We start from the raw sequence: 144,179 nt of genomic DNA, 5'->3' as shown, positions 1-144,179 counted from the left end.
AGTCAAAGCATAGGGTAGGGCAGTGTGAGCAGGACCAGCAGTGTCATTTGACTTAACAAACGAGGATCGGATGTCGTCAACCTTCTTTTCAAAATGGTTGACGAAGTCATCCACAGAGAGGGGGGATTCAGCAGGGAGGAGAATGTGGCAAAGAGCTTCCTAGGGTTAGAGGCAGATGCTTGGAGTTTAGAGTGGTAGAAAGTGGCATTAGCAGCAGAAACAGATGAAGAAAATGTAGAGAGGAGGGAGTGAAAAGATGCCAGGTCCGCAGGGAGTCTAGTTTTCTTCCATTTCCGCTCAGCTGCCCGGAGCTCTGTTCTGTGAGCTCGCAATGAGTCATCAAGCCACGGAGCTGGAGGGGAGGACCGAGCCGGCCGGGAGGATAGGGGACATAGAGAGTCAAAGGATGCAGAAAGGGAGGAGAGGAGGGTTGAGGAGGCAGAATCAGGAGATTGGAGGGAGAAGGATTGAGCAGAGGGAAGAGATGATAGGATGGAAGAGGAGAGAGTAGCGGGAGAGAGAGAGCGAAGGTTGCGACGGCGCATTACCATCTGTGTAGGGGCAGAGTGAGTAGTGTTGGAGGAGAGGGAGAGAGAAAAGGATACAAAGTAGTGGTCGGAGACTTGGAGGGGAGTTGCAGTGAGATTAGTAGAACAACAGCATCTAGTAAAGATGAGGTCAAGCGTATTGCCTGCCTTGTGAGTAGGGGAGGACGGTGAGAGGGTGAGGTCAAAAGAGGAGAGGAGTGGAAAGAAGGAGGCAGAGAGAAATGAGTCAAATGTAGACGTAGGGAGGTTGAAATCCCCCAGAACTGTGAGGGGTGAGCCATCCTCAGGAAAGGAACTTATCAAGGCGTCAAGCTCATTAATGAACTCTCCAAGGGAACCTGGAGGGCGATAGATGACAAGGATATTAAGCTTAAATGGGCTAGTGACTGTGACAGCATGGAATTCAAATGAGGAGATAGACAGATGGGTCAGGGGGAAAAATTGAGAATGTCCACTTGGGAGAGATGAGGATTCCTGTGCCACCACCCCGCTGACCAGATGCTCTCGGGGTATGCGAGAACACATGGTCAGACGAGGAGAGAGCAGCAGGAGTAGCAGTGTTTTCAGTGGTAATCCATGTTTCCGTCAGCGCCAAGAAGTCGAGGGACTGGAGGGTAGCATAGGCTGAGATGAACTGTGCCTTGTTGGCAGCAGAACGGCAGTTCCAGAGGCTGCCTGAGACCTGGAACTCCACGTGGGTCGTGCGTGCAGGGACCACCAGGTTAGAGAGGCAGCACCCACGCGGTGTGAGGCGTTTGTGTAGCCTGTGCGGAGAGGAGAGAACAGGGATAGGCAGAGGCATAGTTGACAGGCTGCAGCAGATGGCTACAATAATGCAGAGGAGATCGGAATGAAATGAACTAAACATCTGGGAAAGGAGAGAGCGGGGCCTCCCTCACCACAACTCCCAAATATAACTCTCCCAACTTCCACCTCAGAAACTATAATTGTTGTAAACTACAGCGGTTCAATGTTTTCTAGGATTAGACTAACTTAGTTTATTCAGCTAGCTAACTAGGTGCAGTATTATTCCGTGAAAAACGTCCGGGCACCTCGTCATAAGACGCCACAGCCAGCTAGCATGCCGGTCTCCAACAACACGGTTTAGCGCCAATACTCGGCGACAACAAACCACCAGTGTATCAACACGCAAGCAGATCGTTCATGTCCGTGTCTAACGTTGTGGGTTAGTCCCGACAGCTTGAGCGAGTCCGTCGTCAACTTATTCAGCCAGTTAGTTAGCTAGAATAGTTAGCAAACTAGCTAGCCATTGCTTTCAGACAAAGAAGAACCCCTCCTTTCACGGCACGAACACACAGAGAGAGCCAAACTAACGTTAACTAGTCACCCATGTCCCGAATTCCTTGAACGACTCGGGCTATCAATATGTAAAAAACAAAACACAAGTGTAGGTTATGACTTACCCCTAGCAGCTACTGTTAGCTAGCCAAGTGCAAAGCTAGCCACTGAATTGACTCAGACAGTTCGTGTCTGTTCGCTCGGTCGTTCCAGCTATTGTTTACTAGTAGCTATCCAGGTAGCAACAAGCTAGCTAAATTTCAAGCACAGTAGCCACTTGCTACCTAACGTTAACGGTTCAGACAATGAGGTTAGAAAACAGCTGAATGGTAGGAAATTATTGTATGTAATTATTGTAGGCAGCCAGCTGGCGTAATTACAGGCACTCTCAGGCGTGAAACAACTATACCGTTGCTAATAGCTACTCGCCAGCTAGTCCAGGTGGTGAGTTAGCTAGCTAGCTAGCTTCGTGCTACACCCACAGCCGAATACAATACTAACCTACAATAATTACATACAACAACCCACGATACCTACCTACAATACCTAACTACAATCTAAATACATAGTTTAAGCCTTACTCGACAAAGCCCAAGCTATGTATAAAGCCAAGCTTACCCGACGCCAAGCTTACCCGACGACCTCCTCCTTCCTCCGACCTCCTTAAAATGCTTACTTACAGCCCTTAACCAATAATGCATTTATTTCTTAATAAAAAGTAACAACAAAACATTTTGAGAAAAAAGAGCAGAAGTAAAATAAAATAACAGTAGGGAGGCAATATACAGGGGGGTACCGGTGCAGAGTCAATGTGCGGGGGCACCAGCTAGTTTAGGTAGTTTAGGTAATATGTACATGTGGGTAGAGTTAAAGTGACTATGCATAAATAATTAACAGAGTAGCAGCAGCGTAAAAAGATGGGGTGGGGGTGGGAGGGCAGTGCAAATAGTCCGGGTAGCCATGATTAGCTGTTCAGGAGTCTTATAGCTTGGGGGTAGAAGCTGTTGAGAAGCCTTTTGGACCTAGACTTGGCGCTCCGGTACCACTTGCCGTGCGGTAGCAGAGAGAACAGTCTATGACTAGGGTGGCTGGAGTCTTTGACAATTTTGAGGGCATTCCTCTGACACCGCCTGGTATAGAGGTCCTGGATGGCAGGAAGCTTGGCCCCAGTGATGTACTGGGCTGTACGCACTACCCTCTGTAGTGCCTTGCGGACGGAGGCCGAGCAGTTGCCATACCAGGCGGTGATGCAACCAGTCAGGATGCTCTCGATGGTGCAGCTGTATAACTTTTTGAGGATCTGAGGACCCATGCCAAATCTGATGTGTTGTTACCTACCCTTACCACCTGGGGGCGGCCCGTCAGGAAGTCCAGTTGCAGAGGGAGGTGTTTAGTCCCAGGATCCTTAGCTTAGTGATGAGCTTTGAGGGCACTATGGTGTTGAACGCTGAGCTGTAGTCAATGAATAGCATTCTCACATAGGTGTTCCTCTTGTCCAAGTGGGAAAGGGCAGTGTGGAGTGCAATAGAGATTGCATCATCTGTGGATCTGTTGGGGCGGTATGCAAATTGGAGTGGGTCTAGGGTTTCTGGGATAATGGTGTTGATGTGAGCCATGACCAGCCTTTCAAAGCACTTCATGGCTACAGACGTCAGTGCTACGGGTCGGTAGTCATTTAGACAGGTTATCTTAGTGTCCTTGGGAATGGGGACTATGGTGGTCTGCTTGAAACATGTTGGTATTACAGACTGAGTCAGGGACATGTTGAAAATGTCGGTGACGACACTTGCCAGTTGGTCAGCACATGGTCGGAGTACACGTCCTGGTAATCCGTCTGGCCCTGCGGCCTTGTGAATGTTGACCTGCTTAAAAATCTTATTCACATCGGCTATGGAGAGCGTGATCACATAGTCATCCGGAACAGCTGGTGCTCTCATGCATGCTTCAGTGTTGCTTGCCTCAAAGCGAGCATAGAAGTGGTTTAGCTCGTCTGGTAGGCTTGTGTCACTGGGAAGCTCGCGGCTGTGCTTCCCTTTGTAGTCTGTAATAGTTTTCAAGCCCTGCCACATCCGACGAGTGTCAGAGCCGGTGTAGTACGATTCAATCTTAGTCCTGTATTGACTCTTTGCCTGTTTGATGGTTCGTCGGAGGGCATAGCGTGATTTCTTATAAGCGTCCGGGTTAGAGTCCCGCTCCTTGAAAGCGGCAGCTCTACCCTTTAGCTCAGTGCGGATGTTGCCTGTAATCCATGGCTTCTGGTTGGGGTATCTAGGATATATTTTGGAATCTGTAGGGCTTCAGCTTTACAGATTGAATAGAGCCCTAAATTGTGTTGTTGGGTTATTGATGTTGGGTTATTGAGCTATGACCCACCGGGTCAGATCAGAAGACTGGAGGCGTGGCTTAGTAGGTGTGTGGCTTTTAGATGGTTATTTTTGGTCATCCTTGTGAGGAAATGTCATTACGGTTCATCTGGTCTGTTGTATTGTCATCTGTATGTGGAAGTTATAAGGCTTACAAAAGATTATGAATTCCTCCAGTGCCTATACATATCCCAGTGTTGGGAGTGTTCTCTCTTTGTTATAATATTTATATATTCATTACTCAAGGCTTTGATCAACACAGTGTACACTGGCGGAACCTGCTGGTCAAAACATTTAGAACAGCCAAATGATTATAGATGACGTCGCACAAGCTGTAGCGCGTGCACAGGGTAGACTTTTTGTCTTCTACCGAAACCAATACCAAACCATCAGGTGGTTGATCGACAAAACGAAGTTTCGGACATCATGGATCACATGCTTCTGATAAAGTTATACAAGCATCAGCACACTGCTTCGAAGTAAACTGCTTAGCGATTTTGACGCATGCCTCGGAGTGCCGGTATCAAACGTAACATCACTAGTTTTTATTCCCTTTCATGTTGGCTTGACCCAGCAGCTGGGTCTTTTTCAAAAAAATATTTATTGGTTCGTGGCTTTCAGATAGTTCTTCTTGGCCACCCTTGAGTGTAAATGTCATTCCAGTTCATCATGTTAAATTTGTACACTGCAAGTGTATATGTTTATGCATATAGAACAGATGAACCGGATTGACATTCACTGTCACAGGTGGCCAAAAATAACTATCTGCAAGCCATGCCCCTACTAAGCCACGCCTCCAATCTTCAAAGAAAATAACCCAAAGTGTGTTCTGTTCACTATTTACCCATTGCTGGGTTGTTTTTAACCGAGCATTTTTCAGAGTGCAGCTAGTAGTGTGATAACCCCAACTAATCTAATCATTAGTGTTTGAAATTAAACAAAAAGACAGAAGCAGAAAACAGAATATTAAAAGTTGTTCTCTCTTATTTTGCTCCCTCTCGCATCTCTTCCTCTCTCATCTCTACCTCTCTCTACCTGTTCATCCCTTCCTCATCTCTCTCCGGGGTGACAGTGCAGTGCTTCTAAATCCCTGCCTGTGCTGCAGCATGCCATGTTTTTCTATAACCCAAATGCCACAATATTCCCTATATAGTGCACTACTTTTGACCAGAGCCCTATGGTCCCTGGTCAAAAGTAGTGCACTATAATAGGAAGCCATTTGGAGTGCATCCATTTATGATGGAGTCCACCGATCCCCCCGGAGAGCTTTCACTACGGGACACATATAAGATTCCCTTCACACACACACACACACACACACACACACACACACACACACACACACACACACACACACACACACACACACACACACACACACACACACACACACACACACACACACACACACACACATTAGATCCACTCCTAGCCCGAGCCGCCACCAGAGGCTGGGCCTCCCCTCTCCTCCTCTGCACTTACGCACGTATGCTCGCATTCATTCATACACACATGCGCATACACACACATACAGTGATGGAGAAAAGTATTTGATCCCCTGCTGATTTTGTACGTTTGTCCTCTGACAAAGAAATGATCAGTCTATAATTTTAAAGGTAGGTATATTTGAACAGTGAGAGACAGAATAACAACAAACAAATCCAGAAAAACACATGTCAAAAATGTTATAAATTGATTTGCATTTTAATGAGGGAAACAAGTATTTGACCCCTCTGCAAAACATGACTTAGTACTTGGTGGCAAAACCCTTCTTGGCAATCACAGAGGTCAGACGTTTCTTGTAGTTGGCCACCAGGTTTGCACAAATCTCAGGAGGGATTTTTGTCCCATTCCTCTTTGCAGATCTTCTCGAAGTCATTAAGGTTTCGAGGCTGACGTTTGACAACTCGAAGCTTCAGCTCCCTCCACAGATTTTCTATGGGATTAAGGTCTGGAGACTGGCTAGGCCACTCCAGGACCTTAATGTGCTTATTCTTGAGCCACTCCTTTGTTGCCTTGGCCGTGTGTTTTGGGTCATTGTCATGCTGGAATACCCATCCACGACCCATTTTCAATGCCCTGGCTGAGGGAAGGAGGTTCTCACCCAAGATTTGACGGTACATGGCCCCGTCCATCGTCCCTTTGATGCGGTGAAGTTGTCCTGTCCCCTTAGCAGAAAAACACCACCAAAGCATAATGTTTCCACCTCCATGTTTGACGGTGGGGATGGTGTTCTTGGGGTCATAGGCAGCATTCCTCCTCCTCCAAACACGGCGAGTTGAGTTGATGCCAAAGAGCTCAATTTTGGTCTCATCTGACCACAACACTTTCACCCAGTTCTCCTCTGAATCATTCAGATGTTCATTGGCAATGTTCACTGTATATGTGCTTTCTTGAGCAGGGGGACCTTGCGGGCGCTGCAGGATTTCAGTCCTTCACGGCGTAGTGTGTTACTAATTGCTTTCTTGGTGACTATGGTCCCAGCTGCCTTTAAATCATTGACAACATCCTCCCGTGTAGTTCTGGGCTGATTCCTCACTGTTCTCATGATCATTGCAACTCCACAAGGTGAGATCTTGCATGGACCCTCAGGCCGAGGGAGATTGACAGTTATTTTGTGTTTCTTCCATTTGCGAATAATCGCACCAACTGTTGTCACCTTCTCACCAAGCAGCTTGGCGATGGTCTTGTAGCGCAATCCAGCCTTGTGTAGGTCTACAATCTTGTCCCTGACATCCTTGGAGAGCTCTTTGGTCTTGGCCATGGTGGAGAGTTTGGAATCTGATTGATTGATTGCTTCTGTGGACAGGTGTCTTTTATACAGGTAACAAGCTGAGATTAGGAGCACTCCCTTTAAGAGTGTGCTCCCAATCTCAGCTCGTTACCTATATAAAAGACACCTGGGAGCCAGAAATATTTCTGATTGAGAGGGGGTCAAATACTTATTTCCCTCATTAAAATGCAAATCAATTTATAACATTTTTGACATGCGTTTTTCTGGATGTTTTTGTTGTTATTCTGTCTCCCACTGTTCAAATAAACCTACCATTAAAATTATAGACTGATCATTTCTTTGTCAGTGGGCAAACGTACAAAATCAGCAGGGGATCAAATACTTTTTTCCCTCACTGTACCTGCATCCTATCAGTATGCCAGGCTCCAGACAGGTATAACCTAAAGGCTAATCTCCTCCAGTCTAATCTCTGCTTGACTGAATAAGAAAGGAATATGATTTGAGACACAGTGATCGCTCCCAACCAAATTGCATTGCCCTTATTCAGTGTGTGTGTGGTGTGCTCTGCTGTCTTCCTGGCTGGGGCAGTTCCCTTTCAGTCGGTCACTCGGTATAACATACTATGGGGAATCAACGACCAATCATATTCACTGAAATTATGCCCAATGGGCCAATGGATACAGAGCCTGCCCACGGAAGCCAAGCCTTCATGTCTATAATATCGGGGCTCGCATTCTTTTCCTCAATTCTTCGCTCTTCAGTTTGCCTGATGGAAGAACGTGTCACGCAATTTACCAACTTTTCAAGCACACAAAGACTACGAGATTTGGCTCCGATTTAGGTTTCTGTTAGTAGGAAGAGATTACTCGTCCCCCTAGATGTTACGAGTTTCGAGTCTTGGTATCGGTTTTTGTGTTTGCTAAATGCTAACTCGTTTCTGATCTGCTTGTGTAGCCACTGCTTCCTTGCTTGAGTAAAATGGTTAGTGGTAAGAGAAGGTTCAAAAAGGCCAGCCGAGTTTGAACCTTCAACCTTGCACAATGAAAATTCAAGATACTCACGAGTGCTGTCCTGTTTTCCTGGGGTGGAAACACACTCAGGAGGCTTTGGCTTGGATCAGTTCATGTGACCATTGTCTCCAGCTGGGTTCAACTTCCATTGGGCGTCGGCCTGACTTTGTGAGAAAGATTGGGGCTGCTGGCGAAGGGTCGTCCGGTGAAGCGACCTTGGGAATGGGGTTGTCTGAAGCTGGGAGAGAGCAGCAACGGTAGTCGGAGTTGATAGGGGTGTCATCCCAGCCTATTGAGGCTCATTCCAGTTTCTCTGGCAGTGTTCAGAGTCCATATTCCGGGGATGATATACTATCCCAGGCTGGTCACAAGAAAGATCCATCGATTTCGGACATTTGAAAAGGTCCTGAGGATGTCGATATATGCCTTTGTCAGCGCTCATCCCCCGCAAAAAAATTATGGCACAGCATTGCTTAGAACACTGCACCACAGCAGTTCACAGCAGTACTTGATGATACTCAATGAAAACAGTGCATTGTGTTTAAATATTTTGTTTTAATCCTTCCCCAAACCATAGCCCTAATCGTAACCACTCGGAATTAATACCAAACTTAACCCTTTGAGTTGTTTCTGTTTTAACCCAGTAACCACGCGGAATTAACCCTGTAACCAAATGGAATGAATGGGTACAAAATCGAAATACATCCAATTACGGCAGTGAAACTATGAGATCAGGTTAACTATCCCTGTTTGGCTCTGGAGGGTTTTCAGAGTGTGAATCGGATGACATTAGTCCGGGGCAGCCTAAAGGCCCAGCTTTGGATTCGGCAGGGGAGAGTGAACCATTGGTGGTTAATGCGCCTTTGATGGAGCTGTGTCGTAGGGTGGCAGATCACCTGGGGGTGGATTGGCCGTCTATTCCCCTGCAGCGAAGTTCCTCCTAGTATGGGGGAAGGTATTTACCTCCTGTCCCTACAGCGATGAAGCGTCGCTAAATATTTTGCAGATGAGCTAAGGCCAACCTGGGATTGCCCTCATTCAGCCAGGCTGGTTCTACCAGATCATTACGAGTTCATGAATGTAGAGTGTATGGAGGAGGCGGGACTCGTTTGTACACCGCTGATGGATGGAAAGCTGGCGAGTTCATTAGCTCCAGAGGCTAACAAGGGGGCTAATCCTAGAACAGTGCTTACAAATAAACACTGCCGGTTCTCGGTGGATCAGCTGGACAAAGTGTACCAGGCTGAGGGTCTGGTGGCCCAATCTTTGAATGTGGTCAAAATGCAGCAGATGTATCATATTGATTTGCTGCTGGAGCTGAATAAGACCGTGGACTAAATCCGTGCTACGGATAATTTTGTGCTGCGTCTCTCCCGCTATACTATGCTGGCTGTGGGGAAAAGTATGGGGGCGATGGTGGTGGCTCAGCACCATCTCTGGTTGATGGGTGGTCCTCTGTAGCTCAATTGGTAGAGCATGGCGCTTGTAACGCCAGGGTAGTGGGTTTGATCCCCGGGACCACCCATACGTAAAATTGTATGCGCACATGACTGTAAGTCGCTTTGGATAAAAGCGTCTGCTAAATGGCATATTATTATTATGTTGTCCCGGATTCCTGAGACGAACAGGGTGATGTATTTGGATAAGCCAGTTTCACCAACAAGGTTGTTTGGCACGGTTATGGAGTCCTCACATGCCCGATTCGAGGAGAAACAAAAACAGGATGCAGCTCTACGGGTCCTTTTCCCACAAAAATCCTTTGCGGGGGCGGCTTGGAGGTTTCCAAGGCGTGAAGGAAAGGGTCCAGGCCAGAGGCGGAGTTGCCCTGGGAAGCGGCAGATGTCTTGGTACAGAGAACGTGCTGGGTTAAAAGAGAGCGGGGTGAAAGCAGATTATTCCGCTGGGGAAGAAGAAAACCTTGCGACCCTAGCTGGAGGCCGGGGGAGTGGGCGTGTTCTCGGGGCCCTCCTCCCCAAGCATTTGCAAGTGGCTCGGTCAATGGGAGCTGGTTACTGGTTGCCGAAGTCCCCGAACCCAGAGTGGGCCGGGTATCAGAACTACGGTACCACAAAGAACATTGTTTCTACACAAGGTTCCTCTGTGTTCAGGGGTGTCGAGAGAGAGAGTGCGGTATCGTCCAGGTGTGAGCATAATAAACATAGGTCCTTCCCCACATTTAGACACACGGTTGTCAAGAGTGGTGGATATGAAAACGAGCATGACAAAGCTGCCAAGCTGGTTTCCCATATTCAGTCTCTGGGGTTCATAGTGAATCACAAGGAAAGTTGTTTGACTACGGCTCAGCGCATTCAGTTTCTGGGTCTCGTTCTGGACTCTGTTCTGAATCATGCATTTTTGTCCCAACATTGGAGGGTCGCATTCCGTCCCTGTCTGGCATGGTTTCAGCTGGGGCACTCTGTGCCTTTTCGCTTGTACCTGAGTGTCACGCCCTGACCTATGGAACTCTTGTTTGTTGAGTCAGGGTGTGAATGTCTATTTGAGATCTATGTTAGTCTATTTCTATATTGCAGATCTAGGTTGATCTTTTTATGTTTGGCCGGGTGTGAATCCCAATCAGAGGCAGCTGTCGCTCGTTGTCTCTGATTGGGGATCATACTTAAGTAGCCTGGTTCCCTACTTTAGTTGTGGGATCTTGTTCTGTTTAGGCTTGTATGTGTATAGCCTGAGGACTTCACGTTACGTTGTTTCTTGTTTTGTTTTATGTTTATTGAGTTAATAAACATATATGCTTTTCACGCTGCACCTTGGTCCGACCCGTCTCTCAAAGATCGTGACAGAAGATCCCACTACCAACGGACCAAGCAGCGTGCCCAGAAGGAGCAAACGCCTGGGACTCAACAGGAGGTAACCTTAGTAGATGTCTTCCTTGGTTGGGGGAGGATTACTAAGGAGGAGGCCGTCCGTTATCGGAAGGCGATGAAGGAGAGTGTAGCCGATAAAGGATCCTGGGCGAAGGAGGAAGCCCGGGTAGGGGAGGATCAACGACGACGCCAACGGGACCAACCGCTGAGGAAGCCCGAGAGGCAACCCCAATAAATGTTTTGAGGGGGGCTAGAAGGGTGGTCAGGGATCGAGAGAGAAGAGCCCCGACCACTGAACCCGGTGGGGTTCCAGTTGGAGTCCCTACGACCATGGGAACAGGAATGGGAACAGTTTTACACGGAGGAGTCGGAGGATGACGACGACGATGAGTTTCTGTTCCCTAACTCATGGGGGCTCCCGGAGGAGTCCTCACTGGAGGAGGATTGGCGAGAGAGAGAGGAGGCCACCACGTTGGAGCAGTCTGAGAGAGGAGGCCACCACGTTACGGGGGCTGTTAGCTCAGAGGGAGCAGGAGTTAGTGGTGCGTGTATCCAGTCCGGCACGGCCCGTGCCTGCTCCTCACACCAAACCTGTGGTGCGTGTCTCCAGTCCGGCACGACCCGTGCCTGCTCCTCGCACCAGACCAGTGGTGCGTGTCTCCAGTCCGGCACAGCCCGTGCCTGCTCCTCGCACCAGACCAGTGGTGCGTGTATCCAGTCCGGCACAGCCCATGCCTGCTCCTCGCACCAAACCAGTGGTGCGTGTATCCAGTCTGGCACGGCCCGTGCCTGCTCCTCGCACCAAACCAGTGGTGCGTGTCTCCAGTCCGGCACGACCCGTGCCTGCTCCTTGCACCAAACCAGTGGTGCGTGTCTCCAGTCCGGCACGACCTGTGCCTGCTCCTCGCACCAGACCAGTGGTGCGTGTATCCAGTCCGGCACAGCCCGTGCCTGCGCCTCGCACCAAACCAGTGGTGCGTGTCTCCAGACTGGCATGGCCCGTGCCTGCTCCTCGCACCAGACCAGTGGTGAGTGTTACCAGTCCAGCTCCGGTCAGCGGCTCTACTCCGGAGCCAGAGCAGTCCACTCCACCGGTGCCAAGTCCAGCTCCGGTCAGTGGCTCCACTCCGGAGCCAGAGTAGTCCGTTCCACCGGTGCCCAGTCCAGCTCCGGTCAGCGGATCCATTCCGGAGCCAGAGCAGTCCGCTCCACCGGTGCCCAGTCCCGCTCCGTTTAGCGGCTCCACTCCGGAGCCAGAGTAGTCCGCTCTACCGGTGTACACCACCCCTGAGGGGCCCCCGTGTTGAGGATCAGTGTGGCAGATGTGTTGTTACCTACCCTTACCACCTGGGGGTGGCCCGTCAGGAAGTCCAGGATCCAGTTGCAGAGGGAGGTGTTTAGTACCAGGATCCTTAGCTTAGTGATGAGCTTTGAGGGCACTATGGTGTTGAATGCTGAGCTGTAGTCAATGAATAGCATTCTCACGTAGGTGTTCCTCTTGTCCAGGTGGGAAAGGGCAGTGTGGAGTGCAATAGAGATTGCATCATCTGTGGATCTGTTAGGGTGGTATGCAAATTGGAGTGGGTCTAGGGTTTCTGGGATAATGGTGTTGATGTGAGCCATGACCAGCCTTTCAAAGCACTTCATGGCTACAGACGTCAGTGCTACGGGTCGGTAGTCATTTAGGCAGGTTATCTTAGTGTCCTTGGGCACGGGGACTATGGTGGTCTGCTTGAAACATGTTGGTATTACAGACTCAGTCAGGGACATGTTGAAAATGTCAGTGAAGACACTTGCCAGTTGGTCAGCACATGCTCGGAGTACACGTCCTGGTAATCCGTCTGGCCCTGCGGCCTTGTGAATGTTGACCTGCTTAAAAGTCTTACTCACATCGGCTACGGAGAGCTTGATCACATAGTCATACGGAACAGCTGGTGCTCTCATGCATGCTTCAGTGTTGCTTGCCTCGAAGCAAGCATAGAAGTGGTTTAGCTCGTCTGGAAGTCTTGTGTCACTGGGCAGCTCGCGGCTGTGCTTCCCTTTGTAGTCTGTAATAGTTTTCAAGCCCTGCCACATAGAACGAGCGTAAGAGCCGGTGTAGTACGATTCAATCTTAGTCCTGTATTGACTCTTTGGCTGTTTGATGGTTCGTCGGAGGGCATAGCAGGATTTCTTATAAGCGTACGGGTTAGAGTCCCGCTCCTTGAAAGCGGCAGCTCTACCCTTTAGCTCAGTGCGGATGTTGCCTGTAATCCATGGCTTCTGTTTGGGGTACGTACGATCACTGTGGGGACGACATCATCGATGCACTTATTGATGAAACCAGTGACTGATGTGGTGTACTCCTCAATGCTATCTGAAGCAGGAATCAGGAGGATAGAGTTATGGTCAGATTTGACAAATGGAGGGCGAGGGAGAGCTTTGTATGCGTCTCTGTGTGTGGAGTAAAGGTGGTCTAGAGATTTTTTCATCTGGTTGCACATTTAACATGCTGGTAGAAATTAGGTAGAATGGATTTAAGTTTCCCTGCATTAAAGTCCCTGGCCACTAGGAGTGCTGCCTCTGGATGAGCGTTTTCCTGTTGACTTATGGCCTTATACAGCTCATTCAGTGAAATCTTAATGCCAGCATTGGTTTGTGGTGGTAAATAGACAGCTATGAAAAATATAGATGAAAACTCTCTTGGTAAATAGTGTGGTCTACAGCTTATCATAAGATACTCTACCTCAGGCGAGTAAAACCTTGAGACTTCCTTAGTATTTGATTTTGTGCACCAGCTGTTGTTTACAAATATACACAGACCGCCACCCCTTGTCTTACCGGAGTCAGCCGTTCTATCCTGCCGATGTAGCATATAGCCCGCTAGCTGTATGTTGTCCATGTCGTCGTTCAGCCACGACTCGGTGAAACATAAGATATTACAGTTTTTAATGTCCCGTTGGTAGGATAACCGTAATCTTAGGCCCTGACCTATGGAACCCTTGTTTGTTGAGTCAGGGTGTGAATGTCTATTTGAGATCTATGTTAGTCTATTTCTATGTTGCAGATCTAGGTTGATCTTTCTATGTTTGGCCGGGTGTGATTCCCAATCAGAGGCAGCTGTCGCTCGTTGTCTCTGATTGGGGATCATACTTAAGTAGCCTGGTTGCCTACCTTAGTTGTGGGATCTTGTTCCGTTTAGGCTTGTATGTGTATAGCCTGAGAACTTCACGTTACGTTGTTTCTTGTTTTGTTTTATGTTTATTGAGTTAATAAACATGTACGCTTTTCACGCTGCACCTTGGTCCGACCCGTCTCTCAACGATCGTGACACTGAGGTTATTGGGTCTGATGGCTTGTATGATAGCTGTGGTGCCTCTGGGACTGTTGACGCGTCTGTTTCAGCGCTGGGTGATTGATACGCGTCTGGACGCATCTCGCCACTGCCATCGGATGCTCAAGATATCCCCGTCGTGCCTAAGGGCGTTGACACCTTGGAGGGACAGCTGTTCTCATGGGCCGCGGTAGTGTCCGGTAGGGTGATCACGACAGACGCATCCTTACTGGGATGGGGAGCGCTGTGTGTGGGCTACTCGGAAAGAGGGATTTGGTCAACAGCACAAAGGTCGCTGCATATCAATTTTGTATTGGTATTTATTATGGATCCGCATTAGCTGCCCTTCCTGGGGTCCAGCAAAATTAAGGCAGTTATATACAATTTAAAAAACATTACAATACATTTCACAACAGATTTCTCAACACATTAAGTGTGTACCCGCAGGCCACTACTCTACTACCATATACCTACAACACAAAATACAGATTTTGATAAATTTTGATAAATTCTGACAATGAGTCTGAAAGTCAGGATTCAGGTTCTGACAGTGACAGTGAGGAGCTGCCCCCCAACCTTGTAGCCATTGAGAACCCTGAATCTGAGGACCCCTTGCCCACTGACGAAGTCCCAGGTCCCTTTGAAGATGCTGGTGGTGATGGAGGCAGACCGGCAGTGGATGAAGTACAGGAGGTCTGTGGTAGCAGGAAGGCCGCAAGACATTTCACCCCTCCTGGCCCTGCTGTTTGCTTTGATGAGTCCCACTCTGGATTGCAAAGCCCCTTGCCATGTCCTTCTGAGGCAGAGTGCTTCAAGCTGTTTTTGACAGAGGAGCTGGTGGGAGACATTGTGGAGCAGACCAATCGCTATGCCTTGGAGCTACAGGAGAAGAGAGAGCTAGGAGTGAGGAGGAAACTCGCTAAATGGGTGACAACCACAATTAGTGAAATGTATACATGCCTGGTGACAGTCCTTTTCATTGGAATAGTGAATAAGAACTCCCTAGGAGAATACTGGAGCACAGATCCTATGTTTGCAACTCCCTTCTTTGCCACCCTCTTTTCCCAAGACCGCTTCCTAGTTCTGCTGCGATGCCTGCATTTCGTCAACAATGCTGCTGCCAACCTAAATGACTCGTTACATAAAATAAGAAATGTTCTTACCAGCCTGACATCAGCATTTGGTTGGGTCTTTGTGCCATAAAAGGACCTATGTATTGATGAGTCCGTGATGTTATGGAAGGGCAGGCTGGCGTTCCGTCAATATATTCCCTCCAAAAGGCATAGGTTTGGGGTCAAGTTCTTTGTTATGTGTGACGTGAAGACAGGATTTGTCCAGGAGATTATTGTCAGGTTTTGGCCATGACTGTTCGGGTTTTGGTCACTAGATGTCCCCATTGCACCTTTTTTGTACCTTTTGTTTTTCTTGCTCTAATTATTGTTTGCACCTGTAGGTCATTCCCTTGTTAGTATTTATACCCTGTGTGTTCCTCAGTTCCTTGCTCAGTGTTTGTAAGTTAGCACCCAGCCCCAGCCCAAGCCTTGTTTTATATAGATATTTCTCTGGTGGGATTTTCCAGAGGTTCTCTGGTTTAGTTCTTGTGTTTTGTTTGAGTAGTCTTTTGAGGTTTGTTTTTCCCTGCTGTTTTTACCACTTTGTGGAGTTTCTTTTGTTTTTTGGAGGTTTTCCTCTTTGTGCCTCTTGGCTTTATTTTTGGACATTGTGGATTTAGTTTCTTTGCCTGAAGATTTTGTTCTTTAATTAAACCACCATCTCTAGTACAGCTGTGTCTGCCTCATCTTCTGGGTTCTGACAATTATTAGTGACTGTTTCTCGCACCGGGTCGTGACAGAAACACTGAGCCATTATTATGAACCCAGAGGCAGCCAGTACCCAGGATCTTTTTCCATGCTGTCCCACCATGAGGGGACTGTCCAACGCCACGAAGCTGCTCTGGTTCAGCAAGAGGCCTTAATGGCTAGACATTCTCAACTTCTGTCAGAGATGCTGACTTCCATAAAGCAGATTTCGGATCGACTTTCCCCAGCAACCGCTTCTGCTCCAGTTCATCCGATTCAAGGGCCCCTGGCAGTTAATCCCCTGGCTGAACCTCGTCTGCCGCCTCCCCAACGGTTCTCAGGGGATCCGAGTGTTTGTAAGGGGGTTTTTCACCCAATGTTCTCTCTCCTTTGAGCTGCAACCATCGTCGTTTCCCACCGACCGGTCCAAGATAGCATATATCATCACCCTGCTGTCGGAAAAGGCCCTAGCCTGGGCTACTGCTGTGTGGGATGCCCAAAGTCCCTGCTGTGCCAGCTACTCTACCTTTGCTGAAGAATTCAAGCGAGTGTTTCAAGGTCCTACCAACGGCCCTGACTCAGCCAAACAGCTCCTGACTCTCCGCCAAGGTCGGCGCAGCGTGACGGACTATGCCATCCAGTTCCGCACTGTGGCAGCAGCAAGTGGCTGGAACGACGAGGCGCTCACAGTGTGTTTTTTGAAGGGTCTTTCTGACACCATCCAAGATGAACTGGCCACTCGGGAACCACCGGACAACCTCGAGTCCCTTATCAAGTTGGCTTCACGCATAGACCAGCGTCTGAGAGAGAGAGAACAAAACCATAGACCGCTCACCCTAGCTCCTATCGGTTCCAGCTCCGAGTCTCCACCTTTATCCTCGCTGGCTCCACCAGAACCCATGCAGGTTGGACGCATCTCCCAGGCTGAGAGAGACCGCCGGATGAGGGAGCGATGCTGTCTATATTGCGGCAAACCGGGCCATTTCCGCTCCACGTGTCCCGGGCTCCAGGGAAACGCACTCTCCCGTGCAGGCCTGGGAGGACTGTAACGGGAAACATAACCTCCTCCCATCCATCCAACTCCCCGCCTGCTCATTCCAGTTACCCTTTCCTGGGACGACCACGAGTTTTCTCTTCAAGCCTTGGTAGACTCTGGAGCCGCAGGTAACTTCATGGATGGGATCTGGGCGAAGGAGAATGGCGTTCCTTCTGAACCTCTAAGTGACCCCATAAGGGTTACTACGTTGGATAGAAGTCCTTTGGGATCTGGACTTGTCACTCGTGCCACTACCCCCTTACGACTTTCAGTTTCCCAACACCAGGAAGTGATGAACTTTCATCTGATCTCCTGTTCCGAGTTTCCTCTCGTCCTTGGTTATCCCTGGCTTCACAGCCATAACCCTCACATCGACTGGTCTGTGGGCACTATCAAGCAGTGGGGTCCTCGTGCCAAGCCACTTGTATCTTCCCGAGTTCCCAGAGTTCTCCTTCCGAGTCTCTAGAATCCATCGACTTGTCCCGAGTTCCCGAGTGTTACCATGACCTCAAACTGGTATTTAGCAAACAGAGGGCCACCAAACTACCACCCCATAGACCTTACGATTGCACCATCGACCTGTTGCCGGGGACCTGCCCTCCCAGGGGTCGGATCTTTTCCCTTTCTCCTCCCGAACGAGCTGCTATGGATACCTACATCAAGGACGCTCTGACAGCAGGCCTCATGCGTCCATCTACCTCGCCGGCGGGAGCAGGGTTTTTCTTTGTGGCCAAGAAAGACGGTGGATTACGACCTTGCATCGACTACCGGGGACTCAATGCCATAACCGTCCGTAACCGCTACCCGCTACCCCCTTATGGCCACAGCCTTTGAGCTGCTCTAGGAAGCAGTTGTCTTCACTAAGCTTGACCTGCGGAACGCATACCATCTTGTGCGGATCAAACCCGGGGACGAGTGGAAGACCGCTTTCAACACGCCTACTGGTCACTACGAATACTCGGTGATGCCCTTCGGCCTGACCAACGCTCCGGCTGTGTTCCAAGCGCTCATAAACGATGTGCTTAGGGATATGCTTAACATCTTTGTGTTTGTTTACTTGGATGACATCCTCATCTTTTCGAGCTCCCTTCAAGAACACACTAAGCATGTCAGACAAGTGCTCAAACGCCTCCTAGACAGCCATTTGTACGTTAAGCCGGAGAAGTGTGAATTCCATTCCTCTCGAGTACAATTCCTGGGATTTATAGTGGAACCCGGACAAGTCCAGATGGACCCCAAGAAGGTAGAGGCGGTAGCGGATTGGCCCACCCCCAAGTCCGTTAAGGAAGTTCAGCGTTTCCTGGGCTTCACCAATTTTTACCGCAAGTTCATCAAGAACTTCAGCTCGGTGGCAGCCCCTCTCTCGGCGGTAACCAAGGGTGGCAACACAAGGTTTCTGTGGGGTAGAGAAGCTGAGACGGCCTTCCAAGGACTCAAGCAGCGCATCCTCTCTGCTCCCATCCTGACACTACCAACGGCGGATGAACCTTTTGTGGTGGAGGTAGACGCATCAGAGGTTGGGGTTGGAGCTGTCCTGTCTCAGAGGGGTGAAGACAAGAAGCTTCATCCTTGCGCCTTCTTCTCTCACCGGCTTACCCGGCCGAGAGGAATTACGATGTGGGGGATCGTGAACTCCTAGCGGTTAAGATGGCATTGAAGGAATGGAGACACTGGCTCGAGGGGGCTTCTCAACCGTTTCAAGTGCTTACGGACAACAAGAATCTGGAGTATATCCAGCAGGCGAAGCGGTTGAACGCCAGACAAGCTCGATGGTCTCTTTTCTTCAGCCGATTTCAGTTTATCCTCACCTATAGACCCGGGTCGAAGAATCTCAAACCGGACGCCTTGTCACGAATCTACTCTCCTGCCATTCGAGAAGATACTGACATGACTGTCCTTCCGGCCGCTAAGATCGTGGCTCCGATCTCGTGGCAAGTGGAGGATACCGTGAAACAAGCTCAAGCCATCGAACCGGGCCCTGGAGGAGGTCCTGCTAATCGGTTGTTTGTTCCCAAGGCAGCAAGGTCCCAAGTCCTTCGGTGGGGCACTCCTCTCGCCTCACCTGTCACCCGGGCGTAGGCCGCACCTTGGAGTTCATCCAGCGTAAGTTCTGGTGGCCCACCATAAAAGAAGACGTTGCCACTTTCATCAAGGCCTGTTCCGTGTGCTGCCAGGGCAAATCTTCTCACCTCCGCCCTCAAGGACTCCTTCACCCTCTATCTATTCCCCACCAACCCTGGTCCCATATCTCGTTGGACTTTATTACTGGCCTTCCTCTGTCCCATGGTAATACTACGATCCTAGTCATCATCGACAGGTTTTCTAAGGCGGCCAGGTTTGTTCCTTTGACCAAATTACCTTCTGCCAAGGAAACAGCTGAGTTGGTGATTAACCATGTGTTCCGAGTCTTTGGGATTCCGCAAGATATGGTTTCCGACAGAGGTCCCCAGTTCGCCTCAAGGTTTTGGAAGGCCTTCTGCCAACTCATAGGGCCACGGCCAGTTTATCTTCAGGGTACCATCCGGAGTCCAATGGCCAAACTGAGAGGATGAATCAGGAGCTGGAAACCACCCTCAGATGCATGGTTTCCAACAACCCGTCCACTTGGTCATCCTTCATTGTTTGGGCCGAGTACGCGCACAACACCTTGTGCTCCTCCTCCACTGGTATGTCCCCGCATGAGTGTCAGTTTGGCTATGCGCCTCTATTGTTCCCGGACCAGGAGGCAGAAGTCAGAGTGCCTTCAGCCTCGAGGTTCATCAGACGCTGTCGGCTTACGTGGAAGAAGGCACGTCTTAATCTTCTGCGTTCCTCTCAGCAGTACCAATGACAAGCCAACAGAGGTCGCCGTCCCGGTCCTACCCTGTACCCCGGCCAGAGAGTATGGTTCTCTACTAAGAACCTACCACTACGGGTGGAGTCTCGCAAGCTGTCCCAGAGGTTCATCGGTCCCTTTAAGATTGCCAGGAGAGTCAATCCCGTTACTTTTCGCCTGCACTTACCCAGATCACTTAAGATCAATCCAACATTTCACATTTCTTTATTAAAACCTGTTGTTTTTTCTCCCCTTATCCCGGCAGGCAGACCTCCCCCTCCGCCCCGTGTCATCGGTGGCCAGTCGCTTATACCGTCCCACCGGATACTGGATTCCCGCCGGGTGCAGCGGTCCTGGCAGTATCTGGTGGACTGGGAAGGCTACGGTCCCGAGGAGCGCTCCTGGGTTCCTGCCAAGGACATACTGGACCCTGACCTCATTCGTCAGTTCAGGGCCCTCCACCCTGAGAAGGCTGGTAGGAACGTCAGGAGCCGTTCCTAGGAGGGGGATTCTGTCAGGTTTTGGCCATGACTGTTCGGGTTTTGGTCACTAGATGTCCCCATTGCACCTTTTTTGTACCTTTTGTTTTTCTTGCTCTAATTATTGTTTGCACCTGTAGGTCATTCCCTTGTTAGTATTTATACCCTGTGTGTTCCTCAGTTCCTTGCTCAGTGTTTGTAAGTTAGCACCCAGCCCCAGCCCAAGCCTTGTTTTATATAGATATTTCTCTGGTGGGATTTTCCAGAGGTTCTCTGGTTTAGTTCTTGTGTTTTGTTTGAGTAGTCTTTTGAGGTTTGTTTTTCCCTGCTGTTTTTTACCACTTTGTGGAGTTTCTTTTGTTTTTTGGAGGTTTTCCTCTTTGTGCCTCTTGGCTTTATTTTTGGACATTGTGGATTTAGTTTCTTTGCCTGAAGATTTTGTTCTTTAATTAAACCACCATCTCTAGTACAGCTGTGTCTGCCTCATCTTCTGGGTTCTGACAATTATTAGTGACTGTTTCTCGCACCGGGTCGTGACAATTATAGTCTACACAGGGTCCACCACTGACATCCAACATTATGAGGGGGTGTCCGGGTCCATGGTGATGACCATGCTGGCTCCTCATGTCGGCAAGGGACACACTTTGTATGTGGGCAATTGGTACAGCAGTCCCACACTCTTCCAGCATCTGCTCTCCAACAGCACAGGGGCCTGAAGGCACAGTAAGGTTGAACAGGAAGGGGATGCCGGCATTCGGATGGAGGAAGATGCAGAGAGGGGAGGTGGAGTTCAAGGAGAACGGTCAACAGCTGGAAGTAAAGTGGCAGGACAAACGAGACAACCATGTACTCTCCACTGTCCATACAGCAACTATATCGGCCACAGGGAAGGTGGACCACCTGACGGGAGAGAGAAAGATCAAACCAGACTGTGTGCTTGACTATAACCTCAAAATAGGGGCAGTGGATAAGGCGGACATGATAAACAGCTTTGTGGAATGCGCTCGGAAATCCATCTGATTGACACTGCTGCCCTCAATGGCCACATACTTCAGCGCCAACTAACATGCGAGATGATTACTGAAAAGGTATTTTTTGTAATTGGATGTAAATTTCACATACAAATCACATACAGTTCCATTATGCAATTATAGTGACAATATCTCACCTATCCACTGCCTCATCATCCTCTCCCCTCCCTCATCCTCACCACTCCTTCCCCCCCATAGTTAAAGTAATTACCTACCAAAAGTACAGAGAAAACCTCGTGAGAGAGCTGCTGGAGGAGCACCCACCCTTCGGCGTCCATCCACTGGGGGCCGTCCTGCTGCAGACAATCACTTAAGCCTCACTGCATGGCATTTTCCCTTAGAAGTCCCTCAAACTGCTGCTCAAGGCAGTCGCACATGGAGGCACTGCAAAGTCTGCATGTCTGGCACCAGGAGAAGGAAGCAGAAGAGGTTGACAAAGTACATGTGTTTAGCTTGTGACACACCTCTGTGTTTCACCATGCTTTGGGGAGTACCATATGCTCAAGCACTATTGAGCACATCTACAGCAATTACTGACTTGACAGGTGACTTGACAGTGACCTGCCATGATACTATGCCTTTAGAGGTGGGGGGTTCAAATGCAGTTATTGTTCAATCGCTGCATGAATATGGGTTATGCATGTTCATAAGTTGTCAGTCTTTTCTTGCAGTTTTCCTTCCTCTAGTAAAACGAGTTTTGTTGTTGTTCAAGCACCACCAATACTACAATAAAATAGATGAATATTACATATAGGCCTATATGTTTTCTTGCTGTGTTTTCATCTAATAAAACTGTTAAGGAGTTTACGTTCAAACAGTATGTTGCTAGCATACAAAAGCTGGCCTCAATCTTCAGCTCAAAAGATGTCCAGTTCCAGTTATGATATTGGCAAATAATGTTCAATACTTTGTGTGTGTGTGGTTTCTGAAAGTACAGAATATGAAGGAATTATTAGTAATTAGAATACAATATCAGGATATAGCAATAAAACAATATTACAAAGAAGTAACATAATAACACTACTATAAAAATAATAAATTGCATTGACAAAATCACAACAGTAAGAAACAGTAACTGTTGAGCTCCACAAGGGGGCAGGGCAGGGCAGAACAGAGCTATGCTAAACAGGCCAAATTAAAACAAACCATGGTCATAATGCCAGGGTAGCTTCAAAAGACAACACAAGTTAATACTTCTCTGACGCAATTAGCATTGTTTTACAGAGCTAATAGAAAAATGTAGCTAGCTACATAAGCACAATTGAGTATAACACCATAAAGGTTAGGAAATTAGTACCTTGCGTGTTCGCGGTTATAAGGAATAAACACAAATACATGTCTCATGCAGTGCGACACATCTCCTTCGCATAGAGTTGATCAGGCTGTTGATTGTGGCCTGTGGAATGTTGTCCCACTCGTCTTTAATGGCTGTGCGAAGTTGCTGGATATTGGCGGAAACTGGAAAAAGCTGTTGTACATGTCAATCCAGAGCATCTCAAACATGCTCAATGGGTGACATGTCTAGTGAGTATGCAGGCCATGGAAGAACTGGGACATTTTCAGCTTCCAGGAATTGTGTACAGATCCTTGCGACATGGGGCCGTGCATTATCATGCTGAAACATGAGGTGATGGCGGCGAATGAATGGCACGACAATGGGTCTCAGGATCTTGTCACGGTATCTCTGTGCATTCACATTTCCATCGATAAAATGCAATTGTCTTTGTTGTCCGTAGCTTATGCCTGCCCATACCGTAACCCCATCACCACCCTGGGGTACTCTGTTCACAACGTTGACATCAGAAAACCACTGGCCCACACAACGCCATAAACGTGGTCTGCGGTTGTGAGTCCAGTTGGACGTACTACCAAATTCTCTAAAATGATGTTGGAGGCAGCTTATGATAGAGAACATTAAATTCTCTGGTAACAGCTCTGGTGGACATTCCTGCAGTCAGCATGCCTATTGCATGCTCCTTCAAAACTTGAGACATCTGTGGCATTGTGTTGTGTGACAAAACTGCACATTTTAGAGTGGCCTTTTATTGTCCTCAGCACAAGGTGCACCTGTGTAATGATCATGCTGTTTAATCAGCTTCTTGATATACCACACCTGTCAGGTGGATGGATTATCTTGGCGAATGAGAAATGCTCACTAACAGGGATGTAAAACAATTTGAGAGAAATAAGCTTTTTGTGCAATTAGTGAAATGTGGAACATTTCTGGGATCTTTTATTTCAGCTCATGAACCATGGGACCAACACTTTATATGTTGCTTTTATATTTTTATAATACTAAGCTCGCGTATGGAATTGTTTTAAAATGGTCATTCCATGGATCATTTAGTTATTTGATTTTGAATTTCAGGACCTCTTTAGATATATATATATATATATATATATATATATATATATATATATATATATATATATATATATATATATATATATATATATATATATATATATATCAGTGGGGGAAAAAAATAATTTAGTCAGCCACCAATTATGCAAGTTCTCCCACTTAAAAAGATGAGAGAGGCCTGTAATTTTCATCATAGGTACACGTCAACTATGACAGACAAAACGAGATTTTTTTCTCCAGAAAATCATATTGTAGGATTTTAATGAATTTATTTGCAAATTATGGTGGAAAATAAGTATTTGGTCAATAACAAAAGTTTCTCAATCCTTTGTTATATACCCTTTGTTGGCAATGACACAGGTCAAACGTTTTCTGTAAGTCTTCACAAGGTTTTCACACACTGTTGCTGGTATTTTGGCCCATTCCTCCATGCAGATCTCCTCTAGAGCAGTGATGTTTTGGGGCTGTCACTGGGCAACACGGACTTTCAACTCCCTCCAAAGATTTTCTATGGGGTTGAGATCTGGAGACTGGCTAGGCCACTCCAGGACCTTGAAATGCTTCTTACGAAGCCACTTGTTCGTTGCCCGGGCGGTGTGTTTGGGATCATTGTCATGCTGAAAGACCCAGCCACGTTTCATCTTCAATACCCTTGCTGATGGAAGGAGGTTTTCACTCAAAATCTCACGATACATGGCCCCATTCATTCTTTCCTTTACACGGCTCAGTCGCCCTGGTCCCTTTGCAGAAAAGCAGCCCCAAAGCATGATGTTTCCACCCCCATGCTTCACAGTAGGTATGGTGTTCTTTGGATGCAACTCAGCATTCTTTGTCCTCCAAACACGACGAGTTGAGTTTTTACCAAAAAGTTCTATTTTGGTTTCATCTGACCATATGACATTCTCCCAATCCTCTTCTGGATTATCCAAATACACTCTAGCAAACTTCAGATGGGCCTGGACATGTACTGGCTTAAGCAGGGGGACACGTCTGGCATTGCAGGATTTGAGTCCCTGGCGGCGTAGTGTGTTACTGACGGTAGGCTTTGTTACTTTGGTCCCAGCTCTCTGCAGGTCATTCACTAGGTCCCCCCGTGTGGTTCTGGGATTTTTGCTCACCGTTCTTGAGATCATTTTGACCCCACGGGGTGAGATCTTGCGTGGAGCCCCAGATCGAGGGAGATTATCAGTGGTCTTGTATGTCTTCCATTTCCTAATAATTGCTCCCACAGTTGATTTCTTCAAACCAATCTGTTTACCTATTGCAGATTCAGTCTTCCCAGCCTGGTGCAGGTCTACAATTTTGTTTCTGGTGTCCTTTGACAGCTCTTTGATCTTGGCCATAGTGGAGTTTGGAGTGTGACTGTTTGAGGTTGTGGACAGGTGTCTTTTATACTGATAACAAGTTCAAACAGGTGCCATTAATACATGGTAACGAGTGGAGGGCAGAGGAGCCTCTTAAAGAAGAAGTTACAGGTCTGTGAGAGCCAGAAATCTTGCTTGTTTTTAGGTGACCAAATACTTATTTTCCACCATAGTTTGCAAATAAATTCATTAAAAATCCTACAATGTGATTTTCTGGAGAAAAAAAATCTCATTTTGTCTGTCATAGTTGACGTGTACCTATTTTGAAAATTACAGGACTCTCTCATCTTCTTAAGTGGGAGAACTTGCACAATTGGTGGCTGACTAAATACTTTTTTCCCCCACTGTATATATATATATATATATATATATTTTGTATTTGATTAAATATTGAATTTGGCCTTTACTTCTATAGCCCATTGAAACGCATTAAATAACACGTAAAAAAAAAAATAAGTAAAGAAATTAATCATAAACAAACTGTGTCTATCTGCTGAGCCTATGCACAAAGCAGGGAAATGCTACAGAGAGAGAGAGAGAGAGAGAGAGAGAGAGAGAGAGAGAGAGAGAGAGAGAGAGAGAGAGAGAGAGACAGAAGCCCTGCTACACTTAGCTAGGCTAGTGTCTCACAATGTCTATTTAGCACCAGTAGGGAGGGATGCCTGACTGTCTTTCTATTTGTCTAAGTCGACATGTGAGAGAGAATGAGAGAGAGAAAGAGAGAGTGTTTAATAGGAGAAAGCTGTGGGAAGAAGTGTTTTTCTCCTCCTCTCCATCTACTATTTTTGAAAGACCTTCCATATTTGCTTCTCTTAAGTTTTTTTTCTTCTTCTTTTCTAAAGCACACAACTGGTGTGTAAATGGAATGATTAGACGGAAGTAAATTACACCAATTATAGTCTGTGTTCAACCCTGTGTGAGATCACCTGCCTGCCTGGCTGGTTGGTTGGAAGGACCTCCATCTTCAGATCCTGCTTTCAATGGCAGATATGGCAATCATGAGATCATCATAATCATTGCTTATAGAGAATGGAACCCCAGGCATGTCACATGTCCCAAATGGCAGCCTATGCAACCCTTTGGGATTCATCCATGGTCTCTCTTGGTTTCTGTTGGTGGTTATAATGCCCAGTGATTATCCGAGTGGACATTCTGTAGGTAAGTGTGCTGATTCGCCATTGTATAGTTTGTACTCATCGTCATCATCACTTCAATGGAAGCTTGAAAGAAAGGAAGCTCAGAGCATTTTCAATGCCTCTTGGTCTATATTATAATACAAGCTTGTGCATGAAGAGATATGGAATCCATTACTCTTATCAGCAGTATCATGCCCACTTTATATTGTTATTTTTCCCCTGTTCATTACGTTTGTAGTTTATGCAGACACATATTGCTTGGTTGTGCTTGATAATATCATATATAACTCCTCAACAATCCCCCTCTGACCTTCTTCGTTGACCAATTTCTGCTTGATATTACAGAGAAGGGTCTCTAAGACGAAGTGTCTTCCCAGAGTTACTCCCACACACATTTAACCAGTACAAACCACAGCACACAGACACTAGACCTCTCTCTCTTGCTGCCAGTGTCAAGGCCAGACATCACAACACTTGTGACGCACCACTCGCAACCTTCAATGCTGTTATAGCCCAGGGGGTGCTTCCAGAAGACGTGGGTGGGGAGTTGGCGGGCGGGGAGTTGGCGGGGGCGGCAGAAAGGCGAGGGCATGGGCATACACGGCAGGCAGGGGTGGGGTAGGGGCAGGCCGGGGTGGAGGCGGAAGGCAGGGTAGGGCAGGGGAAGGCAGGGGTGGGGGGTGACAGGCAAGGGCAGGCAGGGGAGGAGGAGGAAAGGCAGACCTATTTGATTTTGATTTATTAGGATCCCCATTGGATCAATGGTGGCACCTAGTCTTACTGGGGACCGACACATAACAAAAATACATTACAGACAAAATACTTTACAGTACCAGTCAAAAGTTTGGACACACCTACTCATTAAAGAGTTTTTCTTTATTTTACAAAGACATCAAAACTATGAAATAACACATATGGAATCATGTAGTAACCAAACATTTTTTTAAAACAAATCAAAACATAGATTCTTCAAATAGCCACCCTTTACCTTGATGACAGCTTTGCGCACTCTTGGCATTCTCTCAACCAGCTTCATGAGGTATGCCTTCTTAAAAGTTAATTTGTGGAATTTATTTCATTCTTTATGCGTTTGAGCCAATCAGTTGTGTTGTGACAAGGTAGGGGGGGTTTACAGAAGATAGCCCTATTTGCTAAAATACCAAGTCCCTATTATGACAAGAACAGCTCAAATAAGCAAAGAGAAACAACAGTCCATGATTACTTTAAGACATGAAGGTCAGTCAACAAGAATCTCAAATAGAAAATATATTTACTACATGGTTACTACATGATTCCATATGTGTTATTTCATAGTTTTGATGTCTTCACTATCATTCTACAATGTAGAATAATAGTAAAAATAAAGAAAAAACGTTGAATGAGTAGGCTCTGTCGTAGCCGGCCGTGACCGGGAGACCCATGGGGCGGCGCACAATTGGCCCAGCGTCGTCCAGGGTAGGGGAGGGAATGGCTGGCAGGGATGTAGCTCAGTTGGTAGAGCATGGCGTTTGCAACGCCAGGGTTGTGGGTTCGATTCCCACGGGGGGCCAGTATGAAAAAATAAAAAAATTAATGTATGAACTCACTAACTGTAAGTCGCTCTGGATAAGAGCGTCTGCTAAATGACGTAAATGTGTGTCCAAACTTTGGACTGGTACTGTACATGTCAGTACATACACACAACAAGAAGGTCACATGGGGGAGAGGCGTTGTGCCATGAGATGTTGCTTTATTCGTTTTTTTTAAACCAGGTTTGCTGTTCACTTGCACTATGTAAGATGGAAGGGCATTCCATGCACTCATTGCTCTGTATAATACTGTACGTTTCCATGAATTTGTTCTGGACCTGGGGACTGTGAAAAGACACCCTGGTGGCATGTCTGGTGGGGTAAGTGTGTGTCAGTGCTGTGTGTAAGTTGACTATGCAAAGAAACCACCACCTGAGAGAGATGAGATGGAGGCTTTACTACTGGTGGAGAAATGCCAGGGAAGGCGAGCAGAGACTGGTGACCTGCAAAGAGAGAGAGAGGCAGGTTGATCCAGGGAAGTCAGGCTCACCAGCAGCTCTCTTCTTCCCCTCATCCTCCACTTCTCAGTTCTGCTCTATGGAGATCAGGTGCCGTATTCATACAGTGTCTCAGAGTAAGAGTGTGGAACTCGGATCATGTCTCACTGTTCTGCTTTAGGATCAAATTAAATCAAATGTTATTTGCCACATGCACCTTACAGTGAACTGCTTACCTACAAGCCCTTAACCAACAATGCAGTTTTAAGAAAAAAAGTGTTAAGTAAAAAATAGATCAGTAAAAAATAGGGAGGCTATATACAGGTACCGGTACAGAGTCAATGTGCGGGGGTACAGGTTAGTCGAGGTAATTGAGGTAATATGTACATGTGGGTAGAGTTAATCTGACTATGCATAGATAATAAACAGAGTAGCAGCAGCGTAAAAGAGGGGGTGGGGGGGACAATGCAAATAGCCCGGGTAGCCATGATTAGCTGTTCAGGAGTCTTATGGCTTGAGGGTGGAAGCTGTTAAGAAGCCTTTTGGAACTAGACTTGGCGCTCCAGTACTGCTTGCCGTGCGGTAGCAGAGAAAACAGTCTATGACTAGGGTGTCTGGAGTCTTTGACAATTTTTAGGGCCTTCCTGGCAGGAAGCTTGGCCCCAGTGATGTACTGGGCCGTACACACTACCCTCTGTAGTGCCTTGCGGTCAGAGGCAGAGCAGTTGCCATACCAGGGGTGATGCAACCAGTCAGGATGCTCTCGATTGTGTAGCTGTATAACTTTTTGAGGATCTGAGGATCCATGCCAAATCGTTTCAGTCTCCTGAGGGGGAATAGGCTTTGTCGTGCCCTCTTCAAGACTGTCTTGGTATGTTTGGACCGTGATAGTTTGTTGGTAATGTGGACACGAAGGAACTTGAAGCTCTCAACCTGTTCCACTACAGCCCCGTTTTCCTATAGTCCACAATCAACTCCTTTGTCTTGATCACATTGAGGGATAGGTTGTTATCCTGGCACCACACGGCCAGGTCTCTGGCCTCCTCCCTACAGGCTGTCTCATCGTTGACGGTGATGAGGCCTACCACTGTTGTGTCGTCGGCAAACCTATTGATGGTGTTGGAGTCATGCCTGGTCATGGAGTCATGGATGAACAGGGAGTACAGGAGGGGACTGAGCACGCAGCCATGAGGGGCACCCGTATTGAGGATCAGCGTTGAAGATGTTTTGTTAACTACCCTTCCCACCTGGGGGGGCGGTCCATCAGGAAGTCCAGGATCCAGTTGCAGAGGGAGGGCACTATGGTGTTGAACGCTGAGCTGTAGTCAATGAATAGCATTCTCACATAGGTGTTGCTCTTGTCCAGGTGGGAAAGGGCAGTGCGGAGTGCAATAGAGATTGCATCACCTGTGTATCTGTTGGGGCGGTATTCAAATTGGAGTGGGTCTAGGGTTTCTGGGATAATGGTGTTGATGTGAGCCATGACCAGCCTTTCAAAGCACTTCATGGCTACAGACGTGAGTGCTACAGGTCGGTAGTCATTTAGGCAGGTTATCTTAGTGTTCTTTGGCACAGGGACTATGGTGGTCTGCTTGAAACATGTTGGTATTATACAGTCGGGGTCAAATGTTTTGAGAATGACACAAGTATTGGTCTTCACAAAGTTTGCTGCTTCAGTGTTATGATATATTTTTGTCAGATGTTACTATGGAATACTGAAGTATAATTACAAGCATTCCATAAGTGTCAAAGGCTTTTATTGACAATTACATTAGTTTATGCAAAGAGTCAATATTTGCAGTGTTGACCCTTCTTTTTCAAGACCTCTGCAATCCGCCCTGGCATGTTGTCAATTAACTTCTGGGCCACATCCTGACTGATGGCAGCCCATTCTTGCATAATCAATGCTTGGAATTTGTCAGAATTTGTGGGTTTTTGTTTGTCCACCCGCTTCTTGAGGATCGACCACAAGTTCTCAATGGGATTAAGGTCTGGGGAGTTTCCTGGCCATGGACCCAAAATGTCGATGTTTTGTTCCCCGAGCCACTTAGTTATCACTTTTGCCTTATGGCAAGGTGCTCCATCATGCTGGAAAATGCATTGGTTGTCACCAAACTGTTCTTGGATGGTTGGGAGAAGTTGCTCTCGGAGGATGTGTTGGTACCATTCTTTATTCATGGCTGTGTTCTTAGGCAAATTTGTGAGTGAGCCCACTCCCTTGGCTGAGAAGCAACCCCACACATAAATGGTCTCAGGATGCTTTACTGTTGGCATGACACAGGACTGATGGTAGCGCTCACCTTGTCTTCTCTGGACAAGGTGTTTTCCGGATGCCCCAAACAATCGGAAAGGGGATTCATCAGAGAAAATGACTTTACCCCAGTCCTCAGCAGTCCAATCCCTGTACCTTTTGCAGAATATCAGTCTGTCACTGATGTTTTTCTTGTAGAGAAGTGGCTTCTTTGCTGCCCTTCTTGACACCAGGCCATCCTCCAAAAGTCTTCGCCTCACTATGCGTGCAGATGCACTCACACCTGCCTGCTGCCATTCCTGAGCAAGCTCTGCACTGGTGGTGCCCCGATCCCGCAGCTGAATCAACTTTAGGAGACGGTCCTGGCGCTTGCTGCACTTTCTTGGGCGCCCTGACGTCTTCTTCACAACAAGTGAACCTCTCTCCTTGAAGTTCTTGATGATCCTAATTTTTTTGGATTTAGGTGCAATCTTACTAGCAGCAATATCCTTGCCTGTGAAGCCCTTTTTGTGCAAAGCAATGATGACGGCACGTGTTTCCTTGCAGGTAACCATGGTTAACAGAGGAAGAACAATGATTTCAAGCACTACCCTCCTTTTAAAGCTTCCAGTCTGTTATTCTAACTCAATCAGCATGACAGAGTGATCTCCAGCCTTGTCCTCGTCAACACTCTCACCTGTGTTAACGAGAGAATCACTGACATAATGGCAGCTGGTCCTTTTGTGGCAGGGCTGAAATGCAGTGGAATTTTTGGGGGGGATTAAGTTCATTGTCATGGAAAAGAGGGACTTTGCAATTAATTGCAATTCATCTGATCACTCTTCATGACATTCTGGAGTATATGCAAATTGCCATCATCAAAACTGAGGCAGCAGACTTTGTGAAAATGTGTATTTGTGTCATTCTCAACTTTTGTCAGTGAAGACATTTGCCAGTTGGTCAGCACATGCTTTGAGTACACGTCCTGGTAATCCGTCTGGCCCTGCGGCCTTCTGAATGTTGACCTACTCACATCGGCTACGGAGAGCGTGATCACATAGTCATCTGGAACAGCTGATGCTCTCATGCATGCTTCAGTGTTGCTTGCCTTGAAGCGAGCACATAAGTGATTTAGCTCGTCTGGTAGGCTTGTGTCACTGGGCAGCTTGTGGCTGTGCTTCCCTTTTGTAGTCTGTAATAGTTTGCAAGCCCTGCCACATCCAACGAGCGTTGGAGCCGGTGTAGTACGATTCAATCTTAGTCCTGTATTGACTCTTTGCCTGTTTGATGGTTCGTAGGAGGGCATAGCGGGATTTCTTATAAGCGTCCGGGTTAGAGTCCCGCTCCTTGAAAGCGGCAGCTCTACCCTTTAGCTCAGTGCGGATGTTGCCTGTAATCCATGGCTTAATTTACAAAGTAATCCACAGAATAAATTACAAATAATGCGAAAAAACACACATAATAGCACAATTGGTTAGAGGCCCGTAAAACGGCGGTCATCTCCTCCGGCGCCATTATAAAAAGGCATTATAAAAAGAAATGACTGCCAATGAGGAGGTTGAATCTGCTGAGCTACACTCAGGTGCTATCTAGAAACTTAAAGGGTTCTTCGGCTGTCCCCATAGGAGAACCCTTTGAAGAACCCTTTTGGTTCCAGGTAGAACCATTTTGGGTTACATGTAGGAGGGTTCTACATGGAACCTAAAAGGGTTCTACCTGGAACCAAAAAGGGTTCTGCTATGGGGACAGCCAAAGAACCCTTTTGCAAACCTTTTTTTAAGAGTGTACAGAGCTGATTGAGACAGCAGGGCCAGGTGATGGGTTTGTTTAAACCATAACCTTCAACAAGAGCAGAAAATAACACGGCTTCTGAATGAAAATACCAATAGTAAGCTTTATCTCCATAACCCTGTGATCTCCTCCTCCTCAGTAAGTGGAAAAAAGAGCACACACACACTTCAAATGAGTTGGCCGCTCATTCACATGGCAGCTAATGAGATATCTGGTTCATGATTGGGCCATAATGAGATACTGTATGTAATTTATGATTGGGCCATACTAGTTCAAATGAGAGGAGTCGTCTGCTGAGTACACAAACAGGGAGGTGGTCGGAGAGAGGTGGTCTCTCAACTCAATAACAATTCATTTTAAGGGGCTTTATTGGCATGGGATTTTTTTTTTTTTAGGGGGTAGATCAGCTTTAATATTGCAGATTTACATTTACATTTACATCATTTAGCAGACGCTCTTATCCAGAGCAAATTGGTGCATTCAACTTATGATAGCAAGTGGGACAACCACTTTTTTTCTTCTTTTTTTTATGGGGGGTGGGGGAGGGAGGGGTAGAAGGATTACTTTATACTATTCCAGATATTCCTTAAAGAGGTAGGGTTTCAATAGATAGATAGATTGTAACTTCCATTGTAACTTCCATCAATGTAATTGTCTACATCACTTCCAATCTCCCATATGTTTTTTTCTCTCGCAAATATATATATATATATATATATATATATATATATATATATATATATATACAGTGGGGAGAACAGTATTTGATACACTGCCAATTTTGCAGGTTTTCCTAATTACAAAGCATGTAGAGGTCTGTAATGGTCTGTATTTTTATCATAGGTACACTTCAACTGTGAGAGACGGAATCTAAAACAAAAATCCAGAAAATCACATTGTATGATTTTTAAGTAATTAATTTGCATTTTATTGCATGACATAAGTATTTGATCACCTACCAACCAGTAAGAATTCCGGCTCTCACAGACCTGTTAGTTTTTCTTTAAGAAGCCCTCCTGTTCTCCACTCATTACCTGTATTAACTGCACCTGTTTGAACTCGTTACCTGTATAAAAGACACCTGTCCACACACTCAATCAAACAGACTCTAACCTCTCCACAATGGCCAAGACCAGAGAGCTGTGTAAGGACATCAGGGGTAAAATTGTAGGCCTGCACAAGGCTGGGATGGGCTACAGGACAATAGGCAAGCAGCTTGGTGAGAAGGCAATAATAATAATAATATGCCATTTAGCAGACGCTTTTATCCAAAGCGACTTACAGTCATGCGTGCATACATTTTTGTGTATGGGTGGTCCCGGGGATCGAACCCACTACCTTGGCGTTACAAGCGCCATGCTCTACCAGCTGAGCTACAGAGGACCACAACAACTGTTGGCGCAATTATTAGAAAATGGAAGAAGTTCAAGATGACGGTCAATCACCCTCGGTCTGGGGCTCCATCCAAGATCTCATCTCGTGGGGCATCAATGATCATGAGGAAGGTGAGGGATTAGCCCAGAACTACACGGCAGGACCTGGTCAATGACCTGAAGAGAGCTGGGACCACAGTCTCAAAGAAAACCATTAGTAACACACTACGCCGTCATGGATTAAAATCCTGCAGCGCACGCAAGGTCCCCCTGCTCAAGCCAGCGCATGTCCAGGCCCGTCTGAAGTTTGCCAATGACCATCTGGATGATCCAGAGGAGGAATGGGAGAAGGTCATGTGGTCTGATGAGACAAAAATAGAGCTTTTTGGTATAAACTCACCGTGTTTGGAGGAAGAAGAAGGATGAGTACAACCCCAAGAACACCATCCCAACCGTGAAGCATGGAGGTGGAAACATCATTCTTTGGGGATGCTTTTCTGCAAAGGAGACAGGACGACTGCACCGTATTGAGGGGAGGATGGATGGGGCCATGTATCGCGAGATCTTGGCCAACAACCTCCTTCCCTCAGTAACAGCATTGAAGATGGGTCGTGGCTGGGTCTTCCAGCATGACAACGACCTGAAACACACAGCCAGGGCAACTAAGGAGTGGCTCCGTAGAAGCATCTCAAGGTCCTGGAGTGGCCTAGCCAGTCTCCAGACCTGAACCCAATAGAACATCTTTGGAGGGAGCTGAAAGTCCGTATTGCCCAGCGACAGCCCCGAAACCTGAAGGATCTGGAGAAGGTCTGTATGGAGGAGTGGGCCAAAATCCCTGCTGCATTGTGTGCAAACCTGGTCAAGACCTACAGGAAACGTATGATCTCTGTAATTGCAAACAAAGGTTTCTGTACCAAATATTAAGTTCTGCTTTTCTGATGTATCAAATACTTATGTCATGCAATAAAATGCAAATTAATTACTTAAAAATCATACAATCTGATATTCTGAATTTTTGTTTTAGATTCCGCCTCTCACTGTTGATGTGTACCTATGATAAAAATTGCAGACCTCTACATGCTTTGTAAGTAGGAAAACCTGCAAAATCGGCAGTGTATCAAATACTTGTTCTCCCCACTGTATATATATATATATATATATACATATGCATACATACATACATACACATACATACATACATACATACATACATACATACATACATACATACATACATACATACATACATACATACATACATACATACATACATACATACAGACATACAGACATATATATATATATATATATATATATATATATATATATATATATATATACAGTACATACACATACATATACATACACATATACATATCCTTTTAAAATATATATTTCCCTTTATTACATTCCAAACTCACCCCCCCTTCTCTAATTGAAGTAAACTAGTGAACAACAATGCTTAGGCCTCTACTTCCAGCTTATACATACTATATACATTTTATGGACACAGTCAATTTTAGAATTGGAAACCTATGTTTGCATATGCAAGTACAAGTGAAACAGATAATAAACAAAAGTGAAATAAACAATAAAAAATTAACAGTAAACATTACACTCACAATAGTTCCAAAACAATAAAGACATTTCATATGTCAAATTATGTCTACAGTGCCTTGCAAAAGTATTAATCCCCCCTGCCTTTTTTCCTATTTTGTTGCATTACAATCTGTAATTTAAATAGATTTTTATTTGGATTTCATGTAATGGACATATACAAAATAGTCCAAATTGGTGAAGTGAAATGAAAAAGATAACTTGTTTCAAAAAATTATAAAAAATAAATAACGGAAAAGTGGTGCGTGCATATGTATTAACCCCCTAAGCTATGAAGCCCCTAAATAAGATCTGGTGCAACCAATTACCTTCAGAAGTCATATAATTAGTAAAAAAAAAGTCCACCTGTGTGCAATCTAAGTGTCACATGATCTCAGTATATATACACCTGTTCTGAAAGGCCCCAGAGTCTGCAACACCACTAAGCAAGGGGCACCACCAAGCAAGCGGCACCATGAAGACCAAGTAGCTCTCCAAACAGGTCAGGGACAAAGTTGTGGAGAAGTACAGATCAGGGTTGGGTTATAAAAAATATACGAAAATTTGAACATCCCACGGAGCACCATTAAATCCATTATAAAAAAATGGAAAGAATATGGCACCACAACAAACCTGCCAAGAGAAGGCCGCCCACCAAAACTCACAGACCAGGCAAGGAGGGCATTAATCAGAGAGGCAACAAAGAGACCAAAGATAACCCTGAAGGAGCTGCAAAGCTCCACAGCAGAGATTGGAGTATCTGTCCATAGCACCACTTTAAGCCGTACACTCCACAGAGCTGGGCTTTACAGAAGAGTGGCCAGAAAAAAGCCATTGCTTAAAGAAAAAAATAAGCAAACACGTTTGTTGTTCACCAAAAGGCATGTGGGAGACTCCCCAAACATATGGAAGAAGGTACTATGGTCAGATGAAACTAAAATTGAGCTTTTTGGCCATCAAGCAAAACGCTATGTCTGGCACAAACCCAACACCTCTCATCACCCGAGAACACCATCCCCACAGTGAAGCATGGTGGTGGCAGCATCATGCTGTGGGGATGTTTTTCATTGGCAGGGACTGGGAAACTGGTCAGAATTGAAGGAATGATGGATGGCGCTAAATACAGGAAAATTCTTGAGGGAGACCTGTTTTAGTCTTCCAGAGATTTGAGACTGGGACGGAGGTTCACCTTCCAGCAGCACAATGACCCTAAGCATACTGCTAAAGCAACACTTGAGTGGTTTAAGGGGAAACATTTAAATGTCTTGGAATGGCCTAGTCAAAGCCCAGACCTCAATCCAATTGAGAATCTGTGGTATGACTTAAAGATTGCTGTACACCAGAGGAACCCATCCAACTTGAAGGAGCTGGAGCAGTTTTGCCTTGAAGAATGGGCAAAAATCCCAGTGGCTGGATGTGCCAAGCTTAAAGAGACATAGAGACTTTAAGCTGTAATTGCTGCAAAAGGTGGCTCTACAAAGTATTGACTTTGGGGGGGTGAATAGTTATGCACGCTCAAGTCTTCAGTTATTTTGTGTTATTTCTTGTTTATTTCACAAAAACAATTATTTTGCATCTTAAAAGTGGTAGGCATGTTGTGTAAATCAAATGATACAACCCCCCAAAAAATCAATTTTAATTCCAGGTTGTAAGGCAACAAAATAAGAAAAATGCCAAGAGGGGTGAAAACTTTCGCAAGCCACTTTATATGTAGTGTTGTAATGATGTGCAAATAGTTAAAGTGCAAAAAGGAAAATAAATAATCATAAATATGGGTTGTATTTACAATGGTGTTTGTTCTTCACTGGTTGCCCTTTTCTTATGGCAACAGGTCACAAATCTTGCTGCTGTGACTGCACACTGTGATATTTCACCCAATAGATATGGGAGTTTATCAAAATTGGATTTGTTTTAGAATTCTTTGTGGGTCTGTGTAATCTGAGGGAAATATGTGTCTCTAATATGGTCATACATTTGGCAGGAGGTGTCACGACTTCCACCGAAGTTGGTGCCTCTCCTTGTGCGGGCGGCTATTGGCGGTCGTTGTCACTGGCTTTTTAGCTGCCACCGATCTACGTTTCTTTTTCCATTTGTTTTGTCTTGATTGTACACACCTGGTTCCCATTGCATTATTATTATTTCCCTATTTAACCCTCTGGTTCCCACATGGTTTTGTGCGTGTTTGTTCTTTGTTTTGTGTCATACACTTATGCGAGCTGGTGTGTTTTCCCTGCGTGGAGATTAGTAGTGTTTATTTTCGAGTAAAGTACGTCATTTACTCAGTTCTGTGTCCTGCGCCTGACTCCGTCCTACCGCTGCACATTTGACACGTGACAAGAGGTTAGGAAGTGCAGCTCAGTTTCCACCTCATTTTGTGTGCAGTGTGCACATAGCCTGTCTTCCCTTGAGAGCCAGGTCTGCCTATGGCGACCTTTCTCAATAACAAGGCTATGCTCACTGAGTCTGTACATAGTCAAAGCTTTCCTTAATTTTGGTTCAGTCACAGTGGTCAGGTATTCTGCCACTGTGTACTCTCTGTTTACGACCAAATATAATTTTAGTTTGCTCTGTTTTCTTGTTCATTATTTCCAATGTGTCAAGTAATTATCTTTTTGTTTCCTCATGATTTGGTTGGGTCTAATTGTGTTGCTGTCCTCTCACATTCTCTCTCTCTCTCTCTGTTTCTCTCTCACTCTCTCACTCTGTCTTACTGTCTCTGTCTCTCTCTCTTTCTATGTTTCTCTCTCTCTCACTCCCTCACTCCCTCCCTCACTCCCTCACTCCCTCACTCCCTCCCTCACTCCCTCACTCCCTCACTCCCTCACTCCCTGTCTGTCTGTCTGTCTGTCTGTCTGTCTGTCTGTCTGTCTGTCTGTCTGTCTGTCTGTCTGTCTGTCTGTCTGTCTGTCTGTCTGTCTGTCTGTCTGTCTGTCTGTCTGTCTGTCTGTCTGTCTGTCTGTCTGCCTGCCTGCCTGCCTGCCTGCCTGCCTGTCTGTCTGTCTGTCTGTCTGTCTGTCTGTCTCTCTCTCTCTCTTTCTTTGTCTCTGTGTCTTTCTCTATCTCTCTTTATCTCTCTCTCTCTCTGTTTCTCTCTCACACTCTCGCTGTTTCTCTGTTTCTCTCTCACTCCATCGCTGTCTCTCTGTCGCTGTCTATTTTTCTCTCTCTCTGTTTCTCCCTTTCTTTCTCTTTCTCTCTCTCCTTCTCTCTTTCTCCCCTCACTCTATCTCCAGATTATTACATGCTGTGAGCTAGAACTCATCTTGCAGTGTGCTGTTTTGAGTTCCCGCCCTATGGCATGCTCTTTGGCGTGCTGCAGCAGACAATACATTTTGGAGAGGCATCAGGGCATGGTGGGGTGGATGAGCGAGGGGAGGCCATGTTTATTGCATCAAGGCGAGAGGCACTTTCATGGGAGATGTGATCCCTGTATCTGTCTGTTTACCCCTCCACAGTGAATACGGGAGAAGGGCTCACACACACACAGAAACCCACACGCAGACACACACACATACATATGCGCAAGAGCATGAACGCAAACACACACAAGCACTTACACACACACTCACACACACTTCCACTAGCACACACACACACACACTCATTCTCTCTCGCTCTTACACACCAGTGGAGCTGCCACAAGGACAAAATGCAGAGCTCTCTCTCTCTAAGTATCTATTATGGAACAAGGAGGAGAGAAATGATTGATGCACATTTGAATTAAAGTTCAATTGAAGGACACAGCCCAGAGTTATGGGTGCCATTCATCAATTTAGACCTGCAACCTGAAACACCCTCTGAAGAGGAAAGGAAGCAGAATGATGGATCGATTCAATCTGTATTGTGGAAGTTCTGCGCTATATCACGATTGAAATGTAAAGGTAATTTCCGATTGAGCCGATATATGCTGTGTTTACCGTGAATGTCTCAACGAACACGGGAACATTGCCTTTAAATCGCGCTATAGCACAGAACATCTGCAATATGGATTGATTCGAGCCCTGAGAGTCAGAAACCATAGAAATAGAATGACTAGGAACATCTATGGACAAAACAATAGAAATAAAAATACTAGAAGGGAATTCTATGGACAAAATCATAGAAAGAGAATGACTAGAAGGAACATCTATGACAAAACCATAGAAATAGAATGACTAGATGGGACATCTATGGACAAAACCATACAAATAGAATATACAGTTCTAATATATGGACAAAACACCCCACAGAAAACCTTTGTAAATCTACTCTTTCTAAGGGCTCGATTCAATCAAATCCACTTTAGCCAACATCCGCATAGTGGGTTGTTTAATTTTGTCGGAGGTGGAACTAAGTTAGCGCTGTCAAATCCACAAGTGGCTCCCGGCATTGTACCTAAAGCAGACATTGCCATGGCTGCACGGAGTCGCATTAAGACAAATCCCATGCAGCCTTGTTTACAAGTTGTAACACTGGAACATGAGATGTAATCTACACCTCCATTAGGATGATAGAAATCCTCATTATTTTCTTTAATGATTTTCAATTTGAGCGTAATTATTTCTATACAGCCTACACTTTCTCCTTCTGAATTTCTAACAGGAGTGGGGTGGGTGTGGCTTTGATGCAATGATCGCAAGAGCAGCTGGTCACTGATTTGATGACTCCAATGCAGTTCCACCTCCAACATCGCCAAAACATCTGCTATGCGGGTGTCTGCTATCGCCGATTAACGCCTGATGTGATTGAATCTAGGCCTTATTCTACAGAATGTGGTCTACATTTGATCTATGATCCCATAGTTATTCTACATAAAATGTGCTGCCCTTTGATTAATTCAGCCTACACTGACATTGAGTTAGAAAAGCAATAAAGTTGTATTACCTTTCCTGACATTTCCACAGATATAATTTCCCATGGTGATTGTTTACAGCAGCTTTCAGTGGAAAGTATAAGCTGCAACATGAATCTATGATGGAGGTATTGAGAGTGTCTGAGGAGACAGGATGTGTGTTAGTGTGCGTGTGTGCGTGTGTTTTTAAAGTCAATCTTCCCGTTCGCATAGGCCACCGAAAGCTTGGGCAGAAACATAACCTTCTCATAGTTATTATTGAATAGAACAGCAGTCCAGTCTCTATGACTAAAATACTAAATCAATGTCCACTTAGACACTCTCAAGGAACACTTACGTTCTGACTTAATGCTCTTGACTGTGCTGGAACAATACATGTGAGGAATATGAATCTCTAGTTAATTATATAGTTAGCACCACTCTGAGGGGTTGAGTTTGTTTCAGTCGAGACGTAACACCCACTGTGGCATTAGTTTGTAGTACACTTCCTGCTCCTGTGTCAAGAGCTATTTCCAAATAACGTTTTGTCCTTTTTGTATTTTTTATTTAACCTATATTTAACCAGGGGAATAGGTTACGGTATAGGTAGTTTAGTTCTTAAGGGCACAATTAGACACTACACTACCACTTCTACACTCCATCCCCAGAGGGCAGCACCAACCGAGTCAGATGCTCTGCTCTGCCAAACATCCTTGTTAAGTGTCGAGTGCGCACAGGTGTGTGGAATCAATCAGGGTGGCAGCTTGCAGAGCCGTGAAGCTACTGGAGTTCGAGGGCCAAGTGGGCCACACCTTAAATCAGGTTACAGAATATTTTGCTAGGTTTAGGACCCCTAGACTTAGCGAGTGTAGCAATATCAGCAGGTTAGCTAGTTGGTGCTGTCAAGAGCCATACTAGACTGTTTGAGAACAGACACCTACCGACAGGCCTTTGCAATCAGACACAGCAAGCCTTACCATGCCATTTGTGTCATCTAGAGAGAGTTTGAAGTTGGAGGGGAAAGATGGAGTGAAGAAGGGGAGGAGAGAGAGTGATGTGGGCAGAGAGGAGAAGAAGGGAGGGATGGAGAGAGGGAGAAAGGAGGAGAGGGGGAGAGATGGAGGGGGAGAGGAGGAGAGGGGTAGAGATTGATACCCTCATTTAACCTCTGACAAGGTGAAGACACAGGCTGCATAATGAGTTGTGACACTTTAATTAGCAGGTTACAGATAAACAGTATCAAAATAGCCTGCTTGTTTTCCATGGCACACACACTGGCTCCACTTTGCCACAGGGTGTGTGTGTGTGTGTGTGTGTGTGTGTGTGTGTGTGTGTGTGTGTGTGTGTGTGTGTGTGTGTGTGTGTGTGTGTGTGTGTGTGTGTGTGTGTGTGTGTGTGTGTGTGTGTGTGTGCGTGTGCGTGAGATTGATTGTTCGTGCCCATGTGTGTATAAATATGTGTATCTATCCCTGTGTAAACTAAACTGTAGCCTTCAGTGGCAGTTGGTACCATAGACAGCGTCATCATAAAGGGACTTTAGCAGTATTACAGTCAAAGGATGAAGGAGCTTTCTGTTGTGGTTGAGCCATTGGATGCATATTTTTGGACCAGAGACCTATAGGGCCCAAAAGCTGTGCACGACATAGGGAATAGCATGCCATTTGGGACACAGACATTGTGTTTATCTGTGTCTTTGTTTTGGTTGGCAGCACATCAATGTGGAAGCCCTCGGGCTAGTATCTCTCATGTTTACACACTGTTAGGGGTCATTGCAGATAGGACTGTGTGTGTGTGTGTTAACAGGGGGTGTATCTGTCCCCTGTCGAGAAAACAGCATGATGTGGAACATACAATAGGTCATAATAGAACATAAATAACTTATGTCCACTCCTGGGACTGTTGCAACTGTGTGTGTGTGTGTGTGTGTGTGTGTGTGTGTGTGTGTGTGTGTGTGTGTGTGTGTGTGTGTGTGTGTGTGTGTGTGTGTGTGTGTGTCTGTGTGTGTGTGTGTGTGTGCAGGGATGGGCAAACATTTCAAAATATAATTACAAAATACAATTACAAAATATCATACAGATCAATGTAAAAACATGTATTTAATTAAAATGCATGCTTATTGTATTTTAAAATACAGAAATACATTTGCATGTAGCCAGCTCGAACAGCAACAACATTGTCAGTAACGGTTAGAGTAATTTTTTACTTGCTTTGACAGTGACATGTTGTTTATCGACCTTAGTTGAATGCACTGACTTTAAGTCACTCTGTCAGAGGAAGGCCCTAAAAATTGCCAAAGAGTCCAGCCACCCTAGTCATAGACTGTTCTCTCTGCTACTGCACGGCAAGCGGTAACGGAGCACCAAGTCTAGGTCCAAAAGGCTTCTTAACAGCTTCTACCCCAAAGCCATAATACTCCTGAACAGCTAATCATGGCTACCCGGACTTACCTTGACTAACCTGTGCCCCCGCACATTCACTCTGTACCGGTACCCCCTGTATATAGCCTCGCTACTATTATTTGCTTATTTTTTTCTTTAAGCAATGGCTTTTTTCTGCCCACTCTTCTGTAAAGCCCAGCTCTGTGGAGTGTACGGCTTAAAGTGGTCCTATGGACAGATACTCCAATCTCCGCTGTGGAGCTTTGCAGCTCCTTCAGGGTTATCTTTGGTCTCTTTGTTGCCTCTCTGATTAATGCCCTCCTTGCCTGGTCCGTGAGTTTTGGTGGGCGGCCCTCTCTTGGCAGGTTTGTTATGGTGCCATATTCTTTTAAAAAATGTATAATGGATTTAATGGTGCTCTGTGGGATGTTCAAAGTTTTGTATATTTTTTTATAACCCAACCCTGATCTGTACTTCTCCACAACTTTGTCCCTGACCTGTTTGGAGAGCTCCTTGGTCTTCATGGTGCTGCTTGCTTGGTGGTGCCCCTTGCTTAGTGGTGTTGCAGACTCTGGGGCCTTTCAGAACAGGTGTATATATACTGAGATCATGTGACACTTAGATTGCACACAGGTGGACTTTATTTAACTAATTATGTGACTTCTGAAGGCAATTGGTTGCACCAGATCTTATTTAGGGGCTTCATAGCAAAGGGGTGAATACATATGCACGCACCACTTTTGCGTTATTTATTTTTTAGAATTTTTTGAAACAAGTAATTTTTTTCATTTCACTTCACCAATTTGGACTATTTTGTGTATGTCCATTACATGAAATCCAAAGGAAAATCCATTTACATTTCAGGTTGTAATGCAACAAAATAGGAAAAACACCAAGGGGGATGAATACTTTTGCAAGGCACTGTAACACTTATTTTTCTTAAAACTGCATTGTTGGTTAAGGGCTTGTAAGTAAGCATTTCACTGTAAGTTCTACACCTGTTGTATTAGGCGCATGTGAGAAATACAATTTGATTTGATTTGATAAGAGTGTCTGCTAAATGATCAAAATGTACAGTGCCTTCAGAACACACACAAACATATACACACACACACACACTCACACACACACACAGGCACACAGGCACACAGACAGGTAGGCAGGCACACACACACATGCACAAACGCACACGCACCCATGCACACACACACACACACACACACACACACACACACACACACACACACACACACACACACACAAACATACACAACCATGTCAGAATCCAACAGTCTTTACCAGAGCATTGGTTGATATCTCATTATGCTTCTGCATGTCATCTGGAGGAGAGATTAATGCAGAGATTAGACAGACTCCATTATTCTAAATTACATCCCAAATGGATCTATCGATGGGCTGTAATACCACACCTTTCTCTGCACACACACACACTCAGAGAGGGGACGGCTGGATGTCTGCAATGGCAGACAAAAATAATTAACCTGATCGTTTTTAAAAGCTTTCTTTTGTCCTTGGGATAAGGGAAAAAAATAATCACAATAAGAAATGCTAATATGTACTGAAATTAATTAAATGATGTCAAGCTTGATTTTATCTGGGGGAGATCATTTGTCTCTCTTTGGCTGCCGGAGGACTGAGGGTATGTGTGTAGCCTGGTAATTAATTTGTGCCAATGGGACATGTTCCTTCCGTCACTGCACTGTAAAACATTTCCTGTAAAATGTACATTAACTTACTGGCAGCAATTGGCCAGTAAGTTAATGTAATTTATTTTACACTACAGCTACTGTAATCCACTATACTGTAAAACATTTTTACGGTACCACATTTTGTACTGTATTCTAATTTACAGTATATTACTGGAATTACCCATGCAGCGGGATATTACCAAGTGTTCTTTGCAAGTTTAGATTTTTAGTAGTAACTTAGTAACTTGCATTCAACCAAGTTTAATAAAAATAAAAAAACATCACAGGCATAGCAAGTAAAAAGTTTCTGTTACCGTTACAGAAAATGTTGTTGTAGCTATGAATTCATTGGTCTTCAAAATAATTGTAAAGTCAACAAAATATCGTATGATATATCTCTGACTATCTCTGGATAGTGCCAATACAATACTGAGATATTCATAGTAACTTGATGCCAGAGCAATGAAACACAGTACAATAAAGTAAAAGAGACTATAAAACGGTATTAAATATATTTTCAAGCATAGTGTTGGCTGCATCATGTTATGGGTAGGCTTATAATCTTTAAGGACTGGGGAGTTTTTCAGGATAAAAAATTAACTGAATGGAGCTAAGCACAGGCAAAATCCTGGTTCAGTCTGCTATCCACCAGACGCTGGGAGATGAATTGACCTTTCAGCAGGACAATAACCTAAAATACAAGGCCAAATCTACACTGGAGTTGCTTACCAAGAAGACAGTGAATGTTCCTGAGTGGCCGAGTTACAGTTTTGACTTAAATCTGCTTGAAAATCTATGGCAAGACTTGAAAATGGTTGTCTAGCAATGATCAACAATCATTTGACAGAGCTTGAAGAATTTTGAAAAGAATAATGGGCAAATATTATACAATCCAGGTGTGCAAAGCTCTTCTCTCCTCCATCTCTCCTCCTCTCCTCTCCTCCATCTCTCCTCCTCTCCATCTCTCCTCTTCTCCATCTCTCCTCCTCTCCATCTCTACTCCTCTCCTACATCTCTCCTCCTCTCCTCTTCTCCATCTCTACTCCTCTCCTCTCCTCCTCTCCATCTCTCCTCCTCTCCATCTCTACTCCTCTCCTCTCCTCTCCTCCATCTATCCTCTTCTCCATCTCTCCTCCTCTCCTCTCCTCCATCTCTCCTCCTCTCCATCTCTCCTCCTCTTCTCTCCTCCATCTCTCCTCCTCTCCATCTCTACTCCTCTCCTCTCCTCCATCTCTCCTTCTCTCCATCTCTACTCCTCTTCTCCATCTCTCCTCTCCATCTCTCCTCCATCTCTCCTCCTCTCCATCTCTACTCCTCTCCTCTCCTCCATCTCTCCTCTCCTCCATCTCTCCTCCTCTCCTTTCCCCCATCTCTCCTCCTCTCCATCTCTCCTCCTCTCCATCTCTACTCCTCTTCTCTCCTCCATCTCTCCTCCTCTCCATCTCTACTCCTCTTCTCTCCTCCATCTCTCTCCTCTCCATCTCTGCTTTTCTCCTCTCCTCCATCTCTCCTCCTCTCCATCGCTACTCCTCTCCTCTCCTCCATCTCTCCTCTCCTCCAGCTCTACTCCTCTCCATCTCTACTCCTCTTCTCTCCTCCATCTCTCCTCCTCTCCATCTCTACTCCTCTTCTCTCCTCCATCTCTCCTCCATCTCTCCTCCTCTCCATCTGTACCCCTCTCCTCTCCTCCATCTCTCCTCCTCTCCATCCCTACTCCTCTTCTCTCCTCCATCTCTCCTCTCCTCCATCTCACCTCCTCTCCATCTCTACTCCTCTTCTCTCCTCCATCTCTCCTCTCCTCCATCTCACCTCCTCTCCATCTCTCCTCCATCTCTCCTCCTCTCCATCTCTACCCCCTCTCCTCTCCTCCATCTCTCCTCTCCTCCATCTCTCCTCCTCTCCTTTCCCCCATCTCTCCTCCTCTCCATCTCTACTCCTCCATCTCTACTCCTCTTCTCTCCTCCATCTCTCCTCCTCTCCATCTCTACTCCTCTTCTCTCCTCCATCTCTCCTCCTCTCCATCTCTACTCTTCTCCTCTCCTCCATCTCTCCTCCTCTCCATCGCTACTCCTCTCCTCCATCTCTCCTCTCCTCCAGCTCTCCTCCTCTCCATCTCTACTCCTCTTCTCTCCTCCTCCATCTCTCCTCCTCTCCATCTCTACTCCTCTTCTCTCCTCCATCTCTCCTCCTCTCCATCTGTGCTCTCCTCTCCTCCATCTCTCCTCCTCTCCATCTCTACTCCTCTTCTCTCCTCCATCTCACCTCCTCTCCATCTCTCCTCCATCTCTCCTCCTCTCCATCTCTACTCCTCTCCTATCCTCCATCTCTCCTCCTCTCCATCGCTACTCCTCTCCTCTCCTCCATCTCTCCTCTCCTCCAGCTCTCCTCCTCTCCATCTCTACTCCTCTTCTCTCCTCCATCTCTCCTCCATCTCTCCTCCTCTCCATCTGTACTCCTCTCCTCTCCTCCATCTCTCCTCCTCTCCATCCCTACTCCTCTTCTTTCCTCCATCTCTCCTCTCCTCCATCTCACCTCCTCTCCATCTATACTCCTCTTCTCTCCTCCATCTCTCCTCTCCTCCATCTCACCTCCTCTCCATCTCTCCTCCATCTCTCCTCCTCTCCATCTCTACCCCTCTCCTCTCCTCCATCTCTCCTCTCCTCCATCTCTCCTCCTCTCCTTTCCCCCATCTCTCCTCCTCTCCATCTCTCCTCCTCCATCTCTACTCCTCTTCTCTCCTCCATCTCTCCTCCTCTCCATCTCTACTCCTCTCCTCTCCTCCATCTCTCCTCCTCTCCATCTCTCCTCCTCTTCTCTCCTCCATCTCTCCTCCTCTCCATCTCTACTCCTCTCCTCTCCTCCATCTCTCCTTCTCTCCATCTCTACTCCTCTTCTCCATCTCTCCTCTCCATCTCTCCTCCATCTCTCCTCCTCTCCATCTCTACTCCTCTCCTCTCCTCCATCTCTCCTCTCCTCCATCTCTCCTCCTCTCCTTTCCCCCATCTCTCCTCCTCTCCATCTCTCCTCCTCTCCATCTCTACTCCTCTTCTCTCCTCCATCTCTCCTCCTCTCCATCTCTACTCCTCTTCTCTCCTCCATCTCTCTCCTCTCCATCTCTGCTTTTCTCCTCTCCTCCATCTCTCCTCCTCTCCATCGCTACTCCTCTCCTCTCCTCCATCTCTCCTCTCCTCCAGCTCTACTCCTCTCCATCTCTACTCCTCTTCTCTCCTCCATCTCTCCTCCTCTCCATCTCTACTCCTCTTCTCTCCTCCATCTCTCCTCCATCTCTCCTCCTCTCCATCTGTACCCCCTCTCCTCTCCTCCATCTCTCCTCCTCTCCATCCCTACTCCTCTTCTCTCCTCCATCTCTCCTCTCCTCCAGCTCACCTCCTCTCCATCTCTACTCCTCTTCTCTCCTCCATCTCTCCTCTCCTCCATCTCACCTCCTCTCCATCTCTCCTCCATCTCTCCTCCTCTCCATCTCTACCCCTCTCCTCTCCTCCATCTCTCCTCTCCCCCATCTCTCCTCCTCTCCATCTCTACTCCTCCATCTCTACTCCTCTTCTCTCCTCCATCTCTCCTCCTCTCCATCTCTACTCCTCTTCTCTCCTCCATCTCTCCTCCTCTCCATCTCTACTCTTCTCCTCTCCTCCATCTCTCCTCCTCTCCATCGCTACTCCTCTCCTCCATCTCTCCTCTCCTCCAGCTCTCCTCCTCTCCATCTCTACTCCTCTTCTCTCCTCCTCCATCTCTCCTCCTCTCCATCTCTACTCCTCTTCTCTCCTCCATCTCTCCTCCTCTCCATCTGTGCTCTCCTCTCCTCCATCTCTCCTCCTCTCCATCTCTACTCCTCTTCTCTCCTCCATCTCACCTCCTCTCCATCTCTCCTCCATCTCTCCTCCTCTCCATCTCTACTCCTCTCCTATCCTCCATCTCTCCTCCTCTCCATCGCTACTCCTCTCCTCTCCTCCAGCTCTCCTCCTCTCCATCTCTACTCCTCTTCTCTCCTCCATCTCTCCTCCATCTCTCCTCCTCTCCATCTGTACTCCTCTCCTCTCCTCCATCTCTCCTCCTCTCCATCCCTACTCCTCTTCTTTCCTCCATCTCTCCTCTCCTCCATCTCACCTCCTCTCCATCTATACTCCTCTTCTCTCCTCCATCTCTCCTCTCCTCCATCTCACCTCCTCTCCATCTCTCCTCCATCTCTCCTCCTCTCCATCTCTACCCCTCTCCTCTCCTCCATCTCTCCTCTCCTCCATCTCTCCTCCTCTCCTTTCCCCCATCTCTCCTCCTCTCCATCTCTCCTCCTCCATCTCTACTCCTCTTCTCTCCTTCATCTCTCCTCCTCTCCATCTCTACTCCTCTTCTCTCCTCCATCTCTCCTCCTCTCCATCTCTACTCTTCTCCTCTCCTCTATCTCTCCTCCTCTCCATCGCTACTCCTCTCATCCATCTCTCCTCTCCTCCAGCTCTCCTCCTCTCCATCTCTACTCCTTTTCTCTCCTCCTCCATCTCTCCTCCTCTCCATCTCTACTCCTCTTCTATCCTCCATCTCTCCTCCATCTCTCCTCCTCTCCATCTGTACTCTCCTCTCCTCCATCTCTCCTCCTCTCCATCTCTACTCCTCTTCTCTCCTCCATCTCTCCTCTCCTCCATCTCACCTCCTCTCCATCTCTACTCCTCTTCTCTCCTCCATCTCTCCTCCTCTCCAATTTTCACTGATCACAGACAGGCAATCAGTCCTTTAGTTTCTCATTCAATGGCTCCATTTATATTTCTCTCACTGTTTCGCTCTCACTATTTCTAATTCTGTCTCTGTCTGTGGCCATGCCTAACCGATTGCCAAACCGAGAGGAGTAGTGGAAGATTTCATACCCTCTAACTTTTTATCTAACCTGTTCGAAAGGTGGTCAAAACGGCAGTGGTTTAAAAGAAAATAGACAGAAAGTTGTTGATGTGGTTACTAAAACAGCTGTATTGTTAGATCTGTACAATATATTTCCAATTTCCATTACCTTTCCAGATTTGCATAGCAGAGAAGTAGACCGAGATGTCATACCATTTTACATTTACATTTTAGTCATTTAGCAGACGCTCTTATCCAGAGCGACTTTGTCACGTTCGTTGAATGATGGGTCAGACCAAGGCGCAGCGTGATATACGTACATGTTTATTAACTTATAAACACACGACAAAATAACAAAACAAAACGAAACGTGAAGTCCAAGGTAGAACACACAACATACCTTACAAGGAACAAGATCCCACAACTCAGTAGTGCCAATAGGCTGCCTAAGTATGATCCCCAATCAGAGACAACGAGCGACAGCTGCCTCTGATTGGGAACCACACCGGCCAACATAGAAATACCCATCCTAGATAAACCACATAGAAATATACACAAACAAAGAATATACACACCCTGACTCAACATATACGAGTCCCCTGAGTCAGGGCGTGACAGTAACCCCCCCCCCCCAAAGGTGCGGACTCCGACTGCACAACATAAACATAACAGGGTAGGGGCCGGGTGGGCATTCCGCCTCAGAGGCGGATCCGGCTCCGGGTGTGACGACCACTTACTCTCCGCCTCCCTGTTGCGCCCCTGGTCTGGTCTGGACCTCAGCGCGCTGCTTCCCCTCTCCTTCCTCCCATGATACTCCAGGCCCTGTCTGGACCCTGGTGTGGGAGACCCCGAACCTGGAGAGGGGCTGACGTCATGGTCTGGACTGGAGCCGCTGACCGGAGCTGGACCAGCACCAGTGGAGCGGACTGCTCAGGCTCCGGACTGGAGCCGCTGACCGGAGCTGGACTAGGCACCGGTGGAGCGGACTACTCTGGCTCCGGAGTGGAGCCGCTGACCGGAGCTGGACCAGACGATGGTGGGACGGGCTGCTCAGGCTCTGGACTGGAGCTGCTGACCGGAGCTGGACTAGACCCGGGTGGAGCGGACTGTTCTGGCTCCGGAGTGGAGCCGCTGACCGGTGCCGGACCAGGCACCGGTGGAACGGGCGCGGGCCGTGCCGGACTGGACACATGCACCACTGGTCTGGTGCTAGGAGCAGGAACGGGCCGGGCCGGACTGGACACACGCACCACTGGTCTGGTGCTAGGAGCAGGAACGGGCCGGACCGGACTGGCGACACGCACCACTTGCTTGGTGCGAGGAGCAGGAACGGGCCAAGCCGGACTGGGAACACGCACCACTGGCTTGGTGCGGGGGCAGGAACGGGCCGGACCGGACTGGCGACACGCACCACTTGCTTGGTGCGAGGAGCAGGAACAGGCCGGGCCGGGCTGGCGACGCGCACCACTGGCTTGGTGCGAGGAGCAGGAACAGGCCAGGCCGGACTGGCGACGCGCACCACAGGCTTGGTGTGAGGAGCAGGAACGGGCCGGGCCGGACTGGGAACACACACCATTGGCTTGGTGCGGGGAGCAGGAACGGGCCAGACCGGACTGGCGACGCGCACCACTGGCTTGGTGCGAGGAGCAGGAACAGGCTGGGCCGGGCTGGCGACGCGCACCACTAGCTTGGTGCGAGGAGCAGAAACAGGCCGGGCCGGGCTGGCGACGCGCACCACTTCCTTGGTGCGAGGAGCAGGAACAGGCCGGGCCGGGCTGGCGACGTGCACCACTGGCTTGGTGCGAGGAGCAGGAACAGGCCGGGCCGGCTCCTCGCACCACTAGCATGGTGTGAGGAGCAGGAACAGGCCGGGCCGGGCTGGCGACGCGCACCACTGACTTGGTGCGAGGAGCAGGAACAGGCCGGGCCGGGCTGGCGACGTGCACCACAGGCTTGGTGCGAGGAGCAGGAACGGGCCGGACCGGACTGGCGACACGCACCACTTGCTTGGTGCGAGGAGCAGGACTGGGTTCCTTTATTAACCCCCGCTCCTTCTGCTGCCTAACGAGCTCCTCTCGCCGTGCCTCTACTTTTTCCTTCTCCCTTTTAGCCTCCTGTAGCGCCTCCCTCTGACCGAATAACTCCTGCTCCCTCTGAGCCAACAGCCCCCGTAACATGGTGGCCTCCTCTCCTAACCTGCAGATCCGCCCTTTCACGGCCTCCTGCTGCCTCGTCGTCCACACCGTGTGCCCCCCCCCAAAGATTTTCTTGGGGTTGCCTCTCGGGTCTCCGTTGTCGGCACTGTTGGTGCCGTTTCTCCTCTCCTACCCGGGCTTCCTCCTTCATCGCCTTCCGATAACGGACGGCCTCCTCCTCTGTAATTCTCCCCCAACCGAGGAGGACATCTACTAATGTTACCTCCTGTTGAGTCCCAGGCGTTTGCTCCTTCTCGGCACGCTGCTTGGTCCTCGTTTGGTGGGATCTTCTGTCACGTTCGTTGAATGACGGGTCAGACCAAGGCGCAGCGTGATATACGTACATGTTTATTAACTTATAAACACACGACAAAATAACAAACCAAAACGAAACGTGAAGTCCAAGGTAGAACACACAACATACCTTACAAGGAACAAGATCCCACAACTCAGTAGTGCCAATAGGCTGCCTAAGTATGATCCCCAATCAGAGACAACGAGCGACAGCTGCCTCTGATTGGGAACCACACCGGCCAATATAGAAATACCCATCCTAGATAAACCACATAGAAATATACACAAACAAAGAATATACACACCCTGACTCAACATATACGAGTCCCCTGAGTCAGGGCGTGACAGACTTACAGGAGCAATTAGGGTTAAGTGCCTTGCTCAAGGGCAAATCAACAGATTTTTCACCTAGTCGGCTTGGGGATTACAACCAGCGACGTTTCGGTTACTGGCACAACGCTCTTAACCACTAAGCTACCTGCCCTTTAACTTTTTGGCTAACTTGTTGGGAAAGTGGTCAAAGTAGCTGATTTGTGTCGACAGTTACATTGTTTATGGTGAATGTTGAAGTCTGATGTCACAATGGAGAGGTTTAGAATGTTGAGGAAATTCCATGAAAGTGGATGCAGGACAAAAAGAAGGACACAAATTTTAATATTTTAAAAAGTATCAAAGATATCAACAAGTAAAATGTAAGCAGCTCAATCCAGACCAGTCCGCACATAAGTTTGAATGGCTTTTCTATCTTAAATGGTGTAAGAGGAGTAACATGAAGAAGAAGAAGAAGAAGAAGAAGAAGTATGACGAAGATTTAAAGTCTTGCTTCGCAAGTCCCATCTAACAAGAGATAATGCAGCAATATCAGCCAGAGAAATTATGTCATATGTGTCTGTCTGACAGATAGGCTGTTAATGATGCAGGCACAAAGCCACATCCATTACCTTTCATTCTATACTATGTATAAAGCTATACTGCATTATGGAGAGTAGGCTAGTGAATATGCAGTGATATGTATTGTAATGACGATGATGATGATGATGATCAGAATGATGTATTATCATTGCAGATTTATTTTGCAGATACAATTAGCCTAATGTACATACAGTTGAAGTCGGAAGTTTACATACACTTAGGTTGGAGTTATTAAAACTCGTTTTTCAACCATTCCACACATTTCTTGTTAACAAGCTATAGTTTTGGCAAGTCGGTTAGGACATCTACTTTGTGCATGACACAAGTAATTTTTCCAACAATTGTTTACAGACAGATTATTTCACTTATAATTCACTGTATCACAATTACAGTGGGTCAGAAGTTTACATACACTAAGTTGACTGTGCCTTTAAATAGCTTGGAAAATTCCAAAAAATGATGTCATGGCTTTAGAAGCTTCTGATAGGCTAATTGACATCATTTGAGTCAATTGGAGGTGTACCTGTGGATGTATTTCAAGGCCTACCTTCAAATTCAGTGCCTCTTTGCTTGACATCATGGGAAAATCAAAAGAAATCAGCCAAGACCTCAGAAAAAAAATTGTAGACCTCCACAAGTCTGGTTCATCCTTGGGAACAATTTCCAAACGCCTGAATGTACCACGTTCATCTGTACAAACAATAGTGCGCAAGTATAAACACCATGGGACCACGAGGCCGTCATACCGCTCAGGTAGGAGACGCGTTCTGTCCCCTAGAGATGAACGTACTTTGAACGTCTGATGAAACAAAAATAGAACGGTTTGGCCATAATGACCATTGTTATGTTTGGAAGAAAAGGAGGTGCTTGCAAGCCGAAGAACACCATCCCAACCGTGAAGCACGGGGGTGGCAGCATCGTGCTGTGGGGGTGCTTTGCTGCAGGAGGGACTGGTGCACTTCACAACATAGATGGCATCATGAGGAAGGAAAATTATGTGGATATATTGAAGCAACATCTCAAGACATCAGTCAGGAAGTTAAAGCTTGGTCGCAAATGGGTCTTCCAAATGCACAATGACCCCAAGTATACTTCCAAAGTTGTGGCAAAATGGCTTAAGGACAACAAAGTTAAGGTATTGGAGTGGCAATCACAAAGCCCTGACCTCAATCCTATAGAACATTTGTGGGCAGAACTGAAAAAGCGTGTGCGAGCAAGGATGCCTACAAACCTGATTCATTTACACCAGCTCTGTCAGGAGGAATGGGCCAAAATTCACCCAACTTATTGTGGGAAGCTTGTGGAAGGCTACCCGAAACGTTTGACCCAAGTTAAATAATTGAAAGGCAATGCTACCAAATATTAATTGAGTTTATGTAAACTTCTGACCCACTGGGAATGTGATGAAAGAAACAAACGCTGAAATAAATGATTCTCTCTACTATTATTCTGGCATTTCACATTCTTAAAATAAAGTGGTGATCCTGACTGACCTAGGACAGGGAATTTTTACTAGGATTAAATTACAGGAATTGTGAAAAACTGAGTTTAAATCTGTTTGGCTAAGGTGTACAGTGAGGGGAAAAAGTATTTGATCCCCTGCTGATTTTGTACGTTTGCCCACTGACAAAGACAGGATCAGTCTATAATTGTAATGGTAGGTTTATTTGAACAGTGAGAGACAGAATAACAACAAACAAATCCAGTAAAACACATGTCAAGAATGTTATAAATTGATTTGCATTTTAATGAGGGAAATAAGTATTTGACCCCTCTGCAAAACATGACTTAGTACTTGGTGGCAAAACCCTTGTTGGCAATCACAGAGGTCAGACGTTTCTTGTAGTTGGCCACCAGGTTTGCACACATCTCAGGAGGGATTTTGTTCCACTTCTCTTTGCAGATCTTCTCCAAGTCATTAAGGTTTCGAGGCTGACGTTTGGCAAATCGAACCTTCAGCTCCCTCCACAGATTTTCTATGGGATTAAGTTCTGGAGACTGGCTAGGCCACTCCAGGACCTTAATGTGCTTCTTCTTGAGCCACTCCTTTGTTGCCTTGGCAGTGTGTTTTGGGTCATTGTCATGCTGGAATACACATCCACGACCCATTTTCAATGGAGGTTCTCACCTAAGATTTGACGGTACATGGCCCCGTCCATCGTCCCTTTGACGCGTGAAGTTGTCCTGTCCCCTTAGCAGAAAAACACCCCCAAAGCATAATGTTTCCACCTCCATGTTTGACGGTGGGGATGGTGTTCTTGGGGTCATTGGCAGCATTCCTCCTCTTCCAAACACGGCGAGTTGAGTTGATGCCAAAGAGCTCGATTTTGGTCTCATCTGACCACAACACTTTCACCCAGTTCTCCTCTGAATCATTCAGATGTTCATTGGCAAACTTCAGACGGGCCTGTATATGTGCTTTCTTGAGCAGGGGGACCTTGCGGGCGCTGCAGGATTTCAGTCCTTCACGGCATAGTGTGTTACCAATTGTTTTCTTGGTGACTATGGTCCCAGCTGCCTTGAGATCATTGACAAGATCCTCCCGTGTAGTTCTGGGCTGATTCCTCACCGTTCTCATGATCATTGCAACTCCACGAGGTGAGATCTTGCATGGAGCCCCAGGCCGAGGGAGATTGACAGTTCTTTTGTGTTTCTTCCATTTGCGAATAATCTCACCAACTGTTGTCACCTTCTCACCAAGCAGCTTGGCGATGGTCTTGCAGGCCATTCCAGCCTTGTGTAGGTCTACAATCTTGTCCCTGACATCCTTGGAGAGCTCTTTGGTCTTGGCCATGGTGGAGAGTTTGGAATCTGATTGATTGATTGCTTCTGTGGACAGGTGACTTTTATACAGGTAACAAACTGAGATTAGGAGCACTCCCTTTAGGAGTGTGCTCCTAATCTCAGCTCGTTACCTGTATAAAAGACACCTGGGAGCCAGAAATCTTTCTGATTGAGAGGGGGTCAAATACCTATTTCCCTCATTAAATTCAAATCAATTTATAACATTTTTGACATGCGTTTTTCTGGATTTTTTTGTTGTTATTCTGTCTCTCACTGTTCAAATAAACCTACCATTAAAATTATAGACTGATCATGTCTTTGTCATTGGGCAAACGTACAAAATCAGCAGGGGATCAAATACTTTTTACCCTCACTGTATGTAAACTTCCGACTTCAACTGTATATGTGTGGCAGAAAATATAAAATACAATTACAAAATGTAATTACAAAATACCATAAAGATCAATGTATCAAAATTACTACAAAATGCATTTGCAGGTAGCAGGCCCGAACAGCAACAACATTTTTAGTAACGGTAACAGAAACTTTTTACTTGCTATGACATGCTGTTGTTTATCTACCTTAGTTGAATGCACTGACTGTAAGTCACTGGTGTCTGATAAATTACCAAAATGTTAATGCATATGTGAAAATGAACATACCAAAATGCAAAACACACTGGGTATTATTATTGGCCTTGTTTCAAGGTCGTGTCTAGATGGGATACATTTTAACCTAATTCTCCTAACCTGCTACGTTTATTCTACTAAACTGCTGCATAAATTCTTCTAAATCTGCTACGAAAAGTCAATTTTTACAAAAGCTGTATCTTCTCCAAAAAAACAAAATGATGAACGCTATGAAAATATAAAAATGGTATAGAAAAGTATCTTGTTACAAAATTCATTTGGAGTTTACACTCGTGGTCAAAAGTTTTGAAAATGACACAAATACTAATTTTCACAAAGTCTGCTGCCTCAGTTTTGATTATGGCAATTTGCATATACTCCAGAATGTCATGAAGAGTGATTAGATGAATTGCAATTAATTGCAAAGTCTCTCTTTGCCATGAAAATGAACTTAATCCCGAAAAAACATTTCCACTGCATTTCAGCCCTGCCACAAAAGGACCAGCTGCCATCATGTCAGTGATTGTCTCGTTAACACAGGTGAGAGTGTTGACGAGGACAAGGCTAGAGATCACTCTGTCATGCTGATTGAGTTAGAATAACAGACTGGAAGCTTTAAAAGGAGGGTGGTGTTTGAAATCATTGTTCTTCCTCTGTTAACCATGGTTACCTGCAAGGAAACACGTTGCGTCATCATTGCTTTGCACAAAAAGGGCTTCACAGGCAAGGATATTGCTGCTAGTAAGATTGACCCTAAATCAACCATTTATCAGATCATCAAGAACTTCAAGGAGAGAGGTTCAATTGTTGTGAAGAAGACGTCAGGGCGCCCAAGAAAGTGCAGCAAGCGCCAGGACCGTCTCCTAAAGTTGATTCAGCTGCGGGAACGGGGCACCACCAGTGCAGAGCTTGCTCAGGAATGGCAGCAGGCAGGTGTGAGTGCATCTGCACGCACAGTGATGCGAATACTTTTGGAGGATGGCCTGGTGTCAAGAAGGGCAGCAAAGAAGCCACTTCTCTCCAGGAAAAACATCAGGGACAGACTGATATTCTGCAAAAGGTACAGGGATTGGACTGCTGAGGACTGGGGTAAAGTCATTTTCTCTGATGAATCCCCTTTCCGATTGTTTGGGGGATCCGGAAAACACCTTGTCCAGAGAAGACAAGGTGAGCGCTACCATCAGTCCTGTGTCAAGCCAACAGTAAAGCATCCTGAGACCATTCATGTGTGGGGTTGCTTCTCAGCCAAGGGAGTGGGCTCACTCACAATTTTGCCTAAGAACACAGCCATGAATAAAGAATGGTACCAACACATCCTCCGAGAGCAACTTCTCCCAACTATCCAAGAACAGTTTGGTGACGACCAATGCATTTTCCAGCATGATGGAGCACCTTGCCATAAGGCAAAAGTGATAACTAAGTGGCTTGGGGAACAAAACATCGACATTTTGGGTCCATGGCCAGGAAACTCCCCAGACCTTAATACCATTGAGAACTTGTGGTCGATCCTCAAGAGGCGGGTGGACAAACAAAAACCCACAAATTCTGACAAACTCCAAGCATTGATTATGCAAGAATGGGCTGCCATCAGTCAGGATGTGGCCCAGAAGTTAATTGACAGCATGCCAGAGCGGATTGCAGAGGTCTTGAAAAAGAAGGGTCAACACTGCAAATATTGACTCTTTGCATAAACTTAATGTAATTGTCAATAAAAGCCTTTGACAGTTATGTAATGCTTGTAATTATATTTCAGTATACCATAGTAACATCTGACAAAAATATCTCATAACACTGAAACAGTGAACTTTGTGAAGACCAATCCTTGTGTCATTCTCAAAACTTTTGACCACGACTGTAGTTCAGCCCAGTGTAATACAAATTACAAAATAAAGTAATTTAAATACATCCCATCTCTCGCTCTTTCTCTTTGTGTTTGTGTTGTGAGTTGTGTGTGTGTGTGTGTGTGTGTGTGGGCAAAAATGACAAAATACAAGTACAAAATACCATAAAGATCAATATACCGAAATGAACTGCAAAGCACAGTAGGTATTATTATTGGCCTTTTTTCAGGGCGGGGCTCATTAGAATAATACTCAGCATGCTTTGCAATTCTTCATTTTTAAATGTCTGTAAACATTTTAGTCATATAGCAGATGCTCTTATCCAGAGCGACTTACAATTAGTGCATTCATCTTGATACAGCTAGGTGAGAAAACAACATATCACAATAGTATCACGTACATTTTCCTTGAACAAAATATTTATCAACATCTTTACATATACAGTACAAGTCAAACGTTTGAACATACCTACTCATTCAAGGGTTTTTCTTCATTTTTCAAATGTTTTACATTGTAGAATAATAGTGAAGACATCAAAACTATGAAATAACACATCTGAAATCATGTAGTAACCCAAAAAGTGTTAAACAAGAAAAAATGTATACATTCAGTGGGGAGAACAAGTATTTGATACACTGCCGATTTTGCAGGTTTTCCTACTTACAAAGCATGTAGAGGTCTGTAATTTTTATCATAGGTACACTTCAACTGTGAGAGACGGAATCTAAAACAAAAATCCAGAAAATCACATTGTATGATTTTTAAGTAATTCATTTGTATTTTATTGCATGACATAAGTATTTGATCACCTACAAACCAGTAAGAATTCCGGCTCTCACAGACCTGTTAGTTTTTCTTTAAGAAGCCCTCCTGTTCTCCACTCATTACCTGTATTAACTGCACCTGTTTGAACTCGTTACCTGTATAAAAGACCTGTCCACACACTCAATCAAACAGACTCCAACCTCTCCACAATGGCCAAGACCAGAGAGCTGTGTAAGGACATTAGGGATAAAATTATAGACCTGCAAAAGGCTGGGATGGGCTACAGGACAATAGGCAGGCAGCTTGGTGAGAAGGCAACAACTGTTGGCGCAATTATTAGAAAATGGAAGAAGTTCAAGATGACGGTCAATCAACCTCGGTCTGGGGCTCCATGCAAGATCTCACCTCGTGGGGCATCAATGATCATGAGGAAGGTGAGTGATCAGCCCAGAACTACACGGCAGGACCTGGTCAATGACCTGAAGAGAGCAGGGACCACAGTCTCAAAGAAAACCATTAGTAACACACTACGCCGTCATGGATTAAAATCCTGCAGCGCACGCAAGGTCCCCCTGCTCAAGCCAGCGCATGTCCAGGCCCGTCTGAAGTTTGCCAATGACCATCTGGATGATCCAGAGGAGGAATGGGAGAAGGTCATGTGGTCTGATGAGACAAAAATAAAGCTTTTTGGTCTAAACTCCACTCGCCGTGTTTGGAGGAAGAAGAAGGATGAGTACAACCCCAAGAACACCATCCCAACTGTGAAGCATGGAGGTGGAAACATCATTCATTGGGGATGCTTTTCTGCAAAGGGGACAGGACGACTGCACCGTATTAAGGGGAGGATGGATGGGGCCATGTATCGCGAGATCTTGGCCAACAACCTCCTTCCCTCAGTAAGAGCATTGAAGATGGGTCGTGGCTGGGTCTTCCAGCATGACAACGACCCGAAACACACAGCCAGGGCAACTAAGGAGTGGGTCCGTAAGAAGCATCTCAAGGTCCTGGAGTGGCCTAGCCAGTCTCCAGACCTGAACCCAATAGAAAATCTTTGGAGGGAGCTGAAAGTCCGTATTGCCCAGCAACAGCCCCGAAACCTGAAGGATCTGGAGAAGGTCTGTATGGAGTAGTGGGCCAAAATCCCTGCTGCAGTGTGTGCAAACCTGGTCAAGACCTACAGGAAATGTATGATCTCTGTAATTGCAAACAAAGGTTTCTGTACCAAATATTAAGTTATGCTTTTCTGATGTATCAAATACTTATGTCATGCAATAAAATGCAAATTAATTACTTAAAAATCATACAATGTGATTTTCTGGATTTTTGATAAAAATTACAGACCTCTACATGCTTTGTAAGTAGGAAAACCTGCAAAATCGGCAGTGTATCAAATACTTGTTCTCCCCAATGTATATATCTTTAATTTTTTTTTGTCATTTAGCAGATGCTCTTATCCAGAGCGACTTACAGTTAGTGAGTGCATACATATTTTTTTATATTTTTCATACTGGACCCCCGTGGGAATCGAACCCACAACCCTGGTGTTGCAAACACCATGCTCTACCAACTGAGCTACATCCCTGCTGGCCATTCCCTCCCCTACCCTGGACAACGTTGGGCCAATTGTGCACCGCCCCTTGGGTCTCCCGGTTGCGGCCGGCTACGACAGAGCCTGGATTCAAACCAGGATCTCTAGTGGCACAGAGAGCCTTAGACCACTGCGCCACTCGGGAGGTTATATCTGAGATTTTTCAAATAGCCACCCTTTGCCTTGATGACAGCTTTGCACACTCTTCGCATTCTCTTAACCAGCTTCACCTGGAATGTTTTTCCAACAGTCTTGAAGGAGTTCCCACATATGCTGAGCACTTGTTAGCTGCTTTTCCTTCACTCTGCCGTCCGACTCATCCCAAACCATCTCAATTGGGTTGAGGTCGGGGGATTGTGGAGGCCAGGTCATCTGATGCAGCACTCCATCACTCTCCTTCTTGGTAAAATAGCCCTTACACAGCCTGGAGGTGTGTTGAGTTATTGTCCTGTTGAAAAACAAATGATAGTCCCACTAAGCCCAAAACAGATGGGATGGTGTATCACTGCGGAATGCTGTGGTAGCCATGCTGGTTAAGTGTGCCTTAATATCTAAATAAATCACAGACAGTGTCACCAGCAAAGCACCCACACACCATAACACCTCCTCCATGCTTTATGGTGGGAACTACACATGTGGAGATCATCCGTTCACCCACACCACGTCTCACAAAGACACGGAGGTTTGAACCAAAAATCTCCAATTTGGACTCCAGACCAAAGGACAAATTTCCACCAGTCTAATGTCCATTGCTCGTGTTTCTTGTTCCAAGCAGGTCTCTTCTTCTTATTGGTGTCCTTTAGTAGTGGTTTCTTTGCTGCAATTCGACCATGAAGGCCTGATTCACACAGCCCCCTCCGAACAGTTGATGTTGAGACGTGTCTGTTACTTGAACTGTGTGAAGCATTTATTTGGGCTGCAATTTCGGAGGCTGGTAACTCTAATGAACGTATCCTCTACAGCAGAGGTAAATCTGGGTCTTTCATTCCTGTGGCGGTCCTCATGAGAGCCAGTTTCATCATAGCGCTTGATGGTTTTTGCGACTGCACTTGAAGAAACTTTCAAAGTTCTTGAAATGTTCCGTATTGACTGACCTTCATGTCTTAAAGTAATGATGGACTGTCGTTTCTCTTTGCTTATTTGAGCTGTCACAGCACAACTGATTGGCTCAAACACATTAAGAAGGAAATAAATTCCACAAATTAACTTTTAAGAATGCACACCTGTTAATTGAAATGCATTCCAGGTGACTACCTCATGAAGCTGGTTGAGAGAATGCGAAGAGTGTGCAAAGTTGTCTTCAAGGCAAAGGGTGGCTACTTTGAAGAATCTAAAATCTAAAATATATATTTTGATTTGTTTAACACTTTTTTGGTTACTACATGATTCCATATGTGTTTTTTGATGTCTTCACTATTATTTTACAATGAAAAAAAATGTAAAAATAAAGAAAAACCCTTGAATGAGTAGGTGTGTCCAAACTTTTGACTGGTAGTGTACATTAATATTTATTTCATTTAGCAGACGCTCTTATCATACCATAATGATATCAGACCTCTGAGACCAATGCCGATATATACATGTATTTTCTATTTTCAAAATACAAATGACAGTATTTTGAAAATACAATACACATTGGTTTGTAGTTCAGCCCAGCGTAATTCAAATTACAAAATACTCAGAAGTTATTAAAATACGTATTTCAAATACATGTGTGTGTGTGTGTGTCTGTGTGTGTGTGTGTGTGTGTGTGTGTGTGTGTGTGTGTGTGTGTGTGTGTGTGTGTGCGTGTGTGTCGTCTGTGTGTGTGTCTGTGTGTGTGTGTGTGTCTGTGTCTGTGTGTGTGTGTGTGTGTGTGTGTGTGTGTATGGGAGGGGAAATGGAGGGTGGTAGGATGGAATAGGTTGTGATATATGTGTTGGTGTGTAGGAATGAGAGCTCGCTATCTCTTTCAGGACGTTTACAAAGAGGACACACACAAATGAGTCCACAATCACACAGGTGGTACAGGACAAGAAATTCCCACAGCAAAAATGTTTGATCATGGATGATTGGCACTGTGCTTAAGAGAGCTGCATCATTTAGGGCTAGACTTCGTTGACATACTCAACAGTCTTAAATGCTAGTCTACCTAAGCTCAGAAAGTCACCAGCATTAACCTAACCCTAACCCTAACAAACCCCCCCGAGTTTACTAACCCACTTGCAATAAAACCAAGACATTTTGCCCGATGCAGCTTCCCTTAATTCAGGGCTCTCCAACCTGTTCCTGGAGAGCTACCATCCTGTATGTTTTCACTCCAACCCTAATCTAGCACCCCTGAATCTAATAATTAGCTGGTTGATAAGATGAACCAGGTTAGTTACAACTGGTGTTGGAGTGAAAACCTACAGGACGGTAGCTTTCCAGGAACAGGGTTGGAGACCCCTGCCTTAGTTTGTCCCAGTCTGTCAGTCTGTCAGTCACCCCAAATGTGTACAAAGAGCCCAGTGATAATGAAATACAATCCCCCAAAGTAATTTTTTTATTGAATCTAATTGAACAAAAGGTTGCTAAATTGGATTGGTGGAATGTGATATTTGGAGTATGCCTAATCCTGAGCTGGGCTGTCCAAATGTAAGACGAGCTGTTGGATTTAAACTAATGAGATATTTCCCAAATCCTCTTACCCAAACTGTTTTGTGTGGGTTCAGAGAGTGGATCTGTCTGAAATGGCACCCTATTCCATAGTGCACTACTTTTGACCAGGGCCCATAGGCCTCTGGATAAAAGCAGTGCACTATTATATCTAGGGAATAGGGCTCTATTTCGGACCCAGATAGTGACTACTGGCACTAATATGACTAACCGTGTGCTTCTTAAATGCCAGGCAGCGGAAAATTACCCGAGAGGAAAGAAAGATCACCCCGAAAATAGCTTTCAATGCCAGACAGGTTTAAACTGGGGATAAAGTGTGCTACAAAGTCTGCTGATCTAGGATCAGGTCCACATATAATGTGCATATAATCTTATTAATTGTGATTTCAAAGGCAGAACTGATCCTATTTCAGCACTCCTACTCTCAGATGCTTGATACATACGGCCCCAGGACTTTGTAGTCATATAGACATTACAATGGAGAACTGAGTCTGTATTACACAGGTGAAGGGGAGAGAGAGCATACAATAAATCATTTTTCTGTAAAAAAAATGTACCTGTTTTGTGAAAGGTCCCAGCACCTACACAATCTCAGTGTAAACTCTGCATCATCATTGTTAGTCATCTAAAATGTAAAAATTATATTATAAAAGGGAAGAAACAAATCAGAGTTGAAGAGGTATAGTTACAGGTAACAGAAATAGCAAAATAAAGAGAGTGGGAGGAGTGTGATATACAGTGGGGAAAAAAAGTATTTAGTCAGCCACCAATTGTGCAAGTTCTCCCACTTAAAAAGATGAGAGAGGCCTGTAATTTTCATCGTTTTGGGGTTGTCGCTGGGCAACACAGACTTTCAACTCCCTCCAAAGATTTTCTATGGGGTTGAGATCTGGAGACTGGCTAGGCCACTCCAGGACCTTGAAATGCTTCTTACGAAGCCACTCCTTCGTTGCCCGGGCGGTGTGTTTGGGATCGTTGTCATGCTGAAAGACCCAGCCACGTTTCATCTTCAATGCCCTTGCTGATGGAAGGAGGTTTTCACTCAAAATCTTACGATACATGGCCCCATTCATTATTTCCTTTACACGGATCAGTCGTCCTGGTCCCTTTGCAGAAAAACAGCCCCAAAGCATGATGTTTCCACCCCCATGCTTCACAGTAGGTATGGTGTTCTTTGGATGCAACTCAGCATTCTTTGTCCTCCAAACACGACGAGTTGAGTTTTTACCAAAAAGTTCTATTTTGGTTTCATCTGACCATATGACATTCTCCCAATCCTCTTCTGGATCATCCAAATGCACTCTAGCAAACTTCAGACGGGCCTGGACATGTACTGGCTTAAGCAGAGGGACATGTCTTGCACTGCAGGATTTGAGTCCCTGGCGGCGTAGTGTGTTACTGATGGTAGGCTTTGTTACTTTGGTCCCAGCTCTCTGCAGGTCATTCACTAGGTCCCCACGTGTGGTTCTGGGATTTTAGCTCACTGTTCTTGTGATCATTTTGACCCCACGGGGTGAGATCATGCGTGGAGCCCCAGATCGAGGGAGATTATCAGTGGTCTTGTATGTCTTCCATTTCCTAATAATTGCTCCCACATTTGATTTCTTCAAACCAAGCTGCTTACCTATTGCAGATTCAGTCTTCCCAGCCTGGTGCAGGTCTACAATTTTGTTTCTGGTGTCCTTTGACAGCTCTTTGGTCTTGGCCATAGTGGAGTTTGGAGTGTGACTGTTTGAGGTTGTGGACAGGTGTCTTTTATACTGATAACAAGTTCAAACAGGTGCCATTAATACAGGTAACGAGTGGAGGACAGAGGAGCCTCTTAAAGAAGAAGATACAGGTCTGTGAGAGCCAGAAATCTTGCTTGTTTGTAGGTGACCAAATACTTTTTTTCCACCATAATTCCCACGGGGGGCCAGTATAAAAAAAAATATATATATATATGTATTCACTAACTGTAAGTCGCTCTAGATAAGAGCGTCTGCTAAATGACGTAAATGTAAATGTGAATGATAATTTGCAAATAAATTCATTAAAAATCCTACAATGTGATTTTCTGGATTTTTTTTCTCTCAATTTGTCTTTCATAGTTGATGTGTACCTATGATGAAAATTACAGGCGTCTCTCATCTTTTTAAGTGGAAGAACTTGCACAATTGGTGGCTGACTAAATACTTTTTTTTCCCCACTGTAGTTTGATAGCTGCCAAAACTCTGAAAGTGTCAATTGGAGAATGAAACCCTAGAGGAACATGTGGTGCACTGAGCGCTTCGGGAGGAGTTTCATTCCAGTTAGAGAGAGAGAGAGAGAGAGGGAGAGAGAGAGTTTAATACAAATTATTTTTAAAATCAAAAGTGTTTTAGCAGTAGACCTAAGAGATACCCAACCCTACCACACTGTGGGATACTGAACCTGCACATCATTGAAATGTCTTCATTCAATTGCAGTCATTTTTATGTGCAACATACATTTGGAAGGGGGCCATTTTTCATCGCATTGAATGATAATGAATTCAAAGAGCGAAACATCATGTTGATTTACAAGTTGAACCTTTACCATCCCAAACAGAATAACAAATAGCCCACATCTCCACCTCTAGCTCTCATTGGCATCAGTAGAAAAGAGAAAATCTCTGCCTCCACCAGATTCTGACAAATACACTGCAGGGGTTGTGTGCTCAGTGAATGAAATGTTAATAAATACAGTGGGGAAAAAAGTATTTAGTCAGCCACAAATTGTGCAAGTTCTCCCACTTAAAAAGATGAGAGAGGACTGTAATTTTCATCATAGGTACACGTCAACTATGACAGACAAAATGAGAAAATAAAATCCAGAAAATCACATTGTAGGATTTTTTATGAATTTATTTGCAAATTATGGTGGAAAATAAGTATTTGGTCAATAACAAAAGTTGCTCAATACTTTGTTATATACCCTTTGTTGGCAATGACACAGGTCAAACGTTTTCTGTAAGTCTTCACAAGGTTTTCACACACTGTTGCTGGTATTTTGGCCCATTCCTCCATGCAGATCTCCTCTAGAGCAGTGATGTTTTGGGGCTGTCGCTGGGCAACACAGACTTTCAACTCCCTCCAAAGATTTTCTATGGGGTTAAGATCTGGAGACTGGCTAGGGCACTCCAGGACCTTGAAATGCATCTTACGAAGCCACTCCTTCGTTGCCCGGGCGGTGTGTTTGGGATCATTGTCATGCTGAAAGACCCAACCACGTTTCATCTTCAATGCCCTTGCTGATGGAAGGAGGTTTTCACTCAAAATCTCATGATACATGGCCCCATTCATTCTTTCCTTTACACGGATCAGTCGTCCTTGTCCCTTTGCAGAAAAACAGCCCCAAAGCATGATGTTTCCACCCCCATGCTTCACAGTAGGTATGGTGTTCTTGGGATGCAACTCAGCATTCTTTGTCCTCCAAACACGATGAGTTGAGTTTTTACCAAAAAGTTCTATTTTGGTTTCATCTGACCATATGACATTCTCCCCATTCCTCTTCTGGATCATCCAAATGCACTCTAGCAAACTTCAAACGGGCCTGGACATGTACTGGCTTAAGCAGGGGGACACGTCTGGCACTGCAGGATTTGAGTCCCTGGCGGCGTAGTGTGTTACTGATGGTAGGCTTTGTTACTTTGGTCCCAGCTCTCTGCAGGTCATTCACTAGGTCCCCCCGTGTGGTTCTGGGATTTTTGCTCACCGTTCTTGTGATCATTTTGACCCCACGGGGTGAGATCTTGCGTGGAGCCCCAGATCGAGGGAGATTGTCAGTGGTCTTGTATGTCTTCCATTTCCTAATAATTGCTCCCACAGTTGATTTCTTCAAACCAAGCTGCTTACCTATTGCATATTCAGTCTTCCCAGCCTGGTGCAGGTCTACAATGTTGTTTCTGGGGTCCTTTGACAGCTCTTTGGTCTTGGCCATAGTGGAGTTTGGAGTGTGACTGTTTGAGGTTGTGGACAGGTGTCTTTTATACTGATAACAAGTTCAAACAGGTGCCATTAATACAGGTAACGAGTGGAGGACAGAGGAGCCTCTTAAAGAAGAAGTTACAGGTCTGTGAGAGCCAGAAATCTTGCTTGTTTGTAGGTGACCAAATACTTATTTTCCACCATAATTTGCAAATAAATTCATAAAAAATCCTACAATATGATTTTCTGGATTTTTTTTTCTCAATTTGTCTGTCATAGTTGACGTGTACCTAAGATGAAAATTACAGGCCTCTCTCATCTTTTTAAGTGGGAGAACTTGCACAATTGGTGGCTGACTAAATACTTTTTTCCCCCACTGTATCATATGAAAGAGGGAAAAAATTGAAAACTGTTGATTGCTGTTCCTATTCATATTGATGCAGCGAAGCCACCACTCTCTCAGGAGGCTGAAAAGATTTGGCATGGGCCCTCAGATCCTCAAAAAGTTATACAGCTTAACCATTGAGAGCATCTCGACTGGCTGCATCACTGCTGGGTATGGCAACTGCTTGGCATCCGACCGTAAGGCGCTACAGAAGGTAGTGTGTACGGCCTAGTACATCGCTGGTGCCGAGCTCCCTGCCATCCAGGACCTCTATACCAGGCGGTATCAGATGATGGCCCCAGTGATGTCAAAGACTCCAGACACCCAAGTCATAGACTGTTCTCTATGCAACCACACGGCAAGCAGTACTGGAGCGCCAAGTCTGGGACCAAAAGACTCCTGAACAGCTTCTACCCTTGCACATTGACTCGGTACCAGTACTCCTTGTATATAGCGTCGTTATTGTTATTTTATTGTGTTAATATTTCATTTTTGGATTTAGAAATTTTTTCTTACTTTTTAACTCTGCATTGTTGGGAAGGGGCTCGTAAGTAAGTATTTCACGGTAAAGTCTACCTAACCCTGTTGTATTCGGCGCATGTGACAAATACAATTTGATTTGATTTGATCTCTCAGACAACTGATCTAAAACAGGTTCCCTGCCACTCATCTTGCCACACAGCCGAGGCTCCCATCAGCGTATTTTCTGTGTCGTGTCAAAACTGGGTGGTAAATACGAACCCCCCTGGCCGCTCGCTAGTTGGCTCCTGCAATCTCAGCGTGAATGAGCGATACTCCGGGCCGGCATGCACGGCGGAAAGAGAGGCAGGCAGGCCCGGTGTGCATCTCAAATGGCGCCCTATTCCCTTTATAGTGCTCATAGGGCTCTGATCAAAGTAGTACACTATATAGAGAATAGGGCGTAATTTGAGAAGACCCAGGCAGGTGCTGTGGTGGTGGTGACAGTGGCTGTGCATCACTGGTAGAAGGCTACATACATCAGGGGGACGTAGCTGTCAGAGCGTGATTGGGTTTTGTCATGAATGAATAACTACCACAAATGTGGCGGGATGCAGTTGCAGGCAGGCGGGTGGGGAAGAGAGAGCTTTACCCTGCTAAGCCTTGTCATCTCCTCTGATCCACGCCCGGGGCACTTGGAAATATAAACAGCATCTTCTTTTCTCTAGGAGGGTCGTCACTAGTTGCCACAGAGACATAAACCCTGCCTATGAAAAAATGTATCCTCTTAAAATGTGATTTAAGCCTTACCCTAAACTTAACCCTAACCTTACCCACACTGCTAACTTTATGCCTAACCCTAACCTTAATTAAGACCAAAAAGCACATGAATTGTAAGATGAAGCCAATTTTGACTTTGTGGCTGTGGTAACTAGTGGAAACCTTCTAGGAGGGAAGGAAGACAACATAAGGGCCCCACGTGGAACTGGAGTCTCTTCTCTATGACATAGGAGAGAGAGAAAAATAATGATAAATAATTGCACCCACCTGGTGTCCCAGGTCTAAATCAGTCCCTAATTAGAGTGGAACAATGAAAAAAACACAGTGGAACTGGCTTCAAGGCCCAGAGTTGAGCTTGAGGGGGTAGACAGTTAAAAGACGCATTGAGATCTGATTGTGATTAGATCCTCCTGACCACCTCTGGAGGTAGTCAAAGACGCATCTCGTAGCCTACGATTTCCTGGAAATGTAAATGAATCCTGACAACGAAAGTGTTTTAATTTGGCCAATGTTGTCCCGCCCTCTCAAAAATATCACACCGGCCAGTTGAGAAAGTAATTAAGGACAATGATACCTCTACAATTCCTCCAGAATTAAGTTCATGGTTTTCATTAGAAATCAACTGCATACTAGCACAGTGGTCGGATGCCACTGTCCAATCGAAATTAGATCAACAATAAAGTACTGTTTTGCTATATATTTACTGCAGCATGCTGTAAATATTGCTCTTTGAATAGAAGTGTGTGTAATTATGAATTATACTTTTTTTGAGTTTGATATTCAAATTGGTTCTAGTAAGTGAATATCTCAGGAATAGTTAAGTGAGTTGTCAGGACTGTGTAATATTTTTTTTCACATTAAATAAGAGCCAAATAAGAGCTTATCAAGAAATGTCCACTGTAGAGGACCCCCGGGATGCCACAACTATGTTTTTCACCTACTGTACCCTTTGACTGTAATGTATATTTTTTGCTTTCTGTCTCCTAGAGATGAATGTACTTTGGTGCGAAAAGTGCAAATCAATCCCAGAACAACAGCAAAGGACCTTGTGAAGATGCTGGCGGAAACAGGTACAAAATGATCTATATCCACAGTAAAACTAGTCCTATATCGACATAACCTGAATGACCACTACACAGAGGAACATTTTGCTCTTACAATAAATACAAAATAAATAACAATTTTGTTTTGAAAATAATCTTTACCCCAAACATTTATGTTATGTATTCAAATACAAACTTTTTGGGGGGTCTCAGGAGGATATATCATTCGATATATGACTGGTCTGACGACGAAATCGTCTGATGTGGTTACAACAGGCTTCCCGTTACGACGTCGACCACGAAGATCCATCTGCTAGCCCCGGCCCGCTAGCACACGCTAGCCGTGGCCTCTTGCTCGCCAGTGCTATAGCAACCCCCAAACTACCTCCGAACTCTCCTATTGCTGTTCACCGGACCTTATGATAGCTACACAGCTGATGCCTGATGGACTGTTCCTTTTTACGGTACCGCATCCTGTTTATGTTTAGCCTCAGCCCAAACTTTGTCGCCATTACCAGCTGTTGTCTTAGCTCTCTCGAATAACACCTGTGATTGCTTTATGCCTCTCTCCCATGTCAATATGCCTTGCTTATTGCTGTTTCGGTGATTTCTTATTGTACTATTTCACTGTAGATCCCTCAGCCCAGCTCAACCTGCCTTAGATAGCTCCTTTGTCCCACCCCCCATACACGCGGAGACCAACTCAATCGGTGCCTCCAGTGATGCTATCTCATTCATCGTTACCCAACACTTAGGCTTACCTCCACTGTACTCATATCCTTCCATATCCTTGTCTGTACATAATGCCCTGAATCTATTCTACAATGCCAAAAAATTGACCTGGCCCGTGTATCCTGGATGGATATTGACCTCATTCCATCAGTAGAGGATGCCTGGTTGTTCTTTAAAAGTGCTTTCCTCTCCATCTTAAATAAGCATGCCCCATTCAAAAAAATCAGAACTAAGAACAGATATAGCCCCTGGTTCTCCTCAGACTTGACTGCCCTTGACCAGCACAAAAACATCCTGTGGCGTACTGCATTAGCATTGAACAGCCCCCGCGATATGCAACTTTTTAGGGAAGTCAGGAACCAATATACACAATCAGTTAGGAAAGCAAAGGCTAGCTTTTTCAAACAGAAATGTGCATCCTGTAGCACTAACTCCAAAAAGTTTTGGGACACTGTAAAGTCCATGGAAAATAAGAGCAGCTCCTCCCAACTGCCCACTGCACTGAGGCTAGGAAACACTGTCACCACCGATAAATCTACAATAATCGAGAATTTCAACAAGCATTTTGCTACGGTTGGCCATGCTTTCCACCTGGCTTCAACGCCATACAACACTCCTTCCGTAGCCTCCAACTGCTCTTAAACACTAGTAAAACTAAATGCATGCTCTTCAACTGAACGCTGCTTGCACCCGCCCACCCGACTAGAATCACTACTCTCGGCGGGTCTGACCTAGAGTATGTGGACAACTACAAATATCTAGGTGTCTGGTTAGACTGTAAACTCTCCTTCCAGACTCACATTAAGCATCTCCAATCAAAAGTTAAATCTAGAATCGGCTTCCTATTTCGCAACAAAGCCTCCTTCACTCATGCTGCCAAACATGCCCTCGTAAAAACTGACTATCCTACCGATCCTTGACTTCGGCGATGTCATTTACAAAATAGCCTCCAACACTCTACTCAGCAAATTGGATGTAGTCTATCACAGTGGCATCCGTTTTGTCACCAAAGCCCCATATACTACCCACCATTGTGACCTGTACGCTCTTGTTGCCTGGCACTCACTACATATTAGTCGCCAAACCCACTGGCTCCAGGTCATCTATAAATCAATATATAGGCAAATCCCCGTCTTATCTTAGCACACTGGTCACCATAGCAACACCCAGCCGTAGTCTGCGCTCCAGCAGGTATATCTCACTGGTCATCCCCAAAGCCAACACCTCCTTTGGCCGCCATTCCTTCCAGTTCTCTGCTGCCAATGACTGGAACGAACTGCAAAAATCTCTGAAGCTGGAGACTCTTATCTCCCTCACTAACTTTAAGCGTCAGTTGTCAGAGCAGCTTACCGATCACTGCACCTGTACACAGCCATTCTGAAATTAGCCCACCCAACTACCTCATCCCCATATTGTTATTTATTTTGCTAATTTTGCACCCCAGTATCTCTATTTGCACATCATCTTTTGCACATCTATCATTCCAGTGTTAATACGAAATTGTAACTATTTTACACTATGGCCTATTTATTGCCTTACCTCCATAACTTACTACATTCGCACACACTGTATATATATTTTTTCTGTTGTATTTTTGACTTTATGTTTTGTTTACCCCATATGTAACCATATGTAACTCTGTGTTGTTGTTTTTATCGCACTGCTTTGCTTTATCTTGGCCAGGTCGCAGTTGTAAATGAGAACTTGTTCTCAACTGGCTTACCTGGTTAAATAAAGGTGAAATAAAAAATTAAATAAAAAAAAAAGATATCTTGTTTTAATTACAATAACTTTGAAGACCAATGTATCCTTATCTACAACAACATTTTCAGTAACAGAAACGTTTTAGTTGCTATAATAACTGTGATATCAATTTTTTAAATCAACCTTGGTTGAATGCACTGACTGTAAGTTACTCAGGACAACAGCCAGCAGCATTCCACCCTCCATACCACTGTTGGCTTGCCTTTGAAGTTAAGCAGGGTTGGTCCTGGATGGGAGACCAGATGCTGCTGGAAGTGGTGTTGGAGTGCCAGTAGGGGGCACTCTTCCCTGTAGTCTAAGGAGATCCCCTGGGCATTGCCCTGCGTAAGGTGCTGTCTTTTGGATGGGTGTCCTGACTCTCTGTGGTCATTAAAAAGCCCATTGCACTTATTGTAAGAGCAGGGGTGTTAACCCCGTTGTCATGGCTAAATTCCCAACATGGCCCCATTCCATCATGGCCAGCTAATCATCCCCCTCATTCGTAATTGGCATATATGACTCTTCACCTCTCCACCTTATAGCTGATGTGTGGTGAGCGCTCTGACCCAAAAAATGGTCGCCATGCATCACTCAGGTGGGTGCTGCACATTGATGGTGGATGATGTGTTTCCCTCTTACTATGTAAAGCACTTTGAGTACCTCAGTTGGTAGAAAAGCGCCAAATAAATCCACTAAATGACCAAAATGTAAATGTAAAAATGAAAACTTGCAAAGAACACAGGTTAATATGTCGCTGCATGGGAAATTCCAGTAATATACTGTAAATTACATTACAGTAACTTGTTTGGTGCCGTCAAATATATGACCCTAAAATGTATTACAGTGGCTGTACTGTAAAATAAGTTACAGTAACTTAAGTTACAGTAAGTCTTCAACCTTTAATGGTTGAGTGACTAGCCATATCCTTTTGATCTGTTTTGCCCTGTAGTCACTGTCAGCTGAGAAGCCTCTGTGAAAGGTCCAATGCAGCCATTTCTATCTCTAATATCAAATAATTTCTGGGAAACAACAAGTACCTTACCATGATTGTTTCAATTAAAATAGTAAAAAATAGCAATTTCTCAAGCAAGAAAATTGCTAGGACTGTCTGGGAGTGGTCTTAGTTGGGAGGGCAAAACTGAAAACTCGCTGTTATTGACAGAGAGGTTTGGAACTCTCTTTCTTATTGGTCTAGAGTCGATTGACACACCCATGCGTCACACAGTGAAGTGATTTTGAATATTGAATTGCTTCCCGTGTGTTTATGCTTGTCACGCCCTGATCGAGAGAACTCTTGTTGGTTGGGTCAGGGTGTGAGTTTTCTGTTGAGATCTATGTTAGTGTATTTCTATGTTGTAGATCTAGGTTGATCTTTCTATGTTTGGCCAGGTGTGATTCCCAATCAGAGGCAGCTGTCGCTTGTTGTCTCTGATTGGGGATCCTACTTAAGTAGCCTGGCTGCCTACCTTAGTTGTGGGGTCTTGTTTGTGTTCTGGTTTGGCTTGTTGTGAGTATAGCCCATAGGACTTGTTGTGAGTATAGCCCATAGGACTTGTTGTGAGTATAGCCCATAGGACTTGTTGTGAGTATAGCCCATAGGACTTGTTGTGAGTATAGCCCATAGGACTTGTTGTGAGTATAGCCCATAGGACTTGTTGTGAGTATAGCCCATAGGACTTGTTGTGAGTATAGCCCATAGGACTTGTTGTGAGTATAGCCCATAGGACTTGTTGTGAGTATAGCCCTATAGGACTTGTTGTGAGTATAGCCCATAGGACTTGTTGTGAGTATAGCCCATAGGACCACGCTGCACCTTGGTCTGACCCGTCTCTCAACGATCGTGACAATGCTAGAGACTTATCGTGTCTAGTAGTGGCTGCAGCTCAATCCCCTCTTCCCGCCGATATAAAGCTTGTGCCTATTCCATAACATGGGGATTGTGAAAGCGGTTTTTTTCTACACATGAGAGGATCCGGACTTGAAAATCGTCATGAAATCTTCTATAAAACCCAAACCGTTTGAGCTACAAACTAATAAGTAATCATCATCAAAGATGAGGCTCTCATGAACACGACACAGTGTTGCGTGTTTCGCTCTACGACATCCACGAGCTTTATGGCAGTCGTCGGAACTCTCTGTCGCAGATGTCCTAATTTCGAAAAGGGCTTCTTACGCACACAAGCTTCAGTGGAGTTGTCTGAAGGTAACCCAGTACCGGGCTGTAAAAATTGCATAATGTGCATTGGGTAAAAAGTCCTGCGAATAATGTTACCAAACATGGGTCTAAACATTTCAAAACCGTGTTCCTTAAGATAAATTTTTTGACTGTCTGTTTTCCCATGTCCAAATGTGTAATTCAATGTATTTCTATGGGCTATAGCAGTAAAAGCCAAATTCGATTTGTTTTATTTAAAAAAAGAAACAGTTATACCTACAAGTGTCCAAAACTTCTAAATCAAATAGCTAAATTATCAATTGTATGACCATCTTAAAACAATTCCATATGTAAGCTTAGTATTGCGATCTAAGGGCTTAGACCTACTTTAACTAATTTACCACCTGGTGATGACACCAGGTAGGCCAAAACCATCCCACCAAAACAGGCTGAAATTTCAGGCTTTCTTTTCAAACAGCTCTTACACTAAAAGAGCATTATCATAATTTTCACAATTTCACAGTATTATTCCAGCCTCATAGTATGGAAATATATATAAAACACAGGAAAATGCCATGGGCAGATTTTTTGGTGTTTGTTTATAAAGCTAATTTCCTGGAATTCTACACATTTTGCCATGACTTATGCCATGTTAATATGATATCTGAGTGAGTAACAAAATCAATGGGGCCCCCCTGGAAGTCAGGGCCCCTGGGCACGTATTATTACAAGTTTAGATAGCTGGGTAGACCGGTTTACCAATCTAAAAAATGTTAGCTGACATGGGCTAATTGTGTGACTGTCAGTGACTGACATAACAAGAGAAAAACTGCTGATGCACAACCAAATGTCTAAATTGCACCTTGTGTATTCTACTATTCTAATGAATTTTTGTTTTGTTGTGTTGCATATGCCCAAGGTCACATCTTCAGTGGCAGCATTTGTATCGCTGTACAGTAACAACGTTTTCCATTTCACATACATCTTCGTTGTTTACTTTGTTCCTACCAAAGGGATGCCACACATTACAACGTAGATGTAGTAGAGAGAAACCCTCTTTGATGAAACGGCTCATACTGTGAAGAGGTGGTGTGAGAGAGAGAGAGAGAGTTAGGGACAGACTCCAGCCACATTGTGTGTACTTTTCCTCACTAACCAGAATGCACTCCTGTGGCTTTCCCATCTGCCCTGGCACTCCATCTCTCTCTCTCTCTCCCTGGCACTCCCTCCCTCCCTCCCTGGCACTCCCTCTAATGGCAGCTGGCGTTCTGAGACCCCTCCACCTAGAACGGCAACAATGGATTCAAGGCCTAGTGTACCAGCCAACTATAAAGATTAGCAACAGTAATACACTTTCATGCTGTTCTCCCTGAACTTCTGACCTTCATGGTCTGTTCCCGTAGACACACACACACCCACACAGACAAAGACCTTCTGACCTTCCGTGAACACGCTCCTTCCCACCTCTACCTATTGCCTCTCCTCTCTTCTCTCCTCTCCACTCTCTCCTCTCATCTTTTTTATTTTTTTTATTTCACCTTTATTTAACCAGGTAAACCAGTTGAGAACAAGTTCTCATTTACAACTGCGACCTGGCCAAGATAAAGCAAAGCAGTGCGATAAAAACAACAACACAGAGTTACATATGGGGTAAAACAAAACAAAATCAAAAATACAACAGAAATACAATTAATATACAGTGTGCAAATTTAGCAAGTTATGGAGGTAAGGCAATAAAATAGGCTATAGTGCAAAATAATTACAATTTAGTATTAACACTGGAATGATGTGCAAGAGATGATGTGCAAATAGAGATACTGGGGTACAAATGAGCAAAATAAATAACAATATAGGGATGAGGTAGTTGGGCGGGCTAATTTCAGATGGGCTGTGTACAGGTGCAGTGATCGGTAAGGTGCTCTGACAACTGATGCTTAAAGTTAGTGAGGGAGATAAGTGTCTCCAGCTTCAGAGATTTTTGCAATTTGTTCCAGTCATTGGCAGCAGAGAACTGGAAGGAATTGCGGCCAAAGGAGGTGTTGGCTTTGGGGATGACCAGTGAGATATACCCGCTGGAGCGCAGACTACGGGTGGGTGTTGCTATGGTGACCAATGAGCTAAGATAAGGCGGGGATTTGCCTAGCAGTGATTTATAGATGGCCTGGAGCCAGTGGGTTTGGCGACGAATATGTAGTGAGGACCAGCCAACAAGAGCGTACAGGTCACAGTGGTGGGTATTATATGGGGCTTTGGAGACAAAACGGATGGCACTGTGATAGACAACATCCAATTTGCTGAGTAGAGTGTTGGAGGCTATTTTGTAAATGACATCGCCGAAGTCAAGGATCGGTAGGATAGTCAGTTTTACGAGGGCATGTTTGGCAGCATGAGTGAAGGAGGCTTTGTTGCGAAATAGGAAACCGATTCTAGATTTAACTTTGGATTGGAGATTCTTAATGTGAGTCTGGAAGGAGAGTTTACAGTCTAACCAGACACCTAGATATTTGTAGTTGTCCACGTACTCTAGGTCAGACCCGTCTAGAGTAGTGATTCTAGTCGGGTGGGCGGGTGCAAGCAGCGTTCGGTTGAAGAGCATGCATTTAGTTTTACTAGTGTTTAAGAGCAGTTGGAGGCTACTGAAGGAGTGTTGTATGGAATTGAAGCTCGTTTGGAGGTTTGTTAACACAGTGTCCAATGAAGGGCCAGATGTATACAAAATGGTGTCGTCTGCGTAGAGGTGGATCTGAGAGTCACCAGCAGCAAGAGCGACGTCATTGATATACACAGAGAAAAGAGTTGGCCCAAGAATTGAACCCTGTGGCACCCCCATAGAGACTGCCATAGGTCCAGACAACAGGCCCTCCGATTTGACACATTGAACTCTATCTGAGAAGTAGTTGGTGAACCAGGCGAGGCAGTCATTTGAGAAACCAAGGCTATTTAGTCTGCCAATAAGAATGCGGTGGTTGACAGAGTCGAAAGCCTTGGCCAGGTCAATGAAAACGGCTGCACAGTACTGTCTATTATCGATCGCGGTTATAATATCATTTAGGACCTTGAGCGTGGCTGAAGTGCACCCATGACCAGCTCGGAAACCGGATTGCATAGCGGAGAAGGTACGGTGGGATTGAAATGGTCGGTGATCTGTTTGTTGACTTGGCTTTCAAAAACTTTTGAAAGGCAGGGCAGGATGGATATGGGTCTGTAACAGTTTGGATCTAGAGTGTCACCCCCTTTGAAGAGGGGGATGACCGCGGCAGCTTTCCAATCTCTGGGGATTTCAGACGTTACGAAAGAGAGGTTGAACAGGCTAGTAATAGGGGTTGCGACAATTTCGGCGGCTAGTTTTAGAAAGAAAGGGTCCAGATTGTCTAGTCCAGATGATTTGTAGGGATCCAGATTTTGCAGCTCTTTTAGAACATCAGCTGTCTGGATTTGTGTGAAGGAGAAGCGGGGGGGGCATGGGCAAGTTGCAGCGGAGGGTGCAGAGCTGGTGGCCGGGGTAGTGGTAGCCAGGTGGAAAGCATGGCCAGCCGTAGCAAAATGCTTGTTGAAATTCTCGATTATTGTAGATTTATCGGTGGTGATAGTGTTTCCTAGCCTCAGTGCAGTGGGCAGCTGGGAGGAAGTGCTCTTATTTTCCATGGACTTTACAGTGTCCCAAAACTTTTTGGAGTTAGTGCTACAGGATGCAAATTTCTGCTTGTGTATATTGGTTCCTAACTTCCCTGAAAAGTTGCATATCACGGGGGCTATTTGATGCTAATGCAGTACGCCACAGGATGTTTTTGTGCTGGTCAAGGGCAGTCAAGTCTGAGGAGAAGCAGGGGCTATATCTGTTCTTAGTTCTGTATTTTTTGAATGGGGCATGTCTATTTAAGATTGAGAGGAAATTACTTTTAAAGAACAACCAGGCATCCTCTACTGACGGAATGAGATCTATATCCATCCAGGATACCTGGGCCAGGTCAATTAGGAAGGCCTGCTCGCTGAAGTGTTTTTGGGAGCGTTTGACAGTGATGAGGGGTGGTCGTTTGACCACGGACCCGTTACGGACGCAGGCAATAAGGCAGTGATCGCTGAGATCCTGGTTGAAGACAGCGGAGGTGTATTTAGAGGATAAGTTAGTCAGGATGATATCTATGAGGGTACCCATGTTTACGGATTTAGGGTTGTACCTGGTAGGTTCGTTGATAATTTGTGTGAGATTGAGGGCATCTAGTTTAGATTGTAGGATGGCCGGGGTGTTAAGCATATCCCAATTTAGGTCACCAAGCAGTACGAACTCTGAGGATAGATGGGGGCAATCAATTCACATATGGTGTCCAGGGCACAGCTGGGGGCTGAGGGGGGTCTGTAGCAAGCGGCAACAGTGAGAGATTTATTTCTGGAAAGGTGGATTTTTAGAAGTAAAAGCTCAAACTGTTTGGGCACAGACCTGGATAGTATGATGGAGCTCTGCAGGCTATCTCTACAGTAGATTGCAACTCCACCCCCTTTGGCAGTTCTATCTAGACGGAAAATGTTATAGTTGGGGATGGAAATTTCAGAATTTTTGGTGGCCTTCCTAAGCCAGGATTCAGACACTGCTAGAACATCAGGGTTGGCGGAGTGTGCTAACGCAGTGAATAACTCAAACTTAGGAAGGAGGCTTCTGATATTTATGTGCAGAAAACCAAGACTTTTACGGTTACAGAAGTCAACAAATGATAGCTCCTGGGGAGTAGGAGTGATACTGGGGGCTGCAGGGCCTGGGTTAGCCTCTACATCACCAGAGGAACAGAGGAGGACTAGAATAAGGATACGACTAAAGGCTTTAAGAACTGGTCTTCTAGTGCGTTGGGTACATAGAATAAAGGGGGCAGTTCTCCGGGCGTTGTAGAAAAGATTCAGGGCATTATGTACAGAAAAGGATATGGAAGGATATGAGTACAGTTCAGGTAACCCTAAGCGTTGGGTAACAATGAAAGAGATAGCGTCATTGGAGGCATCGATTGAGCCGGTTTCGGCGTGTATGGGGGGAGGAACAAAGGAACTATATGAGGCAGTTTGAGAGGGACTAGGGGTTCTACATTGAAATTGTATAATAAGAACTAACCCAAACAGCAATAGGCAAGGCATAATTGACATGGGAGAGAGGCATAAAGCAGTCACGTGTTATTAGAGAGAGCTAAGACACAACTGGAAATAGCGATAACGTTTGGGCTAAGACTAAACAGAATAAACAGGACAGAGTACCGTGTAAAGGAACAGTCCAGCAGGCATCAGCTGTGCAGCTGAGTGATCATAAGGTCCAGTGAACAGCAATATGTGAGTCCGAGAGCAGTTCAAATTGGTGCTTCAGCACAGCTAGCAGGGAGCACAGTTGTGGTTTGCGTGTGCTAGCGGGCCGGGGCTGGCAGATGGATCTTCGTGGTCGCCGCAACGGGAAGCCGGTTGAAACCACATCAGACTATTTCGTCGGCAAACCAGTCGTGTTGGATCGGGCGGGGCTCAGTGTCAACACTAGGAGGTCCCGTCCGGTTGACAGAGAGGTAGATAGCCGGGAGATGGGCCTGAGGCTAGCTCAAGGCTAACTGGTGCTTGCTATAGGGCAATGGTAATGGTAATCAGCCAACAACAGGTTGCAGCTAGCTAGCTGGTTGTGATGATCCGGCGCTAGGGTCCAGTGATTCCGGCAGAAAGTCCAATAAGCTATGGGTCGATAGCACGCTGGGTCGATAGCACGCTGTGCAGACTGGCCGACAAATTGTCCAGGCTAGCTAGAGCTGGCTGGTGGATAGTGTAGGCCACGGACAATGGTGAAGACGCTAACGGTGACTAATAACAGGTAGCCACTATTTTCAGCTTACGGTTCTTGATGAAAGTTATAAAGAAATAATATAATCCTTTCCACGTTGGGTGAGGCGGGTTGCAGGAAAGTATATTTAGTTAAAGAATGAAAGTAAAAAATTGAGAAATATAGACAAAAAAACAAGAAACGGGATATTTACACAGGACGAAAAATAAAAGCGACCGTACTGCTACGCCATCTCAATCTCTCTTTCTCTCATCTCGTCTCGCCTCTCTTCTCTTCTCTCCTCTCCTTTCCTCTCCTCTCCTCTCCTCTCCTCTCCTCTCCTCTCCTCTCCTCTGTCTGTCTTCTCTGCTGTTAATCAGCTGATTTATGTATTTAAGGGACAGGGAACAATGAAAAACACTTATTAGTTGTCATGTTATTCATTGTACTGTACATGATCAAGGTTAACGGATGGGTTTTGTGTGTGTGTGTGTTCCTGCTGGTCCCAATGCACCGGCCTACCTGTTCCCACTGAATAGCTGCGTAATCAATCATAATATATGCTGGCTGGTTGAGGTCGACGTGGTGCGGTCCAGGGACGAGAAGAAAATACGCAGTAATGTGTGAGGGACATTGACGGAGTTAATGCCTATTGGGGTGTGTGTGTGGTGTGGTTGTGTGCACGCATGTGTGCAGGAGTGTGTGTGCGCATGTGTGGGTGCGCCAGGGTTGGGGTTATTCCACAAGTGTAATTCTAATTCAATTCCCTCTCCCTGTGAATTCAATTAAAATTCCAGGTCAGTCTTTAAATTCAGAAATAATTATATTCCTCTCAATTCCAATGTTAGGTAAATTACAATAATTCCATTCACAATTCAATGTTATCCCAAACAACTGCACAAATTCCAATTCAATTCCCTCAGGCTTTCAGGCTGATTATGTCACTGTTCAGACTGCCTACCTATACTGGAAATATAGAAATACAAGTACAGTGAAATGTCTTTCTTGCAAGCTCTAAACCCAACAATGCAGTAATCAATAGCACTGTAATACAAAAAAAATAACAAGGTACAACAAAAACACACGAGAAATAAAAATAAGAAGAACACAAAAAAGTAAGTAAGCATACTACACTACCAGTTAAAAGTTTGGACACACCTACTCATTCAAGGGTTTTTCTTTATTTTACTATTTTTTACATTGTAGAATAATAGTTAAGACATCAAAACTATGAAATAACACATTTGGCATCATGTAGTAACCAAAAAAGTGTTAAACAAATTAAAATATGTTGTATATTTGAGATTCTTCAAATAGCCACCCTTTGCCTTGATGACAGCTTTGCACACTCTCAGCATTATCTCAACCAGCTTCATGAGGTAGTCACCTGGAATGCATTTCAATTAACAGGTGTGCATTCTTAAAAGTTAATTTGTGGAATTTATTTCCTTCTTAATGTGTTTGAGCCAATCAGTTGTGCTGTGACAGCTCAAATAAGCAAAGAGAAATGACAGTCCATCATTACTTTAAGACATGTAGGTCAGTCAATACTGAACATTTCAATAACTTTTCTTCAAGTGCAGTTGCAAAAACCATCAGGCGCTATGATGAAACTGGCTCTCATGATCAACGCCACAGGAATGGAAGACCCAGAGTTACCTCTGCTGCAGAGGATAAGTTCATTAGAGTTACCAGCCTCAGAAACTGCAGCCCAAATAAATGCTTCACAGAGTTCAAGTAATAGACACATCTCAACATCAACTGTTCAGAGGGGACTGTGTGAATCAGGCCTCCATGGTCGAATTGCTGCAAAGAAACCACTACTAAAGGACACCAATAAGAAGAAGAGACCTGCTTGGGCCAAGAAACACGAGCAATGGACATTAGACTGGTGGAAATTTGTCCTTTGGTCTAGAGTCCAAATTTGAGATTTTTGGTTCAAACCTCTGTCTTTGTGAGACGTGGTGTGGGTGAACGGATGATCTCTGCATGTGTAGTTCCCACTGTAAAGCATGGAGGAGGAGGTGTTATGGTGTGGGGGTGCTTTGCTGGTTACACTTTCTGTGATTAATTTTTGATTTAAGGCACTCTTAACCAGCATGGCTACTACAGCATTCTGCAGTGATACGCCATTCCATCTGGTTTGGGCTTAGTTCATATGTTTTTCAACAGGACAATGACCCAACACACCTCCAGGCTATGTAAGGGCTATTTTACCAAGAAGGAGAGTGATGGAGTGCTGCATCAGATGACCTGGCCTCCACAATCCCCCAACCTCAACCCAATTGAGATGTTTTGGGATGAGTCGGACGGCAGAGTGAAGGAAAAGCAGCCCACAAGTGCTCAGCTTATGTGGGAACTCCTTCAAGACTGTTGGAAAAGCATTCCAGGTGAAGCTGGTTGAGAGAATGCCAAGAGTGTGCAAAACTGTCATCAAGGCAAAGAGTGGCTATTTGAAGAATCTGAAATATAAAATATATTTAGATTTGTTTAACACTTTTTTGGTTACTACATGATTCCATATGTGGTATTTCATAGTTTGATGTCTTCACTATTATTCTTTAATGTAAAAAATAATAAAAATGAAGAAAGACCCTTGAATGAGTAGGTGTGACCAAACTTTTGACTGGTACTGTGTATACAGGGTCAGTCAGTTCCAGTACCATATTTACAATGTGCAGGGATACTGGGATAAAGGTAGATACTGTATGTATAGGGGTAAGGTGACTAGGCATCAGGATATATGAAAAAAAGAGTAGCAGCAGCGTATATGATGATTGTACGTGAGTGTTTGTTTGTGTGTTGGAGTGTCAGTGTGCGTGAGTGTGCATAGAGACAGTGCAACAATTAAAATAATATACAATACAAGGGTCAATTCAGGTAGTCCATGTAGCTTTTTGTTAGCTATTTAGTTGGCTATTTAACAGTCTTATGGTTTGGGGATCTAAGCTATTCAGAAGCCTGTTGGTGTCAGACTTGACGCACCGATACCGCTTGCCATGCGGAAGCAGAGAAATCTTGGGTGGCTCATATTAATGGCTGGAACGGAGTAAATAGAATGACATTTATCGGGCCTTCCTTTCACACAGCCTGATATAGAGGTCCTGGATGGCAGGGAGCTTGCCGCAGTGATGTACTGGGCTGTCTGCACCACAGGAGGTGGGTGGCACCTTAATGGTATCAAATACATCAAACACATAGTTTCCATGTATTTGATGCCATTCCATTTACTCAGTTCCAGCCATTAATATGAGCCATCATCCCCTCAGCAGCCTCCTGTGGTCCGCACCACCCTCTGTAGTGCCATGCGATTGAGGGCGGTGCTATTGCCATACCAAGCAGTGGTAAAAAGTATTGGACTATGAAGGGAATACAGGGTTATTTGGGATGCATCCTTGGTTAGTCTGTTATCTCTGAGGAGTGTGTACTAGCCTGTAATTTGGCCATTCATCACCGTAATGGGAACAGCCCTCTATACTAAATAACTATCCTTTTCTCAACACTATCCTAGTCCCAAATGGCACGTTATTCCCTACATAATGCACTTCTTAGACCAGAGTCATATAGGCCCTATTTGCACCCTATTCTCTACATAGCGCATTACTTTTTTAGGGAACAGGGTGCCATTTGGGCCACACTCTACAATCCCTGAACTCAGCTGAGATGTGGGCGTGGCTCCCAGGCAGGGCACCAAGGGGGCGGGACGACCAATCTGTCAACTCTGTTATCCGAGGTCCATTCGACCCATTGTGCACCAGAGTGGGAGTTGGGTGGTTGAGAAATGGGATTGATGTACTTTTCCATCCATCATTGCTCCTACCCCTAGCCTCCCACAGTCTACTCAGACAGATGTATGCCATGGGCTCCACACGGTGAGGTATGTCTCTGAATGGGCTCCATAGAGCAGGTTTACTTCATTCACTATTTCCAGTCTATGACTGAGTCAGCCAGGCTTACTCAGCACTATGATGTCAGGCAACTGTACCCTGCAGAAGTACAGTCCCATCACAAATCCCATGGTTCATTGTCCCCCACCCAGCCTTTCATGTGATTGGCTATTGGCTAGGGCCCCAGAACAGAGTGCACCCTGGATGGTGTCACACGGTTGTGTTTTATTGATGTGTGGTGAAGCGTTCAGTCAGTTGCTCTGTTTGAGGCGATGACACAATCCACTCTGTGGTAAACACAGACTTAATGGGTCCTGGTTCATGTTCCCTGTCTCACAGTAAAAGCTAGTGAGCGGCCTGCCTGGGAACATGACATGTATAAGAAACGGGATGGGAATCGCTGAGAAACAGAAGTAGTGCACAGTGAATGTCTCCAATGAGATTTAGAAAACAGAGGGCTGACTCATGTTCTAAGTCTGTCTTGAATGAGCTAAGGCAGAGGAAGTACTAGTATTCTAAGTATGTCTTGAATGAGCTAAGGCAGAGGAAGTACTAGTGTTCTAAGTCTGTCTTGAATGAGCTAAGGCAGAGGAAGTACTAGTGTTCTAAGTCTGTCTTGAATGAGCTAAGGCAGAGGAAGTACTAGTATTCTAAGTATGTCTTGAATGAGCTAAGGCAGAGGAAGTACTTGTGTTCTAAGTCTGTCTTGAATGAGCTAAGGCAGAGGAAGTACTAGTGTTCTAAGTCTGTCTTGAATGAGCTAAGGCAGAGGAAGTACTAGTGTTCTAAGTCTGTCTTGAATGAGCTAAGGCAGAGGAAGTACTCGTGTTCTAAGTCTGTCTTGAATGAGCTAAGGCAGAGGAAGTACTAGTATTCTAAGTATGTCTTGAATGAGCTAAGGCAGAGGAAGTACTCGTGTTCTAAGTCTGTCTTGAATGAGCTAAGGCAGAGGAAGTACAGCGTTGCAAACGCCATGCTCTACCAACTGAGCTACATCCCTGCTGGCCATCCCCTCCCCTACCCTGGACGATGCTGGGCCAATTGTGCGCCGCCCCATGGGTCTCCCGGTCATGGCCGGCTACGACAGAGCCTGGATTATGTGACTTCTGAAGGTAATTGGTTGCCCAGATCTTATTTAGGGGCTTCATAGCAAAGGGGGTGAATACATATGCACTCACCACTTTTCTGTTATTTATTTTTATAGAATTTCTTGGAAATTATTTTTTTTTTCATTTCACTTCACCAATTTGGACTATTTTGTGTATGTCCATTACATGAAATCCAAATAAAAATCCATTTAAATTACAGGTTGTAATGCAACAAAATAGAAAAACGCCAAGGGGGATGAATACTTTTGCAAGGCACTGTACTGGTTCCAAGTCAATAAGACTGAGCAGCAGAAGATGTCTCCTCCCTCTTTCCCTCATTTTGGAGGAAGGAAGCCTCCAGGGAACATTAGCATATTTCAGCCTGCCAATGAAGGGACTGTGCTCTCCTATCCAATCATGCTGCCGTTGCTGCTGAGGTCATTCAATTGCCCTCCTTGATACCGGATGCACGTACACCCTTATGGGTCTTTCTATAAATAATGGGGCCAATGTGTGACATTGGGATCAGAATTTCTAAATGGTTTGAAACAAAAATAAAAAGGGTTGTCATGCAGTTCCCCATGTGTACTTAGAGGAATAAAGTGACCCATAACTCCACCTATACAACAATATAGGCCTAGGACTATACATCCTGTAAGCAGAGGCCATACAGACATTGGCAAGTCAAATTCAAGGACTTTCAGGGACTTTTTCAAGCACTTAATTGTAGTTTTCAAGGACCTCAATGTTATACAATGGCATAATTTATATAATTGTACATACTGTATAAGGCCTAATATAGAACCCCCTACTCCCCCCAAAAGCATGCAAAATGTGTAAAAAGAAGAAGGCCATTACCTCTTTAAGAATAATGCATTTTTTTTGCCTTACCTATGTGATAGTTGTGGCCACTGCTTGACTAAATAGATTGGATGCATTCATGGCAATTATTCTGTAGCCTACAGTATGTGGCCGACGTAGGCACACATAATAAATCCATGAATAGCGGTAGCATTAATCTCACCATTTGAATATCACCATTGCTGTTTTTATCATGAGAAAGTGACCAAAAACCAGGTTCCTTTTTTAATGGAAGGATTTGTATGGAAAGCCAAGTTGAAGCCAACATTAGATGTTGTCATCCTCATAATAACGACATGTGGTTTTACCGCAACAGAGTAGCGCAACTTCCTTCAATTGAAGCAGCGGGAAACAAAGCAAAGTGCCCACATCTCTCACAAAAACTGATAAAAAATGAAATCATGGATAATAATAAGGGAGCAGGAGAACTTATAAATGGTCTACAATATTTACAAGGACTATTCAAGCACCAAATTGAGTAAATGTCAGATTTTCAAGGTAGTCCTTTTCCAGTACTTGAATTTCTAAATTCAAGTTCAAGTAAGCTACTTCAAGCCCCTGGTATTGTTTAAAATTGCAGGTGTAACATGGAAAACAAAATGTATTTGTCATGTTATTTCATTACCAGATGATGTTGTGAATAAGACCTCTAGGCTATGTAATTTGTTGTTATTAGATCCAGAATAATTAATAGGAATAGCGTTGGGTGTTGCGCAATAGTCTATCCTACACAATTGCACACAGTAGACTCTGTGTCCAATCCTAGGCACAAAAACATATGAAAACATGAACTCATTATGCTTTCTCCGTTAAATCTAACAAGACCCTGATGTAAATCAAGCAGACAACAACAGATGATCAACATCGATTCGATAGGGCTATTAGATCCAATGTGGTTCCAGGCACAACTGTCTTCACCGGCGTAACGAATGAGACACCAAAATATTCTGGACATTCTTCACAAACCCCTTTTTTTCCAGCACTTGGGCTGTTGTTGCATCGCATATGCTATCACAACAGCTGTTCGCCACTTGACTGTCATTAGGAAAATTCCTTCCTGGATCAGATGATGATGTATGAAAACATCATGGCGTAACTAATCAGCTGGACACGAAATGCTCATCCAACAAATATTACAACTCAATCTCACACTCAATTCGTGCAAATATGTAGAAAAAGTATTTCATCAGAATTTGTGCGTTTTTGTGTGTTTTTTTATGCCTTCATTTGTGTGAAAATAAAAAAAATTTTGTGCGAGTTCATTCGTAGGAAAATAAACAAATCTTTGTGCGACTTAATTAATAGGAAAATACATTTTTGGGGGGCAAACTTCGGAACAATCTTTTGAAAGTTATTGGAGCAATGCATTTTGGGCAATGGTGTTCTACACTGCCTTTTTTTGTGTCCCACATTTATTCATATAAAAAACAAACGTGTTAACAATCCAATATTATAAATCGACCATTAACTATTAATGCCAATGCCGTTTTCTATGCCTGTTTTCGCTTAATACTTTGGGATACTGGTGCTATGTTGGATTTTATGAGTGTTGCCAGATTGGAGTAAAAAGCTGTATCTGTCTGTTTTTATTTTTTTTGTGGTATCGATGAAGGTATTTGATTGGGGAATGGGGATACATTTACAGTACTCCTGAGTGGCGCAGTGGTCTAAGGCACTAGCAGTGCTAACTGTGCCACTAGAGATCCTGTTTCGAATCCAGGCTCTGTCGCAGCCGGCCGCGACCTGGAGACTCATGGGCGGCGCACAATTGGCCCAGCGTCGTCCATGGTAGGGGAGGGAATGGCCGGCAGGGATGTAGCTCAGTTGATAGAGCATGGCGTTTGCAATGCCAGGGTTGTGTGTTCGATTCCCACGGGGGGCCAGTATAAAAAAAATATGTATTCACTAACTGTAAGTCGCTCTGGATAAGAGCGTCTGCTAAATGACTAAAATGTAGTTTTCATTAACATTTTAGATTTTAGTCATTTAGCAGACGCTCTTATACAGAGCGACTTACAGTTAGTGAGTGCATACATTTTCATACTGATGGGAAATTAATACATCCATGAAATTAATTCATCCATAAATATGGGTAAACAGAAGACCTGCAAAAAAATCTGTTTGGTTTAAATTCCCCTGGTGCAACTACATGGTATTTGCCTCTATAACGATTCTGGGCTGTGACCAATTAAGCCATATCAATGCTGTTAAACAGGTTTCATGATGATTATTACAGTCGTGTCAATCATATTATATACTTAGGCTATTGCAACAAGGCATATGCCAGCATTGTAGGCCTACTGCCACTCACTTTGCCACGAATGAGCCCTGGTTAGAGTCCCTGTTGCAGCTTTCACTTTCTTCCGGTCCACTGGTGGCAGCGTTGGGATCATGTCCAGCTCACGTCTAGTTATGTGATCTAGTTGTGGGAAGCGTTCTGTTTTTCCAACATTGTGTTGGGTGTAATTACATTGATATATCTAGTGAACATTGGATAACCAACAATGGGTGTGACGGATATAAGTATTCACTACAGGTGTGATCAAGCCTTAAATAAAAGTTGCCTGAAGCTGAATGGAAAGTGCTATGCTCTGACCAGTTCCGAAGAAAATCCTCTGTGACTGTCTAATTTACATAAGTTATTCAGTGGAAATACAGAATATGTATAAAAATGCCAAATATACCAAAAGCTAAATCAAGCAGAGATTTATGACTATTTAACCATGTTAATCATTACTGAAACATGAAAACTACAAACATTTAACCAGTTAAAGATAATGAATCTAGTGACAACTAGATACAAATATTTTATAAAAAATAATTCATACAAAGTCAAGAGTTGGCTATAACATGAGTACAAACAAAGTGAGTGTGTGTGTATATGTGTGTGTATTAAGGTGTGTATTATAATTTCCCATCATAAAAATGTATCCCCATTCCCCAATCAAATACCTTCATCGATACCAAATAAATTAAATAATGAATCTGTATTTTTTTTCTCCAATCTGGCAACCCTCAAGAATCTCAAATATAAAATCTATTTTGATTTGTTTAACACTTTTTTGGTTACTACATGATTTCATATATGCTATTTCATAGTTTTGATGTCTTCACTATTATTATACAATGTAAAAATAGTAAAAATAAAGACAAAGCCTTGAATGAGTAGGTGTGTCCAAACTTTTTACTGGTACTGTATAATCATTTGGTGGGTGCGTGTGATTTTGATTTTGATTATAATTTTTTTGCATATCCCAAATCTCCCTGAGCGGGGTCACAGCCAGGGTCTGCCATTATCAACGGTGACCCTGGAACAATTAGGGTTAAGTGCCTTGCTTAAGGGCAAATTGACAGATTTGTCAACATGTCTGCTTAGAGATTCAAACTAGTGGCCTTACGGTTACTGGCCTAACGCTCTAACCGCTAGGCTACCTGCCGCCCCCAGACCTAATTCGCCTTCCCCTTTGTCGCCCCATCCTGCCTTGTCAGCCAACATCCACTGTAATTCCTGCTTTACTGGCTCTCTTGAACACTCTCCCAAAGATTGCTGAGCACTTTGTGGAGGACCCAAGTGAGAGAGATGAAGGAAAGAGAGGAGTTTTACCGTAGAACCCAATCATAGGCTGCTTTCCAAAATGGCAACCTATCCCTATATAGTGCAGTACTTTTGACTAGAGTAGTGGACTAAGTAGTGCACTATATAGGGTGTCATTCGGGACGCAGCCATAGTCTCTTTTCCCCCCCAGTTAAAAAATCATTGGAAAGGCCTCTTCATCTCTTCAAAACCCTGTGCATGTCTAACATGGTGAAACATTAATAAGGTTTGATTCAAATAGAGATGAGGTTGTTTTTCCCTCTCCTTTTCCCCTCTCAGATTATTCCTGCCCCTCCGTGTTCCAACAGGGACCTCTTCAGAGGGATGGAGCTCCGGTCGATAGTACTGCACTATATAGGGAACATGGTGCCATTTGGGACGCACACTTTCAGCCCCTCCATGTACTAATGGGGACCTCTTCTTCAGTGAGGGAGATGAAGCTGGGGTAATTGAAGATGGTACTAATAATCTTCTCTCCCTGTTTAATGTGATAGTCGGGGACAGATAGGCTGCTCTGCCATGATGGGAGAGACATCTGAAGTAACTCCTAGATGCTCTCTGGCTTCTTTCTCTGGCTTTTTTCCCGCTAAAGATAATTGGGTATGGAGAGAGGGGTATGCCTATAACCTTGTTCATTCATTTTTAAAAACGTCTTAAGAATGATAGACTTTAAAGTTAATGGAGTCTACTGTATATTCATACAATCTGTCACGATTCTCTAAAGCAGAACCCAGAAGCAGACCAGGACAAGGTGAGTAGAACGAAGGTGAGTATTTATTTACAGACTCAAGGTGGGAGCAGAATAATCCAGGAGACGGAGCGGGCAGCGGAGGTGAGTTGGTGGGAGTGAATAGGCAGATCCAATGGTGTCACAGAAGCCACCGACGACCAGGCAGGGGTGGGCTGAATGTTCCGGGAGAATGACTGTAGACAGAGTAAACGGAGGTGAGTACACGGCAAGCAAAAAGTACAAAACAACTAAACTAACTCTAGTAAACTTGAGACTGATACGCTGACACAACATACTGTTCATGGCTAACGATCCGGCAGGGAATGGATGTCAGGTCAGAGCTTATGAAGTGGAGAGGTGATGATCAGGACCAGGTGTGCAGATAGCTGATGAGATGCAGGTGCGGGTAATAGAGAGATCTCCCGCCTAGCTTCGTCGCCTGGCAACCAGACAGGGTGCGTTCAGGAACCTCAGGAAACAGACTCCAGAACAGAAAACAGGCAACACAGGCAGAAACAGACTCAGCAAGCGGGATTCATGACACAATCATCAATTAAAGATCCAAAATCAAATCAAACTTTCAATTCAAACTTTATTTGAAATGCATTTAAGATAGCAACACACTTAAAACAATAAAATGAAAAAAAAACAAGCACGGAAATAAGCAATCAAATGTTATCAAAGAACATAAAACACAAAGGCGTCATTGATTAAAGGCCAAGCTAAAAAGGCTGGTTGACAAATGGGATTTTAACACCTCAAGCAGTTTCACAGTACAATGCAAAGTTCCATATGAAAAAAAGGATAATACAACGTACAAAAAGTATGATACACTTGACAAAATAAACACAATGATGAATAATCAAAGTTTTTATACTGCTACAATTTAAGAACAGTAGAGTTGCTCTCAAATTCCAAATGCTAGGCCCTTTGATTTCTCATTGTTTTACCTCCAAGTAGCCTAAAGCCTAACAAACAGCCCTGCTTGAAACTGGTACTACCACAGTTACTGTCTCTATAGTCCTGGCAAACTGCACTTTATACCGGCAATATGCACAGCGCTTCATAATTCTCTGAACTGGAATAAACTGTGCCTCGGATACAGATTCCAATGCCTTGCCCCAAAACTCAACAAGGGGCTTGAAATTATATTGATTCGGATGTTTCTGGAACCAATTTACACGAGCCATGACATGAGAAATGTGCCTGTTTTCATGGACCAACAAGCACATCACAAGAGAACTGTGTTACTTTGCCTGGTGTTAGGTCTGCATCTAATTGAATGCGTGGTAGGCCCGTCTGTCTGTCTGTGGTGAACCACTTTGCAAGTAGATATGATGAGCGAAACCTTTTACTTTGATCAGTGCTTATAACCTCTCCCAGCATGTCTACCTTATCATGTTGTTCTGTCAAATGTACAATGGTGAGATCCTTTGTTTGGATACATTAATGTGAAGACACTATACAGATCATTCCTATCTTCAATGGCTATGACAAACAGCTGTTTAGGGGGCAGGCAAATAATATCTCAACTCACTGCAAATTCAACACTGGTCAGATCCTTATTCTCACTCTGATCAATGGCATGTAAGAACTTGGTACCATCATTCATTTTATTTCATTTTAGTCATTTAGCAGACGCTCTTATCCAGAGCGACTTACAGGAGCAATTAGGGTTAAGTGCCTTGCTCAAGGGCACATCGACAGATTTTTCATCTAGTCGGCTCGGGGATTAGAACCAGCGACATTTCGGTTACTGGCACAACGCTCTTAACCACTAAGCTACCTGCCACCTACCTACATGTATGTCATCTCTCTCGTGGCCGCCTGCTAACAAAGTCAGTTGGCCAGACCATGCTATTAACCTCTTGGGAAGGTAGCCTAGTGGTTAAGCGCATTGGGCCAGTAACCGAAAGGGCGCTGGTTTGTATCCCGAAGCAGACTAGGTGAAAAATCTGCCGATGTGCCCTTGAGCAAGGCACTTCATTTTTCTTTACCATTCGGCCATCAGATTTGCCACCAATGCTCCTTATAGGACTCATCACTGCACTCTATACTCCTCTGTAAACTGGTCATCTCTGTATACCCGTCGCAAGACACACTGGTTGATGCTTATTTACATAACCCTCTTAGGGCTCACTCCCCCCTATCTGAGATACCTACTGCAGCCCTCATCCTCCACATACAACACCCGTTCTGCCAGACACATTTTGTTAAAGGTCCCCAAAGCACACACATCCCTGGGTCGCTCCTCTTTCCAGTTCGCTGCAGCTAGCCACTGGATCGAGCTGCAAAAAACACTCAAACTGGACAGTTTTATCTCCATCTCTTCAGTCAAAGACTCAATCATGGACACTCTTACTGACAGTTGTGTCTGCTTCGCGTGATGTATTGTTGTCTCTACCTTCTTTTCCTGTGTGCTATTGTGTGTGCCTAATAATATTTGTACCATGTCTTGTGTTGCTACCATGTTGTTTTCATGTTGGGTTGCTACCTTGCTGTGTTGTCGTGTGTTGCTGCCATGATATGTTGTTGTCTTAGGTCTCTCTTTATGTAGTGTTGTGTTGTCTCTCTTGTTGTGATATGTATTTGGTCCTATATTTATATATTTATTTATTAATTTTTTAATCCCAGACCCCGTCCCTGCAGGAGGCCTTTTGCCTTTTGGTTGGCCATCATTGTAAATAAGAATTTGTTCTTAACTGACTTGCCTAGTCAAATAAATGTTGAATAAAAAAATAATTGCTCCTGTAAGCCGCTCTGGATAAGAGCGTCTGCTAAATTAAAAAATGTTAAAACCTTTCTTATTAACTGAATTTAGATGCTGTCATTATTGGTCTACCTATGAAACCATTTGCTCGCTCAAATGGAAAGCACAAGAAAGCATATACTGGACCATAGTCCAAAATGCATTTCTTCAAGTATTTTTTGGTATTTTTTGTATTTATTATTGTTCCCATTAGCTGTTGCCAAGGCAGCAGCTACTCTTCTTGGGTTCCTGCAAAATTAAGGCAGTTCATACAATTTTAAAACATTACAATACATTCACAGATTTCACAACACACTGTGTGCCCTCAGGCCCCTACTACACCACTACCACATATCTACATGTGTGTGTGTATAGTGCGTATGTTATCGTGTGTGTGTATGCATGTGTCTGCGCCTATGTTTGTGTTGCTTCATAGTCCCCGCTGTTCCATAAGGTGTTTTGTTATACTGTTTTTTAAATCTAATTTTACTATTTGCATCAGTTACTTGATGTGGAAAAGAGTTCCATGTAGTCATGGCTCTATGTAGTACTGTGCGCCTCCCATAGTCTGTTCTGGACTTGGGGACTGTGAAGAGACCTCTGGTGGCATCTCTTGTAGGGTATGCATAGGTGACCGAGCTGTGCGCCAGTAGCTAAAACAGACAGCTCGGTGCACCCAACATGTCAACACCTCTCATAAACACAAGTATTGATGAAGTCAATCTCTCCTCCACTTTGAGCCAGGAGAGATCGACATGCATTTTATTAATATTAGCTCTCTGTGTACATCCAAGGGCAAGCCGTGCTGCCCTGTTCTGAGCCAATTGCAATTTTCCTAAGTCATTTTTTGTGGCACCTGACCACACGACTGAACAGTAGTCCAGTTGTGACAAAACTAGGGCCTGTAGGACCTGCCTTGTTGATAGTGCTGTTAAGAAGGTAGAGCAGCGCTTTATTATGGACATACTTCTCCCCATCTTAGCTAATGTTGTATCAATATGTTTTGACCATGACCGTTTACAATCCAGGGTTACTCCAAGCAGTTTAGTCACCTCAACTTGTTCAATTTCCACATTATTTATTACAAGATTTAGTTGAGGTTTAGGGTTTAGTGAATGATTTGTCCCAAATACAATGCTTTTAGTTTTATAAATATTTAGGACTAACTTATTCCTTGCCACCCACTCTGAAACTAACTGCAGCTTTTTGTTAAGTGTTGCAGTCATTTCAGTCGCTGTAGTAGCTGACATGTATAGTGTTGAGTCATCCGCATACATAGACACTCTGGCTTTACTCAAAGCCAGTGGCATGTCATTAGTAAAGTTTGAATAAAGTAATGGGCCTAGACAGCTGCCCTGGGGAATTCCTGATTCTACCTGGATTATATTGGAGAGGCTTCCATTAAAGAACACCCTCTGTGTTCTGTTAGACAGGTAACTCTGTATCCACAGTATAGCAGGTGGAGTAAAGCCATAACACATCAGTTTTTCCAGCAGCAGACTATGATCGTTAATGTCAAAAGCCGCACTGAAGTCTAACAAAACAGCCCCCACAATCTTTTTATCATCAATTTCTCTCAGCCAATCATCAGTCATTTGTGTAAGTGCTGTGCTTGTTGAATGTCTTTCTCTATAAGCATGCTGAAAGTTTGTTGTTTATTTGTTTACTGTAAAATAGCATTGTATCTGGTCAAACACAATTTCTTCCAATAGTTTACTAAGGGTTGGTAACAGGCTAATTGGTCGGCTATTTGAGCCAGTAAAGGGGTCTTTACCATTTTTAGGTTGCGGAATGACTTTTGCTTCCCTCCAAGCCTTGGGGCACACACATTCTAGTAGGCTTAAATTGAAAATATGGCAAATAGGAGTGGCAATATCGTCCACTATTATCCTCAGTAATTTTCCATCCAAGTTGTCAGACCCTGGTGGCTTGTCATTGTTGATAGACAACAATACTTTTTTTCACCTCTTCCACACTCACTTTATGAAATTCAAAATTACAATGCCTGTCTTTCATTATTTGGTCAGATATACTTGGATGTGTAGCGTCAGCAATTGTTGCAGGCATGTCATGCCTAAGTTTGCTAATCTTGCCAATTAAAATAAAAGTGGATATGGAGGTGTGCAATACTGTTATACATACAACCTTGCAAAGCTCTCACAGAACTGTTGCAATTGGCTATGAGCCTCTCGCACTAGCTCTATTGTGACATACAGTATATTGTATATAAGATGGTACAGGCATTGACAAAAAAGGGTCCAGCAATCATAATGGGCATCCTCCACAAGTCCGTTAAGAGTGAATGCATGTCAAATTCTTCCATTCTTGTGCATTGAAATGAGAAAACCCTGAGATTTGAGCGGGTAGTTGGCTAATGTCTGCAGGTGCTTTCAGTGCATCAATTTTAAGCTGAATATTTCTTAGTAATCCATCATCCAGCACACCAATATTCTACCAGATGGTAAAACGTGTTTTGCTGTCCCCAGTAAAAGATTATGCATAGGGTACACTACAGCCATGTCTATGGGCATGAAATATGGCAATTTGAATAGCTCAGAAAATCTGGCCCCAGTTTCAATCTATTGTTTTCCTCTCTGCCTTGGTCTTCGCCTGTTTCCACGTACTCCCTTGTATTTTGTGAACTTTATTCTAACGTTGCTGTACATTGTTGTCCGTCCAGTGCATGATGGAGTAATCTGCTTTTTCACCCCATTTCCATGGAAATGTATGTAGGCATTTGTTGCAACTTGTGTGAGCTTGACCTGGAACTGTGTTGTTGAACAGATAAAAATATGGTGGTGAAATCCCAAGTAAGCTACATCACACTAACAAAAAACTCTTCTAATAAAAGTTTCTAATGGAATGACATTGAAAAAATAATCAGGGGCCTGAAAGTCCCAGTAATAAATGAGCCAAAACTGATCAATAATGAAATGGAGACCAACCAAGCAATCAGGGTAAGTTGTTGAATGATGTTTATCTTAGCATTCGCAAATATGTTGCATGAAATAGTGGTGCGAATATCATGCATAAACTTAATTTCATGTTTTTCCTTTGTCATGTCTCAGGAAGAACAATCTTCACAACACCCATGTACTGTCTGCTGGTCAGTCAGCTGAGAGTAAGGTACACAGATGGAGAGAGGAGCATGGCAGAGTTTGAAGGTTGAGTAGTCCCATAAATGCATGGACTGTAACATAGCATGTTCATATGACCGTTGCTAACACACCACACTGACTCAGATGCAGCTGCAAATCAGTATTGGACTGAAAGAGAGAGGCATAAGTCGTCGGACACCCCAGACAGAGCAACGGGACATAAAAAGGCGGAGATAACTGGAAACCAATCCATGCATTTTTATTTTATTTTTTAAACATACAATCTACCTGCAGTGAAGCCGCTCAACATTTACATTACATTCAGTCATCTAGCAGAAACTCCCATCCAGAGCGACCCACAGGAGCAACCAGGGTCAAGCACCCCGCCCAAGGGCACGTCGACAGATCTCCCACCAAGTCAAATTGGGGACCAAAACCAGCGACCTATCGGCCGCCGGCCCAAGCTCCCAACTGCCAGGGCACCAACCATCCAATATCCCCCCACAGTTCCCTGAGAGCTGCCCCTCAACCATCCGAGACCCCCCCACAGACATCAATCAAAACAGCAAGGCCAACTGTATGCGTTTAAGTGCATGTATGGTACTATTTACATGTGTGTATGTGTGTCCGTGTGTGCGTTTGAATGCGAGTGTGTGTGTCCATAAATTTTTTAAATATAGTACTGAGTTTTGAAAAGTTGAGACTTGTTCCACAGATTTTAGTGTGTGCTTTTTAGCTTTGAGATTCCAGTGTTCAAGACTGTTTATTGGGTAGAATAACTTATTGTCTCCTGTAATTTCACAGGCTCTGGCCAGTCAGTCAAAAGAACACTCTGCTGAGCAGCGATTTGCGGGGCAACTGAAGACATTATGTTGGATGTGAAGACAGACCAAGAGGACCCAGATGCATTTTCAATAACATTCCCATGCTGGCGCTCCCTTGAGTTTGAGGACCTGATTGTGTCAGCAGACCGGAGAAGAAACGCCGTCAGAACGAAAAACTGGAGCAACCGTCCATGTCCACTGTAGCCATACCCAGAACATCTGATAGACCACAGACAATCACCTGCGCCTTAAACTTTTTTCACTGACTCTTCACTCTTGTTAACACCCCATGGTTCGACTTATCCAACAGTCAATGGAGAAACCAACTTTTGAGCATTCAGAGATGAAACACCTAAGTTCTTCCGACTGGCATGGAAGTGGCTAGAGTCTTCAGAGGTGTAGGGATAATTAGGAGTCTGAAACGAGGGTATTTGGTGCAGTGCTAGATCGTTAGCTAAGCTAGCCACTTGGAGCTAGCCAGCAACTACTCCAGTATGTGTTGACCCCATTTCATAGCATTTGTTTTTGGACGGAAGCTGTAGAGATCGGTAAGAAATGGTACTTCTGTAGCCAAATATCTTATTCATCCATTTTGTTTTGCTTTTAAGAATTCATTGACCTGGTATGATGGTGCATTGATCAGTTTGTCACGATCGTCATACGAAGCAGACCAAGGCGCAGCGTGAAATGCGTACATCCTTTATTATAATTCACCACACGAACAAAAACAACAAAACGAAACGTGAAGTCCTCGGTCATACACACAAACCAACACAGAACAAGATCCCACAATAGGCTGCCTAAGTATGGTTCCCAATCAGAGACAACAAGCAACAGCTGATTCACGTTGCCTCTGATTGAGAACCACCCCGGCCAACATAGAAACACATAAACTAGATCGTGAACATAGAACACAAAACATAGACACTACACCCCCTGGCTCAACATAAAAGAGTCCCTAGAGCCAGGGCGTGACAGTACCCCCCCCAAAGGCGCGGACTGCAACCGCGCCAACATAAACCCAACAGGGGAGGGGCCGGGTGGGCATTCCTCCTCGGAGCGGATCCGGCTCGGGCGTGACTCCACCACCCTCTAACAACCCCGTAGCGCCCCTGGTCTGGTCTGGCCCCGCTGGCTGGAGCTGGACTGGACATTGGTGGAGCGGATTGCTTAGGCTCCGGTGTGGAGCAGCTGACCGGTACCTGACCAGGCACCGGTGAAAGCGGGCACGGGCTGTGCCGGACTGACGGCAGCGCACCACAGGCTTGGTGCGGGGGAGCAGGAATGGGCCGGACCGGGCTGACGACGCGCACCCCTGGCTTGGTGCGGGGAGCAGGAAACGGGCCGGACCGGGCTGACGATGCGCACCACAGGCTTGGTGCGGGGAGCAGGAATGGGCCAGACCGGGCTGACGACGCGCACCCCTGGCTTGGTGCGCGGGAGCAGGAACGGCCGGGCCGGGCTGGCGTCAGCGCACCACAGGCTTGGTGCGGGGAGCAGGAACAGGCCGGGCCGGGCTGGCGACGCGCACCATTGGCTTGGTGCGGGGAGCAGGGACGGGCCGGACCGGGCTGGCGACGTGCACCATTGGCTTGGTGCGGGGAGCAGGGACGGGCCGGACCGGGCTGGCGACGCGCACCATAGGCTTGGTGCGAGGGGCAGGAACAGGCCGGGCCGGGCTGACGACGCGCACCATTGGCTTGGTGCGAGGGGCAGGAACAGGCCGGGCCGGGCTGGCGACGTGCATCACAGGCTTGGTGCGAGGGACAGGAACAGGCCGGACCACACTTGGAACACACACCACTGGCCTTATACGGGGATCAGGAACGGGCCGGACCGGACTGGTAACACACTTCAGTACCTCTCACCGTGCCTCTACACTTTCCTTCCCTCTAATGACCAATGGCCCCCGTAACCTGGTGGCCTTCTCTCCATGTCCACAAACTCGCCCTTTATCTGCCTCCAGCAGCCCCGTCGTCCATGCCATGTGCCCCCCCCAAAAAAATTATTGGGGGTGCCTCTCGCCTGTCCGACGACGACCCGGTTAGCGCCGCTTCTCCTCTCCTGCCTGGGTCTCCCCTTTCATCGCCCTCCGGTAACGGACGGCCTCCTCCTCCTTAATCTTCCCCCAACCGAGGAGGACATCCACTAACGTTACCTCCTGCGTGTGCTCCTGGACACGCTGCTTGGTCCAGTATTGGTGGGATCTTCTGTCACGATCGTCATACGAAGCAGACCAAGGCGCAGTGTGAAATGCGTACATCCTTTATTATAATTCACCACACGAACAAAAACAACAAAACGGAACGTGAAGTCCTCGGTCATACACACAAACCAACACGGAACAAGATCCCACAAAAGACAAGTGCACAATAGGCTGCCTAAGTATGGTTCCCAATCAGAGACAACAAGCAACAGCTGATTCACGTTGCCTCTGATTGAGAACCACCCCGGCCAACATAGAAACACATAAACTAGATTGTGAACATAGAACACAAAACATAGACACTACACACCCTGGCTCAACATAAAAGAGTCCCTAGAGCCAGGGCGTGACACAGTTATACAGTTTAAAGCCGTTATTTTAGCATTTTGGGCCAAAGTCGACCTTTAAAGTAACTGTCCAGGGTTTCAAGATGTCTATGAAATATGACCTATAATTAATTACAATATGAGTGAAATAGTTTCTTTTCCTAAAAATGGTAATTAAGTATGTTACAAAGAAGCTTTTCTGTGTTGGAATGGTGTGGGCTTACCCCAACAACAGAATGGTATGGGCGTATAGTGGTCATTAAAAATATTCATGCGACTAGACCGCTGATTTGCCAGCTCATCATCCTCAGGAGGATGACATCATCCTCTATGAGGAAATAGCAAGTATTTTTTAAACGGTTTGTTTGAGATAAAAGTTTGAGTGGGTTTTTTTCCTCCAATTTATGCTCTGGCCACAAATACTGATGAGTTAACAGAATATGAATGTTTAAAAGTTCGATTTTCACTGGACATTTACTTTAAAACTGCAAAATGTTCTCTTATCCTCATGGCAAAATGTAAACAATTGCATGAGATGAGCTATAAAACACTGTATGTGCATGTGCGTGCGTGTGAGCGCGTGTAGAGGCAGCACCTGCTGCAGTCTCACAGATAAATACTCTCTCCCTCTCTCTCTTTCTCCCTCTCTTTCCCACCGTTCTCATTCTTTCTCTTGCTCTCTCTCTCTCTGAATAAAACTTTGAGACCGTCATGGCTACCTCCGCTGTTAAAATAAATTTTTGCCCATCCACAGATTAATATTTATTGGGAGCTGAGTGTTTTTTAAAATCCATTCCTCCTCGCAATGGAATAAGATGTTGGCCTCTCACTCAGCTGAGCTACCTGTTGGGAAAGTCAAGCAATGAAGCAAGGCTGATCAGTAATATGCACACGCGCACACACACACTTATGCTGCTAAGAAGGAAAAATAAACTAATGATGTAACTGAATCATGCTAAATGTAGGCTACAAATTGAGGTGACAGTTATGATGTATGTGGGTATTACTGACGGTGGCTACCGATAGAGGCTAATATTTAACATAATAGAAATGTTTTTTTTTTAAATCCAGGAATATAATAAAAAAATTCAACTTGGTAGGTTCAGCGCTACTGTCTGTGCGCACCGTTTTCCGTAGGCTACAGCCTGGGCTTGGGTCTCCAAATTTCAGCCCCGAAAATTATGACGCCATAGGCCTACAATTACAATTCTGAATAACGACACAGCTATTTATACTTCACTGTGAAAAAGATAACAAAATACCTGCTTTTCAGTTCCCTGAAATATGACTGGTTTCACATATGTCTCTAGCGATCATAAGGTAAAATAGATCTAAAACAATTGTCATTTATATTTACAGTGCCCTTTTCCAAACGGATTACTCATTTACCTAGCTCTTATCAGTAGCTCTTATCAATTTATAAATTACAGTGCATGGAGATTGTTGTTATTTCTATCGGAAAAAATAAAGTCAATGTTTTTCCACTTGGAACCGACAGTTTGCTTGATCTTATTAGATTTGAGATTTTAGTCATTTAGCAGACGCTCTTATCCAGAGCGACTTACAGTTTTAGTAAGTGCATACATTTTCATACTGGCCCCCCGTGGGAATCGAACCCACAACCCTGGCGTTGCAAACGCCATGCTCTACCAACTGAGCTACACATTGGTTATTCATTGTTTCTTTGTGTGTAATGGTGGTGGAATTAATTCAAGGTCATAATATGGCATATATGTAGACACACCTCTGTCACACCATTTCTTTGATCTCCACCCCAAACACGTACCTTGCTGGCACTGGCTTCCCACTGGGCAAAAACTGGTTGAATCAATGTTGCTCCACGTCATTTCAACCGAAGAAATCAATGTGATGACGTTGAATCAATGTGGAAAACTGATTTTGATTTGCAAAAAGTCATCAACTAAGGGCATTTTATCTTTTTTTCACCCAACATTGAACCAAAGTCCATTGACATGGTGACATTTGTTGTTGAATTCAAGTTGAATTCCCCCCCAATGACTATCACTAGCACATTAGAGGCTGCTGCTGCCTATTGAAATCACTGGCCACTTTAAGAAATGGAACACTAGTCACTTTAATAATCTTTACATATTTTGCACTACTCATCTCATATGTATATACTGCATTATATTCTATAATATTCTACTGTATCTTAGTCAATGCCGCTCTGTCATTGCTGTCATTGCTTGTCCATATGTATATATTCTTAAATCCCATTCCTTACTAGTTTTGTGTGTATTGGGTATACACTGTATGTTGTGAAATTGTTAGATTTTACTTGTTAGATATTACTGCACTGTTGGAGCTAGAAGCACAAGCATTTCGCTACACCTGCTATAACATCTGCTAAACACGTGTAAGTGACAACAAAATTTTGATTTGATTTGATGATTCTAAGATTACTCAATAAATCTGTAATTAGGGGTTCACAGTGAAGCTGTGAAACCTATTGTTATTCTCTGAATCCTTAGCATTTATTTTTCTTGACATGATCAAATAATTCAAGCATAGATTGGTCACTTTTTTTTCTAATTTGGCACACAGAAACTAGAGGCCATGAGTAACATGGAGAATATATAATGGCACCGATTGGCCTATAGGTGGTGCTGTTATAAGCAGTCTCACTTAAACCCTCATAGGTGTCTTTCCTCATGCTGAACACATTTTGTTGTGTTACAGCCTGAATTTTAAATGGATTGAATTGAGATGATGTGTCACTGGCCTACACACAATACCCCATAATGTCAGAGTGGAATTATGTTTTGAGAAATGTTTACAAATTAATAAAAAATGAAAAGCTGAAATATCTTGAGTCAATAAGTATTCAACTCCTTTGTTATTGCAAGCCTAAACAAGTTCAGGAGTAAAAGTTTGCTTAAAACCACCTAAAGTCGATTTCCACGCCCCCGCGTAAATCTAATTAGCATAATAAAAAATCCCCCATAAAAATCCATTAGTTTAAGATATCACTTGATTTGCATTGGATGCTTCTCAATCTTCCCCATCTGCGGTGAAAGGTGACAGAGCTAGAGCGGTGTTTGTCAGACCATGAGGCATCCCAAAAATCTTTGGTTTGACCTACAAACTCTATGGAAAGATGATAGACTCACGAACACGATAGTGTTTTCCGTTTTGCTCTACGACCTCCACAGTGTCAGGAGACTCGTCTGAAGACGGTACAGACGATCTGCCAACTTCTGTCTGTGGTGATTCTAACATGTATTGAATCAGGGGTGTGAATACTATATAAATTATGTATGTATATATTTCATTTTCAATACATGTGCAAACATTTCTAAAAACACGTTATGGGGTATTGTGTGTAGATGGGTGAGGATTTTTTATTTATTTATTTTGAATTCTGGCTGTAACACAATAAAATGTGGAAAAAGTCAACGGGTATGAATACTTTCTGAAGGCACTGTAGTTCCTACATGATATAGTGCTTGATTTGCTATCCAACTGATTTTGTGTTCTTTCAGTCATCCTGTGAACCCCGTTCATTGCTGTTAGGGTAAGGGTTAGGGCTACGATTAAGGTAAGGGTTAAGTTTAGGGTTAGGATAAGGGTTAAGGTTAGGGTTAGTAGTTAGTTCAAATGTTATTGATAGTATGTCACTTGGTAACCCATTCCAATGTTGCAGAGGAAGACAACCTTAAAGGACAATTCCACCACTTTTCAACCTCTTATTCATTATCTCCAGCACCAAACCAGTGTCTACATTTCTTGCATTACCAATCTCATATGTACAGTGCCTTGTAAAAGTATTCATCCCCCTTGCCGTTTTTCCTATTTTGTTGCATTTACAACCTGTAATTTAAATTGATTTTTATTTGGATTTCATGTAATGGACATACACAAAATAGCCCAAATTGGTGAAGTGAAATGAAAAAAATAACTTGTTTCAAAAAATTCTACAAAATAAATAACGGAAAAGTATTGCGTGCATATGTATTCACCCCCTTTGCAATGAAGCCCTTAAATAAGATCTGGTGCAACCAATTACCTTCAGAGATCACATAATTAGTTAAATAAAGTCCACCTGTGTGCAATCTAAGTGTCACATCAATCAATCAATCAATTTTATTTTATATAGCCCTTCATACATTAGCTAATATCTCGAAGTGCTGTACAGACACCCAGCCTAAAACCCCAAACAGCTAGTAATGCAGGTGTAGAAGCACGGTGGCTAGGAAAAACTCCTAGAAAGGCCAAAACCTAGGAAGAAACCTAGAGAGGAACCAGGCTATGAGGGGTGGCCAGTCCTCTTCTGGCTGTGCCGGTGGAGATTATAACAGAACCATGCCAAGATGTTCAAAAATGTTCATAAGTGACAAGCATGGTCAAATAATAATCAGGAATAAATCTCAGTTGGCTTTTCATAGCCGATCATTAAGAGTTGAAAACAGCAGGTCTGGGACAGGTAGGGGTTCCATAACCGCAGGCAGAACAGTTAAAACTGGAATAGCAGCAAGGCCAGGCGGACTGGGGACAGCAAGGAGTCACCACGGCCGGTAGTCCCGACGTATGGTCCTAAGGCTCAGGTCTCTCAGTTGGCTTTTCATAGCCGATCATTAAGAGTTGAAAACAGCAGGTCTGGGACAGGTAGGGGTTTCGTAACCGCAGGCAGAACAGTTGAAACTGGAATAGCAGCAAGGCCAGGCGGACTGGGGACAGCAAGGTGTCAGCATGCCCGGTAGTCCTGACGTATGGTCCTAGGGCTCAGGTTCTCAGAGAGAAAGAGAGAACGAGAGAATTAGAGAGGCATACTTAAATTCACACAGGACACTGGATAAGACAGGAGAAGTACTCCAGGTATAACCAACTAACCCCAGCCCCCCGACACATAAACTACTGCAGCATAAATACTGGAGGCTGAGACAGGAGCGGTCCGGAGACACTGTGGCCCCATCCGAAGACTCCTGGGCCAGACTACACTCAATCATATGACCTACTGAAGAGATAAGTCTTCAGTAAAGACTTAAAGGTTGAGACCGAGTCTGCGTCTCTCACATGGGTAGGCAAACTGTTCCATAAAAATGGAGATCTATAGGAGAAAGCCCTGCCTCCCGCTGTTTGCTTAGAAATTCTAGGGACAATTAGGAGGCCTGCGTCTTGTGACCGTAGCGTACGTATTGGTATGTACGGCAGGACCAACTCGGAAAGATAGGTAGGAGCAAGCCCATGTAACGCTTTATAGGTTAACAGTAAAACCTTGAAATCAGCCCTTGCCTTAACAGGAAGCCAGTGTAGGGAAGCTAGCACTGGAGTAATATGATCAAATTTCTTGGTTCTAGTCAGGATTCTAGCAGCCGTATTTAGCACTAACTGAAGTTTATTTAGTGCTTTATCCGGTAGCCGGAAAGTAGAGCATTGCAGTAGTCTAACCTAGAAGTAACAAATGCATGGATTAATTTTTCTGCATCATTTTTGGACAGAAAATTTCTGATTTTTGCAATGTTACGTAGATGGAAAAAAGCTGTCCTTGAAACAGTCTTGATATGTTCGTCAAAAGAGAGATCAGGGTCAAGAGTAACGCCTGAGGTCCTTCACAGTTTTATTTGAGACGACTTTACAACCATCAAGATGAATTGTCAGATTTAACAGAAGATCTCTTTGTTTCTTGGGACCTAGAACAAGCATCTCTGTTTTGTCCGAGTTTAAAAGTAGAAAGTTTTCAGCCATCCACTTCCTTATGTCTGAAACACAGGCTTCTAGCGAGGGCAATTTTGGGGCTTCACCATGTTTCATTGAAATGTACAGCTGTGTGTCATCCGCATAGCAGTGAAAGTTAACATTATGTTTTCGAATAACATCCCCAAGAGGTAAAATATATAGTGAAAACAATAGTGGTCCTAAAACGGAACCTTGAGGAACACCGAAATGTACAGTTGATTTGTCGGAGGACAGACCATTCACAGAGACAAACTGATATCTTTCCGACAGGTAAGATCTAAACCAGGCCAGAACTTGTCCGTGTAGACCAATTTGGGTTTCCAGTCTCTCCAAAAGAATGTGGTGATCGATGGTGTCAAAGGCAGCACTAAGGTCTAGTAGCACGAGGACAGATGCAGAGCCTCGGTCTGACGCCATTAAAAGGTCATTTACCACCTTCACAAGTGCAGTCTCAGTGCTATGATGGGGTCTAAAACCAGACTGAAGCATTTCGTATACATTGTTTGTCTTCAGAAAGGCAGTGAGTTGCTGCGCAACAGCTTTTTCTAAAATTTTTGAGAGGAATGGAAGATTCGATATAGGCCGATAGTTTTTTATATTTTCCGGGTCAAGGTTTGGCTTTTTCAAGAGAGGCTTTATCACTGCCACTTTTAGTGAGTTTGGTACACATCCGGTGGATAGAGAGCTGTTTATTATGTTCAACATAGGAGGGCCAAGCACAGGAAGCAGCTCCTTCAGCAGTTTAGTAGGAATAGGATCCAGTATGCAGCTTGAAGGTTTAGAGGCCATGATTATTTTCATCATTGTGTCAAGAGATATAGTATTAAAACACTTAAGTGTCTCTCCTGATCCCAGGCCCTCGCAAAGTCTGCGCAGATCCAGGACAGCTAAGCCCTGGATTCAAAGAGGAGTCCGTAATTTGCTTTCTAATGGTCATGATCTTTTCCTCAAAGAAGTTCATGAATTTATTACTGCTGAAGTGAAAGCCATCCTCTCTTGGGGAATGCTGCTTTTTAGTTAGCTTTGCAACAGTATCAAAAGAAATTTTGGATTGTTCTTATTTTCCTCGATTAAGTTCGAAAAGTAGGATGATCGAGCAGCAGTGAGGGCTCTTCGGTACTGCACGGTACTGTCTTTCCAAGCTAGTCGGAAGACTTCCAGTTTGGTGTGGCGCCATTTCCGTTCCAATTTCCTGGAAGCTTGCTTCAAAGCTCGGGTATTTTCTGTATACCAGGGAGCTAGTTTCTTATGACAAATGTTTTTCGTTTTTAGGGGTGCAACTGCATCTAGGGTATTGCGCAAGGTTAAATTGAGTTCCTCAGTTAAGTGGTTAACTGATTTTTGTCCTCTGACGTCCTTGGGTAGGCAGAAGGAGTCTGGAAGGGCATCAAGGAATTTTTGTGTTGTCTGAGAATTTATAGCACGACTTTTGATGCTCCTTGGTTGGGGTCTGAGCAGATTATTTGTTGCGATTGCAAACGTAATAAAATGGTGGTCCGATAGTCAGGATTTTGTGGAAAAACATTAAGATATACAACATTTATTCCATGGGACAAAACTAGGTCCAGAGTATGACTGTGGCAGTGAGTAGGTCCAGAGACATGTTGGACAAAACCCACTGAGTCGATAATGGCTCCGAAAGACTTTTGGAGTGGGTCTGTGGACTTCTCCATGTGAATATTAAAATCACCAAAAATTAGAATATGATCTGCTATGACTACAAGGTCTGATAGGAATTCAGGAAACTCAGAGAGGAACGCTGTATATGGCCCAGGAGGCCTGTAAACAGTAGCTATAAAAGTGATTGAGTAGGCTGCATAGATTTCATGACTAGAAGCTCAAAAGACGAAAACGCCATTTTTTTTTGTAAATTGAAATTTGCTATCGTAAATGTTAGCAACACCTCCGCCTTTGCGGGATGCACGGGAATATGGTCACTAGTGTAACCAGGAGGTGAGGCCTCATTTAACACAGCAAATTCATCAGGCTTAAGCCATGTTTCAGTCAGGCCAATCACATCAAGATTATGATCAGTGATTAGTTCATTGACTATGACTGCCTTTGAAGTGAGGATCTAACATTAAGTAACCCTATTTTGAGATGTGAGGTGTCACGATCTCTTTCAATAATGGCAGGAATGGAGGAGGTCTTTATCCTAATAAGATTGCTAAGGCGAACACCGCCATGTTTAGTTTTGCCCAACCTAGGTCGAGGCACAGACACAGTCTCAATGGGTATGGCTGAGCTGACTACACTGACTGTGCTATTGGCAGACTCCACTAAGCTGGCAGGTTGGCTAACAGCCTGCTGCCTGGCCTGCACCCTATTTCACTGGCTAGAGGAGTTAGAGCCCTATCTATGTTGGTAGATAAGATGAGAGCACCCCTCCAGCTAGGATGGAGTCCGTCACTCCTCAGCAGGTCAGGCTTGGTCCTGTTTGTGGGTGAGTCCCAGAAAGAGGGCCAATTATCAACAAATTCTATCTTTTGGGAGGGGCAGAAAACAGTTTTCAACCAGCGATTGAGTGCTGAGACTCTGCTGTAGAGCTCGTCACTCCCCCTAACTGGGAGGGGGCCAGAGACAATTACTCGATGCCGACACATCTTTCTAGCTGATTTACACGCTGAAGCTATGTTGCACTTGGTGACCTCTGACTGTTTCATCCTAACATCGTTGGTGCCGACGTGGATAACAATATCTCTATACTCTCTACACTCGCCAGTTTTAGCTTTAGCCAGCACCATCTTTAGATTAGCCTTAACGTCGGTAGCCCTGCCCCCTGGTAAACAGTGTATGATCGCTGGATGATTCGTTTTAAGTCTAATACTGCGGGTAATGGAGTCGCCAATGACTAGGGTTTTCAATTTGTCAGAGCTAATGGTGGGAGCCTTCGGCGTCTCAGACCCCGTAACGGGAGGAGTAGAGACAAGGGAAGACTCAGACTCAGACTCCGACTCGCTACATAATGGGGAAAACCGGTTGAAAGTTTTTGTCGGCTGAATGAGCGACACCGGTTGAGCATTCCAACGGTATTTCCCTCCAGAAGCCATGAGAAAGTTGTCCGGCTGCGGGGACTGTGCGGGGGATTTATACTAACGTTACTATCTGTACTTACTGGTGGCACAGACGCTGTTTCTTCCTTTCCTACACTGAAATTACCCTTGCCTAACGATTGCGTCTGAAGCTGGGCTTGTAGCACAGCTATTCTCGCCGTAAGGCGATCGTTCTCCTGTATATTATGAGTACAGCGACTGCAATTAGAAGACATCATGTTAATGTTACTACTTAACTTCGGCTGTTGAAGATGTTGACGAACCATGTCCAGATAAAGCGTCCGGAGTGAAAAAGTTGAATGAGGGAAAAAAGTTGCGATGGAAAAAAGGAAAATAAAGTAAAGTTGGCAGCAAAAAACGAAAAAGTTTAACGAAAAAAGATGAGTGAGGACAAAACTAAAAAGTTGGTAAATTTGTTGAACACAGAGATTGATTAAACGTTTATTAAAAGTAAAACGTGAACAGTTTGGCAGGTAGCCAAGTAGCAACAAACAGCACAGCAGCACGGAGACAATGCGGAAGCGAGACGGAAGTGACGAATCTAAGTCCAGAACAGACTATGGGAGGCGCAAAAGAACATAGCTGGTCATCCCTATCAGTCTATATACATCTCTTCTGAAAGGCCCCAGAGTCTGCAACACCACTAAGCAAGGGGCACCATGAAGACCAAGGAGCTCTCCAAACAGGTCAGGGACAAAGTTGTGGAGAGGTACAGATCAGGGTTGGGTTATAACAAATATACGAAACTTTGAACATCCCACGGAGCACCATTAAATCCATTATTTAAAAAATGGAAAGAATATGGCACCACAACAAACCTGCCAAGAGAGGGCCGCCCACCAAAACTCACAGACCAGGCAAGGAGGGCATTAATCAGAGAGGCAACAAAGAGACCAAAAATAACCCTGAAGGAGCTGCAAAGCTCCACAGCAGAGATTGGAGTATCTGTCCATAGGACCACTTTAAGCCGTACACGCCACAAAGCTGGGCTTAACAGAAGAGTGGCCAGAAAAAAGCCATTGCTTGAAGAAAAAAATAAGCAAACACGTTTGGTGTTCACCAAAAGGCATGTGGGAGACTCCCCAAACATATAGAAGAAGGGACTCTGGTCAGATGAGACTAAAATTGAGCTTTCTGGCCATCAAGGAAAACGCTGTGTCTGGCGCAAACCCGAAACCTCTCATCACCCACAGTGAAGCATGGTGGTGGCAGCATCATGCTGTGGGGATGTTTTCATCGGCAGGGACTGGGAAACTGGTCAGAATTGAAGGAATGATGGATGGCACTAAATACAGGGAAATTCTTGAGGGAAACCTCTTTCAGTCTTCCAGAGATTTGAGACTGGGACGGAGGTTCACCTTCCAGCAGGACAATGACCCTAAGCATACTGCTAAAGCAACACTTGAGTGGTTTAAGGGGAAACATTTAAATGTCTTGGAATGGCTTAGTCAATGCCCAGACCTCAATCCAATTGAGAATCTGTGGTATGACTTAAAGATTGCTGGGGGGGTGGGGGTTAAATCAAATGATACAAACCCACCAAAAATCAATTTTAATTCCAGGTTGTAAGATGCCAAGGGGGGTGAATACTTTCGCAAGCCACTGTATATATTTCATTCTATACCATCTATTGCATCTTAGCCTATGCCGCTCATTTTTGGCATTTGCTCATCCATATACTTTTTTTTCTTATTCCATTCCTTTACTTAGATTTGTGCGTATTAGATACAGTTGTAGTCGGAAGTTTACATACACCTTAGCCAAATACATTTAAACTCAGTTTTTCACAATTCCTAACATTTAATCCTAGTAAAAATTCCCTGTCTTAGGTCAATTAGGATCACCACTTTATTCTAAGAATGTGAAATATCAGAATAATAGTAGAGAGAACGATTTATTTCAGCTTGTATTTCTTTCATCACATTCCCAGTGGGTCAGAAGTTTACATACACTCAATTAATTTTTTGTAGCATTGCCTTTAAATTGTTTAACTTGGGTCAAACGTTTCGGTAGCCTTCCACAAGCTTCCCACAATAAGATGGCCCATTCCTCCTGACAGAGCTCGTGTAACTGAGTCAGGTTTGTAGGCCTCCTTGCTCGCACACGCTTTTTCAGTTCTGCCCACAAATGTTCTATAGGATTGAGGTCAGGGCTTTGTGATGGCCACTTCAATACCTTGACTTTGTTGTCCTTAAGCCATTTTGCCACAACTTTGGAAGTTTGCTTGGGGTCATTGTCCATTTGGAAGACCCATTTGCGACCAAGCTTTAACTTCCTTACTGATGTCTTGAGATGTTGCTTCAATATATCCACATAATTTTCCTTCCTCATGATGCCATCTATTTTGTGAAGTGCACCAGTCCCTCCTGCAGAAAAGCACCCCCACAGCATGATGCTGCCACCCCCGTGCTTCACGGTTGGGATGGTGTTCTTCGGCTTGCAAGTCCCCCCTTTTTCCTCCAAACATAACGATGGTCATTATGTCCACAGTTCTATTTTTGTTTCATCAGACCAGAGGACATTTCTCCAAAAAGTACGATCTTTGTCCCCATGTGCAGTTGCAAACCGTAGTCTAGCTTTTTTTAATGGCGGTTTTGGAGCAGTGGCTTCTTCCTTGCTGAGCGGCCTTTCAGGTTATGTCGATATAGGACTAGTTTTACTGTGGATATAGATACTTTTATACCGGTTTCCTGTAGCATCTTCACAAGGTCCTTTGCTGTTGTTCTGGGATTGATTTCCACTTTTCGCACCAAAGTACGTTCATCTCTAGGAGACAGAACGCTTCTCCTTCCTGAGCGGTATGACGGCTGCGTGGTCCCATGGGGTTTATACTTGCGTACTATTGTTTGTACAGATGAACGTGGTACCTTCAGGCGTTTGGAAATTGCTCCCAAGGATGAACCAGACTTGTGGAGGTCTACCATTTTATTTCTGAGGTCTTGGCTGATTTCTTTTAATTTTCCCATGATGTCAAGCAAAGAGGCACTGAGTTTGAAGGTAGGCCTTGAAATACATCCACAGGTACACCTCCAATTGACTCAAAGGATGTCAATTAGCCTATCATAAGCTTCTAAAGCCATGACATCATTTTCTGGAATTTGCCAAGCTGTTTAAAGGCACAGTCAACTTAGTGCATGTAAACTTCTGACCCACTGGAATTGTGATACAGTGAATTATAAGTGAAATAATCTGTCTGTAAACAATTGTTGGAAAAATTACTTGTGTCATGCACAAAGTAGATGTCCTAACCGACTTGCCAAAACTATAGTTTGTTAACAAGAAATGTGTGAATGAATATGAATTCGGAGGACAGAAATTATTAAATATTAAAGCATTAGACCTATCACTAAAAGCTTCAGTCATACAAAAGTTATACTTAAATCCAAACTGGTTCTCAAGCAAATTAGTAAGATTATCTCACCCAATGTTCAAGAAAGGCCTTTTTCCCTTTATTCAGATTACAACCTCTCACTTTCAGTTATTTGAAAAGGAAATAATCTCCCAAATGTCACTATTTCTAAAAAAAGCCATAGAAAATTGGTTGCAATTTCAATTTAATCCTCCAGAAACGACAGAACAAATAATGCAACAAATATTGTGGTTAAATTCAAATATACTAATTGACAAAAAACCTATATTTTTTGACAGAATGTTTAAAAAAGGTATAATCTTCGTAAATGATATCATCGGTAGGACTGGTGGAGTTATGTCGCACATGCAGCTAACAAAAACATATGGAAATGTCTGCTCTACCCAAAATTACAACCAAATAATTGCAGCCTTACCGCAAAAGTGGAAGAGGAAAGTGGAAGGGGGAGAAAGTAAGGAACTTGTCTGTCGGCCTTGCATTAAAGAACACAATTGGTTAAGGAAAACTGTGATAAATAAAAAAGTATATCAGTTTCACTTAAGGACCAAATGATTGACAGCCGTCCCATATAGATTGCAAAATAGTTGGGAAGAGATCTTTGACGTACCGATCCCATGGCATAGTGTTTATGAACTGACCGCAAAAGCGACACCGGATTCAAAAATTAGAATCTTTCAATTTAAATTATTATATAAAATTCTTGCTACCAATAGAATGTTATTTATATGGGGATACAATCTTCCCAGCTCTGCAGATTTTGCTGTGAAGAGACAGAATCATTAGATCATTTGTTTTGGTTCTGTCCATTTGTAGCTTGTTTTTGGACACAGGTCCAGGAATGGCTAAAGGATTGCAATATTTACCTGGAACTAACCTTGCAGATAGCATTACTGGGTGATCTGAAAAGTCATAGTCATTCAATCAATAATATAATAATACTTTTAGCAAAAATGTTTATTTTTAATTCACAATCTGTAGAAGCAATGAGAATAGAAAGGTTCAGAACTTTTGTAAAACATCACAGTACGGTTGAAATATATATGGCAAATAGAAATCCTATATGGATGGTGTTGAGAAAGATGGGAGGTATTGAATAGAGTTGAAGGATGGGACTAATAACAAATAACAACAAATAATAACAAAGATATCTAATAATGTAAGCATACTGTGTCCATAATAAGTATATAGGTTGTATGTTGGGAGCTTTTGGGAAAGAGCACAGTTAGAAAGATTTGGCATGTAGAAGCGAACCGGATGGACATCATGAAAATGATCGGAGAGGTTGAGAGTAGACGAAGTTCAGGAGCAAAAAAAAAAATATATATATATATATATATATATATATATAATAGTATTATTGTAAAATTAACTCTGTCCATAAGGTGTAGATAGTGATTGTGGACCGGAAGTGGAGGCCTGGGCGTTGTTGTTCACTAGTTTGCTCCAAGTAGGGAAGGGATGGTGGGGTTGAAAACTAATAAAGGGGAGTGTATATATAAAAAATAAAAAAAATAAAGAAACATGGGGGATTGGAAGTGATGCAGACAATTACATTGATAGAAGATACACTCTATCTGCAATATTAAGCTGATCCATTACCCCCCCAAATTTTTTTATAATATATATATAGAAAAAGAAAAATAATGAAAAAATTACAAATAAAATACTAAAAAAATACAAGAAATGTCTGGAGTGGTTGAAAAACAAGTTTTAATGACTCCGACTTCAACTGTATTTGTTGTGGAACTGTTAGATATTACTTACTAGATATTACTGCGCTGTTGGAACTAGAAGCACAAACATTTCGCTACACTCGCAATATGTGACCAATACATTTGATTCGATTAGATTGAAAGGGGGCTGAACTTCCTGATTTGGCATGGTCAAGGCCTCTAAACTGACAGCGACTACAGGGCAAAACGGATCAAAAAGGCATGGCTTTCCACCCAACCATTAAAGATTTGAGACTTGCTGCCACACTAATCTGTCCCCTATCTAAATTAAATTTTAGGGTAACCGTTACCACATATCACTTAAATTGGCACACTCACTAACAGGTGCAACAAATTAAGAATTTTTCAAGACACGCCTCAAAATATGTTAATGAGTGAGAAACAACAATACCCTGCACCCACTTGTGTTCAAAAGGTTTTTGGCATTCCAAAAATGCAGTTTCGTACTGTATTCTGAATTACAGTAAATTTCTGGCAGCAGTTGGCCAGTAAGTTACTGTAGAGTTTCAGGACAAGGTTTGTAGAATTCCTAAGATACAGTATATTACCATATTCTGTGGGGGTACAGCATTCTCCCTCATATAGCCACTTACAAGGCACGCCTTAAAATATGTTAATGAGCCAGAGTCTCTTTCCCCGCCCACCTCATTTTCCCACAATGCACCGTAATTAATACTGTAAAACTAATTTACGGTATTTTGCTGTGCATTCTACAGTGTTTTACTGTTGAAATTACCGAAAGATCTTACAGTGTGCAGTAAATCAAATGTACAGTATTTTATTGTGCATCCTACTGTAATCTACTGTATTCAGTTTACACAGTATCATACTGTTGATTAATACAGTGTGTTACTGAGAAAATTACAGAAACAGTGTATGAGCGGCCAAAAGAGAGTAGTTTTGGGGTGGGGGGTTTAATGTGGATGTCTCTTTTGTGTGTTCGCACTTGGCAAGTGTTTGTAAATTCACTCTGCCAAAACAGTAAACAGTTAGTCACTTACCTTTCTAGATAACTTGAAACAGTGTAACCAGGTATTGTCTTGATGTCACCTAGGCTAGCTAGTGCTATACAACTTTTTTTCGCCAATTAGCTTCAGCCAGCAGGTGTGCTACCGTGGCAAAATTGGTTTGACATTGGATAGCCTAGCTATGGGGCTAGTTGGGGAACGTCAATAAATTACTACCATTTATAGTTGGTTTGAGGTTTTTAAGTAATTGAAATTTGGAGCTATTGACATTTGCAAATATTGTCCAATTATGTAATTTACTGATGGTCCCTGTCTAGCCCCACAGGGATATTGAATGCTTAACCAAATTGACCATTGCCATTATGATCGGGTCGAGTGCAGCTTCGAATTGATGTTTACTTGGGTGCTGCCAGCTGTGGGCATGTGGGCAGAATTGAAATAAACCCAACCCAAGGAAATCGTACAGTACCATTAATTCCGTGACATACAATTTTTTTCTATCATCTCGTAAATCTCTGTTTTGGACGAGTCTGACTTTATGACCACCTATTTACACTTTGTAGTCAATTTTGACACTAGAATACATGTTTCTGACTCATATTGATGCCACATTGGCCATTTTCACAATGAGAAGTTGCTTTTTTGGGGCAGTCACTCTTTAAACAAATACATTTTTAAACCACTAAGTGTAAGAACATTCCTCTGTGTTGGCTTTTCATAAATTATTGGTTTTACAGTGACATTCACTTCTGCTGTTCATTTTCTTTTTTAGCCAGACAGACAGATCTACAGTCTATGTAAAAGCAAACAGCTTTAGGCTTGAGTGATATTCCTTAGACTTTTGTCAGATGTTCGAAATCAAACGTGTTCAAATTCAAGAATACAAGTAACAAAATGTAATTGTTGCATTACTATACAATTACAGGTGTCCAGTGTCGATCAACATCTCTATTGTTTTAGCCACTGCAGCTCCAGTGCAACAAAACGTTAGGATACAGAGCACCAACACAAATCAAGAGCTTGATAAAAACAAGTGGTTTCATTGAACACGACGGTAAGCCACATGGGTTTTGAACACGACGGTAAGCCACATGGTTTCTCATTACGCCATTGTTGTTGAGATAATGAGACATGGTGAAGTATCCAAGTCGTTCTTTGTTCAGGTGGTTTGTAATGAGTGAAAACATGGTTGGAGGATGCCTGTAGTTGAACGCTAATCTAATTGTAATAGCTTCCAATGAGCCAAGGTCACAGGCTGGTAGGGGAGCAGGTTTTCTCCAATTAAGAACACACACACACGCTGATTTGAAAAGCGTTTATTCATTACTGACAAGGCAACGACAGGGCTCACTGTATTCCTTCCATTAAACTTTTTTTATATTAATCATTGTCACAGCAGTAGATGGGAGCTGTGCTGAGATTATAATTACAACTTAATTCATTCAATCATCAATGTTGATACTATGACTGACTGACTTGTGGAATAACATGGCAAAATAACACACAAACTTAATATTTTGAGAATCGTTCTTCATGGCTACATCCCAAATGGCACCCTATTCCCTATAAAGTGCAACATATACTGTAGTGAATAGGGGGCCATTGATTTGTGGCTGTAAAAGTCTCTGTTCCATATTTCCACACAGATTTGGTATCAAATGTGCACAAAGATGATTAATTGCATCAAATGGTGCCTGAAAAGCAATTAGTTAATTTAGAAATGGTTATTTAGAATTATCAGGACGCAATTATAATTTTTTCTTGATACTGTGGTACGTGTCCATGAAATCCAACCATATGATAGGATGCTACCTGGACCAATGTGGACACTGATTTGGACTGGAACCAATCTGGTGTAGAGGGGAGTAATGAGCAACGTCAGTACCAATGGCTGTGTGTGTGTGTGCGTGTGTGCGTAGCCTGAAGTTGCAGATGTGTTATCTTTTTGTTTAGCAGGGGTGCGGAAATGTCGTCCTGGCAACGTGCGTGTTACATGTGAGCGTGGTATGGGATTGTGGCACGCCACGTACAGTGGGGAAAAAAAGTATTTAGTCAGCCACCAATTGTGCATGTTCTCCCACTTAAAAAGATGAGAGAGGCCTGTAATTTTCATCATAGGTACACGTCAACTATGACAGACAAAATGAGAAAAAAAAATCCAGAAAATCACATTGTAGGATTTTTAATGAATTTATTTGCAAATTATGGTGGAAAATAAGTATTTGGTCAATAACAAAAGTTTCTCAATATTTTGTTATATACCCTTTGTTGGCAATGACACAGGTCAAACGTTTTCTGTAAGTCTTCACAAGGTTTTCACACACTGTTGCTGGTATTTTGGCCCATTCCTCCATGCAGATCTCCTCTAGAGCAGTGATGTTTTGGGGCTGTCGCTGGGCAACACGGACTTTCAACTCCCTCCAAAGATTTTCTATGGGGTTGAGATCTGGAGACTGGCTAGGCCGCTCCAGGACCTTGAAATGCTTCTTACGAAGCCACTCCTTCGTTGCCCGGGCGGTGTGTTTGGGATCATTGTCATACTGAAAGACCCAGCCACGTTTCATCTTCAATGCCCTTGCTGATGGAAGGAGGTTTTCACTCAAAATCTCACGATACATGGCCCCATTCATTCTTTCCTTTACACGGATCAGTCGTCCTGGTCCCTTTGCAGAAAAACAGCCCCAAAGCATGATGTTTCCACCCCCATGCTTCACAGTAGGTATGGTGTTCTTTGGATGCAACTCAGCATTCTTTGTCCTCCAAACACGACGAGTAGAGTTTTGACCAAAAAGTTATATTTTGGTTTCATCTGACCATATGACTTTCTCCCAATCCTCTTCTGGATCATCCAAATGCACTCTAGCAAACTTCAGACAGGCCTGGACATGTACTGGTTTAAGCAGGTGGACACGTCTGGAACTGCAGGATTTGAGTCCCTGGCGGCGTAGTGTGTTACTGATGGTAGGCTTTGTTACTTTGGTCCTAGCTCTCTGCAGGTCATTCACTAGGTCCCCCCGTGTGGTTCTGGAATTTTTGCTCACCGTTCTTGTGATCATTTTGACCCCACGGGGTGAGATCTTGCGTGGAGCCCCAGATCGAGGGAGATTATCAGTGGTCTTGTATGTCTTCCATTTCCTAATAATTGCTCCCACAGTTGATTTCTTCAAACCAAGCTGCTTACCTATTGCAGATTCAGTCTTCCCAGCCTGGTGCAGGTCTACAATTTTGTTTCTGGTGTCCTTTGACAGCTCTTTGGTCTTGGCCATAGTGGAGTTTGGAGTGTGACTGTTTGAGGTTGTGGACAGGTGTCTTTTATACTGATAACAAGTTCAAACAGGTGCCATTAATACAGGTAACGAGTGGAGGACAGAGGAGCCTCTTAAAGAAGTTACAGGTCTGTGAGAGCCAGAAATATTGCTTGTTTGTAGGTGACCAAATACTTATTTTCCACCATAATTTGCAAATAAATTCATTAAAAATCCTACAATGTGATTTTCTGGGTTTTTTTTCCTCAATTTGTCTGTCATAGTTGACGTGTACCTATGATGAAAATTACAGGCCTCTCTCATCTTTTTAAGTGGGAGAACTTGCACAATTGGTGGCTGACTAAATACTTTTTTTCCCCACTGTATGTGTGACTGGTAGGAGAAACCAGCAGGCATCAGACCACAGATGTATCCTCCCCCATACACACGTACGCACGCGCACGCACGCACACGCACACACACACGTGAATGGCAGGAGTAACCAGCATGCACCAGACCACAGCCGTGCCAATCTACCACCTCCATGGGGAACGCGTCCTCAGGAAAAAGGGATGCAGGATTCAGGACTGGCTCATTAACATATTTTAAGGCATGCCTTGTAAGAGGTTATATTTGTTGCACTCGTGAGTGAGAATGCTGTACCCCCACAGAATACGGTAACATACTGTGTTTTAGGAATTCTACAAAGCTTGTCCTGAAAATCTACATTAGCTTATTGGCCAATTGCTGCCAGTAATTTACTGAAAAGCAGAATACAGTACCATACCGCATTTTTGGAGCACTACAAACCTTTTGAACACTAGTAGGTGCATGGTATTGTTGTTTCTCACTCAGTAATGTATCGAGGTGTGTCCTGTAAGAGGCTATATTTGTTGCACCCGTTAGTGAGAGTGCTGTACCAATTTAAGTCATATGTGGTAGTAGTTCCTCTTCATTACCCACAACCCTGTGTGGTGAAGATTTTCTGGGGTTGTGTCCCTCACCCTATCCTCCTTTTCTTTGGAAGGACCAGGAGGCAGCAATGTTAACAGTGGCTTGACCGTGGCTGGTGTTGTCTCTCTGGTCCAGCAGACAAGGCAGGAAGGGCAACAGTGGCTTGATCATTCCCCAGTCGAAGGACCACTACCTTACTCCCTCTACATTTGGCCTGCAGCTGCCCTCCCCTGCCTTTTTTTTTTCCAACAGTGACCACATCCTGGGGGTGGCCAGGGAGTTCTATGGTAGGCTGTATGACAGTGGTCACCTACCTTTTCTGAGTCAAGTTCACTTTCGCCGTCAAAAAGCAAGCCAAGATCTACCACTCAGATTAATAAATTACTTAAAAAGGTTAACAATAACCTAATAAAACAGTTCTGTAGGAATGAGGTTTGTGCAGTAGGCCTAATAAATTATAAATGTTATGCTTGATCCGAAAATGTGGTCGGAGGCTCCATATAGAGGGTGTGGCGCAATTGCAGAGCGTCCGGAGGCATGCAGAGGCCAAATTGAGCTCTGTACGGCATTGCTGTGCGACTCCCTCGTTGTTTAACAATGCAGAGGGCTCTGTATAGCGCCGTATAGCTCCGCATTGACATGATTGGTTGATGGTAGGTGGGAGCGGGAAGTCCTGTATAAACACAAACTCACTTCCTTGACAACTTCCTTCACAACAGCTCTGCTCAACAGTTTTGCGCTGCTCCGCGAAGCGCAAGAAGTATGAATGCCCTGACTTCTGCAGAGGCCTTATCACCGTAAATGCTGCACGGCCAACGCAGACGTCAGATTGACCATGCAGCGGACCCTGTTCTCTACTTCCATTCCTCCGGTGAGATGGACCAGAAAAAGGGGACACCGTCTTCCACCTGATGGTGAAACTCAGGTCGCAACACATCTGCCTCATGCACAAATTAATGTTTTTCCTATGACCAGAGAAAGTGAAATATTCCTCAATATTAAAATATGCACGACGAGGTGCTAATAATAATGAAAACACAGGGCTATCAATACACTTGGCTATTAATTCATTGCAGCTGCAGAGCGAGTGGTAGTATGGAGAAGCATGTTTTGTAATGGTGTTGACAGTGCTGAATAAAAATGTAAGCATGAACTCACTGATAAAAACAGCAGCTCTTTTATGTATTCTTTGACAGTCTCTCTCTGGTCATGGTTTTTAAAAGTTATGAAATCCTCATGTAGGCTAGTATGAAACTTTGCTGGTAGCTGTAGGCACGGTGATTTTGAGCTATATCTGATTGGTAGCACAGGTAGACACTCTCGATTTAGCCACAGATCTCCCGGTCCGCCGGGTAGGCAGAGTTTGTATTTTCAGACAAATTAAAAGGTTCAAAATGGGAACACGCAGGGCTTCTGAATCAAGTCCACCTTCCGCCAACAGCGCAACACAAAAAAAAACAGTAGCGCAAGCCTTTATCTTTGGCTTTTCTATAGAAATGTTTGGTGATGGACTAGGAATGCCTTGTCGATTGCGATCAACCGGTTGGTAGCCACTGCTGTATGACATCAAGCCTACCAATGAGGCTCTCATGGCCACCTTCCTAGATGGTCTAGACCAGGGTTCTTCAATTCCGGTCCTGGAGGGCCGAAACACTTCTGTTTTTTATTTCTACCTGGTAGTTAATTGCACTCACCTGGTGTCCCAGGTCTGAATTAGCCCCTGATTAGAAGGAGAGGATGAAAAACAGAGGTGTTTCGGCCCTCCAGGACCGGAATTGAAGAACCCTGGTCTAGACAGTCACTGAGGGTGGCAAGAGCGAGAACCCCGACCTAAGCGACAAGGAGTTCACCGAGGCCGTGCGCTCCCTGAACAAACACAAAGCACCAGGACCAGACTGGATCTCAGGAGAGTTCTATCAGACCTTTTGGAATCTCCTCATGGATGCCGTGGCAGAGGTCTTCAGAGTATTTTTTTTTTCTTCCCAGTATACAGGGAAAAGAGGCTAGGTGGGTCCATGCGACAGAGTACCCCCAAGAAAGGGGACCTCCAGGACCTCCGGAACTGGCGCCCCATCGACCTCCTCTCTGTCGATTACAAAATCATGACCAAGGCCCTCACCAAATGGTTCCAGACACACCTCCCCTCTGTAATAGCCCCAGACCAGACCTGCAGCATCCCCGGTAGTTCCATCAATGACAACCTGCTCCTGGTGAGAGATCTCATCCTGCACTCCCAGGAGCGGAGGTCCCATTTGGGCCTTCTCAGCTTAGACCAGAAGAAGGCATTTGAAAGGGTTAGCCATGGCTTCCTGCAAAGGGTGCTAACCAAGATGAACTTCCCCCAACACCTCGTCCACTGAACTGAACTATGCTACCAGAACATCACAAGCAGAGTTCTGGTAAACAACACCCTCACAGACACATTCCCCATCAGATCTGGTGTACACAAGGTTTCCCCCTAGCCCCTCTGCTGTATGTCATCTACCTAGAGCCTTTTCTCCAGAAGATCAGGTCAACACCAGAAATCCCTGGCTACCAGATGCCAGGGGCCAGGGGCCCAGGGGGAGAGGCTCATCACCATCGTCAGCACAGATAGTCGCTCCATCGCCATGGCAACAAAGGTGTTGGACCACTACTGTGCAGCCACTGGCGCCCTCGTCAACAGGGGTAAGAGTGAACTGTTCCTGTCACAGGACTGCACCCTACTAGGAACCCCCCCACCACCAGTGTACAAGGCATGAAGAGATTTTGCCGTCAGGTCTGCCCACAGCTGGGCTGGCATCCTGGAAGTACAAGGACATCATCCCCAACCTGAGAGCCAACTCACCCCGTCCAAACCCCTGGTCAAAGGGGAGTTGGTTTCAAGAGAAAAATATTTAAGAGAAATTTAAATTAGCAGTGTACAAACACAGCATGATGAACAGGAATTACATTTACTCTCATGGGTGGCCAAAAAGACCCATCTGAAAGCTATGGCCCCAATAGGCCACACCACCTGAAAATAACCTATGGATTACAAGGTCATGAACAGTCAAAATCATGTTTTTCACTTGGATGATATTTGAAGTAAACCAGATCAAAGTACTGCCTTGTAACCAACATTGGAGAAGGTGTGTGTGCAGAGTGGCATGGTTTATATAGCTACATAGCTACTCTACTGGTTCCAAAATTTGACTGTAGAGTGTCACCAAATATAATTGAAAGTTCACTATATTAATTTATGGAAAAGATACTTATATGTCTCCACTTTCATCTGTGTCTGGTCTTATCTAGTTACTGGCTAGTTAGGTCTTCAGCCAGCATGGAACAAAAAGGGGGTTCATTCAAAACTCCGACGCAGTTCTCAAGTCAACACATTCGTCAGCGCTAATGTGAAACAATAGACATGCAAATCGGGATAATTATAAAAGAAAATGGACATCATTGATGCAATTTCAATGTTGTTTGAGTGGCTTTGTGTATCATCAAATTAGCTTGAGATGATTTTACTGCAACACTGCTCACTGCATCCAAGTTGCTTGACATAGGTGTTTCAAAGAGCTGTCAGCCAAGGCGAGCTCATGAATATCAGCTCCCCGCCCACTCAGCCTGTCTTTTCAAACTTCCTGGTAGTTAGCCATGAGAGAAAAAGTACTTTTCAGAACGACTGTTCAGGGCCTTTAAGGAACTCATACTCTTGTGTAAGCCTTATTAAATCTAAAAAGTATCAGCGTTCAACCTGTAAATGTAAAAATGTAAACTTGAAAAGAACACTGGGTAATATGTCGTTGCATGGACAATTCCAGTAATATACTGTAAATTAGATTAGAGTAAAATTGTTGGTACCTAAATGGATTACCGTAAAATTGATTATAGTAGCTGTACTGTAAAATAAATTACAATAACTTACTGGCCAATTGCTGCCAGTAAGTTACTGTACATTTTACAGGAAATGTTTTACAGTGCATAGCAACACGGGACAGGACAGGTCTGGTCTGACATAGAACAAGGGCACAGAATGCTTTGAAGGATAAATTAAATATTTTGTTAACTGTACAAATTATATTCTAGGATAGGGTGCCATTTGAGACGCTGCCTCTGTTTCGCGGCACGTAGCATGGTGTTGTCAAAACTAACAGCCTTGAGACGGCCTCGTCATTAGAGAGAATTATTCTCAATCGAATCGCCTATTGGTTATGCTACAGACCAATCTGTCCTGATCACATGGCATTGGAATTTACCTTGCGATGCCTCCTGAATCTCAAAGGACAAGGAAGAGAGGGAAGGTTTTTATGATGCTAGTTTTCTCACCCTGACTCTTGTCACCTGCGATCATAGACTGTGTGTGCAGACATCTCACTTAAAGTCGGTCTGGGGAGGTGAAGAAAATGCCCAAAGGTCCCAAATGCATCTAATGCCATGCATTATACTGGAAACAGGTAACTTATCTTGCCTATGTGATTATTTGTGTTGTATGTATTTAAAATCTCCTATCTTTTTACTATTGAGCTCTCATTGAAGATACAGTTGAAGTCGGAAGTTTACATTAAAACTTGTTTTTCAACCACTCCACACATTTCTTGTTAACAAACTATAGTTTTGGCAAGTCAGTTAGGACATCTACTTTGTGCATGACACAAGTAATTTTTCCAACAATTGTTTACAGACAGATTATTTCACTTATAATTCACTGTATCACAATTCCAGTGGGTCAGAAGTTTACATACAATAAGTTGACTGTGCCTTTAAACAGCTTGCATAATTCCATAAAATGATGTCATGGCTTTAGAAACTTCTGATAGGCTAATTGACATAATTTGAGTCAATTGGAAGTGTACCTGTGGATGTATTTCAAGGCCTACCTTCAAATTCAGTGCCTCTTTGCTTGACATCATGGGAAAATGAAAAGAAATCAGCCAAGACCTCAGAAAAAAAATTGTAGACCTCCACAAATCTGGTTAATCCTTGGGAGCAATTTCCAAATGCCTGAAGGTACCACGTTCATCTGTACAAACAATAGTATGCAAGCATAAACACCATGGGACCACGCAGCCGTCATACCGCTCAGGAAGGAGACGCGTTCTGTCTCCTAAAGAATAACGTACTTTGGTGCAAAAAGTGCAAATCAATCCCAGAACAACAGCAAAGGACCTTGTGAATATGCTGGAGGAAACAGGTACAGAAGTATCTATATCCACAGTAAAACGAGTCCTATATCGACATAACCTGAAAGGCTACTCAGCAAAAAAGAAGCCACTGCTCCAAAACCGCCATAAAAAAGCCAGACTACGGTTTGCAACTGCACATGGGGATAAAGATCGTATTTTTGGAGGAATGTACTCTGGTCTGATGAAACAAAAATATAACTATTTGGCCATAATGACCATTGTTATGTTTGGAGGAAATAGGGGGGACTTGCAAGTCGAAGAACACCATCCCAACCGTGAAGCACGGGGGTGGCAGCATCATGCTGTTGGGGTGCTTTGCTGCAGGAGGGACTGGTGCACTTCACAAAATAAATGGCATCATGAGGAAGGAAAATTATGTGGATATATTGAAGCAACATCTCAAGACATCATTCAGGAAGTTAGGGAGGCCTACAAACCTGACTCAGTTACACCAGCTCTGTCAGGAGGAATGGGCCAAAATTCGCCCAACTTATTGTGGGAAGCTTGTGGAAGGCTACCCGAAATGTTTGACCCAAGTTAAACAATTTAAAGGCAATGTTACCAAATACTAATTGAGTATATGTAAACTTCTGACCCACTGGGAATGTGATGAAATAAATAAAAGCTGAAATAAATCATTCTCTCTATTATTATTCTGACATTTCACATTCTTAAAATAAAGTGGTGATCCTAACTGGCCTAAAACAGGGAATTTTTACTAGGATTAAATGGCAGGAATTGTGAAAAACTGAGTTTAAATATACTTGGCTAAGGTGTATGTAAACTTACGACTTCAACTGTACATTATAATGTTTCTACAGTGCCTTTTCAGACACCTTGACTTTTTCCACATTTTGTTACCTTACAGACTTATTCTAAAATTGATTAAATTATATTTTTTTCTCATCAATCTACACACAATACCCTCTAATGACAAAACGAAAATAGGTTTTTAGAAATTTTAGCAAATGTATTAAACATAAAAAACAGAAATACCTTATTTACTTAAGTGTTCAGACCTTTTGCTATGAGACTCGAAATTGAGCTCAGGTGCATCCTGTTTCCATTGATCATCCTTGAGATGTTTCTACAACTTGATTGGAGTCCACCTGTGGTAAATTAAATTGATTGGACATGAATTGGAAAGACACACGCCTGCCTATATAAGGTCCCACAGTTGACAGTGCATGTCAGAGCAAAAACCAAGCCATGAGGTCGAAGGAATTGTCCGTAGAGCTCCGAGACAGAATTGTGTCGAGGCACAGATCTGGGGAAGCATACCAAAAAATTTCTGCAGCATTGAACATCCCCAAGAACACAATGGCCCCCAATATTCTTATATGGAAGATGTTTGGAACCACCAAGACTCTTCCTAGAGCTGGCCGCCCAGCCAAAAATGACAATCGTGGGAGAAGTGCATTAGTCAGGGAGGTGACCAAGAACCCGATGGTCACTCTGACAGAGCTCCAGAGTTCCTCTGTTGAGATGGGAGAACCTTCCAGAAGGCCAACCATCCTGCAGCACTCCATGAATCAGGCCTTTATGGTAGAGTGGCCAGACGGAAGCCCTTCCTCAGTAAAAGGCACATGACAGCCCACTTGGAGTTTGCCGAAAGGCACCTAAAGACTCTCAGACCATGAGAATCAAGATTATCTGGTCTGATGAAACCAAGATTGAGCTCTTTGGCCTGAATGACAAGGTCACGTCTGGAGGAAACCTGGCACCATCCCTACGGTGAAGCATGGTGGTGGCAGCATCTGCAGGGACAGGCAGGGCCTGGGAGACTAGTCAGGATTGAGGAAAAGATGAACGGAGCAAAGTACAGAGAGATCCTTGATGAAAACGTGCACCAGACCGCTCAGGACCTCAGACTGGGGCGAACGTACACCTTCCAACAGGACAACGACCCTAAGCACACAGCCATGACAACGCAGGAGTGGCTTTGGCAGAAGTCTCTGAATGTCCTTGAGTGGCCCAGCCAGAGCCCGGACTTGAACCCGATCGAACATCTCTGGAGAGACCTGAAAATAGCTGTGCAGCGACGCTCCCCATCCAACCTGACAGAGCTTGACAGGATCTGCAGAGAAGAATGGGAGAAACTCCCCAAATACAGGTGTGTCAAGCTGGTAGCGTCATACCCAAGAAGACTTGAGGCTGTAATCTCAGCCAAAGGTGCTTCAACAAAGTCTGAGTAAATGGTCTGAATACTTATGTAAATGTTATATTTCCTTTATTTTTTTTTATAAATGTGCAATTTGTTTTTACAAAAACTGTTTTTGTTTTGTCATAATGGGGTATTGTGTGTAGATTGCTGAGGGGAAAAAACGATTTAATCCATTTTAGAATAAGGCTGTAACGTTTCGGACAAAGAGGACAGAGATATGAGTGTCCAATCGTTGCCAAATTTGCTTTTTATAAGGATAAAGTAATGGTTGAAAGCCTAGGTAAAATACTTGCTGGCACCAAAATAGGAATGAATGATCAGTTCCCGAGGGAGATTGCAGAACGGCGCAAAGTTCTGTACCCAATCTTCAAGGAAAATAGATTAAAAGGGAAGCGTGTTGCTCTCGTTGTCGATAAACTGTATATTGACAACCAAATGTACCGCGACACAAAGACTACTCCATGGCTATTCTGAAAGTTCTAATAGAGGAGTCGAATAATGGAGCACCCAATACTAGCCATGGTAGGGATTGTAATAATAAAGAACATTTATAGTATGTATAGTATTTTATAAAAGGATAAAACGGTATTACAAGAAAAGATAACAAGCAAAATTAGAACACATGTACTCAATCAACATAGTGGAGATAAAAACATAGCGAACAGAAGACATAAAAGGCACAGTTTGTGGGTATGTGTGGATGAATGGTGATGGAAGGTGTGGTGTCCGTTTTTGTGTTTGAATAAGTATGGCGTTAAGTGAGTGAGAAAGGAAATGTTTGCATATCCCAGAACCAACGTGTGTCTGTGAGCAGGGGTTGTGAGAGAGAGCTTTCAATTTTGTGCAGATGAGGGATATACATTTTAAAATATAGTATACATCTAATCTATATTTTTATTGTCCTATCATGACGGAACGATCCCCAACCCTATATCCTAGACACACACGTGAGTGACCCATACACCAAAGAGAAGTCCCCATCTGTTTTATGGACCTGCTCTGAGTTGCCTATATGCAGCCTAAACAGAAAAATAAATGCGGTCAGAGACCTACTTGAGCAGCACCGCCCCCTCAATATTCTGAGCCTGCCTGGCAGGGTTGGTCCTACAAAGCCAGAGCCCCCTGATGGGAGAGCATAATATACAAGGAAATTCTCAAAGCTGCTAATGAGAACCTTGACGACCTTGTACCTAGCCGGTGGGGATTCCGGTGGGGTACCCCCACCCAGGTAGTGGCAGTGCTGGCAACACTGGCTGCAGTAACCCATGGGGAGGGGGTCACACTCGGACAATCAGAGAGGGGGCTTATTATTGTGGCCCAAGTGGCACAAAATAATCAAAGGTCTGACTGCATGGAGATGCTTGGGAAACATTGTTACAATGGGGTACCAGAGTGTTTGTGTCTCAGGTGAAGAGGGTGGATCTGATCTCCATCACCTAAGACTTGACATAGATTACATAGATTAATCAAATCTCACATTGTTGTCAATTTTTGCTCGATCTTGCATGCTTTCTCAAACAGCTGTAACTGTATATGCATTCGTAAATCAGGTCCTTTCTTGAGTTGGGCTCTGGGATGTAACAACCGTTGAGCATCTGATCTTATGGTTGATTGTGGAGGAAAGTGGTTCAGTGTGTTAGAGTATGTGCGTGTATGTTTATCCCACATTTGTTGCAAGGGCGTAAGGATGTTAGGGAGAATATAGGATGAACCACAATAATTGTTTGCTAAAATAAGGGGGAAGTAATAACCTATACGTGACCTCGTTGATTCTCTGGAGACTGGCAACAAAGGAGTGGCTCAAGAAGAAGCACATTAAGGTCCTGGAGTGGCCTAGCCAGTCTCCAGACCTTAATCCCATAGAAAATCTGTGGAGGGAGCTGAAGGTTCGAGTTGCCAAACGTCAGCCTCGAAACCTGAATGACTTGGAGAAGATCTGCAAAGAGGAGTGGGATAAAATCCCTCCTGAGATGTGTGCAAACCTGGTGGCCAACTACAAGAAACGTCTGACCTCTGTGATTGCCAACAAGGGTTTTGCCACCAAGTACTAAGTCATGTTTTGCAGAGGGGTCAAATACTTATTTCCCTCATTAAAATGCAAATCAATTTATAACATTTTTGTCATGCATTTTTCTGGATTTTGTGTGTGTTATTCTGTCTCTCACTGTTCAAATAAACCTACCCTTAAAATTATAGACTGATCATTTCTTTGTCAGTGGGCAAACGTACAAAATCAGCAGGGGATCAAATACTTTTTTCCCTCACTGTATGTTTTTCCTGCAATCCGTCTCCTTCCTCGGATACTGCATTACCACCTCAGGTGTGGAGATGGAGGGAGATCGCATTTCAGCCGTGAGTAATTGGCCGACTCCAACCACGGTTAAGGAGGTGCAGCGTTTCCTTGGCTTTGCCAACTACTATCGGAGGTTTATCCGGGGCTTTGGCAAGGTTGCAGCACCCATTACATCCCTGTTGAAGGGTGGGCCGTCCCGGCTCCACTGGTCTGCTGAGGCTGACCTGGCCTTCAGGAGACTGCGGGGTCTGTTCACCTCAGCTCCGGTACTGGCCTACCCCGATCCATCACTACCGTTCGTAGTGGAGGTGGATGCGTCCGAGGTAGGGATAGGTCCTGTCCTGTCCCAACGCTCGGGCACTCCACCCAAGCTCCGCCCCGTGCCTTCTTCTCTAAGAAGCTCAGCCCGGCGGAGCAGAACTACGAATGGATGTGGGTAGGTTCCTGCGGTCCTACTGCCAGGACCGGCCGGGGGATTGGTCGGTGTACTAGCCATGGGCAGAATATGCCCAGAACTCTCTCCGCCACTCCTCTACTAACCTAACACCATTCCAATGTGTTTTAGGTTACCAACCGGTTCTGGCACAGTGGCAACAGAGCCAGACCGAGGCCCCTGTGGTGGATGACTGGTTTCGGCGCGCAGAGGAGACGTGGGACGCTGCCCACGTTCACCTCCAGCACGCCGTGCATTGTCAGAAGGCCAACGTTGACCGTCACCGCAGTGAGGCCCCGGTCTTCATACCGGGGGATCGGATCTGGCTCTCAACCCGGAATCTGCCCCTCCGCATGCCCTGCCGGAAGCTGAGCCCGCGGTTTGTGGGGCCGTTCAAAGCCCTGAGGAGAATCAACGAGGTCACGTATAGGTTATTACTTCCCCCTGATTACCGTATTAACCCTTCGTTTCATGTGTCTCTCCTCAGGCCGGTGGTTGTTGGTCCGCTCCAGGAGTCTGAGGTGCGGGAGGTTCCTCCACCTCCTCTGGACATCGAGGGCACCCCCCCGGTGTACTCTGTCCGCTCCATCCTGGATTTGAGGCGTCGTGTGGGGTGCCTTCAGTACCTCGTGGAGTGGGAGGGGTACGGTCCGGAGGAACGGTGCTTGGTCCCGGTGAGGGATGTCCTCGATCCCTCCCTGTTGCGGGATTTCCACCATCGCCATCCGACTCGCCCTGCTCCACGTCTTCCTGGCTGTCCCAGAGGCCGGGGTCGGCGCGCTGCTGGAGCTGCGCGTCAAGTGGGGGGTACTGTCACGACTTCGGCCGAGGCTGCCTCCCCTCCTTGTTCGGGCAGGCTTCGGCGTTCGTCGTCACCGGCTTACTGACCACTGCCGCCCCAATCATCATCATCACATTTGTCTTGTCTTGTTTATCACACACACCTGGTTCTTATCCCCTCATTAGTCCATGTATAAGTGTTCCCTCTGCCCCCTTGTCCTTGTGGGTGGTTGTTAGTTGTGAGAGTAGTATAGCTCGGTGGAGCTACTCGTACATTTTGTTGCCAGTGTAGATTTTCCCCTGTGCCTATGTATTATTGGATTCTACCGTTACAGTGTATTTGCCAGGGATGAGTGTTTCCCCTGTGCCTGTTTCGTTGATCGTTATTTGAGCGCACAAAGGAATAAACTCTGTATTCGGTGATTACCCTCCTGCGCCTGACTCCGTTCATCACACTCATCAAATCATCAGCATGTTTTTATGTGTCATATTTTCCAGGCCTGCTAGCCCTGACACCTATGACACCTTTCTGGTTCTCAGCAACTCACAGGAAAACAGATCAACAGATATGATCAACCACAAGTCTTGAATCATGAACTATAATAGTAATCAGTCACATAAGATCATAGTTTGAATGATGATTTAAGCTCAAGATGTGCATGTCAAGGTCTACCTCTTGTCGATTAGCTATGTGCATGTAAAGACTATGCAATGTGAATGTGGGGTGTGCCAAATTGGGCATTCATGTGTTTTGCCTACTTCAGAACACAATGAGAACACTTTTAAAGTTATTTAAAAATGTATAGTACTCACATTCTGTCCCGGTTGCTGGGAAGATGTGGACCCCGGGGGGATGGCGAGGCTCGCCTCGTAGGGGAGTGATCCAGACTACTGCCTGTGTAGTGATCTTACTGGCACTTTTAGCTGCCGAAGATTCACCCAGGTGGGTGCTTGACTTCTGGTAGTGGACGATCTAGCCTACCTACGAAGGATGAGCTGTGAATGTTGGAGGTGACGAGGTGCCTATTGAAGAGCTCCGGGCTTGTCGGTCAGACATTCAACCTCCCAGCCTAGCTGAACCATCAATGCTCCCTCTGTTAAAGATAGCCTACTGCCTTTCCGAACCACCTATCATCTCGTTCCGGAAGACCATCGCCCAAGAACTGCAATATCCCTACATTTATTTGTATTTTTTTTTTATGTCAGTAGAAAAATAACATTTGTCTTTATTCTTCAATACTGAAATGTAGAGGGTGGTTTCCCAGACACACATTAAGCCTGGTCCTGGAATAAAAAAATATTTCTATAGTGAAGCTCCATTGAGCTTGCTTTTTAGTCCAGGACAGCAAATTCTTTAGTGTTAAATCAACCATGAGTGTGTTAAAAGTTCTGAACAGTCATTCTGATTCCCATGTAAAATAGCCTTTTGAGTGTCTAAAATATCACCTATGATATTTTGGCCTCTCATGGCTAGTGGGTAGGGAGCTTATATTCATGAGCTTGCCTTGACTGACAGCTCTTTGAAATGCTTATATAAAGAAACTTGGATGCTGTGAGCAGTGTTGCAATAAAATCAACTCAAGAAAATGTGGTGATAAACAAAGCAATTGCATCAATGAAGTCAATATTTTTTTAGTACATCTCCCGTTTGGCATGTCTCTCATGATGTGGTTCACAGCAGCACTGACGGATGTGTCAGAGTTTTGAACGACCCTTCCCCCCATTTGTTCCATGCTGGCTGAAGACCTAGCTAGCCAGTAACTAGCTAACACCAGACACAGATGAAAAGGGAAATACATAAGTATCTTTGCCATAGATGAATAGTGTAAACTTTTAATTATAGTCTAATTTTGGCACCAGTATCAAATCAAATCAAATCAAATCAAATTTTATTTGTCACATACACGTGTTTAGCAGATGTTATTGCGGGTGTAGCAAAATGCTTGTGCTTCTAGCTCCAAAAGTGCAGTAATATCTAACAAGTACTATCTAACATATACCCAATACACACAAATCTAAGTAAGGAATGGAATTAAGAATGTATACATATATGGACAAGCAATGACAGAGCGGCATGGACTAAGATACAGTAAAATATTATAGAATACAGCATATACATATGAGATGAGTAATGCAAGATATATAAACATTATTAAAGTGACTAGTGTTCCATTTCTTAAAGTGGCCAATGATTTCTATAGGCAGCAGCAGCATCCTATAATGTGCTAGTGATGGCTATTTAACAGTCTGATGGCCTTGAGATAAAAGCAGTATTTCAGTCTCTCGGTCCCAGCTTTGATGCACCTGTACTGACCTCGCCTTCTGGATGAGGGCGGGGTGAACAGGCAGTGGCTCAGGTGGTTGATGTCCTTGATGATCATTTGGACTTCTTGTGACATCGGGTGCTGTAGGTGTCCTGGAGGGTGGGTAGTTTGCCCCGGTAATGCGTTCGGCAGACCGCACCACCCTCTGGAGAGTCCTGCGGTTGCGGGCGGTGCAGTTGCCGTACCAAACGGTGATACAGCCCGACAGGATGCTCTCAATTGTGCATCTGTAAAAGTTTGTGAGGGTTTTAGGTGCTAAGCCAAGTTTCTTCAAACTCCTGAGGTTGAAGAAGCTCTGTTGCGCCTCCTTCACCACACTGTCTGCATGGGTGGACCATTTCAGTTTGTCAGCGATGTGTACGCCAAGGAACTTGAAGCTTTCCACCTTCTCCACTGCGGTCCCGTCGATGTGGATAGGGGGGTGCACCCTCTGCTGTTTCCTGAAGTCCACGATCATCTCCTTTGTTTTGTTGACGTTGAGTGAGAGGTTATTTTCCTGGCACCACCCTCCCAGAGCCCTCACCTACTCCCTGTAGGCTGTCTCGTCATTGTTGGTAATCAAGCCTACTACTGTTGTGTTGTCTGCAAACTTGATGATTGAGTTGGAGGCGTGCTTAGCCATGCAGTCATGGGTGAACAGGGAGTACAGGAGGGGGCTGAGCACGCACCCTTGTGGAGCCCCAGTGTTGAGGATCAGCGAGGTGGAGGTGTTGTTTCCTACCTTCACCACCTGGGGGCGGCCCGTCAGGAAGTCCAGGACCCAGTTGCACAGGGCGGGGTTCAGACCCAGGGCCTCGAGCTTAATGATGAGCTTGGAGGGTACTATGGTGTTGAATGCTGAGCTATAGTCAATGAACAGCCTTCTTACATAGGTATTCCTCTTGTCCAGATGGGATTGGGCAGTGTGCAGTGTGATGGTGATTGCATCGTCTGTGGATCTATTGGGGCGGTAAGCAAATTGAAGTGGGTCTAGGGTGACAGGTAAGGTAGAGGTGATATGATCCTTGACTAGTCTCTCAAAGCACTTCATGATGACAGAGGTGAGTGCTACAGGGCAATAGTCGTTTAGTTCAGTAACCTTTGCTTTCTTGGGTACAGGAACAATGGTGGCCATCTTGAAGCATGTGGGGACAGCAGACTGGGATAGGGAGAGATTGTATATGTTCATAAACACACCAGCCAGCTGGTCTGCGCATGCTCTGAGGACGCGCCTAGGGATGCCTTCTGGGCCGGCAGCCAAGTGAGGGATAACATGCTTAAATGTCTTATTCACGTCGGCCACGGAGAAGGAGAGCCAACAGTCCTTGGTAGTGGGCTGCGTCGGTGGCACTGTGTTATCCTCAAAGCGGGCGAAGAAGGTTTTTACCTTGTCAGGAAGCAAGACGTTGGTGTCGGCGACGTGGCTGGTTTTCCTTTTTTAGTCCGTGATTGTCTGTAGACCCTGCCACATGCGTCTTGTGTCTGAGCCGTTGAATTGCGACTCCACTTTGTCTCTTGCCTGTTTAATTGCCTTGCGGAGTGAATAGCTACACTGTTTGCATTCTTCCATATTCCCAGTCATCTTGTCATGGTTAAATGCGGTGGTTTGTGCTTTCAGTTTTGCGCGAATGCTGCCATGTATCCACGGTTTCTGGTTAGGGTAGGTTTTAATAGTCACAGTGGGCACAACATCTCCTATACACACGCAAACACGCCTTCTCCGATGTTGGTTACAAGGCGGTACTTATATTAATTCATTAAAAAGAATATCATGTTACCATTGGTGAATTAAAATGAGAGTTAGGGTGATGTCACCCTATGCCCTTAATATTCATGCCTCCTGAATCCAAGTGTTTGACATGGAGGAGGGGACCAGTAACTTTATGATCCAACTTTATCAATGTAGAAGAAACAGTCATTTTTCATACTTTGGTCATTATACTTTGATCTGGTTTCATCCAAATATCATCCAACATGATTTTGACTGTTCATTACCTTTAAATAATGTAATTTTAATGATAACATATTCACTTAGGGTCTCACTTGGTGAAGTCAATAAAACGGAAATGGATTCTGGGAAATATGCAAATGAAGCTTTACACTAAGCAGTGTGTTAATTCAACACTGTTCAGTGTCTATACATGTCTCTTTCAGTGTTAATTTAACACTGGGAAATTTGCTGTGTACGTACTGCACTATGTAGGGAATAGAGTACCATTTGAGACGCAGACCACATCATAACATCTTCAAAAGGGGGTAAATGAAAGACGTTGACCATGAGATCTGATTGGACGTTGGTATCAAAGAAGCTTAAAGAAGAAAAGAAGGGAACCAGCCTAGGGAATACCACCCCCTCAACAACCTTCAGCATGCCCTCTGCCTGTGGCACACAAGCAAAAACTCCTTAATTGGGTTTCTGGAACTAAACGTGAGAGCAGGGGTAGTCAACCCTGTTCCTGGAATGTCACAGGTACTTCAGGATTTTGTTCCAACTAGGCACCACACCTGACCAACTGAGCAAACTAATTAATTAAGTGATTTGCCTAAATTCAACACACCTTGTTTTCTATCTCAGTTAAATCAAAAACATGAAGTGTCTGCGGCACTCCAGGACCAGGGTTGCTTACCCATGCATTAGAGCGTTCTCATCCAGAGGATCTTGTACAGAAGTATCAGTACTTCCATCCTTACATGAATTACGCAAACCATACATTAACCACCCCCCATCCATTCATTAATTACCCAGGTGCTTACATTATTTGGCATGGCCACTGACTGTACTTATTTAGCCAATATACAGCAGAAGTGTTGTTTACCCAGTTACACTTGTACAGCCCCAATCCTTACATTAACCACAAATATCCATACATTAACATTTAACATTTTAGTCATTTAGCAGATGCTCTTATCCAGAGCGACATACAGGAGCACCGGATTGGTGTGGTAACATGTCTTGTTTTACAGGGTCAGCCATAGTAGTACAGCTCCCCTGGAGCAAATTAGGGTTAAGTGTCTTGCTCAAGGGTTCATCAACAGATTTTCACCTTGTCCGCTCAGGTATTTGAACCAGCGACCTTTCGGTTACTGGCCCAATGCTCTAACCCACATGTGTCAAACTCATTCCACGGAGGGCCTAGTGGCTGCGGGTTTTCACTCCTCCCTTGTCCTTGATTGGTGAATTAAGGTCACTAATTAGTAAGGAACTCCCCACACATGGTTGTCTAGGGCTTAATTGAAAGGAAAAACCAAAAACCTGCAGACACTAGGCCCTCCATGGAATGAGTTTGACACCCCTGCTCTAACCACTAGGCCAGGGTTCTTCAATTCCGGTCCTGGAGGGCCGAAACACCTCTGTTTTTCATCCTCTCCTTCTAATCAGGGGCTAATTCAGACCTGGGACACCAGGTGAGTGCAATTAACTACCAGGTAGAAATAAAAAACAGAAGTGTTTCGGCCCTCCAGGACCGGAATTGAAGAACCCTGCACTAGGCTATCTGTCGGTTAAGTGCTTTGCTCATGGGCACATTGACAGATGTTTCACCTAGATGGCTCAGGGATTCAAACAAGCGACCTTTCGGTTACTGGCCCAACGCTCCTAACTACCTACCTGAGCTATCTACAGTTGAGGTCGGAAGTTTACATACACCTTAGCCAAATACATTTAAACTCAGTTTTTCACAATTCCTGACATTTAATCCTAGTAAAATTTCCCTGTCAGTTAGGATCACCACTTTATTTTAAGAATGTGAAATGTCAGATAGTAGAGTAGAGAGAATGATTTTTTTCAGCTTTTATTTCTTTCATCACATTCCCAGTGGGTCAGAAGTTTACATACACTCAATTAGTCAAATACTTATTTCCCTAATTAAAATGCAAATCAATTTATAACATTTTTGACATGCGTTTTTCTGGATTTTTGTTGTTGTTATTCTGTCTCTCACTGTTCAAATAAACCTACCATTCAAATTATAGACTGATAATTTCTTTGTCAATGGGCAAACGCACAAAATCAGCAGGGGATCAAATACTTTTTTCCCTCACTGTAGATACTTTTGTACCGGTTTCCTCCAGCATCTTCACAAGGTCCTTTGCTGTTGTTCTGGGATTGATTTCTTTTGGTTTTCCCATGATGTCAAGCAAAGAGGCACTGCGTTTGAAGGTAGGCCTTAAAATACATCCACAGGTACACCTCCAATTGACTCAAATTATGTAAATTAGCCTATCAGAAGCTTCTAAAGCCATTACATCATTTTCTGGAATTTGCCAAGCAGTCAACTTAGTGTATGTAAACTTCTGACCCACTGGAATTGTGATACAGTAAGTTATAAGTGAAATAGTCTGTCTGTAAACAATTGTTGGAAAAATTACTTGTGTCATGCACAAAGTAGATGTCCTAACCGACTTGCCAAAATTATAGTTTGTTAACAAGAAATTTGTGGAGTGGTTGAAAATGAGTTTTAATGACTCCAACCTAAGTGTATGTTATCTTCCGACTTCAACTGTACCTGCTAAGTCCACCATCCTTACATTAACTACCCCATCCACTAACTGACTGACTGTCAGTTCCAGGGATATAGCAGAGCAGCTACACATCCCCTCTCTCCCTCCCTACTTCATCTAAGTTAACCATCTGTGAAAAAGGAGGAGAGATGTGTTCATACTTTAGTGCGGGGTTCAGTGCAGCAAAATGGCCCGTCTTCATAATCGAGAGGGTGCTTCCAATTATTGCTTAATGTAGCACGCCGTAATAGTGCACTATTCTGTCCAGCAGCAGCAGCAGCAACAGCAGCAGCAGCAGCATAGACCTTCCCTGAAAACCGGAAAATCCAGTTGTTGGAGACTTGGGAGAGGCTAGCCAGACCATCAGACCCTCAGCCATGCCTGCTTATTGGCACCAGATCACAACTCAACACCACACCTACCCTCCCTTGGTTCAATTTCAAACTGCTCCTCAAAACTCGCACATTACATTTGATAAGCTTGCAGCAGGGACATGGATAGGGACATCATAAACTTGCAGCAGGGACATGGATAGGGACATCATAAGCTTGCAGCAGGGACGGGGATAATCACATTTTTAAGAAAGCGGCCTGGCTTCCTACACTGAAAAATAAAATGAAGGTACTTAAATGGTTCTTCTACAGCTCTCAGGGTTCTATGGAGAACTCTTTACTGATAAAGAACCTATTTACTGATAAAGGGACATTTCTATGTTTTGTAATAAATAAAAAAATAGAGGACGATAACTGTTTCCGATGACATCATCAACCAATTAATAGACAATTAGTAGGTTAAAATCACATGATGCACACCGATGATGTCATTGGAAACACTTATCTTCTATCTTTTTTACTACAAAACATATAAATGCGCAATTTTCACATGTTGATGTTGGGGTGGTGCTGGAGATGATGAATATGAAGTAGAACATTTTAGCAATTTCCCTGGGATTCTTTAAGTGGCATCTACGGTTTTTCAGAATTCTAAACGTTTCTTGAAATATTTGGAAGTCCCTTTCATAGCACACAGCAAATTGGCCAGGATTAACTAGTGTTGATTTTTCTGTGTAACATTTCTAGTGTTGATTCAAGTTCGATTAACACTGTAAATAGTTAAATTAACACTCAGTGGTGTAAAAGAAGCCCAGTGTTGGTGTTAATAACCACAGTTGAAACAACAAATGCCCATCATTATCATATTTCCCAGCATGCTCTATTGCAGGTTGATTTTTGCAATTGTTTGTTTCAATATATATGTTTGATTGATTAATTAATCTTATGGTAATCAAATATAAATAACATACATTTCTCCAAACTATTCCAATCTGTTACTTGGATTTATTACACCCGTTACTGAAATGGTTGTTCCAGTTTAGATGTTTGGGTAGTCTCATATTAGTTTCATTGCTTAGTCTTCCCAACCCTGGCAGGTATTCTGAATTCAGGTTGTGGGTGAATACAAATTCCAAATGTTGGATATTCCCGCTCTGGATTCCAATAGGAATTACACATCACTTTGCAAGCCAGCATGATGTGACTTGTAAACCATGAGTTTCAGGCCACTGTATTAGGTTAAAAATACGCTCTCAAAAGAAGGCCTTACAAAACATGTAACCGTGTGGCTTAACCTATAAAGGTGAAACTTTATTAGTAAGCAAGGAAATGTCCACTGTGTAAGACAGTATGTTGGACGAGAGAATAAAAACTCAAGCATGAACAACTAATGTAACAGTTTTTATTCTCTCGTCCAACATACTGTCTTACACAGTGGACATTTCCTTGCTTACTAATAAAGTTTCACCTTTATAGGTTATACATGTAACATTTTCACCTGCAAATACTGCTAAATATAAACAGTCGCAAAGGAATAGAAATCCACAAGAGAAAAACATGCTTTTTAGAATACCATCTCCAAAATCCCACCTCCATATTTCCATCAAAAAGGCACAATTGATCAATTTATACGTGGTCCTCTGTAGCTCAATTGGTAGAGCATGGCGCTTGTAACGCCAGGGTAGTGGGTTCGATCCCCGGGACCACCCATACGTAAAAATGTATGCACACATGACTGTAAGTTGCTTTGGATAAAAGCGTCTGCTAAATGGCATATTATTACCCTGCTCTGATGTTCAAACAATGGTTTGCTAGTTTAATAGAAACAATGTCACATGAAATAAAGTTACACAAAACATTAAAAAGAAAGAAAGATCTAGAAATTATACGGGATATATGTATTGATTATATTAAAGGGACAAAGTAAAAAGATCACTGTAATTTTATTTTAATTCATAATCCTATGTTTTTAGTTAATATTCTATTATTCGGGGTTGTTCATTTGTAATTATATGTTTTTAATGTTTAGCATTTGTTACTGTTTGTCTTTGTTACCATGTATTTGTTTTAACATAAAATATAATAAAAACACTATACCCTGCACTTATAAATAATATTCGACATTAGAAAATGACTTTATTGCAGGGCTGGAGCTGTACTGTGAGTCCTCTGTGTTACAGGAATGTTCTGCTGCCAGAACACACAAAGATACATCTCAGAGTGTTCTATGTTGGACTTGAGAAAATGAAGTCAGTAATCTAATTAACTCCATTGTGTAGTGTAGCAGATGCAGGCTGTGGTTCAATCAAAGGCACGTTGTATACAAGCGCACTGACTGCGTCGTCGACAATGGTCCTTTTACAGTGGGGGAAAAAAGTATTTAGTCAGCCACCAATTGTGCAAGTTCTCCCACTTAAAAAGATGAGAGAGGCCTGTAATTTTCATTGTAGGTACACGTCAACTATGACAGACAAAATGAGGAAAAAAAATCCAGAAAATCACATTGTAGGATTTTTAATGAATTTATTTGCAAATTATGGTGGAAAATAAGTATTTGGTCAATAACAAAAGTTTCTCAATACTTTGTTATATACCCTTTGTTGGCAATGACACAGGTCAAACGTTTTCTGTAAGTCTTCACAAGGTTTTCACACACTGTTGCTGGTATTTTGGCCCATTCCTCCATCCCGATCTCCTCTAGAGCAGTGATGTTTTGGGGCTGTCGCTGGGCAACACAGACTTTCAACTCCCTCCAAAGATTTTCTATGGGGTTGAGATCTGGAGACTGGCTAGGCCACTCCAGGACCTTGAAATGCTTCTTACGAAGCCACTCCTTCATTGCCCGGGTGGTGTGTTTGGGATCATTGTCATGCTGAAATACCCAGCAACGTTTCATCTTCAATGCCCTTGCTGATGGAAGGAGGTTTTCACTCAAAATCTCACGATACATGGCCCCATTCATTCTTTCCTTTACACGGATCAGTCGTCCTGGTCCCTTTGCAGAAAAACAGCCACAAAGCATGATGTTTCCACCCCCATGCTTCACAGTAGGTATGGTGTTCTTTGGATGCAACTCAGCATTCTTTGTCCTCCAAACACGACAGGTTGAGTTTTTACCAAAAAGTTCTATTTTGGTTTCATCTGACCATATGACATTCTCCCAAATCCTCTTCTGGATCATCCAAATGCACTCTAGCAAACTTCAGACGGGCCTGGACATGTACTGGCTTAAGCAGGGGGACACGTCTGGCACTGCAGGATTTGAGTCCCTGGCGGCGTAGTGTGTTACTGATGGTAGGCTTTGTTACTTTGGTCCCAGCTCTCTGCAGGTCATTCACTAGGTCCCCCCGTGTGGTTCTGGGATTTTTGCTCACCGTTCTTGTGATCATTTTGACCCCACGGGGTGAGATCTTGCGTGGAGCCCCAGATCGAGGGAGATTATCAGTGGTCTTGTATGTCTTCCATTTCCTAATAATTGCTCCCACAGTTGATTTCTTCAAACCAAGCTGCTTACCTATTGCAGATTCAGTCTTCCCAGCCTGGTGAAGGTCTACAATTTTGTTTCTGGTGTCCTTTGACAGCTCTTTGGTCTTGGCCATAGTGGAGTTTGGAGTGTGACTGTTTGAGGTTGTGGACAGGTGTCTTTTATACTGATAACAAGTTCAAACAGGTGCCATTAATACAGGTAACGAGTGGAGGACAGAGGAGCCTCTTAAAGAAGAAGTTACAGGTCTGTGAGAGCCAGAAATCTTGCTTGTTTGTAGGTGACCAAATACTTATTTTCCACCATAATTTGCAAATAAATTCATAAAAAATCCTACAATGTGATTTTCTGGAGAAAAAAAATCTCAATTTGTCTGTGATAGTTGACGTGTACCTATGATGAAAATTACAGGCCTTTCTCATATTTTTAAGTGGGAAAACTTGCACAATTGGTGGCTGACTAAATACTTTTTTTCCCCACAGTAAATGGAATTTCCCTGATGTTTGCAGAGATCACAAGAAATGTATATCTCTAAACTCTTCCTAGGCCCTACTCTCATTTTTTTCATTAATTCTGTCTTTCTTTCTTCTTAGCTATGACTCCAGTGGCTTTAAGCCCCGTCGATGCCAGTAGCAGTACTCAGGGAGAAGTGCACCCATGCAGAGATCCATTAGGCAAAAAACAATCGCACACAGAGGGAGCCAATTTGATCAATATTGAGTATGAGCCCACCTTGGTTACTACAAGCTTCACTCTGTTGATCTACGTGTGTGCGTGCACATGGGATTTTTGGAGTGGCGGACACCATTTGGTAACATGATAACCTTGCCGGTCCCACTCCCATTCACAAGGGGGCGATAGCAACAGTTTTTTTTGTTGTCTTTCCTTGCCAGTAGTAGCTAGCTGGCAGCCTGGCTAGCTGGCTTTAGCCTGGCTAAAAACATAGCAAGCTAGCTAGCCTTTTGAGCTTCCCATGTTAAATAATTCATGTGAAATAATCAGATTTATAATAAAAATATACCCTGACAAATATTATTATACTTGCCGGTGTAACCTAAAACACTATCCCAGTTTGATATGCTGCTTGTGTATTAATTCCCATATCCGCTAGAAATAGAACATCATCATGTTTTGGTCATGGAGAAAAAATCACATGGCTAGCTAGTTGGCTACAGCAGGTTCTACCATTTCACAATAGCCTGTAATCACTAGTTATTACTTCTAAACAAAATGCCTTTTGGGGTGGATTCTTCTTGGTTATAAATGCAAAATAGGCTACTTTGATGAATAGTCTATATAGTCTATAGATCAGATCAAGAAACCAAGTGACAATACTGCCCCCATGGCTGTGGAAGGAAAGGAGTGTCAATTTTCAGGTAATAAAATAGTACGTTGAATGCTGGAGCGTATTACAAAGAGCCGCCGCTTTATTGACGAAAAACGACATTGCAACACTCCGAACCTTGCGTCTGCGTAGAGCTTGTAGTAAGCTTTAGCTGTGCTCCAAAAGCTTTAAGAGGGATATACAACATCGTGCACAAAGACCCCAGCCTTAGCACACCTTTTGAAACTGGCACCTCTTATTAAGGCTCCGTTCCAAATTGCACCCTACTCCCTATATAGTTCTCTGGTCAAAGGTAGTGCATTATGTAGGGAATAAGGTACAATTTGGGATGCGGCCCACAACCTTCTTGTCCTACACTATATAGGCCCTATGGCTTCATATTACATATGAAACAATATGACATCAACAATGTGCTGCTTTTTCACTCTCGACCAAACATCACAATGCCAAGAGTGTGCAAAGTGTTCTCTTTGCTTATTTGATCTGTTCTTGCCATAATATGGAATTGGTCTTTTACCAAATAGGGCTATCTTCTATATACCAACCCTACCTTGTCACTACACAACTCATTGGCTCGAACACATTAAGAAGGAAATAAATTCCACAAATTAACTTTTAACAAGGTACACCTGTTAATTGAAATGCATTACAGTTGACTACCTCATGAAGCTGGTTGAGAGAATACCAAGAGTGTGCAAAGCTATCATCAAAGCAAAGGGTGGCTATTTGAAGAATCTCAAATATAAAATGTATTTTGATCTGTTTAACACTTTTTTGATTACTACATGATTCCATATGTGTTATTTCATAGTTTCGATGTCTTCACTATTATTCTATAATGTAGAAAATAGTAAAAATAAACAAAAACCCTTGAATGAGTAGGTGTTCTAAAACTTTTGACTGGTAGTGTATATTTTATTTTATTTGATTATTATTACAAAATAATTATGACACGGCAGGCGGCCCATGGGTCTGTTTTTTTTGTATGACTTTTGCGCAAATTCTCAGTTGTCATAACAACTGTATCTATATTGAGCATTTTGCTGACCAGTGGGCAACTGCCAGCACCCCTACCAAGATGGTCCGGCTCGGTATTCTGATTGGCTGAGCTGAGGTGGCGCAAATTCACATTCAAAGCCAAATGCGCATCATCAAAAAGAGTGAGACCCGCTCTGTCACTCAGTCAGAACAGAAGGTCATGGATCATAAAAAACGGAAAAGTGGTGCCGAAAAAGTTAGAGAGACCAAAGAAATGGCTTTTCAGGCTGATTCTGCTAAATGTCTGAAATGAACCAACTTATTTGCTAGGTTCTGGTTATGCTGGTTTGAGTGCTGTGTCTGTGAGAAATGACAGACCAGCTGCTGCTGCTACTGCAGCCGAGGACAGTGGTGCAGTCGAGGTAGGACGAAAACAGAGAAAGACACACACACTGACACAGAATGGTCTAGAATGGTTGCACCTGATCTCGCCTCCTCCAACCTGCCTTACATCTTTGAGGACATGTATTTCCATTGTATTTCCATTGTTAGGGTAACTCGACTTGTCAATATAATAGATCATATTGGACTGTAGTGACTCTGGTGTCGGATTACATTACATTTCCACCACCATTGGAGGCTGGAAAGTCCCGCCTAAAATGTCATTCGCTCATCGGAGGGCCCATCACTGCTTGGCCGAAGGATGCACATACCGTCAAACGAAGCACAATGCTGGAAATCTGTCCACATCCACAGCAACTAGTCCCATCGTTCTATGACAAACACAAATTACTTTACATCGAATACAACAGATTGAGAGGAAGAGAGACTCTGACACAGAGGTACTGATAGGTCCTTCATGTTTTGGCTGTATATGTAGCCTAATGTTAAACACAGCTAAGTGGGCAGGAGGGAACACATGACATGCACTATAATAAGCCAATGGTCATCTATAAGAAAGAGTTACAAACCTCTCTGCCAATAACAGCTTCCCCTCCCCACTCAGACCACTCCCAGAATGTCCTAGCAAAAATCTTGCTTGAGAAAGTGCTCTTTGCTAAGAAGCTATTTTTGTTTCTTTTTGACCATTTTAATTTAAAACAATCACTGAAAGGTACTTAAATGTTACCCAGAAAGGATTTGATATTGATATAAAAATGGCTGCATTGGATCTGAAATCTGAAAAATATCAATGAAATTGCCAGGTAGCCTATTGTTCTGGCAAAGATGAGTCCGTAGTAGATTGCTGAACTGTATTTTATATGGAGAATATGAACATAGGCTACTCTGTTTTTGCCAGGCAAAACAGGAGAAAATGAAAGAATTGCTTTCTGGTCACTAATTTGGATATGTGCACCTGCCTTTGAGTGCCAATGCTGATGACTGGTCATTGGTCAACAGTCAAGACGTGCAACTTTTTGGTTCTGAAGCACATATTATATACGAAACAATAATCCTAATTATGTCAACATATAGACACACTTAAAACTGCAAATTAGTTAATATCTCCCTTCATAGCACATATAGCATATAATGGAGAGTCAAATATAGACTTAAATGGCTCTGCTATAGAGTATATTCCATGGTGCTTACTGACCTGGGGTAGAATTGTATTTAAAATCCTCAGCTATGCTTGATTGAGCTTGCCTGGTGAAATTGAACCAAAAAGTGCAAACCACGCCCATCTGGGACTCCAGCCAGGCTTAAGCAAACACTCAAACTATTTGAAAGATTGATTTGTACCCAGGTCTGATGCTTACCTACCTACAAAACACACCTCACCTCAGCCTGCTCTGCTTTCTCTACCATACCCTACTCTTTCCTTTCTCCAAGCACATGAGAGAGAAACGCATATAATGTTCTTTTTTTACAGTCTAAGAACTGTTTTTCCCTCGACCAATTGAGGCAGCAGGGCTAGAGATTTGATGGAAGACTCAACTGAGACATGGCTATGAGAGAAAGTCTGTGTCCCAAATCGCACCCTATTCCCTATATTCAGTGCACTACTTGACCAGGGACCATAAAGTAGTGCACTACTTGACAAGGGCCCATAAAGTAGTGCACTACTTGACCAGGGCCCATTAAGTAGTGCACTATATTGGGAATAGAGTGCCATTTGGGCCGCAGGAAAACGAGAAAATAAATAAATGTAGCAAATGAAACCCTATTGTATTCCCTATGTAGTGCACTACTCTCTCTCTCTCCCTCTCTCTCCCTCTCGCTCGCTCTCTCTCTCTCTCTCTCTCTCTCTCTCTCTCTCCGTCTCTCTCTCTCCCTCTCTCTCTCTGTCTCTCTCTCTGTCTGTCTCTCTCTGTCTGTCTGTCTGTCTGTCTCTCTCTCTCTCTCTCTCTCTCTCTCTCCTTCTCTTTCTCTATTTATCTCTCTCTCTCTCTGAGTCGGTCTCGCTCTCTGTCTGTCTGTCTGTCTGTCTGTCTGTCTGTCTGTCTGTCTGTCTGTCTGTCTGTCTGTCTGTCTCTCTCTCTCTCTCTCTCTCTCTCTCTGTCTCTCTCTCTCTCTCTGTCGCTCTCTCTCTCCCTC

The sequence above is a fragment of the Coregonus clupeaformis genome, chromosome 40 (assembly GCF_020615455.1).
Source record: "Coregonus clupeaformis isolate EN_2021a chromosome 40, ASM2061545v1, whole genome shotgun sequence".
Taxonomy (NCBI): domain Eukaryota; kingdom Metazoa; phylum Chordata; class Actinopteri; order Salmoniformes; family Salmonidae; genus Coregonus; species Coregonus clupeaformis.
This window is presented reverse-complemented; position numbering follows the sequence as displayed.